At 41.6% G+C, this 144,179-nt stretch overlaps 1 protein-coding gene across 4 annotated transcripts; it reads left to right on the top strand.

Annotated features, from left to right (window-relative positions):
* Positions 1-25,389: 25,389 nt before the first annotated feature.
* Positions 25,390-107,647, top strand: inavab (innate immunity activator b). Of its 4 annotated transcripts, none has more exons than XM_072277765.1 (10): positions 25,390-25,473; positions 52,996-53,089; positions 72,785-72,909; positions 73,229-73,351; positions 74,808-75,033; positions 81,469-81,504; positions 82,707-82,968; positions 91,101-91,253; positions 94,654-95,380; positions 104,653-107,647. In XM_072277765.1, exons 2-10 carry the CDS (start codon positions 53,035-53,037, stop codon positions 104,734-104,736), a joined length of 1,791 nt encoding a protein of 596 aa, XP_072133866.1. In that variant the 5' UTR covers positions 25,390-25,473; positions 52,996-53,034; the 3' UTR covers positions 104,737-107,647. The 4 variants fall into 4 exon arrangements, with proteins under 4 accessions (XP_072133866.1, XP_072133868.1, XP_072133865.1 ...); XM_072277767.1 differs by lacking the exon at positions 25,390-25,473 and adding an exon at positions 37,794-38,233 and having other exon boundaries at positions 95,173-95,380; XM_072277764.1 differs by lacking the exon at positions 25,390-25,473 and adding an exon at positions 37,794-38,233.
* The last annotated feature ends 36,532 nt before the right edge of the window (positions 107,648-144,179 follow it).

The following is a 144,179-nucleotide window of genomic DNA, read 5'->3' as shown; positions in this document are numbered from 1 at the left end:
TCTGTAGTACCCAAGACACCTTCAAGTAGAGGTGCCTCAGAAAGGTGCTGTCCATTATTAAGGACCCCCATCACTCAAGACATGCCCTCTTCTCAGGAACAGCTTCTTTCCTTCTACCATCCAATTCCTAAATGGACATTGAACCCGTGAACACTACCTTACTTATTAAAATATTAATTCTGTTTCTGCACTATTTTTAAGTGAAATAGTTAATATACATATACATACTGTAATTTATTTATTTATTTTTTCTATATTATCATATTCTGCATTGTACTCCTGCCGCTAAGTTGACAAGTTTCACGACACATCCCAATGATATTAAACCTGATTCCGATTCTGATGGCACCTCACTGAGGATAGTGATATGAAGCCCTCGTTGGTCAGGGTTGACCATGGATATTGTGTCCCAGCTGACTACATGATACACAAGCCAAGGCAGGATGATATGGGAGAGCAAGCTGTTTCTCATGTCGCAGGCTCCCCTCTCCACGCAGCTGATGAATCCAACTGAGTGGCAGTGGCCGATACAGTTTGGCGCCAGTGGCTTTGTAGCAGTTGCCAGTCAGCATTGAAATCAATGTAAGACTGGCTTAAGGGCTCCAGCTCTGGATTTTTCCCTTGCTGTTTACTCTTGAAGCCTTCTCCGTGAGTGGCTATAGTTGCAAGGCTGATCAGAGTTTTCCTTCTTCAAGACAAGCTGTCAACCAAAGCTAACAAGACCCCTCTGCCGGAGGTGACTGGTCTTAAGGTGCCAGTAAATCACCTCTGCCCTTTCTTCTGTCAGTAGAAACTGTTCTGCCGGGCTTAGTAGCTAAGCCACACGTGAAGGCCAGGAGCTGGACTTAGATGTTAAAGGTTATTTTGAGACGCATGCCATTGGGAGGATTTAATAGGTAGTGAGAGCTTGTTAGATAGTTGGGTTGCTGGGCGGTGAGGCTCACCGAGCTGGAAGGGCCTGTTTTGCGTTGTATCCCTAAATAAATAAACTACAACAGCATCTCGATTTTCAGAGCTAGCTCTACTTTCTTAGGAGTTTGTGGAGATTCTAAAACTTTGACAAACTTCTATGGATATGTAGTGGAGAGTATATTGACCGGCTGCATCACAGCCTGGTAAGGAAACATCAATGCCCTTGAATGGATGGAAACAGTACTGAATACAGCCCAGTCCATCAAGGGTAAAGCTCTCCCAATCATTGAGCACTTTGACGTGAAACACTGTCGCAGGAAAGCAGCATCCATCATCAGGGACCCCCACCACCCAGGACATGCTCTCTTCTTACTACTACCATCAGGAAGAAGATACAAGAGCCTCAGGACTCACACCACCATGTTCTAGAACAGTTACTATCCCTCAACCTCCAAGCTCTTGAACCAACAGGGTTAACTTCAAGCAACACACATCAAAGTTGCCGGTGAACGCAGCAGGCCAGGCAGCATCTGTAGGAAGAGGTACAGTCGACCTTTCAGGCCGAGACCCTTCGTCAGGACTAACTGAAGGAAGAGTGAGTAAGGGATTTGAAAGTTGGAGGGGGAGGGGGAGATCCAAAATGATAGGAGAAGACAGGAGGGGGAGGGATAGAGCCAAGAGCTGGACAGGTGATTGGCAAAAGGGGATACGAGAGGATCATGGGACAGGAAGTCCGGGAAGAAAGACGAGGGGGGGGGGGACCCAGAGGCTGGGCAAGAGGTATATTCAGAGGGACAGAGGGAGAAAAAGGAGAGTGAGAGAAAGAATGTGTGCATAAAAATAAGTAACAGATGGGGTACGAGGGGGCGGTGGGGCCTAGCGGAAGTTAGAGAAGTCGATGTTCATGCCATCAGGTTGGAGGCTACCCAGACGGAATATAAGGTGTTGTTCCTCCAACCTGAGTGTGGCTTCATCTTTACAGTAGAGGAAGCCGTGGATAGACATGTCAGAATGGGAATGGGATGTGGAATTAAAATGTGTGGTCACTGGGAGATCCTGCTTTCTCTCGCGGACAGAGCGTAGATGTTCAGCAAAGCGGTCTCCCAGTCTGCGTTGGGTCTCGCCAATATATAAAAGGCCACATCGGGAGCACCGGACGCAGTATATCACCCCAGTCGACTCACAGGTGAAGTGTTGCCTCACCTGGAAGGACTGTTTGGGGTCCTGAATGGTGGTAAGGGAGGAAGTGTAAGGGCATGTGTAGCACTTGTTCCGCTTACACGGATAAGTGCCAGGAGGGAGATCAGTGGGGAGGGATGGGGGGGACGAATGGACAAGGGAGTTGTGTAGGGAGCGATCCCTGCTGAATGCAGAGAGAGGGGGGGAGGGAAAGATGTGCTTAGTGGTGGGATCCCGTTGGAGGTGGCGGAAGTTACGGAGAATAATATGTTGGACCCGGAGGCTGGTGGGGTGGTAGGTGAGGACCAGGGGAACCCTATTCCTAGTGGGGTGGCGGGAGGATGAAGTGAGAGCAGATGTACGTGAAATGGGGGAGATGCGTTTAAGAGCAGAGTTGATAGTGGAGGAAGGGAAGCCCCTTTCTTTAAAAAATGAAGACATCTCCCTCGTCTTAGAATGAAAAGCCTCATCCTGAGAGCAGATGCGGCGGAGATGGAGGAATTGCGAGAAGGCGATGGCGTTTTTGCAAGAGATAGGGTGAGAAGAGGAATAGTCCAGATAGCTGTGAGAGTCAGTAAGCTTATAGTGGACATCAGTGGATAAGCTGTCTCCAGAGACAGAGACAGAAAGATCTAGAAAGGGGAGGGAGGTGTCAGAAATGGACCAGGTAAACTTAAGGGCAGGGTGAAAATTGGAGGCAAAGTTAATAAAGTCAACGAGTTCTGCATGCGTGCAGGAAGCAGCGCCAATGCAGTCGTCGATGTAGCGAAGGAAAAGTGGGGGACAGATACCAGAATAGGCACGGAACATAGATTGTTCCACAAACCCGACAAAAAGGCAGGCATAGCTAGGACCCATATGGGTGCCCATAGCTACACCTTTAGTTTGGAGGAAGTGGGAGGAGCCAAAGGAGAAATTATTAAGAGTAAGGACAATTCCGCTAGACGGAGTAAAGTGGTGGTAGAGGGGAACTGATTAGGTCTGGAATCCAAAAAGAAGCGTAGAGCTTTGAGACCTTCCTGATGGGGGATGGAAGTATATAAGGACTGGATATCCATGGTGAAAATAAAGCGGTGAGGGCCAGGGAACTTAAAATCATCGAAAAGTTTAAGAGCGTGAGAAGTGTCACGAACATAGGTCGGAAGGGATTGAACAAGGGGTGATAAAACAGTGTCGAGGTATGCAGAAATGAGTTCGGTGGGGCAGGAGCAAGCTGAGACAATAGGTCGGCCAGGACAGGCAGGTTTGTGGATCTTGGGTAGGAAGTAGAAACGGGAAGTGCGGGGTGTGGGAACTATAAGGTTGGTAGCAGTGGATGGGAGATCCCCTGAGTGGATAAAGTCGGTGATGGTGTGGGAGACAATGGCCTGGTGCTCCTTAGTGGGGTCACGATCAAGGGGTAGATAAGGGTAGGTATCCGCGAGTTGTCGCTGTGCCTCGGCAAGGTAGAGGTCAGTACGTCAGACTACAACAGCACCCCCCTTATCGGCGGGTTTAATAATAAGGTTAGGATTAGTGCGGAGGGAGTGGAGAGCAGAGCATTCGGAAGGAGTGAGGTTGGAATGGTGACAAGGTGCGGTGAAGTCGAGACGGTTGATGTCCCGTCGGCAATTAGCGATAAAGAGATCCAGAGCAGGCAGAAGACCAGAGCAGGGTGTCCATGAAGAAGAGGAGGGTTGAAGACGGGAGAAGGGGTCATCGGTGGGGGTGGAAGAGTCCTTGCCGAAGAAGTAGGCTCGGAGACGGAGGCGGTGGAAGAAAAGTTCTGCATCGTGGCGAACACAGAACTCGCTGAGGTGTGGGCGAAGGGGAACAAAGGTGAGGCCCTTACTGAGGACCGAGCGTTCTGCCTCCGACAGTTGAAAGTCGGAGGGGATGGTAAAGACCCGGCACGGATGAGAGCTGGGATGAGAGGGGGGAGGGGGGAGGCTGGGGGTGTCAATGGAGAGGGGAGGGTTGGGGTGAGAGGAAGATGGAGCCTCTGAGGACCCAGGAGCTGACGATGGGATCTGAAGGAGACGGGATTGCAGGGTATTGGTGGGGGAAGGGGAGACGGGAGTCACAACAGCAGCACATAAAGACCCGGCCTGGAGTTCAAGGCTGGCATCGCAGTTGGTGGTTGCTCAATCGCTGTGAAGGTGTCCATGGTCGTTGCTGGAGTCTGGGTTTTGAATATGCCCTGAGGTGTTGGAGCCGGTGAGATCAGTGGCAGGGGCCGCAATCTGAAGTTCATGCCTGCTAGTTTCAGGGCCAGCAGGCTCTGGAGTCCGTAGATGTAGGATCTTGCGATCTTTGCGTAACATGACAAAGTCAAAAAAACGGCGATTGCAGGCGTGAATCCAACGGAGGATGATGTAACGGGTAGGACCATTACAGACGGCGAAGAAAGTGTCCCGAAGGTGTGGAAGGCTCTGGGATAGGGACACCAAGTACCTCCTCATGGCGGAGAGAGTCGCCTTCAGAGCTTGACGGGAGAAGCGGCGAGAGGCAGACTCAATAAAATGTGAGTACCTGGGATCCTCAGGAGGTCCAGATTGAGAGGCTTGGAAACGAATCCTAAGGCCAACTGGAGTAAGTTGGCAACGGAGGCACGTTCCAAGAAAGGATATATGGCTGTGATAGCGAGTCTGAGTCAAAGTGTGGTCGAAAAGTTGAAGAGCCGTAGAAATTACAGATGGGGAGCAGTGAGAGATGGTTTCACTGAACTCCCGTCGAAGAGAGGATCTAAACTTCTTCGGTGTAGGCATCACCGGAAGAGGCTTCGCAATAGTGAATTTAAACGCAAACAACAGGAATTCTGCAGATGCTGGAAATTCAAGCAACACACATCAAAGTTGCTGGTGAACGCAGCAGGCCAGGCAGCATCTCTAGGAAGAGGTGCAGTCGACGTCTCAGGCCGAGACCCTTCGTCAGGACTAACTGAAGGAAGAGTGAGTAAGGGATTTGAAAGTTAGAGGGGGAGGGGAAGATCCAAAATGATAGGAGAAGACAGGAGGGGGAGGGATGGAGCCAAGAGCTGGACAGGTGATTGGCAAAAGGGGATACAAGAGGATCATGGGACAGGAGGTCCGGGAAGAAAGACAAGGGGGGGGACCAAGAGGATAGGCAAGAGGTATATTGAGAGGGACAGAGGGAGAAAAAGGAGAGTGAGAGAAAGAATGTGTGCATAAAAATAAGTAACAGATGGGGTACGAGGGGGAGGTGGGGCCTAGCGGAAGTTAGAGAAGTCGATGTTCATGCCATCAGGTTGGTGGCTACCCAGACGGAATATAAGGTGTTGTTCCTCCAACCTGAGTGTGGCTTCATCTTTACAGTAGAGGAGGCCGTGGATAGACATGTCAGAATGGGAATGGGATGTGGAATTAAAATGTGTGGCCACTGGGAGATCCTGCTTTCTCTGGCGGACAGAGCGTAGATGTTCAGCAAAGCGGTCTCCCAGTCTGCGTCGGGTCTTGCCAATATATAAAAGGCCACATCGGGAGCACCAGACGCAGTATATCACCCCAGTCGACTCACAGGTGAAGTGTTGCCTCACCTGGAAGGACTGTTTGGGGCCCTGAATGGTGGTAAGGGAGGAAGTGTAAGGGCATGTGTAGCACTTGTTCCGCTTCACTCAACTTCACCTGCCCCATCATTGAAATCCTCTCATGATCAATGGACTCACTTCCAAGGATTTTTCATCTGAAGTTCTTCATATTCATTGTTTTGCCTATTTATTATTATTATTATTATTATTTCTTCTTTTTGTATTTGCACAGGTTGTTGCCTCCTGCACTCTGGTTGAATCCTAATTGGGCAGTCTTTCATTGATTCTGTTATGGCTATTATTCTATAGATTTATTGAGTATGCCCACAAGAAAAATGAACCTCAGGGTTGCATATGGTGACATATATGTACTTTGATAATAAATTTACCTTGAACTTTGAACTTTGAAGAGGTCACTTGGATGATTTAAATCACCCCAATCAATACGGCACCAGGTACAATTCTGGCTTAGTTCAGGACAGGCAGATTAACATTGCTTCATGACAGCCTAACACTGACGTTACTTAAAGAAGAATGAATGATTTGATTTGAATTCCTGCCCCAATGATTCATGCTTGGGCACATTTCTTAAATACTGTGCTTTATCTTATCCAAGTAATTAATCCTCATATGCAAATAAGCAGAACATTTTAGCAAGCCAATCTACAAAAAAAAAGTATTCTCATCAATATTTATTTTTAAATAACACTTAAACTTTTCAGTTTGATTTTTTCTTTTGCTTCTCTGCTGCAATGAGATTTCTGTGTTAACTGAAGCATAATTGTTGGTCTTCAGCTTAACAGCATTGGGTCAGTCCTCCCTGATGCATTCACCCTGCAATAATAAAAATGGCAGGTCGAGTGATTTAAGGTGTGACCTATTTACCATTTATTTTTACAAGAGCAGCTGCCGCAGTAAAACAGATATTGCCACAAGATCTATGACTTACATCACTAAGAATAAAAGGACAATGCTTTAACTCTTGCATCACAGTTCTGTTCTTTCTAAAAACAAAGGCCTCATTAAATTTACTGTTCTCAGTCTATATCATTCAGAAACGGTGCAGACCAGAGTACGTATACGTAAGAGGTCTCTCTTAATAACCGTCCTTGAAATGCTAATTTTCACAGACTGCTGACTGGAAGTTTAGCAAGAAGGGGGGGGGAAGGATCTTTAAATCTTTACAAACCTTTGACAAAGGAAAGGAAACAGAGCCATCTGTTCTCAAAGTTTAAAGAAAGTTGGCAACAGACACATGGGACCATGATCCAGCTTTCAGAATAGGCTAATCAGAATAACTAAATGCTACAAAGATTGCAAAATAAAATTAAATCATCAAGCAGAAAAATGAATTGTACTTATATAGCAGCATTAACTTGGAGGCATCCCACGGTGTTTTACAGGAGGGTTACCAAATTTATTTTAGCATCAAGTCACAAGGGAGGAAATATAAGCACAGGTGACCAGAAGTTTGAACAAAGAGTGCCTTAAAAGAGGTAAGAAAGTTGAATAGGTTTGGGGATAAGTTTCTTGAATCAGAGTTAGAATCAGGTTGTTGATAGCTGAAGCAAAACAGTTAATGCTAGAATGTTTATGTATGACCCAATTAAGTCCTGATAAAATGTAGCCTCTGACATAGTGTGAGAAATGCTGGATAATGTATGTAATGTGATCAAGGCAGATACTCTAAAATGTGGAAGTGAAGGGATGGGTTAGTAAATTTGCTGATGACACAAAGGTTGGAGGTAGTGTAGGTAGTGTGGTGAGCTGTCAGAGGTTACAGCAGGACATCGATAGGATGAAAAACTGGGCTGAGAAGTGGCAGATGGAGTTCAACCCAGTTAAGTGTGAGGTGGTTCATTTTGGTAGGTCAAATATGATGGCAGAATATAGCATTAATGGTAAGACTCTTAGCTGTGTGGAGGATCAGAGGGATCTTGGGGTCCGAGTCCATAGGAGCCTCAAAGCTGCTGTGCAGGTTGACTCTGTGGTTAAGAAGGCATATGGTACATTGGCCTTCATCAACTGTGGGATTGAATTTAAGAGCTGAGAGGTAATGTTGCAGCTATATAGGATCCTGGTCAGACCCCACTTGGAGTATTGTGCTCAGTTCTGGTCGCCTCACTACAAAAAGGATGTGGAAACTATAGAAAGGGTGCAGATGAGATTTACAAGGATGTTCCCTGGATTGGGGAGCATGCCTTATGAGAATAGGTTGAGTGAACTCGGCCTTTTCTCCTTGGAGCGATGGAGGATGAGAGGTGACCTGATAGAGGTGTATAAGATAGACATAGACATAGACATAGACATAGACATACTTTATTGATCCCGAGGGAAATTGAGTTTCGTTACAGCTGCACCAACCAAGAATAGAGCATAAATATAGAAATACAAAAACCACAAACAATCAAAGAACAATATGCAAACTATGCCAGATGGAAATAAGTCCAGAACCAGCCTATTGGCTCAGGGTGTCTGACCCTCCACGGGAGGAGCTGCAAAGTTCGATGGCCACAGGCAGGAACAACCTCCAGTGACGCCCAGTGTTGTATCTCGGTGGAATATGGCCCGTGTCCAACAGTAAAAAGTTCAATATCCGGTCTATAAACACGTTCCTCGATCATAATATGACCCGGATTGCACCATCTGTTGTTAACCAGAACAGCAAGCCCCCAACTCCTTTACGCTTACCGCTCTCAGTGCACTTCCAGTCAGCCTGAACGGTCTGGAAGCTCTCCATGGAAAAGTTTTGGTCGAGTACGCCCACGTGCAGTCCAAGTGGAGAACTCCTCTTCTCCATAAGTCTCTGTTGTCTCGACCCGGTCCTCTTTCCTCGCCTTTTTGATCCCCCTCTGCATCCTCTGTGTGTTTTCCTCCAGATTTCAGCCGGGGTGTCCACTGCTCTGTTCACTAAACCGGCCGGCATAAACGCAATCAGCTGGTCCCTGGAATAAACAATGGGACCATACTGTTGCCCCGCTAATGAGACGTGTCCAAATGTAACTACTTCCAGCACTAAAAACCCAAATAAGACTCTCTCCACCAGCATGTTAGAGAGGGTGCAGCTTCAACGCGTTACCATGAAAAAAATACAACAAATAACGTAAGTTAAAAAAGTAAGAAGAAAACAGTAAGAAAAACTTAGTCGGAACAGCTGTAACAGGCTGCATGAGATGATGAGAGGCATTGATTGTGTGGATAGTCAGAGGCTTTTTCCTAGGGATGAAATGGCTAACACGAGAGGGCACAGTTTTAAGGTGCTAGGAAGTACGTACAGAGGTGATGTCAGGGGTAAGGTTTTTATGCAGAGAGTGATGAGTGCGTGGAATGGGCTGCCTGCAAAGGTTGTGGAGGCGGATGTGATAGGGTCTTTTAAGAGATTCCTGGATAGGTACATGGAGCTTAGAAAAATAGAGGGCTATGGGTAACCTTAGGTAATTTCTAAGTAAGTACATGTTTGGCCAGCTTTGTGGCCGAAGGGCCCGTATTGTGCTGTAGGTTTTCTATGCTTCTATATGTATTACAGGGTACATTTCAGAAAAAGGCATCAGAAATAATTCCACATATCTTCAGATTAGTTCCTGGGGATCCTTCACACAGAGGGTGCATTTGAAAGACTTTACATTTATTTTGAGGTTATTAGAATCAAAAACCCCTCATTTCACTGACTATCTTGAATAAATTATTGATATTTCGAGACTATTTTAGAGGGCAATTCGCATCAACCACTTTGCTATTGGTTTGGAGCTACATAAAGTCCTCCCTGAAGCATATCTGTAAGTTTTTGCAATAATTTTAGCTTTATGCTTATTACACCAGATTTATTTGGACTCTAAGCTTTAGGACTTTTGTCCAAGCTTTCTGATTAGAAGCACTACTGCATTACCATGATGTTATCATACTCACGTAAAGCCCCACTACACTGAACTCGCTCAGTATTGTACAAATTTTTATATGTTGGACAAGGAGTCTGACAACTTAGTAGAGGGAACAGCAGAGGTGACAGAAACCTCCTGCTTGGAACACAGTTTTTTGAAGGAACGTGTTCCATTCCGGTTCTGTCTGCTTACCTCAGGCTGCAAACTGTTTAACTGGTCACCTTCAAAAGGATCATTTCATACAAGTGCTACAAACATATTTATATCCAATAATTGTTTCACCAGAAGGAATACACCAGGTCAGGGAAGCAGCCACAATGGCCTACATTGACATTCATTGGCTACCAGTTGCATTCAAATGATATCCATTTCCAAAATGCACTTGACCACCTATCAAAGGCACTGAGTGATGTCTCCATTCCTTTCATTGCTGTTCTTAATAAGGCAGAGCAGGAGTGGGCCGCATATGTCATTGACCCTGTCTACGATGCAATTGACCCTGTCTGATCTTGGCTTTTATTACTCCCCTATTGCCCAATAATATACCTATCTAAGTGTTGAATACATTCAAAGTGTCAGCTATCATAGCTTGCTATAGAATGTAGAGCATAGAAATCTACAGCACATTACAGGCCCTTCGGCCCTAAATGTTGTGCTGACCATGTAACCTACACTAGAAACTGCCTAGAATTACCCGATTGCTTTGCCCTTTATTTTTCTAAGACTCTCTTAAAAGACCCTGTTGTATCCGCCTCCCCCACTGTCACCAACAGACCCTGTTGTATCCGCCTCCCCCACCGTCCACGCACCCACCACTCTTTGTGTGAAAAACTTCCCCCTTGTACCTACCTCCAAGCAGCTTAAAACTATGCCCCTCATATTAGCCATTTCAGCCCTGGGAAAAAGCCTCTGGCTATCCAAACAATCAATGCCTCTCATCACCTTATATACCTCTGTCAGGTCACTTCTCATCCTCCGTCACTCCAAGGAGAAAAGGCCGAGTTCACTCAACCTATTCTCATAAGACACACTCTCCAATCCAGGCAACAGCCTTGTAAATCTCCTCTGCACTCTCTCCATAGTATCCACATCATTCCTGTAGAGAAGTGACCAGAACATGAAGAGCACACTAAGTGGGGTCTGACCAAGATCTTATATAGCTATAGACAAGAAGTCCAAAGATTTCTGGGTCTTTGAAGGATAAAAGTCTTCCTCACCTCTGTTTTATGTGGGTAGCTCCTTATTCTAAAACCAGGCCTACTAGTTCTAGATTTCTGCTTTAGAGGAAAGCATCCCCTCATCATCTAAAGCATCACGACTGATGTAGTTAGTAATCCTCCCCTTCCCCCATTGGCTTAGTTGCAGCATTTTTTAAAAAAAAGGTAATTAAGTGAATCGTGTCACATTGAGACCCGTTATCATTATTTCACAATGCAAACACAAGTTTCAACCTGAGGTGCAGCTAAATTAGGCATGAATTTGGTTTTTACAAGTTTTTCCCTTGTTTAGTTTGGAAATATCTACACAAGGACAATATGAAGACAAAAATATTGTGTATGCTGCAAATCTGAAGTAAAAAAAGAGGAGAGCAGAGGTAATGCCCAGCAAACTAGCCAGTATTCTTCGAGAAAGAAACACAATTCACATTTCATGCTGTTCATTCTCCACACAGAATATTGAGAGAAGCGCAGTTATATTAAGAAGTGGATGTGATTGCCATCCTTGCAAAGGGCATGAATAAAACATCGAACAGATCAATCAAATTGCAGCAAACAAATCAAGATAGTATTCTGAAAGCAGAGTGTTACTAGCCAACTGCTGAACTGTAGTCTGTTGTGAAGAAATAGTTTGTATACTTTGCAGTATCTGAATACATCTGTTGCTAAGGATGCGCGTTCTGTTCTATGTTATAAATGTCTGCATTGTGATAAAATGTAATCAGGCTCCAGTTAATAAAATATTGGATATCAACATATGCAGTGAGCCTTTGCAGTTTAGCCGCATGTTCATAATCCTAATGAAGGATTTTATTAAACTTTATGACTATATTTGATCCCTCATCCATACAGATATACAGTGCCATGCAAATGTTTGGGCACCCCTGGTCAAAATTTCTTTTACTGTGAATAGCTAAGCGAGTAAAAGATGACCTGATTTCCAAAAGGCATAAAAGATGACACATTTCTTTAATACTTTAAGCAAGATTAATTTTTTATTTCCATCTTTTATAGTTTCAAAATAACAAAAAAATGAAAAGGGCCCGAAGCAAAGGTTTGGGCACCCTGCATGGTTAGTACATAGTAACACCCCCTTTGGCAAGTATCACAGCTTGTAAACGCTTTCTGTAGCCAGCTAAGAGTCTTTCAATTCTTGTTAGGGCGATTTTCACCCATTCTTCCTTGCAAAAGTCTTCTAGTTCTGTGAGATTCTTGGTCCGTCTTGCATGCACTGCTTTTTGAGGTCTATCCACAGATTTTTGATGTTTAGGTCAGGGGACTGTGAGGGCCATGGCAAAACCTTCAGCTTGCACCTCTTGAGGTAGTCCATTGTGGATTTTGAGATGTGTTTAGGTTCATTATCCAGTTGTAGAAGCCATCCTCTTTTCACCTTCAGCATTTTTACTGACGGTGTGATGTTTGCTTCCAGAATTAGCTGGTATTTAATTGAATTCATTCTTCACTCTACCAGTGAAATTTTCCCCATGCCACTGGCTGCAACACAAGCCCAAAGCATGATCGATCCATCCCCATGCTTAACAGTTGGAGAGGTGTTCTTTTCATGAAATTCTGCACCTTTTTTTCTCCAAACATACCTTTGCTCATTGCAGCCAAAAAGTTCTATTTTAACTTCATCAGTGCACAGGACTTATTTCCAAAATGTGTCATCTTGTTTAGCTGTTCCCTTGCAAACCTCTGATGTTGAATTTTGTGGTGAGGACTCAGGAAAGATTTTCTTCAGATGACTTTTCCATGAAGGTCATATTAGTGCAGGTGTTGCTGCACAGTAGAACAGTGCACCACCACTCCAGGGTCTGCTAAATCTTCCTGAAGGTCTTTTGCAGTCAAACAGGGTTTTGATTTGCCTTTCTAGCAATCCTATGAGCAGTTCTCTCGGAAAGTTTTCTTGGTCTTCCAGACCTCAACTTGACCTCCACTGTTCCTGTTAACTGCCATTTCTTAATTACACTATGAACTGAGAAAACAGCTACCTGAAAATGCTTTGCTATCTTCTTGTAGCCTTCTCCTGCTTTGTGGGCATCATTTATTTTAATTTTCAGAGTGCTAGGCAGCTGCTTAGAGGAGCCCATGGCTGCTGATTGTTGGGGCAAGGTTTGAGGAGTCAGGGTATTTATAAAGTTTTGAAATTTGCATCACCTGGCCTTTCCTAATGATGACTGTGAACAAGCCATAGCCCTAACAAGCTAATTAAGGTCTGAGACCTTGGTAAAAGTTATCTGAGAGCTCAAATCTCTTGGGGTGCCCAAACTTTTGCATGGTGCTCCTTTCCTTTTTTTCACTCTAAAATTGTACAAAACAATTCATCAGACAAAGTCAGCATGGATTTGTGAAAGGAAAATCATGTCTGACGAATCTTATAGAATTTTTTGAGGATGTAACTAGTAGAGTGGACAGGGGAGAACCAGTGGATGTGGTATATTTGGATTTTCAAAAGGCTTTTGACAAGGTCCCACACAGGAGATTAGTGTGCAAACTTAAAGCACATGGTATTGGGGGTAAGGTATTGATGTGGATAGAGAATTGGTTGGCAGACAGGAAGCAAAGAGTGGGAATAAACGGGACCTTTTCAGAATGGCAGGCGGTGACTAGTGGGGTACCGCAAGGCTCAGTGCTGGGACCCCAGTTGTTTACAATATATATTAATGACTTGGATGAGGGAATTAAATGCAGCATCTCCAAGTTTGCGGATGACACGAAGCTGGGCGGCAGTGTTAGCTGTGAGGAGGATGCTAAGAGGATGCAGGGTGACTTGGATAGGTTAGGTGAGTGGGCAAATTCATGGCAGATGCAATTTAATGTGGATAAATGTGAAGTTATCCACTTTGGTGGCAAAAACAGGAGAACAGATTATTACCTGAATGGCAGCCGATTGGGAAAAGGGGAGGTGCAACGAGACCTGGGTGTCATTATACACCAGTCATTGAAAGTGGGCATGCAGGTACAGCAGGGAGTGAAAAAGGCAAATGGTATGCTGGCATTTATAGCAAGAGGATTCGAGTACAGGAGCAGGGAGGTACTACTGCAGTTGTACAAGGCCTTGGTGAGACCACACCTGGAGTATTGTGTGTAGTTTTGGTCCCCTAATCTGAGAAAAGACATCCTTGCCATAGAGGGAGTACAAAGAAGGTTCATCAGATTGATTCCCGGGATGGCAGGACTTTCATATGATGAAAGACTGGATGAACTAGGCTTATACTCGTTGGAATTTAGAAGATTGAGGGGGGATCTGATTGAAACGTATAAAATCCTAAAGGGATTGGACAGCTAGATGCAGGAAGATTGTTCCCGATGTTGGGGAAGTCCAGAACTAGGGGTCACAGTTTGAGGATAAAGGGGAAGCCTTTTAGGACCGAGATTAGGAAAAAATTCTTCACACAGAGAGTGGTGAATCTGTGGAATTCGCTGCCACAGGAAACAGTTGAGGCCAGTTCATTAGCTATACTTAAGAGGGAGTTAGATATGGCCCTTGTGGCTAAAGGGATCAGGGGGTATGGAGGGAAGGCTGGTATAGGGTTCTGAGTTGGATGATCAACCATGATCATACTGAACGGCAGTGCAGGCTCAAAGGGCCGAATGGCCTACTCCTGCACCTATTTTCTATATTTCTATGTTAAAACAAAAATAATACACTAATCTTGCTTAAAATGTTGAAAAGAATATTTCATCTTTAACTTTATGACTTTTGGATATCAGTTCATCTTCTACTCATTTAACTATTCACAGTAACAGAAATTTGACCGGGGTGCCCAAACTTTTGAATGCCACTGTATTATATTGCATAAAAGTTAATAGGTTTAATATTAAATGTAATGTATGCCCTGGGAAAATGTACTGGAAGTACTTGCGCTTACTTTTCAGACATAAAACGGTGTAATAGTCTACAAACAAGATTAACACATGCAAAACACTGAAGAGCTCAGCAGGTCAGGCAATATCTGTGGAGGGAATTAAACAGTCAATGTTTCGGACCAAGATTGATGAAGAGCTTTCATCAGGATTGGCCTCAGCCTGAAACATAAACTGTTTCTTTCCCTCCTTAGATGCTGCCTATCATGCAAACAATAAACACAAGCAAGTAGTGTTCTGAACTGAAGTCCACAAAGAGAGTCAGTCCACAAATAGTGTCCATCCAAGGACCTTTAGCTCAGGGCAGAATGGAGCAGCAAGCCGAACTGGCCTGTACCTTGCCTCAGGCCCCAACACCCTGACCTTTTCAATCTAGCCTGGCGCCAATATCATTGTCCAAACATTGGGCTCAGTCGCCTCGATATGGTCTGGTACCTGGACCCTGCTGCCTCAATTCGGCCTGTACCTACCTTTCCGATTCAGCATGGCGCTTAAATCATCATCCAAACATTGGGGTTCAGTCACTTTGATATGATCAGGGGCCTGGATTTGGCTTGTACCCAACCTTTCCGTTACGGCTCAGCACTTAAATCGATCGAACCTCAGATCTTCTCTGTTTTGAGTGATGGGCCCACTGCCTCTCTCCACCTCGTTCCTGCTACGCCTAAGTGCCTCCAAGTGCAAAGGGAAGTTACAGACTATTGCTTGCAATGATCATTTGGCAGAAAAACAATGATTATCAAAGCACTTAGTCATTTTCCGTGTTTCATCAGCCTCCAGCCAGATGGTGTTGAGATTCATCAGTGCAAATGAAACCAGAAGATTTACCACCATCAGGGAAGAGATACAGGAGCCTGAAGACCAACACTTAATAACTTGTGAATAGCTTCTTCTCCTCCACCATCAGATTTCTGAACCATCCACGAAAACATAAACTTTGTTACTGGTCTTATTTATTTAGCGTTGTATTTTGCAGCAATTTAATGATGAACTTCAATGATAGTAAACCTGGTTCTGATTCTGATTCTGATTATGGTTATTAACTCTTCCTCTCCCCAGTCTTAAATATGCGCCGCATTTAAGATGAGAAGTGAGTGATCTTCTGGAAACATAAAAGATTCAGATGAGAGTTGACAGGATGAACATTGAGAGGAATTTTCCTAGTGGGGATGTCTAGATTTAGGAGACATTGTTTCAGAGTAAGGAGTCATCCATTTTAGACAGAGGTGAGGAGAAACAGCTTTTCTCAGAGGTTTGTGACTGTTTTTCTTTACGTCAGAAAATTGAACAGAAGAGTGATAGAATATAGGTCGATACTAACTGAAGTTGAACTTAAAGGACTCAAACGGTGTGGAGACAGAAGAGGAAGTGGTGTTCAGCCCAAAATTGAATCACTGATGTTCTTATTGAACAATGGACTCACAAACAAACCAGTGTCCCTGGCTGACTGGGTTAGGGCTTTTCGGTGCTTCCTTTCATCTTCAATGAAAGGAAAAACCTGTCTGTGGGGTGGAAAAGCAAACACACCACTACCAATTGCATCATCAGTGCAAATGCTCCCAATCTTGTCATTTCATTAGCTGTCTCTCCAAATGCACATAAATGCTGTCATTGGAGCTCTGAAATTGAGTGTCCCTGTGGTGAAAGTGACCTGATAAATATACCATTTTAACCACACCACCTTTGCAACTGAGCTACTGCTAAGGCGTACACAAAGGGACCACATCATAATTACAAAATTATAAGGGGTATAGATAGCCTAAATGCAAGCTGGGTTTTTCCACTGAGGTCGGGTCAGACCAGAACAAGAGCTCATGGATTAAGGGTGAAATGTGAAATGCTTAAGGGAAACATGAGAGGGAACTTGTTCAGTCAGAGGGTTTTGAGAGTATGGGACGAACTGTCGGCAGAAGTGGTGGGTGCTGGTTCAATTTCAACACAAGAGAAATTTGGATAGGTGCATGGATGGGAAAGAGATGGAGGGTTATGGTCTGAGTGCAATGGGACTAGGCAGAATAATAATAATAATGACTAGACACAGGCAATATGAGCCAAGGGCCAGTTTCTGTAGTGTGGTGTTCTATGATTCAGTGACTATACATCAGAAAATGCAAATTATAGATAGATAGATATACTTTATTGATCCCGAGGGAAATTGGGTTTCGTTACAGCCGCACCAACCAAGAATAGAGCATAAGTATAGCTCTATTGGAGCACTGGAGGATCTGAAGGAAATCAATTAATTGAAAGAATTTAAGGAGATTGATCATGTGTAGAATCAAAATGTCCACTTGCAGAGCAATACACACTAGCGGAATTCAGCAGGTCAGGCAGCATCTACGGGCAGGAATAAAGAGATGACGTTTTGGGCCAAGGCTCTTCGTCATCGATTCTTTATTCCTCTCCATAGATGCTGCCTGACCAGCTGAGTTTCTCCAGCATTTTGCATGTGTTACTCTGGATTTCCAGCAGCTGCAGAATCTCTTGTGCTTATGTACGACTGAACAAAGGTTTATCAAATTTATCAAGCTTAATTTAATTTCCTCATCCTCAAATTAAGCTGGATAATAAATGGAGTTTTGAGTTATTGTTGTGGAAGAAGGTTTACCTCCATTCTCTGTGGCTCTGGCACCATCTTTCTCCTCTTTCCACATCCCACTGGGTGGAGCAGTCCAGCCAAAGGCACTGTCACCTCATAATTCCAGTGAATCAGGTTCAGTCTTGACCTCCAATGTCATCTTTACAGATTTCTTCCTGCAAGAGCAGGAGCTCCCTCCACCCTCCCCACATTCTTTAGTTTTCTCCCACATCTCAAAGAACATGAGGGATGCTACATTAGTTAGCAACTGCAAGTTATCCGGCATCCAGGGAGGATTAGAATGGCTTTATTTGTCGCGTGTGCATCAAAACATACAGCACAATGTTTTGCTTGCCTCAACGATCGACACAATCTGAGGATGTGCCCACAAGAGTCGCCATGCTTCCAGCACCAACATAACATGCCCGCAACTTACTTACCCTAAGTTGAGCATCACTGGAATGTGGGCAGTCTGAAAAAGCCCGCAGGGGGCACGGGGAGAAGATACAATCCCCTGAAAGGCAGCAGCGGGTATTGAACCTAAAGCACTCCACTAGCTACCATGCTACCGTGCTGCCCTGGCTGGCGACTGGTGGAATTTAGGGGGGGAGGTGATGGCAATATGAGGAGGTAAAATGGGACTGGTGCAGGATCCTTGTAAATTGGCGCGTGATGCTCAGCAATGGACTCCCTGAGCCGAAAGGCCTGTTTCCATGCTGTGTGACTCTGCCTTTGCAATCTTCTGAGACTTGCTTCCCTTAATAACAGACCTAACCAGTTATCCTCCCCAAACCATCACACTTGTCTTGCGACATGGCTGGAAAATGAAATTGACTGGTGCTTCAGAACAAAGAACACATAAGGTGCAGAACTGACTAAGCCTTTCCTGGGCGTTCAAATGTTTTCATAAATTTCTGTAAAGCCTCCCTAAACAACTTGCTTCTGAAATTCCTGCTACATCATTGACCTGCTCACTTGTAGATTGGTCAAAATCTATTATATTGCGCACATGATTCCTAACTTAAAGAGGGAACTTTGAGCCTATTTACATCTACATGTCTCAATAATTTGTATTTTTAAAATCCCTGGCCATTTATAAAATGTTTAGAACTTCAAAAAAATTGGCGTACATTAGCTAACACCTTGACTTTAAGCATGATTTACTAAATATGTGTTTAGAATATTCTGTTTTCAGTTGAAGCTGGTTTATTATTCCCTTTGATGTGACGCTCCTTTGAATAGATGATTGTACTGGGTACAATGTGTATGGTTCATAATGTTTCCGGCCGGGTAGGAAACCAATTAAGACACAAAATGTAGCCAAATATCTTAATCAGCTTGCGCTCCCTATCTCCATATTAAAAACCAGACTGGAAGGTTTTACATATAATTGGACATATAAATATTTTTCACAATGAACTTATTTGCACCCTCTACAAAGATAGATTAAATAATGTGACAAAATTATCAGAATACTCTGGATTTTTTTTCAGTTTTACTTATAGCAGAACCTCATTTGATTGCTGGCTGTTGTGACAATCACTAGTGTCAGAACAGATAAAGTGCTGTGGTGTTTAGCTGCCTCAGCTAATGGAATGCAGGTATTTAATGTGCTCAGAACTCCCCTGATCCACGGCATCATTTTGAACTATAAAATACAGTGACATTACATTTTAGTAAAGGTGCAGAATTTCTGAATGTCATCTGGAATGATCAGTGCTTGTTGACACCTCTATTATGCCTGAATCAAACACACGCCACATTTTGTGAACCTTTTATGCAGAAATATAATACAAAGGAGCAGAAATTTTTGCAGCTTACAACATTGATGCAATGTTCAGTATAGTATACCCAACCATACCTCACAGCACACAGAGGGAAAACTTTCAATAATCTTGCTAGATGCCATTCTTTTGTATTGCACAAACTTTAAATGGAATAAAATTCTCCCTAGGGGACATCGGTGCTGCTTGAAGGATCTCATTCAATCAGCAAGCCGTGTTCTTATGGAACAGAAGATTTTTAATAGTGTGGAGGGACATCTTCCCTGGCACCGTTTCATGCAAGGATAGATTTCTGACAAGATGTTGAATGCTAATGAGGTGATTCAATGCTGTTGACCTTGGGGTTGTTGTTCTTCAATAGTAAGCATACACAACTTTGCATGCACAGCAACGCATACTGAAGATCCCTCCCCCCTCTTCTGAGACACGGTACATTCCAGAGACAGATGTCCTTAGTGGCAAACCAGTTGGGATGCAGCAAATGAACAACTGTGCATTACAATATCTTGAATCAGTAATGTGACTGCCTTCCTCCTCTCCACAAAACTTACTTAAGTCGATGACCATCTTCAACTTATTTCGTAAGTGTGTCAAGGTAAGTGCTACCAAGTATACCAAAGTCTTTCCATAGTAAGGTGTGCTTGCCTGTAAAGAAAGTGCTTTGAAGTCAGAAAGAAAGAACAATTGAACCCATAATGATGTCTGCATGATAGAATAGAATGGACTCTTTTATAAAATTGACTATAAACCTTGTACCTAACTTTTCCAACAGTAATAGAATAGTTTACATTTTGGTGGGGTGTTTTACCCGCAACAGATTTTTCAATGTTTCTTAAAATGAAAGTGAGATTTAGTTATTGACTAGTTATTCAAAATTTTGTGCAAGTACAATACCCTTTTGTCTTTTTAACTTATGGGTGATGGGCTGGCTGAGATTTGGCTTGGCAGACCTCCAATACAACTGGAAGGAATGTCAATAAACCTGACCTTAGAAAATCCCTTGAAGACATGTCAGTTTGTGCATGATATCACAATGTGGGTACAATGCACACAGAGGAGTGAGGTAAAGAAGGTCATTCTTTCCTTACCTCAGGTAAAATACTTGGTTCATGCGGTATAATTATTTTCCATTGTTATGTTTGTGTCAAAACAGCCTGGTTATTGAATCTGCAGCTTGTTCCTCTGGTCAAGATCTTCTTTCACATTATTAGTTTCTTTAGCCATTTTCCTTATCATGTTTCCTTATTGCTAATCAATAAGTTCTAATTTTGCCGCCTTATTTTTCGGATGCACTTATCTTTCCTGAATTTCTTCCAATTTTCTAATCTCTTCCACCCCCTTCTGTAACCTCTGACTTTCAGTGGCAATTACTTCAAGCACCTTCCACCCATAAGTCCTTCACATACGCTTTGTAAGCTGCATGACATTAGCACAATTTTCCGACAGATCCTAGCATAACAAGAACATTCAAGTTGTGTGCAATCGAGGTTACTGGATGTCAGACAAAGTATGTGTACAGGAGAACACTGAACTGATGCTTTTCCCAGCAACTCACAAATTCTGGTTTATATTATGGCTTGTTCAGCTGAACCAGTAATCCAACGAACAATAGTTCATTTCCAGCAGGACGTTGCTCTTTGCAGCCCTGCCCTTCAGAATATGTGACTTTCTGAGTGCTTTTTTTAAAATAACCTAGTTGCTCCCTCATTTCCTTTTAGATGTGAGAGAGTCTGCAAAGAGTTGTGGGGATGTAACCAGGAATGGATGGTTTGCATTATAAGGAAAGGTTGGATAGCTACCTGTAGGATAAGCTGGGGCATTCCCCCCTGGAGGCTGAGGGGTGGCATTATTGAGGTTTATAAAACCATGAACAATAAACCTTTCTTTTGTTCTGCATGCACGTTATTATCCCTGCTTTCTGCTTTGATATTCCCATCTTCCTCTCAATTTACTCCTCTCTCCTCTTCAAACACCCACGCATTTTCCGTATCTTGTGTGTTCTCCCAAAGTGAGGGCATCAAGCATTTAGATGTCCAGAGACTGACAGATGCTCAAGCTATGGTACTATTTCCTGCTTTCTCATCTAGTTTACCAGAGGTTTTGTTAATTTGCAGAACTTATCCTACTTTAAAACTAATTCAATTGGAATGAGGAAGACACTTGTCAGTATTTTCTTAGATGGAGTCGATATTTAGGGCATGAGCTACAGGTCCAGTTTAACTCACAGGAAGAAACAAAAACTCTTTCCTCTTCTCATTATCTATCTGTCCCAAATAGAATTTTTGCCTCACATGTATGATCCTTTAAGAAAACAAAACGCAGATGCAAGCTTTAAAACTCAGCAGGTTTTTATTTATAGGGGGTGGGCAAGTATCAGCATGATAAGCTATCACACTGGACAATGATTTTTTTCAAAATTGTTGCCTCCTCAGAAGTTTTTCTTTGTTTATGATAGACCACTTTAAGTGAACACAAATATTATTTCAGACCACTTGTATTGCATAGGAATTTGGAGAAACAAGAAATTAACTTTTATTGAATATAATGCGTTTAATTGCATAAAGGTGCTTATATTTTGCAAAAGTTCAACTAAGCTAAAGGTGTTTTGCTGATGATTTTCATTTCTACTCAAGTGTCTGAGGCTTCTCACTTAAGTGTCCAACAGTAATCAGCCAGCAATACTGGATTCCAGTTGGGCAAATACTGTTCTTCCATGACTACAATGCCCTGGTGAAACCTTTTGCCATGCTCGTTACTGACAGCACCAAGATTTGCAGGGAAGAAATCTAGATGGGAATGCAGAAAATGAATCTTTAGTGACATGTTGCACTTCATGCTTGAGACATGTTGTCAACTGGCTGTACATAGCTTGGTACTCTGTAGGTGCCAAGAAAATTTTCAACATCCTTGAATGCCTTCCATGCAATTTTCTCTGGTCTCTCTAGAAGTTCTTTGAATTGCCTGTCATTGATGACATAGAAAGATAGAAACATAGAAAATAGGTGCAGGAGTAGGCCATTCAGCCCTTCGAGCCTGCACCGCCATTCAGTATGATCATGGCTGATCATCCAACTCAGAACCCTGCACCAGCCTTCCCTCCATACCCCCTGATCCCTTTAGCCACAAGAGATTTAAAATCTCTTTTAAATCTCTTACTAGCTCTTTCTTCAGTTAGTCCTGACGAAGGGTCTCGGCCTGAAATGTCAACTGCACCTCTTTCTAGAGATGCTGCCTGGCCTGCTGCATTCACCAGCAACTTTGATGTGTGTTGCTTGAATTTCCAGCATCTGCAGAATTCCTCGTGTTTGGGAGCATTTAATAGGTTGTGCAAGCTTGTCCCCATTACCATCCCTGGATACAACAACCTTAAGGAATCATTGTTATTAATACATGTTCAAAAATGTATATATTATTTCAGGCCTGCACAAACAGGCACCTCCCACCTCCACCAAACTAACAGGAGCCATCTGCCACTAGTTTTCAACTCATCACCTGCACCCTATTTAAACCCGGCTGTTATCCACAGTCCTTGTTCATTCATCTTGTCAAAAAATGTAGAGGAGGCTTGACCCAAATACAGAGACAATTTAGTGGTAAGTGATAAACTGCAAAACAACAAGCCACGAAGAGTGACAAAACACCAGAGAACAGATACTTAACATGACAAGGAAGCTAGTTAACTGAAGACAACAAGCAACTGGTTGAGGCTGGCTGGTTCAATGAGTGAACAAGGACTGTGCCAAGAGCTGGGTTTAAATAGGCTGCAGGTTATGAGTTGGAAATGAGTGGCAGGTGACTCTTGTTAGCTGGGTGAAGACTGAGAGGTGCTTATCTGTGCAGGCCTGGCATGCTTTTAATTAGTAGTTACAGCAGGTGAGAAATTAAAACAGTAATATTTCTTTCATGTACACAAGCATATACAGAAACACACACATGTACACACACATACACAGAGACAGACACACGTACACAGAAACATGTATACACACCCAGAAATAACTCATAACTGGGGTTTCAGAAATTATTGATTTAATAAAGCTTACTTTTCATAATATATTCGTTTTCAAATATATTGTCCTCACCAGATTATCTATCTTACATAATTCAAGGAAAATGTTCCAATCAGAACTAAAAAAAATCTAAAATTCTACCTGATAGAAACAAGCTTGAATTTAAACTTCAGCAAATGAAAGACTTTTTAAAACTGATCCAAGTCTGAGCATAACGTGCTTGGTTAGTGGAAGGCCCCTAAGGCAGAAACACTTGGCTAATTGCTACATTCCTAATGTACAATGTGGTCTGGTATGCACTTTGTAGGATGTGGAAGATTCCAGATTAATTCTGATTGTTTCTTTTCTTTAAATCAGAATAACGTTACTTGCTCAGGAATTTGAAAGGATTGTTGCCCATGTGTCCACTATGTCTGCCTTTCTAAGTGATGAAACAGAGTTTTGGAGACTATACCGAAAAGGCTCAGCAGAAATGATGCAGAAGATTGTGCAGCCACCATTGACTATGGTCTGGTGCGCTGCTGGTGGATAGGCTGGATATTAAATCCAGTGGAAACATTCCAACCAAGCTCAATGTTTCTTGATGTTGGTGAGCTTTTTGAGCAGTTTTGCAGCTGCTACCATCCAAGTAAGGTGACAGAGTGGAGATACATCTCTACCAAAGGAGGTGAAAGGTGTTCCTTCCCTCTGCTAGCCTGCAGGTCACCCTTGGGCAAGGTGTAGCACCTGCTTAGCCCCCAATCAGGGTCACTTGAAGCCATGGAAGCAGGTGCTGGATGGTCGTATGAGCAGCTGGTGCATATCAGAAGTCCAGGTTATGTGACCACTGATGCCAAACAGACAATCTCTGAAGAGTTTTGATAATGCTTGGGGTCACACATCTTGTAAAGACATTGACCGGAAGAATGCAATGGCAAATCACTTCTGTAGAAAAATTTTCAAAAACAGTCATTGTCATGGAAAGACAATGATAACCGACGTCATACGACACAGCACATAATGACCAAACTATCTAAGCCAATGCAGGGGATTCTGCCATATTCTTGAATTGTTTTGCTGACGGTGATAACGAGAGAGAGAAATCAGGACCTGAGCCACTAAATATTAAGCCTCAAACATTTTCTAATATCAATGTGGCTACTTGGCTACATATCTGATCAATCTTGAACACTCTTGTTATTAAACATTGACAATGATTGTGAAAAACTTGGTGATAGGCAAATGAATGTGGCGGAAAGACTTTTTTTTGTTGGAGATGACATGACCAATATTCCTCATTAATCTGCCTAACCTAGGATTCTGGCCAGACCTCACTTTGCGTTGGGATGGAATGCTTCATTATATAAGGGATTTTTGATGAAGCTGTGTACCTGAAAGCAACAGTGACCAGCTCGTCTTCTGACAAAGGGAAGGTCATTGCTTTAACAGTTGAATATAGCTAGAGCCAGAAACATGTGATGTACTGGGGCTGAGATGACTAGCATCCAACAACAGTAACCATTTGTGCTAGATTTAACTCTAACCACTAGGGAATTTACCATGTGATTTTTTATCGATTTCAATTTTAAATGTTTTATATCCTAACTACATAGCATTCATGATCACAATCACTCCACTTTTGCTCCCATTGCTATTACCCCACGAGCCCACTATTACGAAGGCAATGTGTCCAGCATTCATGGGGGTAAATGGGAGAGCCGTATGTGTAGATAGATGGGCCCAGTGAAGCAGAGTCACGAACCGTAAGCTCAGAAAGACTTCGATTTTCTAGAGCTATCACTATTGGTTAAGAATGCAACAAATGAACTATGAGCAATGCCTATTTCATGATCTGGTTAAGTATTTTATTGCTGTTTGTATGATGTTGCTATGCCCAAATTGACTGTAATATTTGCCTACACTACAACAATGGTAATACTCAGGGAAGTGATTCGTTAACTAAAGCATTTTGGGATGTGCTGATGTTGAAAAAGACATTACTTTGTACAACTTTGATTGCAAAATTAAACAACTGAATATTGATATGAATTTTCAGATTTTTTCTATTCTTACCGACTTGCACGCCATTACTTTACCCCGACACTAGTTATGTGAAAATGGAAAAATGCATAATGTTTAATATGGAATTGAGAAATTTGGTGAAATACCTACAACGTTTGGTAATGTAAATGCTTCCTCATCAATAAAGTTAAGTTTGGTTCCTTGTAAACTTGCAGTGTGATGACCATGCCTTATTTGAAAAAGGCAGGTATAAACAAATTTTAAAGGCTTCTCTGTATTATGATAATTTTCCAAAATAGATAATCATTAACAAAATTGTTTACTTGATTCTAAGAAAATTTAAAATTTAAAATATATTTTATCAGTCGTTAAACTAACATTTAATTTACCAAACTAACTAAATTTATCCTAATTTTTTAATAACTCTCGCCTTCCAATTACTGCAGGATAGTGTCAACCTGAGAATTGACCTGTGATAACATTGACATTCTTCAGCTCTGAGAGGCGTGGTTTTATTTTGAGTAAGTACTCACTGAGCAGACCGTTATTGATTTGTTACAATCTCGTGGGTGGCTGTTTATTTTAGATTCCTTGAATAATAAATCAAAAGATTATCTCTTAAAATGCATAGAATTCTATGTGCATTTTCTTAAGCGTACGATAATGAATTCTCTTTTACAATTTTGGCAGTGACAGAATAAAGGTGATCACTTTACCTATTTCCCTTTTATAAGTTGGTAGCATTGATTATGTACGAGTCACCAAGGTAAAATTGTATGCGTCTTTGGCTTGCTGCAGAAAAAATTATGTTTCTCTGTGTTTCAATGACTGAACAAAAGGGTTCTTGTGTTTATAGCACACAGAAATACAGATTATGTTGGTTATCTTGAGTCATTTATTGTCCATTTGACCTTCGGAGAAGATAAATGTGAATTTGGAACAAAGTTTCCTTTGTGATTTGCTGTTGTATCAAAATTCCCAGTTCAGCTGTTAACAGGAGACACATGAGACATAACTTGCTTAATAATGATTACATGAAACATTTTTGAGTCAGTTCAAGTAGGGGATTTCTTTAATCAAATGAGTAGATGCTTAACTATTTGTGACTAAAGTAGTTATGTACTTTGGCCAGGTGACTAACAAATCAGAAAGCTATGCCTCAAAACTTATGGAGTACTTGGCATTTTAATGTGAGCCATGCCACAATTACACCGTTTCAGTTTGTATTTTGATAAATAAATCACTTATTTCATAATTTTGAGTCAATAAATAAAGGTAAATCTCATTCAAATTGTTATTGCTAATGCAAATTACCAGCTTGCAGTTAGTTAAAATATAGAACATGAGAGCACAGTACAGGCCTTTCAGCCCATGATTTTGTGCTGCCCTTTTAACCTACTCTAAGATCAATCATCTAACTTTTTCTTCCCACATAGTCCTCCATTTTTACATCATCCATGTGCCTATCTAAGAGTCTCCTAAGTGTCCTTAAAGTATCTGCCTCTACCACCATCCCTAGCAGTAAAGAATTTGATTAAAATAACCTATAGATAGAAAGAGTGAATGTTGAGCCTGCCAATATTCCATGTGTTCTTGGATCAAGTGGCTTTAACCAGCTAATCCCCAGCCAAACCTTCAGCTTTTGTGAAGTTATTGTAAACTGGAAGGATGAATGGGACCTAATAAGATCATATGCATTGATAACATCTTTTATCCCATTCCAAGGACCTCAGTGCAGGAGTTCCTCCAGGTCGCATTTCGGACCAACCATCTTCAGCTGTGTCATCAATTGCTTTCATTTTGTTGGAAGATCAGAAATGGGGATAGTCCCTTTTGACAGAAGAATGCCCAGTTTCATGCCATAAGTCATGGCATTAGACCATAAGACATAGGAGCAGAATTAGACCATTTGACCCATCGAGTCTGCTTTGCTATTACCACTCAAACTCATTCTCTTGCGTTTTCTCCATAACCTTTCATACCCTGAGTAGCCAAGAACCTGTCAGCAGCTGCCTCACATACACCCAACGATCTGTCCTCCACAGCCACCTGTGGCAATGAATTTCAGATTCACAACCCTTTGGCTAAAGAAATTCCTCCTCTTCTGTTTTAAATGGATGTCCTTCTATTCTGAGGTTGTTCACTCTGGTCCCAGACTCCCCCATGATAGGAAACATCCTCTCTAAATCCACTCTATCTCGGCCTTTCAACATTCGATAGGTTTCAATGACATCTTCCCTCACACTTCTAAATCCAGTGAATACAGGCCCAGAGCCATGAAATGCTCCTCATATGATAAGCCTTGCATTCCCAGAATCAATTTTCGTGAACCTCCTTTGAACCCTCTCCAATGTCATCTTAGATAAGGGGACCAAAACTGCTTACAATACTCCAAGTGAGGCCTCACCAGTACCTTTTAAACCCTCAGTACTATATTCTCGTTGTTATATTCTAGTCCTCTCAGAATAAATGCTAACATTGCATTTGCCTTCCTCACTACTGACTCAACCTGCAAGTTAACATTTAGGGAATCCTGCATGAGGACTCCCAAGTCCCTTTGTAATTTCATTTAGAAAATAGTCTTTGCTTTTATTCTTTCTACTAAAGAACATGACCATACATTTCCTGACACTGTATTCCATCTGCCAGCTTTTCGCCCATTCTCCTAATCTGTCTAAGTCCTTCTGCAACCTCCTTGCTTCCTCAGCACGACATGCTCCTCTACCCATCTTTGGATCATCCGCAAACTTGGCCACAAAACCATCAATTCCATACATACAATGTAAAAAGAATATGTCCCAACACAGACACTTGTGGAACACCACTAGTCACTGGCAGTCAATCAGAAAAGGCTTTCTTTATTTCCGCTCTTTGCCTCCGGCCAATCAGCCAAAGCTCTAACAATGCTAGTATCTTTCCTGTAATGCCATAGGCTTTTATCTTGTGCGGCATCTTGTCAAAGGGCCGCTGAAAATGCAAATACAAAACATCCAGCGATTCTCTTTGTCTATCCTGCCTGTGGTTTCCTCAAAGAATTCCAACAGATTTGTCAGGCAAGATTTTCTGTTAAAGAAACCATTCTGACTTTGGCCTATTTTATTATGTGCCTCCTAGTACCCTGAAACCTCGTCTTTTACAATTGACTCCAACATCTTCCCAACCACTGAGGGCAGGCTAAATGGCCTATAATTTCCTTTCTTCTGCCTCCTTTTCTTAAAGAATGGAGTGATACTTGCAATTTTCCAGTACTCTGGAACCATGTCTGAATCTATTGATTCTTGAAAGATCATTACTAATGTCTCCAAAATCTCTTCAGCTACCTCTTTCACAACCCTGGGGTGTATACCATTTGGTCCAGGTGACTTGTCTATCTTCCGACGTTTTAACATCCCAAGCACATACTCCCTATTCATAGCAACTGCACTCACTCCTGCCCTCTGACACGCTCAAACATCCAGCATATTGCTAGTGTCGTCCACAGAGCAGACTGATGCAAAATATTTATTCAGTTCATCCACCATTTCCTTGTACTCCATTACTATCACTCCAGTGTCATCTTCCAGTAGTCTGATATCTACTCTTGCCTCTCTTTTAATCTTTACTTATCTAAAAAAACTGTTGGTATCCACTTTGAAATTATTGGCTAGCTTACCTTCATATTTCATCTTCCCTCCCTATGGCTTTTTTACGTCTTCTGTTGTTTTTTAAATCTTCCCAATCCTCCAACTTCCTGCTGTTTTTTTGCTCTATTATAAGCTCTCTCTTTTGCTTTTCTGTTGGCTTTGACTTTTCATGTCAGCCCTGTTGTGACAGCCTTCCTTTAGAATACTACTACTTCTTTGGGATGCACCTTTCAAATTTCTCCCAGAAACTCCAGCCATCGCTGTTCTGCTGTCATCCCTGCTTGTGTCCCCTTCCAATTAACTTTGGCCAGATCCTGTCATGTGCCCCTGTAATTCCTTTTACTCCACTGTAATACTGATACATTTGATTTTAGCTTCTCCCTGTCAAACTTCAGGGTATCATCATATGATCACTGCCTCCTAAGAATTCCTTTACCTTAAGCTCCCTACTTAAATCTGGCTCATTATGCTTCAACCAATCCAGAATAGCTGATCCCCTAGTGGGCTCAATCACAAGCTGCTCTAAAAAAGCATTTGCATTCTACAAATTCTCTCTCTTGGGATCCAAAATCAACACCAACCTGATTTTCCCAATCTAGCTGCATATTGAAATCCCCCATGACTATCGAAACATTGCCCTTTTTGACAAGCATTTTCTACCTCTCATTGTAATTTGTAGCCCACGTCCTGCATGCTGTTTGGAGGCCTGTACATAACTCCCTTCAGGGTCCTTTTAGCCTTGCAATTCCTTAACTCTAACCACAACGATTTTGCATCTTCTGATTCTGTGTCACCTCTTTCTAGGGATTTGATCTATTTTTTTTAACCAACAGAGCTACACCATTCATCTTTGCCTACCTACCTGCCATTTGGATACAATGTGTACCCTTGGATGTTAAACTCCCAATTATAATTTTCTTTCAGCTTTAACTCAATGATTTGGAAGACGTAAATAATATTCAAACATTCATACAGGTAGCATGCAGCCGCTAAGACAAAAGTGACATTGCTATAACCTCACCATCAGCATCCTGGAAATTGGGGAGGGGCTGCAGGGGCAAATGCATGGGTTAGGGTCCTCCTTAGCTGGCCCCTCCTAATGGCAAAACACAGTGGTCATGAACTTCACCACACAACTTCCAGAGGAATACAGGAAATTTATCTCCATTTTAAGTTTGCTTTGCTGCGGCATGCAAGCTGTGCTGCTCGCAAGTCGATCCCCAGTGAAGACCTGTCTCAAGCAAGGCTGCTTTGTTGTCCAGGATCAGGTTTATTGTCACTGACATCCTGTCAGTTGTGAAATCTGGTGGATTATGGCAGCAGTAAAGTGCAGGCGTAACAGTTTGCTCCAGGTTGCAAAGATAAATAAATAAATATTGCAAAAAAAGAATAATGAAGTAATGGGCACGTGGCCAAGTGGTTAAGGCATTGGACTAGCGACCTGAAGGTCATGAGTTCGAGCCCCAGCCGAGGCAACATATGCCTTGAGCAAGGCACTTAATCACACATCGCTCTGCGACGACACTGGTGCCAAGCTGTATGGGTCCTAATGCCCTTCCCTTGGACAACATTGGTGTCGTGGAGAGGGGAGACTTGCAGCATGGGCAACTGCTGGTCTTCCATACAACCTCACCCAGGCCTGCGCCCTGGAGAGCGAAGACTTTCCAGGCGCAGATCCATGGTCTCGCAAGACTAACGGATGCCTTTAAGGTTCCTGAGCTCATGGCCTGTTCAGAAGTGGAAAGAAACCATTCCTGAACTGTTCAATTTGCTGTACCTCCTCCTTCATGGCAGTACTGAGAAAAGATATTTACAATATATCTATCATTCTCACACTTCTACACCTCATCACCATTAAACCTCCCACTGAACATGGCAGGGCTGCAGAACTTTAATCTGATCTGTTGGTGCTGGGATTTTCCAGCCCTGCATATCGCATGCTATTGTTTATTGTTTAGCACTCAAATCATTGTACACTGCAGCTTCACCGGATTGGCACCTCAATCCTAAACACACAACTGCAGTTCCTGCCATGCCCTTCTTCTCTCTTAATTAAACCAGGACCGATTTACTGTTGTGACGGTATGGAATCTTGCTTGATTGCATGATTTCCTTAATAAACCATTTAGGATATCCCAAAATACTTCAGAGCCAAAAGTATTTTCAGAAGCAAGTTTTCACATCACAGTATGCCCCAAGTAGCAATGTAGTAATGACCAGATAATCTGTTAAATAATGCTGAGAGACAGATACAAATTTCCCAGGAAAATGAGGATAAGACCCCAACTTCTTTGAAGTAATATATGACATAGATGTTTTGCACCCACCTGAGCAAAGACCTTAACGTCTCAAAAAAAGACATTTTGGCCATGACATACCGGAAAATTAACTGGGAGCTTTGTTCTCAGGTTCACCAAGCTTCAAGCTCACAGAAAAGAATTCAACTGATTTGAAATGTCTGTCAGGATCTTTTGCGTTGCTTCTTGCAAATACAGAGATAGATACATAAATAAAACACATATTCTCTGGTACAAGAATGTTTCAAAATCAATGTACAAAAAGGACGGGTTGCACTTGAATCCCCTGGCGGGGAGGTTTGCTAAGGCTAACCTTAGAGAGTTTAAACTAGAATTGTTGTGGGGTGGGAACTGAACTGAAGAGATTGGGGAAGAGGCGGTTGGCTCACAAATAGAGAAAGCTTGGAGACAGTGTGTGAGGGAGGATAGGCAGGTGATAGAGAAGGGACGTGCTCAGACTAACGGTTTCAGGTGTGTCTACTTTAACACAAGGAGTATTGTGAACAAAGCGGATGAGCTTAGAGCATGGATCAGTACTTGGAGATATGATGTGGTGGCCATTACAGAGACTTGGATGTCTCAAGGACAGGAATGGTTACTTCAATTGCCGGGTTTTAGATGTTTCAGAAAGGACGGGGGGGAGGCAAAAGAGGTGGGGGCGTGGCACTGTTGATCAGAGATAGTGTCACAGCTGCAGAAAAGGTGGACGTCATGGAGGGATTGTCTCTGTGGGTGGAGGTTAGGGACAGAAAGGGGTCAATAACTCTAATAGGTGTTTTTTATAGGCCGCCCAATAGGAACAGGGATATCAAAGAGCAGATAGGGAAACAGATCCTGGAAAGGTGTAATAATAACAGAGTTGTCATGGTGGGAGATTTTAATTTCCCAAATATCAATTGGCATCTCCCTAGAGCAAGGGGTTTAGATGGGGTGGAGTTTGTTAGGTGTGTTCAGGAAGGTTTCTTGACACAATATGTAGATAAGCCTACAAGAGGAGGGACTGTACTTGATCTGGTAATGGGAAATGAACCTAGTCAGGTGTCAGATCTCTCAGTAGGAGAGCATTTTGGACATAGTGATCATAATTCTATCTCCTTTACAATAGCATTGGAGAGAGGTAGGAACAGACAAGTTAGAAAAGCGTTTAATTGGAGTAAGGGGAATTATGAGGCTATCAGGCAAGAACTTGGAAGCTTAAATTGGGAACAGGTGTTCTCAGGGAAAGGTACGGAAGAAATGTGGCAAATGTTCAGGGGATATTTGAGTGGAGTTCTGCATAAGTATGTTCCAATGAGACAGGGAAGTTATGGTAGAGTACAGGAACCATGGTGTACAAAGGCTGTAGTAAATCTAGTCAAGAAGAAAAGGGAGGCTTACGAAAGGTTCAGAGAGCTAGGTAATGTTAGAGATCTAGAAGATTATAAGGCTAACAAGAAGGAGCTTAAGAAGGAAATTAGGAGAGCCAGAAGGGGCCATGAGAAGGCCTTGGTGACAGGATTAAGGAAAACCCCAAGGCATTCTACAAGTATGTGAAGAGCAAGAGGATAAGATGTGAGAGAATAGGACCTATCAAGTGTGACAGTGGGAAAGTATGTATGGAACCGGAGGAAATAGCAGAGGTACTTGATGAATACTTTACTTCAGTATTCACTATGGAAAAAGATCTTGGTAATTTTAGTGATGACTTGCAGCGGACTGAAAAGCTTGAGCATGTAGATATTAAGAAAGAGGATGTGCTGGAGCTTTTGGAAAGCATCAAGTTGGATAAGTCACTGGGACAGGTCAAGATGTACCCCAGGCTACTGTGGGAGGCGAGGGAGGAGATTGCTGAGCCTCTGGCGATGATCCTTGCATTATCAATGGGGACGGGACAGGTTCCGGAGGATTGGAGGATTGTAGATGTTGTTCCCTTATTCAAGAAAGGGAGTAGAGATAGCCCAGGAAATTATAGACCAGTGAGTCTTACTTCAGTGGTTGGTAAGTTGATGGAGAAGATCCTGAGAGGCAGGATTAATGAACATTTGGAGAGGTATAATATGACTAGGAATAGTCAGCATGGCTTTGTCAAGGGCAGGTTGTGCCTTACGAGCCTGATTGAATTATTTGAGGATGTGACTAAGCACATTGATGAAGGAAGAGCAGTAGATGTAGTGTATATGGATTTCAGCAAGGCATTTCATAAGGTACCCCATGCAAGGCTTATTGAGAAAGTAAGGAGATACAGGATCCAAGGGGATATTGCTTTGTGGATCCAGAACTGGCTTGCCCACAGAAGGCAAAGAGTGGTGTAGACGGGCCATATTCTGCATGGAGGTCAGTGACCAGTGGAGTGCCTCAGGGATCTGTTCTGGGACCCTTACTCTTTATGATTTTTATAAATCACCTGGATGAGGAAGTGGAGGGATGGGTTAGTAAGTTTGCTGATGACACAAAGGTTGGAGGTGTTGTGGATAGTGTGGAGGGCTGTCAGAGGTTACAGCGGGACTTTGATAGGATACAAAACTAGGCTGAGAAGTGGCAGATGGAGTTCAACCAGGTAAGTGTGAACTGGTTCATTTTAGTTGGTCAAATATGATGGCAGAATACAGTATTAATGGTAAGACTCTTGGCAGTGTGGAGGATCAGAGGGATCTTGGGGTCCGAGTCCATATGACGCTCAAAGCAGCTGCGTAGGTTGACTCTGTGGTTAAGAAGGAATATGGTGTATTGGCTTTCATCAATCGTGGAATTGAATTTAAGAGCCAAGAGGTAATGTTGTAGCTATATATAAATAGGAGGAGGAGAAGAAGATGGCAGCGCAACGCAGCTTGCACGGCCACTCCGGTGAATGATACCTGTAATCTGTCAAGTAGGGTGCCGTGCACAATCCTGATTTGATGGAGACAGATGTGAGAGAATGAAGGAACATCTGGAGAAACTTCTGAAATGCCTGCTTCGCTGCTGCTGTTACTGTGTGATCTAGAATCTCCGGAGGGGAAGGCCCCGAGTCCTCAGCTTTGCTTGTGCTCAGCGGCCAGGATGGGATCAAAGCACTTGGCAGAGATGGTGCTCAGTGTCGAAGGGCTGGTCGGAGGCTCAAAGTTTTCGGACGGACTCAGAGTCAACTGTGGTCGGGTGCTACCAATGCATTGACAGTTGTCAGTGCCTGGAGGTTTATGGCAGAGAGAGTTTCTCCCTTCTCCCTTCCCGCCTGCTATCAGGGACTACTGGGAGTCGATCGTAACTTTGAGACTTTTTTTTACTGTTCCCATGGTCTGCTCTTTATCAAATTATAGTATTGCTTTGCACTGCTGTAACTATATGTTATAATTATGTGGTCTTGTCAGTGTTAGTCTTTGGTTTGTCTTGTATTTTTTGTGATATCACTTTGGAGGAACATTGTATCATTTCTTAATGCATGCATTTCTAAATGACAATAAATGAGGACTGAGTGTCCTCATAATCTAATCTAATATAGGACCCTGGTCAGACCCCACTTGGAGTACTGTGCTCAGTTCTGGTCGCCTCACCACAGGAAGGATGTGGAAACCATAGTATGGGTGCAGAGGAGACTTACAAGGATGTTGCCTGGTTTGGGGAGCATGCCTTGTGAAAACAGATTGAGTGAACTCAGCCTTTTCTCCTTGGAGCAACGGAGGATGAGAGGTGACCTGATAGAGGTGTATAAGATGATGAGAGGTATTGATCGTGTGGATAGTCAGAGACTTTTTCCCAGGGCTGTAATGGCTGCCACAAGAGGGCACAGGTTTAAGGTGCTTGTGAGTAGGTACAGAGGAGATGTCAGGGGTAAGTTTTTTACGCAGAGAGTGGTGAGTGCGTGAAATGGGCTGCCGGCAGCAGTGGTGGAGTCGGAAACAATAGGGTTTTTTAAGAGACTTTTGGATAGGTACATGAAGCTTAGAAAAATAGAAGACTATGGGTAACCCTAGTAATTTCTAAGGTAGGGTCATGTTCAGCACAACTTTGTGGGCCGAAGGGCCTGTATTTTGCTGTAGGTTTTCTATGTTTCTATCATATAACGGACATTTTATAAATAATGCACAGTTGATACCTTAAATTTATGAGGAGAGTGACAGGATAAATGACAAAAACATAACTTTCCAATTAAGAGTTTAGAACTAACATTTACTATCCCAGAATAAGAAAGGAATTGCAAAAGATTTTGAATAAGATTATAGCTAAGTTTAGCACTGTCGAGCATAAATGGGAGTTAAATCTACTCAATGTACTTAAAGGTCAAAGTCTTTAAAAGGAAGCTTAGCAGCTGAGTACTCAATATTCGGGCCCTTTCATTTTGAAATGTATGTTAATGATTTACACTCAAATGTCTTTGGCAGTTGTTCTTCAACTCCAGTTCTGTGGGTCATGAGATGGTGCTGAGGCCAATTTGGGACTTGCAGACAGAGAGATAGGAAATATGCTTGACAAGACAAGTTGGTGGGTTATTTAAGATCTGATGTGTTTCCTCTGCCTCTCACCCTGGGCTTCTCTGTGCTCCTATAACATGGTCTTGAGGCTTTCATTGTTCTCCTGAATACACCTCTACTTTGAGTGGTGATGGGTCAGAGATTCCCCTGAGTCAGTGTGAGTGACACGGTGTACTCATTATGGCCAACTGGGTGTAACAGTGGCTTCAAAGCTGGGGATGTCAACATTGGAGAAGAGACTGACATTCATCAACCTACTCCGAGTGCATTGGAGGATTTTGCAGAGACAAGATTTGCGGTATTAGCATGAATACCACCTGCTCCCCAAGTCTTGTTTTTCCTTTGGCAATGACGTCTTATCAGTTGTATTGAGTCATGATAATGAAAGCTATTAATGACTGAAGAAATCAAAGTGATTTACCGAGAGGAAGATAAATTTAAAGTACAGAATAGAAAATCTGATCAGTTAATTTAGAAGTGATAATTGAAGTTTAGTCCAGAGCAGAGAGAAGCAATATATGTGAGAAGATGCACCAGATAATGGAATATATAATAATAACAGAAGTATATTGAGTGTGTGGAAGAACAAAGAGACCTTGATGTGCATGTCTATATATTGTTATTGGTCACAAGAAAGGTAAATAAGGTGGTTAAAAAAGCATATGCAATTCTTGATTTCTTTTACCAAGGCTCACTATATAAGAGTAGAGAGCTTATGCCAGAACTGAATGCAGGCCATCCCTCAGTAATGAACTGGTTCATTTTTTACAGTTATTGATTTTGTCCATAAATCAGAAAATGCAGAAAAATCACTCAATATGGTAGCCATGCTTCTGAATTTATTAATAATATGAGAGCTTGTTTGTATTTGAGGACGCCCGTAAGTCAGGCATTCATAACCCAGGGACAGCCTGTGAGATCAGTTTATGAGCATTGTGGTTCAAAGTTCAAAGTTCAAAATAACTTTATTATCAATGTACATGTATGTCACCATTTACAACCCTGAGACTGATTTTCTTACAGGCATACTCAGTAAATCCAACAATCATAATAGAAATAATGAAAGACTGTACCCACCAGGTCAGACAAGCAACCAATGATTTGGCCAAAGACTGCAGAGTCATTAGCAAACTTAAATATGGTTGTAGACAATGGGAGACAATGTTATTGCCATGTTAGACAATGAGAGTAATCAAACTGGAGAGAATTCAGAGGAGATTTTTGATGATGTTGCCAGGACGAGAACATTTCAAAGAAAGGCTCTGTTATTTTCCTCTGAGCAGAGGAGCCTGTGGGGCGATTTAGTGAAGGAATATAACGTTTTGAAGATTCAATCTACTTCCCAAAATATATGGGTCAAAAGATAGAGATCATAATTTAAACTAATTAGTAGAAGGAAAATAAGGGTGAAGAAGAAAAATTTACAGATTGAAAGGGAGTTGGAAACAGAAACCTTCACTCTAGTTAGCTGCTTGGACATGTACTTGAAGAGTTATGAACTGAGAGCTACAGTTGTAGGGCTGAGATGTGGAGCTGAACTTGGAAGCATCAATTTGAACAGCACGGGAATGGATCATAAACTTTCCATGACTCTATAAAAGGAAGTTGCTTTACTTCATAGGTTATGAAGTTTTGGAATTGTCTGAAGCTAGTGGGCTAAAGGTCACAATGAATAAGTATATTCAAGACGGATATTGATGGAGCACTAGATAAAGAGGGCCAGCAGAAAACAATGGACTTGTGGTTGAAAGCCAGCCATGATCTTATTGAATGGTGGAATGCTATGGAGGGGCTGAATGGCTTACTCCTGTACCTTTCAAGTTCAAGTTCGAGTTTATTGTCACCTGACTGTACATATATGCAACCAAATGAAATAACTTTCTTCCATCCCACCATGCACCCACAATGCATTTATCACACACGGCGCATAAAACTAATTATCACCACAAATAAGATAATAAAGCATAGTTCAAAATATGTGTGAAGTACACAGCACAGGTGCACAGAACCAGTATGGCCAACAGTGAACAGCTTGTTGTCCTAGTGATGGGACCTCAGTGGTGGCAGAATATTCGTTAGTCTCACATAAGTTAGTCTTATCTTCCATAAGTTACAAGTATGATTTAATATTTAACTATACTGGCATTACATACTATTTGCTGTCTCAATAGCGTCACAGCATTGCTCATGGACCTTCAGTGACTCATGGACTGGGTCCTTCTCTCAGTGTCTTTTTTTCCCATTATTTTTCTTGCTTTGGGTGTGGCAACATACTGTTCATTTTGAGACTGGCTGCCATCTGTGTAGAAACACACCTGAAGCTAAACAAAAAGTTCAGTAAATATGCTGTGTATCTATTGTAGAATGTAGTGGGGAAAAATTAAGAAAAGTATAACTTGAGTGTCCTGGTTTGCCAGCTACAATCATATAATGAAATTGTGCAAGTTTGCTTTGTGCTGGGTTGTGTGGGAGAGATTTAGAGTTTGGAATGTATGACACACCACATGGTGCTGAACCTATTGGTTGCATTTCTTTCCACCTTATAGCTACATTTGTGAAATGCAAACGGATAACATAATAAAGAGCTTGTTGGAACTGTGCTGTTCAACAAAAAGGTATAGTCAGTGGAAAAGGGATGGAAGGAGTCCTTCAATATTTCTGGCTGATTCCATCATTGGTGTTTGCTTAATCCTGCAGTTTTAGTTGGATGATTTAGTGCTGATAAGGTTTTGTATTTTGCTCCTCCCTCACACTCAAGTTGAAACAGGTTAGTATATTCAGGAGTGTACATACTGGAAACAGTGAATTAGAACAACTCGGCTGTCTATTTGCCAAGGATTACTGTGGAACTGCTCTAAAAATAGTTTATATTTCCCCTGCCCGAATACTTCATTTGAAGCTTTTTTAACTTAAGGACACAATTTACATAAACAGGTAAGGATATTTATTCTTCACATTTCTATACACTTTGGTTTCCAGAGACTGTTTGCTTTCACAGATCGGGCACACCTTCAGGGAGTCGCTGTATTATGTCTCTGCCAGTTCACTTTAGTACTTCAAACTGAAGCTGATAAAGTATCATTAGGCATTTTAATGGAAAAACAGTTTAGAAGATCAATAGTTTGTGGCAGTTCTAGTCCTTAATTTCCATGTTAAAACAGTAGCAAAATGTTTCTGAATTTATAATAAATCTGATTTGTAGCAAAGAAGTTTACACTGACAAGATTTAAGAGTAAGTGTGGGGATCTTGTGTTAATTGAGGAAAATCTTAATGGTCTGCTTTTGTGCTTTGAAAATGGGACAAACTAAAGTAGAATTATTGTTTAAGGAGTGATACTCAATGCCAGGACAATGACTGCATTTAAGATTGGCCTGTTTTCAGTATTTTTGAGCTAATCAGTTGAATTTCAATCGAGCAGTTTCCATTCTTGGGAATTTGACATTCATGCCATTGGATTTGTACTGGAGATGTTCACATTTATTTAAATATTACTTTTAATCAGAAGCACACTTGATTCATAAAACCCTGGTACTAATTAACCTGACTACATTTACTGTAGGTAACCTTAATCACAAAAAGTAACTGTCCTCCTGGCTGCGTTACTCAATGGCTTTCACTGTCCACAATCTACAAATTGCCACAAGCCTTCATCTTCAGAGAAAAGCCAAAGAACATAAATTCTTAATTTAATCAATACCTGACTTATAAGACCATAAGACATAGGAGCAGAATTAGACCATTTGACCCATCAAATCTGCTCTACCATTCCGTTATGGCTGATTTATTGTCCCTCTGAACCCCATTCTCTTACCTCTCCCTGTAACCTTTGACACTCTTACGAATCAAGAACCTATCAACTGCACTTTAAATATACCCAATGACTTGGCCTCCACAACAATCTGAGACAATGAATTCCACAGATTCACCTCCCTCTATCTGGAGAAATTCCTCCTCATGTCTGTTGTGAAGGGATGTCCTCCTATTCTGAGTGGTGCCACCTGGTCTTAGACTCTCCAGCTACAGGGAACACATCTTCTCCACATCCACCCTATCGAGGTCTTTAAATATTCAATAGGTTTCAATGAAACCACCCCCTCCTCATTCTTTTAAACTCCAGTGAGTACAGGCCCAGAATTATCAAACACTCCTCATATGTAAACCCTTTCATTCCTTCAGTCATTCTCGTGAACCTCCTCTGGACCCTCTCCAATGCCAGCACGTCTCTTTTTAGATTAGGTGCCCAAAACTGCTCACAATACTCCAGGTGCGGTCTGACCATCTCAATGAACTAGAGATTGTAATAAATTTTAAAAAATAAATTATGTTACTTTTTTCTCCAGAAAAATGATTTCAGTCCAATTGTCTTTCGATACAGAAACAGCACAGCATAGCATAGGACTGCAATTTGAAATATCAAATGGAAATATTTGGGTTCTTCATTATTTCTGCTGATATTTTGTGCCTCTTATAGTGGCAAAAATTACACAATTCTAATAACAAGTCCTGATGAAAGGTCTTGGCCCAAAACGTTGCCTGTTCATTCATCCATTGATGCTGCCTGGCCTGCTGAGCTCCTCCAGCACTTTGTGTGTGTTGCTCTAGATTTCCAGCATCTGCAGTACCTCTTGGGTCTAATAATGTGTTTTAATGGACAGACTCTCAAAAAAACTGGACTAAATTACTCTATCAAGAAAAGTATCTGTGTGATATTTCCCATTGACTTTGTCCTGTCACTGACTAAACAATGATTCAAAGTGATTGAGTAAATACTGTTAGAATTGTACTTCGGAACACTTTGGAATGTTCATAGGGTAATCACAGATGAATAGTTTGAACTGCTGACACTGAACTGTTTGAAAGGTAATGTTCTATCATTGTATCCTGTTACTAACAGTAATTGTTTTTTAAAAAAGTGAGGGTGGTACAGTTTAGCAGCTGCAAAGTGTCAGACAGGACTGGTAAGGTTTGGTTGTTGGTGTCTCACACTTACAGCGATAATGAATGTTGTTAAGTCTGTTGATTAGTGTTTTTTAGCAAGACAATAAACAAACTAAACACACGGCATCTAGCAAACATTTGCAATTTTTATGGCTAATTATTGATAAATTCTTACCATGGAAGTACGTGTGTTGGCTATGTGTCTGTCACCTACTGTTTACTGTTTCGCACAAGTTCAAGTAGGCAGTTTCTCGTATGGGCTCAGCAAGGAATAGTCTGCAAAAGGAGCAGACCTCCTTGCAAGCTTTTGTCTTGCTGATGAGCAGGTTGCTACTGCAGTAGGGCAGTGTCATCACAACTCACTCACTTCCTGCCACCAAGGTTCTCGCTGTGACCGATCCTTTCGCTGTTAATAAGGCAGCACATAAAAGGTGATAACTCACCAGGAATAACATTTGTGTCAGCCAAATGTCAGAAGCCTCATTAAAGTTTATAAGTGTTTAAACTTCAACATGGGCATGTGCTTTCTTTTGGCGGGCAGTGGTGTGCTTAGTATGGGCTGTGCTGGGAGATTAAGTGAAGTGGGACAATAGTTAGCAGTGAAATCACAAATTAGCTCTCTATATTCTTCAGGGGATTTTGTAACTTTGTGAGCCCTGCTGTGATATAAGTGAGTTCTGATATGACATCTGAGGAACATTGATCTTTGTGGATTGGTATCTTCTCCTACTGGAGAGGGAGGGGCCGGGTTGGGGAAGGAGCCCACTCGATTATTGTGGCAGCACTACTGATGCATTGGAATGCAGTAGAACAGAATGGAAAGCATTGACTATGACCGTAAAGTGTGAAAAGGCATTGAATGGTTTATTCTTGTAAATACGAGGGGTAATTGATAAATTCATGTCCTAAGGTAGAAGGAGTCAATTTTAGAAAACCTAGCGCATTTATTTTTCAACATAGTCCCCTCCTACATTTTAACGCAAACAACAGGAATTCTGCAGATGCTGGAAGTTCAAGCAACACACATCAAAGTTGCTGGTGAACACAGCAGGCCAGGCAGCATCTGTAGGAAGAGGTACAGCACCGCTTTGCTGTACATCTACGCTCTGTCCGCCAGAGAAAGCAGGATCTCCCAGTGGCCACACATTTTAATTCCACATCCCATTCCCATTCTGACATGTCTATCCACGGCCTGCTCTACTGTAAAGATGAAGCCACACTCAGGTTGGAGGAACAACACCTTATATTCCGTCTGGGTAGCCTCCAACCTGATGGCATGAACATCGACTTCTCTAACTTCCGCTAAGGCCCCACCTCCCCCTCGTACCCCATCTGTTACTTATTTTTATGCACACGTTCTTTCTCTCACTCTCCTTTTTCTCCCTCTGTCCCTCTGAATATACCTCTTGCCCATCCTCTGGATCCCACCCCCCCCCTGTCTTTCTTCCCGGACCTCCTGTCCCACGATCTTCTCGTATCCCCTTTTGCCTATCACCTGTCCAGCTCTTGGCTCTATCCCTCCCCCTCTTGTCTTCTCCTATCATTTTGGATCTCCCCCTCCCCCTCCAACTTTCAAATCCCTTACTCACTCTTCCTTCAGTTAGTCCTGACGAAGGGTCTCGGCCTGAAACGTCGACTGCACCTCTTCCTAGAGATGCTGCCTGGCCTGCTGCGTTCACCAGCAACTTTGATGTGTGTTGCCCCTCCTACATTTACACACTTAGTCCAGCGGTCGTGGAGCATACGAATCTTGGACTTCCAGAAAGTGTCCACAGCAGGGGTGATCGATAAGTTCGTGGCCTAAGGTAGAAGGAAGTGAGTTATACAGCTCCTGTTACATACACATGCAATTCAACTCTTTGAGTGATTATGCAGGAAGTTTGAGGTTAATAACTCATCAGTTAGTAACTCATCGGGAAGATTGATAGGTTCATGGCCTAAGGTAGAAGGAGATGAGTTATTTGTGTGTATTGTAAATATCGTAATATTTTATTATGAGATAAGTTTATTTTGTTAAAAATCAATCATTAAGTTTAAATGTGACAAGTTCACAAAAACCCACATTTATCCACTAATCTCATCTTAATAAAATTACGCAAAACGTTGTGACGGAGTTAAGGAAAATGATATGAAGATATAGTAAGCACAAGGAAATCTGCAGATGCTGCAAATTCAAGCAACACACACACAAAATGCTGGTGGAACGCAGCAGGCCAGGCAGCATCTATAGGAAGAGGTACCGTCGATGTTTTGGGCCGAGACCAAAAAAGGGTAAATAAATAGATAGATAGATAAGAGATGGGGTACGAAAGGGAGGAGGGGCATTAACGGAAGTTAGAGAAGTCAATGTTCATGCCATCAGGTTGGAGGCTACCCAGACGGAATATAAGGTGTTGTTCCTCCAACCTGAGTGTGGCTTCATCTTGGCAGTAGAGGAGGCCATGGATAGACATATCAGAATGGGAATGGGATGTAGAATTAAAATGTGTGGCCACTGGGAGATCCTGCTTTCTCTGGCGGACAGAGCGTAGGTGTTCAGCGAAATGGTCTCCCAGCCTGCGTCGGGTCTCGCCAATATATAGAAGGCCGTACCGGGAGCACCGGACGCAGTATATCACCCCAGCCGACTCACAGGTGAAGTGTTGCCTCACTTGGAAGGACTGTTTGGGGCCCTGAATGGTGGTAAGGGAGGAAGTGTAAGGGCATGTGTAGCACTTGTTCCGCTTACAAGGATAAGTGCCAGGAGGGAGATCAGTGGGAAGGGATGGGGGGGACGAATGGACAAGGGAGTCACGTAGGGAGCGATCCCTGTGGAAAGCAGAACGAGGGGAGGAGGGAAAGATACAGTACTGTGTAAAAGTCTTAGGTGCCCTAGCTATATATGTGCCTAAGGCTTTTGCACAGTACTATATTTACTACATTTGTCAACGTGAAGCGGAGAGCGAGTTTGTAAATCCGGCAGGAGCATAAGATGTTGGGAATGGTGAGGGTGGAGTGCAGAGGGAAGGGTGTGGGACAGGGTGCAGGGGAGAGCCGGTGGCACGGGTGCAGACACACACACCCAGCCCTGAGACACCAGGCAAGGTCATTTGTTTCCAAACATCTGGTTTATTAATTATTACAGAATGCCTCTCTGGTGATTCCCACTCCCTCTCCTCTTCTTTCTCCTCTTCCCAACCATGATTGCCCTCTCCCTGTCCCCTTCCCACTCTCAGTCCACAATAGACACCCATATGAGAATCAGGTTAATCATCACTCGTATATGTCATGGAATTTCTTTTTTTGTCTTATCAGTACAGTGCAATACATAAAATTACTACAGTACTGTGCAAAATTCTTAGGCACCCTAACTATATATACAGTTCCTATAAAAAGTGTTCACCCACCCCCTTGGAAGTTTTCAAGTTTTATTGTTAAGTATTCACCCCTTCGTCAGTATTTAGAATATGTACCTTTGGCAGCAGTTACAGCTTTGAGTCTGTGTGGATAGATCTCTATCAGTTTTGCACATCTGGGTACTGCAATTTTTCTCCATTCTTTATAAAACTGCTCAAACTCTGTCAGATCACATGGGGATTATGAATAAACAGATCTTTTCAAGTCCAGACACAAATTCTCAATTGGATTGAGGCCTGGACTCTGACTTGGCCATTCCAGGATATTAACTTTGTTGTTTTTAAACCTTCCTGTGTAGCTTTGGCTTTATGCTTGGGGTCATTGTCTTGCTAGAAAATAAATCTTCTTCCAAGTCGCAGTTGACTTGCAGACTGCATCAGGTTTTCTTCCAGGATTTCCCTGTGTTTTGCTGCATTCATTTTACCCTCTACCTTCACAAGTCTTCCAGGACCTGCTGCAGTGAAGCATCCCCACAGCATGATGCAGCCACCACCATGCTTCATGGTAGGGATGGTGTGTTTTTGATGTTGTGTGCTGTTTGGCTTACACTAAACTGTGTTTAGTCTGATGTCCATAAAGCTCAATTTAGGTTTCATCAGACCATAAAACCTTCTTCAGCTGACTTCAGAGCCTCCCATGTGCCTTCTGGCAAACCCCAGCCAAGATTACATGTGAGTTTATTTCAACAGTGGCTTTCTTTCTTTGCCACTCTTCCATAAAGCTGTGACTGGTGAAGGCCCCGGGCAACAGTTGTTGCATGCACAGTATCTCCCATCTCAGCCACTGAAGCTCGTAGCTCCTCCAGAGTTGTCATAGGTCTCTTGGTCGTTTCCCTCATTAGTCTCCTTCTTGTGCGGTCACTCAGTTTTTGAGGACGGCCTGCTCTAGGCAGATTTACAACTGTGCAATATTCTTTCCATTTCTTGATGATCAACTGAACTGTACTCCAAGGGATAGTCAGTGACTTGGAAATTTTCTTGTAACTATCTCCAGACTTGTGTTATTCAATAACCTTTTTGTGGAGTTACTTGGAGTGCTCTTTTTGTCTTCATGGTGTAGTTTTTGCCAGGACACTGACTCACCAGCAGTTGGTCTTTCCAGATACAGGTATATTTTTACTACAATCAATTGAAACATCTTGACTGCACACAGGTGATCTTTCCTTAACTAATTATTTGACCTCTAAGACCAACTGGCTGCACCAGTGATGATTTGGTGTGTCATGTTAAAGGGGGGTGATAGTTATGTGTTTCACTTTGTGTTTTATATTTGCAATTAATTTAGATCACTTTGTAGAGATCTGTTTCCACTTTGACACGAAAGAATCTTTTTCTGTTGATCAGTGTCAAAAAAAGCCAAATTACATCCACCGTGATTCAGTGTTATAAAACAATAAAACATGAGATCATGAGACCATAAGACATAGGAGCAGAATTGGGTTATTCAGCCTATTGAGCCTGCTCCAGGATCAGCCAGGTTGGAATGGCAGAGCAAACTCGAAGGGGTCAATAGCCTAATTGTGCTCCTATGTCTTATGGTCTTATGAAAACTTCCCGGGGGAGGGGGGTGACTACTTTTTATAGGTGCTGTATGTGTCTAAGACTTTTGCACGGTACTGTAGATTACCAAAAATGGAGGGTTGGCCTAGCAGAGGAAAGATACAGCGGTCAGGGCTCTGGCACTGAGTCTGGCTCTGCGATTCAGAAGGGAAGTGGGAAGAAGAGGCAAGCTGTGGAGATAAGGGATTTACTAGTTAAGGAAACAGAAGGGAGATTCTGTGGATGAGAACAAGATTCCCAGATGGTGTGTTGCCTCCTGGGGGCCCGGGTCTGGGATATCTTGTCTCCAAATCCTTAGCATTCTTAACTGACAGAGCGAGTAGCCAGAGGTCATGGTCCATGCAGGTACCACAGGAAGGAAGAGGTCCTGCAAAATGAGTTCAGGGAGTTAGGTGCTGTGTTAAAGGACATGACCTTCAGAGTTGTGATATCAGGATTGCTACCCATGCCATGTACTAGTGAGGCCAGAAATGGGAAGATCACACAGTTTAACATGTAGCTAAGGAGTTGATGTAGGAGAGAGGACATCAGATTTTAGGATCATCGGGTTCTCTTCCAGGGAAGGTGGGACCTGTACAGAAGAGATGTTTTGCACCTGACCTGAACTTGAAGGGGACTAATACCCTTGTGGGAAGGTTTGCTAGTACTGCATGGGGGTAGGGTTTTAAACTAGAGTTGTGGAGAGATGGGAACCAGAGTGCCAGAGCAGATAGTGGAATGGTTGTGGGGACAGAATTTAAGACCTCAGACAAAATCAAGAATCAAAAGGTTGAGTATGGTGGGACTAATTTTCTAAGTTGCTTATTTCAATGCAAGAAATATTGTAGGAAACACAGATGAACTCGGAGCATGGATTAACAGAGAATTATGATATGTGGTCATTAGTCAGGCTTGGTTGCAGGAGGAACAGGACTAGCAGCTCAATATTCCAGGTTCTGTTGTTTTAGACCTGATAGAACAGGAGGGATTACAGGTGGAAGGGTAGCAATTCTAGTCAGGGAAAATGTCGCGGCAGTGCTTAGTCAGGACAGGCTGGAGAACTTGTCTAGTGAGGAAAAGAGAGTTATGATCATGTTAGTGGGGCTATATTTTAGACTACCCAACAGTCCACAGGATTTAGAACAACTTTGTAGAGAGATCACAGGCTGTTGCAAGAAACATCAGGTTGTGATATTTGGTGATTTTAACTTTTCACTTATTGATTGGGATTCCCATACTGTAAAAGGACTAGATAGGATAGAATTTGTCATATGTGTTCAGGAAAGTTTCCTTAATTAGTGCATAGAAGTCCCAACGAGAGAGTGTGTGATATTTGATGTATTAGGGAACGACACAAGGAAGTTCTCAAAAGTTTGTGTAGGTGAACACATTGAATCTAGTGATCATAATGCCATGAGCTTCAAGGTAAATATGGAAAAGGATAGGTCTGGTCCTCAGGTTGAGATTCTAAATTGGAGAAAAGCACATTTTGATGGCATCAGAAAGGATCTGGGAAGTGTGGATTGAAATAGGTTGTTTTCTGGCAAAGGCGTACTTGAGAAGTGGGAGACCTTCAAGAGTGACATTTTGAGAATACGAAGCTTGTATGTGCCTGTCAGAATAAAAACCAAGGATAACAGTTTCAAGGAACTTTGGTTTTTAAGAGATATTGAGGCCTTAATTAAGGAAAAAAAGAAGGTGCTTAGCAGGTATTAGTGGGTAGGAACAAATGAAGTACTTGTGGAATATAAGAAATGCAAGAGAACACAATAAACAAATCAAGAGGGCTAAAGGAAGGCATGAGGTTGCTCTGGCACACAAGGTGAAGGAAAATCTTATGAGTTTCTGCAGGTATGTTAAGAGCAAAAGGAATGCAAAGGACAAAATTGGTCCTCTGGAAGATCAGAATGGTAATCTATATGTGGAGCCAAAAGAGATGGGGGAAATCTTAAATAGATTTTTTTGCATCTGTTTTTACTTGGGAGTTAGACGAAGAGTCTATAGAAGTGATGCCAAGCAACAGCAAGGTCATGGACCCTATAGAGATTAAAGAGGAGGAGGTGTTTGCTGTCTTGAGGCAAATTAGGGTGGACAAACCCCCTTACAAGGTGTGCCCTTGGACCATGTGGAAGACAAGTGCAGAAATTGCAGGGGCCCTAGCAGAGAAACTTAAATCATCCTGAGGAACAGATGAGGTACCGAAGGATTGAAGGATAGCTAATGTTGTTCTGTTGTTTAAGAAAGTCTCTAAAAATAAACCAGGAGGCCAGTGAGCCTGCTATTAGTAGTAGGAAATTTATTGGAAGGTATTCCAAGGGACTAGATTTGAGTATTTAGATAGAAAGGGACTGATTAGGGATAGTCAGCATGGCTTTGTGCGTGGTAGGTTATATCTAACCAATCTTATAGAGCTTTTAGAGGATGTTACCAGGAAAGTTGATGAAGGCAAGGCAGTGGATGTTGTCTATATGGACTTCAGCCAGGCAATTGACAAGGTCCCACATGGGAGGTTAGTCAAGAAGGTTCAGTAAATTCAGGATAAGGTACTAAACTGGATTAGAAATTGGTTTCATGGAAGAAGCCAGAGAGTGGTAGTACTTGGTTGCCTCTCTGACTGGAGGCCAGTGAGCAGTGGAGTGCACCAGAAGTTGGTGCTGGGTCCATTGTTATTTGTCATCTATACCAATGATCTGGATGATAATGTGGTTAACTGGATCAGCAAATTGGGGTTGTAGTGGACAGCAAGGAAGACTATCAAGGCTTAAGGGGATCTGGAGCAGCAGGAAAAATGGGCTGAAAAATGGCAGATGGATTTTAAAGCAGACTACTGTGAGGTGTTACACTTTGAGAGGACCAACCAGGATAGTTCTTACACGGTGAGTGTTAGCGCACTGAGGAGTGCAGTAGAACAAAGGGACACTGTGAATAGATCTGGGCACTATGCCTTTGGGAAGAAGAGTTACACCAAATATGATCAACCAGAATAATAGTTCCAACAATTCCAACAATTAGTATACTATAGAGTTATGTTTCTTGTAATTTGGAAAGCTAAGGGTGATTTGATTCTTGAAGGTATTAAGGAGAACTAAAAGTGTTAGGCATATTTTAAGAAAGAGTTGGAAATAGTTCTTATGGGTAAAGAGATTAATGAATATGGGGAGAAAGCAGGAACATGATGTGGAACTTGGATAAGCAGCTAGGATTGTACTGAAGACCCTGTTGTACTACTTTCTACATGACTGATCTCTATATTGTCCATATTTTCCAATGAATCTTTATTACCAGAGGATGTTGTACATCTATACAGGTGTTGATTGACTAGCCAGTAATTTAGTTTTAGCTTCAACACCTGCAGCTTTTTCTTCGCTTTTCTTTGCTAAAATAGGAAATATACTGCTCACTTAATTAGTGACCTTCTCCAAATCATTTGACAATTGCATGCATCGGAATTACAAATTTAAGAAAAACGGTTCATTGCTTGTTATGGTAGAAGAACTTACTGTTCAGTTTTCTGAGGTATATGTCGATGTAAACCTGTCGATGAATCTACTTTCCCTTCAAGTTGAACACTGTGTCAGAAATCAAGAGTATTAAATTCTTCCATTATGATCCTCATGTTTGTTATAATTAAGAACATCTTCTGTAGCTGATAGTCAATGGAGAAATAATACCATCCTAAACTAAAACAGAAACCACAGGAAATCTGCAACAGTTCAAGCAGTATCGTGAATATAAAAACTCCATACATTCAAATCAATAACCTGCATCCAGATGTTACCATTTTATTTTAATGTACCAAAAAAATCATCTACAAATTAAACTATGCAATATTTCCTACATTCATAGATCTAGTGAATTGCTTTAATTCAGAAGTCCTAGTTAACAACTCTCGCATGAGTTATAATTCATCTCGAGAATTTATTAGCTTTGGGGACCAAGATGGATTATGTTTTGTTTCCCTGACGAATATTCCAACGCTTAAGCACCGAAGTCATGAATGAGGTGTCTGTTCTATTGCTGGTGCAGTGATGTCAATCTCTGTACCACATTTTCTGCAGTTGTTAGTAAGCTTTTTTTTACTATCATAACAATGACTATTTTGGAATTTCATTTGCATTTTCAGTTAATTGGTTTAAATGATAGGGCTTCAGCTCTCTGACAGGATTCTCAGCACTGACAAGTTTGCAGGGTTCAAGTCTCATTCCTGAGACTGATACAAAATTTAAGTGATCATGCTGTATTGCCCTAAACTTTGTGGGATATTATACTGCACTCTGGATGATTGCAGAACCCAGACTACTATTCCAAATGCACATGAAGTTTCCATGACTCTATTTTAAAGTAGATCAATTGTGTTCAGTGCATTGAATGACCAGTGCTCATACATAAGCAATGTGTTAAAACAGAGCAACTCATTGGTATTACTTGATCTTGCCAAGGGTAAATTGGCTGCTGGAGCTTTATAAGACCATGAGGTTCTGAAATCTATTATTTGTATTTTAGAAACATTTTTTGACATGTGTCATTGTCACAAGCAAATTCATTATTTGAATCTCTTCACTCCATGACATTGTTGTGTATTCAATTCACACCAGGTGACTGAGCATTTACCATTATCTTCTCACTCATTATACAGTTACATTGCCCACAAGAAATCACACAACTCCTATAATTACTCTTTCTGTCTTCATCATGATTCAGGACATTTACAAGGACAGGTGTGTAAAAAGTGCCCGTAGGATCATTGGGGACCCAAGCCATCCCAACCACAATCTATTCCAACTGCTATCATCCGGGAAGCGGTACGGCAGCATAAAAACCAGGACCAGCAGGCTCTGGGACAGCTTCTTCCACCAGGCCATCAGACTGATGAACTCACGCTGACTTGAGTGTACTTTATGTTACATTGACTGTTCTGCTTATTATAAATTATTACAAATTACTATGATTGCACATTGCATATTTAGATGGAGATGTAACATAAAGATTTTTACTCCTCATGTATGTGAAGGATGTAAGAAATAACGTCAATTCAATTCAATTCAAATTCTATAAATTAATGCTGAGAATGAAACATTCTACTTGGATAGAGCAAAACAAATGTACCTTAAAGTATGACAAAGCTAAATAATTAACATCATGCTGAATTCTTCGTTGCAAAAGCATAATCAGATGTGGAGATTTACATTTTGGTTACAACCATATTTTATTAAAGAATTGCTTGTTATCACAGACACTTCAAATGGGCACTCTTAGACACGGTGGGACAAATCTGCTGGTATTATGGTAGTTAATTAAATAGATTCAGCTCTTGCATTGGTCACAGCTTCATGTTCATACCCACCATTATATAAAAGTGATTTATGGAGCATTTTTAAAAACGCACACAACAGGAATTCTGCAGATGCTGGAAATTCAAGCAACACACATCAAAGTTGCTGGTGAACGCAGCAGGCCAGACAGCATCTCACGGAAGAGGTACAGTCGACGTTTCAGGCCGAGACCCTTCGTCAGGTTAGTCCTGACGAGGGGTCTCGGCCTGAAACGTCGACTGTACCTCTTCCTAGAGATGCTGTCTGGCCTGCTGCGTTCACCAGCAACTTTGATGTGTGTTGTTTATGGAGCATTTTTTGGCTTTGATTTATGATGGGCCCAACATGTTTTTTTTAGTGCAAGCACATAAAGAAAGTGTGAAACTAGTGTCAGGAGTCACAGAAAAAAACCCAGACCAGATAAGGATGGCAGCATTTCTTCCACTATCAATATTAGTGAACCTGTCAGGCATTTACACCTGTTCGGTAGATTGATACTTTGCATTATTAATAGAATGACAATTTTGCAGCTCACCTCACTATTATAGGTCACTAGTCGGGTCTTTTGAGCTGGTAATTTCACTAGCATGAGACTGGAGTCATAGTCTAGTATCGTTATCACAATAATATTGCATGCAAGTGGTTACAAATATAACAATTACAAACATTTAGGAAATGATTGCGGGAATAAGTTGTTAGTGATGAAGTTAAGTATAATTTACTACTGACAATAAGAACTGTACCTACTAATTATCCGGCCATGGTACATTACACTCAGTCCGGGAAGCATTCTCTCCCTATAATTACTGGCCTGCATTCTCCATTCAATGATTACAGATCATTGTTTCTCTTCCCTCCAACATCTCTCTGTACCTTTCCACCTTTCCACATGTATCAGTCTCTTATCTGCAAATCCTCCTTTCCTAGAGCCTTGCCCACACCATCCCTTTCGTTTCTTGCTTGCTGTACTCTGCTACTGGTGCAGTAGAGGCACGTTATTTAAATGCGAAAACCTATTTGGCATAAAGGCATCATCAAAAAAAGGAATTCTGTAGTACATTGAAGTAAGTTCTGACCCATCACATACACTGGCAGGAAGTTTTTTGCTTGTAATTAATATATTGACCAATCTCTGAAAATAGAAGATTTCTGGAAATTCAAATGTTTCTCTGCTTTGGCAAGAAGAAGCCTGAAGGTAGATGAGTAGCACTGAACGTATATGGATGTGGTAGAAACAGACAAGAAATGACGTGTAAATTACATTGTTAGTTAAAGGATATGATACAAAGATGATACAAAGTCAATGAAAATTTTTTTGAATAAATAAAATAAGAATTTTGCTCTGGAATTGGTGAATTAATATATATGAATGTGAAGCATGCACGATAACTACCTAAGAGCAAATAGGTTAAGCAGCTACGTATTATAGAAAGAAGGCACTGCTGCTCAAGCAACACACATCAAAGTTGCTGGTGAACGCAGCAGGCCAGGCAGCATCTGTAGGAAGAGGTACAATCGACGTTTCAGGCCGAGACCCTTCGTCAGGACTAACTGAAGGAAGAGTTAGTAAGAGATTTGAAAGTGGGACGGGGAGGGGGAGATCCAAAATGATAGGAGAAGACAGGAGGGGGAGGGATGGAGCCAAGAGCTGGACAGGTGATAGGCAAAAGGGATACGAGAGGATCATGGGACAGGAGGTCCGGGAAGAAAGGGGGGGGGGACCCAGAGGATGGGCAAGGGGTATAGTCAGAGGGACAGAGGGAGAAAAAAGAGAGTGAGAGAAAGATTGTGTGTATAAAAATAAATAACAGATGGGGTACGAGGGGGAGGTGGGGCCTTAGCGGAAGTTAGAGAAGTCGATGTTCATGCCATCAGGTTGGAGGCTACCCAGACGGAATATAAGGTGTTGTTCCTCCAACCTGAGTGTGGCTTCATCTTTACAGTAGAGGAGGCCATGGATAGACATGTCAGAATGGGAATGGGATGTGAACCTCTTCCTAGAGATGCTGTCTGGCCTGCTGCGTTCACCAGCAACTTTGATGTGTGTTGCTTGAATTTCCAGCATCTGCAGAATTCCTGTTGACTGCTGCTCAATTTGTTGTTTTCATTTACCAGATATCAGGCCATATTCCCTTTCTGGTTGCAAGTGTGCATTTGGAATCATTACCTCAATGTTTAATATAAATTTGCTTATTTTCATAATCAATATTAAGAATTCCCTGGATTGGGTGCAAGTCCTACAGCACCAGTAAGAGGGAGATCTCTAATGTTACATTTGTCTGGTTGTTAATTTGTAGGTACAGTATTTGTTACTGAGGTTGATAATCAGATCAACACGAGGTGATTTAAATTATTATAAATAAGAAAAAATGTCACTGTGCATTATTTTTAAATGGTTCGATCATTGTGTGTTTCATACTAAAAAAACTTTGAACATAAAAACTGTTTCAATTTATTTGTATGCAATTGACACATAACAAAATAAATTCTTTCTGGAATTAATTATTGCAGGACCAAAGAAACAATAGGAAATACTCTATTCCATTGGAGATGGAAAGCAAAGATGAAGTCAGTGATTCTGATAGTGGAGTCATTCTCCAGTCAGGTAAATTTCTTTTAATTTTTCTTGTAATATTATTCGATTTTGATCAGATCAACTCATTTCTTTAGTGTACTTTTGGATTTTACTATTTTTCCCCATTTAGTTTATGATCTAACATGTGAATGCATTTGAAGGAGAGGGATAACATATCCATTTGCTTTATGTGCTAAATGTGCAAAGTATACAGTACATTGTGAACTCTTTTGGTTTGACTTAAGTGGAGTCAAATTTTAAGATTGGACTTCAATGTATATATATTACTATACCTCAAGTTTGTTACATTAATTACTAGTTGCTTCTTCTTTATTTTAATTATGAATGTTGCTCTCAAATAATATTCCTGGTAACTCCATTATTCTCTCTTCACATAAGATTATCAAAGCAAGTCAATTTTCTTTGGTTTTAATCGGAATTTTGATACAATTTTCATCAATTCTGAAATTTGCACTTAAATTGAGATTGTCTATGTAAAACCATTAGTGTTCCTAATCTCACTTACACATTGATTTTTTTTAAAACAATATTGCACTGTCTCTACCAATATCTATCAGCAGTCATCAAAATGGTCTGAGATTTAGTTGGTGAATTTCACTTCCTTTTTGTTATCAGGTGTCACTATAGCAAGTAGAACTATTGCTTACTGTGAACGTATGGAAAGGATGAAATAGCTTTACTTTGAGTTTGATTCAGAGCTCAACTACCACATTTTTATTTTTTAGATGTGCAATTAGTGCAATGGAAGTATATTATCAGTAGGAATGGTTGAATGCAGATAGGAAATCTTGAGATTTGCCAGGAAGGGAGAATTGTTGTGAAGACCAATTATAACAAGGTTATAGAAAATGCTGGAGTTGCTAATTTTAGAAAAGATACAGGTCTAGTTTACTATGAATTGTTGGCTATTCATTTGGTATGCTGGTATTCTGAGATTGTGTAAAACATAACCAGTCATATCTGTAATGAATACAAATGGTCAGCATTGTATTCACAGTGTTAATCATATGAATTCAAAGTTAAGGAAGAAGTTCAATAGCTGTTATCAATAGCAAATATGCAATTTCTATTTTACAACATTTACTTTCAGTGCAGAGTGCTGCAAATTCCACTTGGTTATGATTTTGGTTAGATATTGTGAAACTTTCTCCAGAAATATTAAAGCAAGGTGGAAACCTGATTACCGGATTCTATCAGAATCAGAACCGGGTTTATATGATGTGCAATGGTTTTTTTTTGGGTAGGAATACAGTGGATAAAGTTACAGTAAGTTATAAAATAAATAAATAGAGCAAAATAAAAGTGCAATGTAATGTTCATGAGTTCACGCATCATTCAGATATTTGATGGTGCAGGGGAAGAAGCTTTTTCTGAATCATTGAGTGTGGGTCTTCAGGCTCCTGTCCATCCACCCTGATGGGAGTAATGAAAAGGGCGTATATCCCAAATGGTGAAAGTCCTTAATGACGACTGCCACTTTTCTGAGGCACTACTTCCTGAAAATGTCTTCAGTGTTGGGGAGGGTTCTGCCCTTGATGGAGCTGGTTGAATCTACCAGCTCCTTGTGAGCAGCCTCTTGTGACCCTTTGTATTGGAGCCTTCAAGCCAGACTGTGACACAATTAGTCTGAGTGCTCTCCAGGGTAAATCTGCAATGGTCCGGTGACATCTCAAATCTCCTCAGACTCCATACAAAGTAGAGTCAATGCTGTGCCTACTTCTTGAGTTTATCAATGTGTTGGGCTCATAATAGATCCTCCGAGATGTTAACACCCAATGTCATTTGATACTTTGCAGAAAGGAGTGTAATATTACTGAAAGAAAATTATTGAAAAGTCAAAGCTAATGCATTAAAATATGACCTCTGGTTCTCCAAGTCAAAATGCTATTCACTCTATACGTCAGAACTGTAAACATTATAGAAAATTCCTCTTGTGATCAGTGTATAGTAGATTTAGTACTGTTAATGTGCCACTGCAGAGGTCTTGTTTTCCTTTGAATAATACAACAACGCTGAACGTAGTGGATAAATTAGCACCTACTCAAAAGTTTCATTCAACAGCTATTCCTTAGCAAGAATGGTTTTTAACAGCTGTTCCATTGCATTGTATCCAATTCGACATAGTTATTTTTAAAGCTTTGGTTTGAAGTTTTCAGTTTATTTCTATCATGATGAAGGTCCCAGTTTCATCAAAAAAATTGCAGAATTTCAAACATTCAGATATGAAGAGACTACTTTATAATTTCAAAGTATTTATCAATGAAGGCATGCAGGAGAGCATATTATTCTAGATGAGGGATGTAAAAATTAAAATTGTTTCCATATTTCCATAACTAACAATTTATGGTATTGGTACAGAACATTTTTTTCTGTAAATAGTTGGAGTAGTGAAGTCTAATTTATCTTCAGCAGGGAGAGTAGCAACAATGACTTCTTTGTGTCCACAATGTATCCCATGGTGCAGGGATAATCAGATAGGTTAGAGTACAGTAGTTGCAAACTTTGTGATTAGTGTGGATTGATGATGGAATAGCTGCCAATATTCAGAATTACTCCTCCAGCTCTGCACAAAATGACATTTTGTTTTAGCTAGAAGCTCTACTGTTTTAAAACTATTGTACTAACTATTACTGAGTTAAATATTACACTTAGTTGCCACTTTATCAGGTACACCTGTGCACTTGTTGGTTTTCAGCCAATCCCGAGGAAAGAATTCAATGTATAAAAGCATGCAGACATGGTCAAGAGGTTCATTTATTGCTCAGGCCAAACATGAGAATGGGGAAGGAATGTGATACAAGTGTCTGTGGAATGATTGTTGGTGCCAGATCGCATGGTTTGAGTAATGTTAATCTCCTGGGATTTTATCACACAGTCATCTCCAGGGTTTATAGAGAATGGTGCGTAAACCAAACAAAGCCCAGTGAGCGGTAGTTCTGTGGGCGAGAATGCTTTCTTAATAAGAGAGGAGAATGGCCAGACTTGTTCAAGCTGACAGGAAGGTGACTAACTCAAATAACCACATGTTGCAACAGCGGTGTGCGGAAGAGCATCGCTGAATGCATCTCATGTCAAACCTTAAAGTGGATTGGCTACAGCAACAGAAGATCATACTGGGTCCACTCCTGTGCCTAATAAAGTAGTCACTGGGTGCACTCCAAGCAGCATAACTGTGGGGAGGATTATTCTTTATTTTACATAACATTGTATTGCATTAATGTTAAGAAGTAGAAATAGTACACCGATTATGTGGGGGATGTTTACTTTCCTTTGGAATCAAAGCACAAGCCTTATTTGCAACCAATTTATGGTATAGCTGATCTTGGTTTAGTAATAGTTGTTACAAAAAAAGTAGTATACTTCATCAGTAAAATGTCAAAAAGATGAAGTTTTTTTATATATAGAAAGGAAAACATGCAGAATATGTATGTAACAAATAAGGAAGCAAGCATTGCTGATTATAGTTCCACATATTTTGCCTAATTGATACAACTTTGGGATTTCCATGCAAAGTTTGAAGTTAAGTTGTGGCTAAAATATTAGCAAACAGTCAAAAAGGCTTTTGTGATTTGAGGAATTGAGTACACGATTGCTCCAGTTATATTGAATCCTGGAGGAAGCAGGATTGATTGGATGGCGGATGCCATATAAGGAGAGTTTAAGTGGACTGGTCCTTAATTGAACTGAATTTAGAAGAGTGAAAGGTAATCTCGTTAAAATGTGCAAAGTCCTTAAAGGAGTCAACAGGGTAGATGTGGAGTTGATGTTCCCTTTGACTGGGGAGCCTAGGTCTAAGGGTCACCATTTCAAAATGAGAAAACAGTCATTCAAGGCAGAGATGAGAAGAAATTACTTCATGAGGAAGGTAAAGACTTGACAGTCCAAGACAATCAGTTGTTAAGTATATTCATGACAGTCATCAAAGGATTTTTAGATTGTAAGGGAATCAAGGTATATGATAAAGGAAAATGCCATAATCATTGAATGAAAGGCCACACAGGAGGAGTCAGATATTTCTTATGTTCTTTTGAATTTATGCACACTCCAAGAATGCCATCCAATGGTGTACTCCCCATGCAGATTATAAATAATTTGGTATCATTCAAGGTTAACAAATTAATTTAGATAAGATGCAACCATAAGATCTGGAGTTATCAGATTGGACAGAGGTATGCAATGAGTGAGCTTGAGGCTCATTACTCTCCATATCCAAGCCCTTGTCATTTATATAAAAAAGAAGCAAAGTTTTGATGTGTGCAGATGATACAAAGCTTATAATTCATTAAATAGGTTCCTGTAGAGGGCTTCAGGGTGATGTCGATGAATAGTAAAGTATGAAACACCTGGCAAATGGTGTTAGCGATGAAACTCAGTCAAGGAAACAGGGACTTAACAAGGACACAGAATTTGTGCTGATTAATGCCATGATACATAATGTATTACTAAACTATATAGATGTGATCCTTGGTTGATCCTATGATTCTGATTTGGGTGAAAATGTAGTTGGAGATGACAAATAATCTTAGAAATTGATGTTAGGAAAGTGATGGAAATAGCCAGAGTTTCCTGTTTTAGCCCTGGTCTCAAATTACCTCTGTTTATGGCAGACAGCTGAAAACTTTAAAATTTCCAACCTGATGGCATGAATATTGGTTTCTCTTTCTGGTAAACAAATTCCACCACCCTCCTTTCCTCTGTTCCCTACTCTGGCCTTTTACCTCTTCTCATCTGCCTATTACCCCCAATTGGTCCCCTTTCTCCTCCTATCAGATTCCTTTTTCTCCAGGCCTTGACCTTTCCCACCCATCTGGTTTCACCAATCACTTTCCAGCTAGACTCCTTTTCCTTCCCCCATCTTTTTATTCTGGCATCTTCCCCCTTCCTACTCAGTCCTGAAGAAGGGTTTCAGCCTGAAACATTTCCATAGATACTTCCTGACCTGCTGAGTCCCTGCAGCATTTTGTGTGTGTTGCTTTAAACTTAAGGTCATGTTACAACTGCAGTAAACTAAGCCTTGACAACACCTGAAGTTCTGGATTATGGGCACCACACCTTATTCAACATTCACATTAGTTTTAGAAGGAATGTGGTGCAGATTGCTACAGTAATGGTTGATGAAATCATAAGGAGGAATTTCACAAGACTGAGTTGTATCCCCAGTGGAACTGAAAGATTAAAAACTGATTTGGTCAAATTTCTCAAGCTCGTAATGGGGTTGATAGAGGATAACTATTTTTGCTGGTAGAGAATCTAGGAGTGTGAAATATGGCCTGTAAAGGAGATCAAGGAGCAAAGTCTGGAAACCAGGCTGCGTCAAAATTACGTTGGAAAATTGGAATTTCTTCTGAAAATGATGATTGACCTGGGGTTAACTGTTGTTTTTTAATTTAAAATAATTGACTAATCAAAATCAATAAGCGACTTTAAAAAGGGAAAAGAGTTCAAAGGAGGAAATGAGACATGATTTCATTGTCTGGTGGAGCATACTTGAAGGACTAACACACTCCTTTCTAAGTCTGCAATAGACTGAGAATGGCTGGGTGCCCTCCCTTGACAATTCGCCCAACTGCACCATCTGTTCACTTCACAACAAAACTCATTTGAAAGAGCAAATGGTGGTGTCGTCACTAGTGCAAGGGGCAAACGTTCAGGACTTGGAAACATCAGATTAAACTGAAACATATTAGCCACACCCTGTGGAAGTTGACCAAGTTCCTGATTCCGCAACACATTTATAAGGGGCAAGAAAAGGTTACTCTGGAATATTTTTCAGTGAACAAAATTAGTTTCACTCTTAATTCCACTTTATTATTTTAATCTTGCAAGTTCAAAGGAATACAACACATTTGTGATTGGGGAATCTCTTTGTTGAGCACATCTACTCTATCCACCAAAAGTGGCATTTTCCAGTGGCCAGCCATTTTAATTCTTTTTACCCATTCCCATTCCAACATGTTGGTCCATGAGGCCATCTTCAGGGTGGAGAAGCAACACCTCATATTCCATCCAGGTAGCCTTCAACATGATGTCATGAACATCGATTTGTCCTTCTGGTAATTTTTTCCCTCCCCCTTCTCTTCTTCTATTCCCCACTCTGGCCTCTTGCTTCTTCTCTTCACCTGCCTATCACCTCCCCCTGGTGCCCCGCCTTCACTTTCTCCTATGGTCCACTCTCCTCTTCTGTCAGATTCCTCCTTCTCCATCCCTTTACCTTTTCCACCCACCTGGCTTCACCTATAACTTTCTAGCTAGTCCTCTTTCCACTCTCCCGCACCTTTATATTCTGGCGAACTCCCCCTTCCTTTCTAGTCCTGAAGAATGGTCTCGGCCCAAAATGTTGACTCTTTATTCATTTCCATAGATGCTGCCTGAGCTGCTGAATTTCTCCAGCATTTTGTGTGTGCTGCTCTGGATTTCCAGCATCTGCAGAATCTCTTGTCAACACTTTGTCCCACATTGTATTCCTGCCCAAGCCAGTCCATGCTTTGTAATACTGTGGTGTTCAGAACTGACAAAGTGCTCCCATGTGGCTGACAGAGTCAATGCAGAGTGGAACATAGAACAGTCCTGATGCAATGCCTTATCCCAAAATGTCGATGATCCTTATGCCTCTACAGATGCTGCCTGGCCCACTGAGTCTCCCATGCAGCTCGTTTTTCTTGCTCTAGATCCTATGGTTTTCATATCTCGTGTCTCCAATGCAGTGTGGAATCTGGACTTTACACACTCATCCATTTGACACAAATCAGGATCAAGAAAGGAAACTTTCAGTCTTCCTCTTCCAAATTCAGTGGTCCAAGCTGTGATGAAAAGCCCTGCACCATTATGGGATGAAGTGGCACCCATCCTGACCCATTCATTTCCTGCAGAGTATAAAATGCCTGCAGCATTTCAACAAGGCATTTTCATTAACAGCTCCCAAGTACATGACTTCCACCAGCAAGAAGGACAAGGAATGCAGATCTATGGAAGTATCATCAGCTAGAAGATCTGCTACAAGCCCGATGTCTATCCTGATTTGGGTCTTGGTTAGGTTGTCCCAGAAGTTGAAGGCAATAAGGCTGAAGTGCTTGCATTATATTCCAGGTCAGGATGATGTCCTACTTGGAATTGCTTGTGTTCCCATTCATCTGCTGCCCTTATACCATGTGCCTTTTACAGATGGTACATACTGTTCTCACTGTATCCCAATGGTGATGTTTAGGATGATGAATTGATACTGATTAAGCAGGCTGCTTTGTCCTGGAGGGTGCCAAGTTTCCTGACAGTTGTTGATTTTGAACTCATTCATGAAAGTAAAGAGTAGATGGTAGAAAAGATTTGCAGCATCAGGAGGTGAGTCACTTCCTGCAGGATATTCTGCTTTTGGACAGTTATTGTAACTCTAGCACTTCAGTGGCTGATCAGGTTGACTTTCTGATGAATAGGTACTCCCCATATCATTGCTGGTGGGTGACATGGTGATGGTAATGCTGTTGAGTAACAAGAGTATATGGTTGGACTTTCCTTGCTAAAGAAGGTCAATTCTTGACATTTGCCAAGGGCATTATATTATTTGCCAGGTGGGATTGATCAGATTTCCATGCCCGAAAGTTGTCTTGGTCTTGGTACATGAGGGTATGGACTGCTTCATTTTGGTGAGGAGTTGTGAATGAAAATGCACATTGTGAAATTAGCAGCAAACATTCCTACATCTTGAAAGCTATAGATGAATTAGATGATAATCTGGTTTTTGACACTACCCAGTGGAATTCCTACAGTGATGCCTTGGATTAGGATGATTGACTTCTAGTAACTCTATTAGTGTGTGGGTTTCCCCCAGGTGCTCCAGTTTCCTCCCATAGTCCAAAGACATACAGGTTAATTGGTCATTTTACTTGTCCTGTGATGATGCTAGAGTTAAATATGTGGGTTTCTAGGCAGTGTGGCTCGTTAGCCAGAAGGATCTGTTCTTCGCTGTATCAATCAATCCATAAATCAATAAAGAGATGCTGTGAGCATCTTCTGTTGTGTAGGCATGACCAAAAACTGGACTGCTACCTTTGATGACCATCAATTTTAATTTTACTAAGATCTTCAATGCCACTCTCAGTCAAATGTGGCTTAGTTGTCAAGGGTAATCATTCTGTACTCGTAGAGTAATCTGTAGAGCTGTTGCCTCAGAGCTCCAATAACCTGGGTTCAATCCTGAGTCAATGGAGCTAATACTGGGCAGTGTGCATGGTCTCCCTGTAACTGTATGGTATTCACTAGAGTACATGCATCCCAAAGGTGCATGATCTGGTGGTCTATTTGGCAACTGTAAATTACCCATTGTGTAGGTGGGCGGTAGAAGAACCAGAATGACATTGATGAGCATGTGAAGGACAGTAGGCTACAGTGAACGAAGGGGCTGAAAGGTGGCATTGCTCTGAAAACTAGTATGATCTCCATGAGCTGAATGGCCTCTTTCTACACCATATGTAAATATCAGAACATAATCTGTGGTACTCAGTTTGTTAGCTGATGTTTAGACCAAGAACAGTTCAGAGGTCAATTGGTCCTGATAAAAAGCAAACAAGACATTGGTGAATAGGTTGTCACTGAGCAGGTGTAGCTTGGTAGCATAATCAATCGCAACCAACACTTAACAGATGACTGATTAGCTGATTGGAATAAATTTGTCCTTCTCTTTTATATCCTGATGACTGCATCATATCAAAATTAGCTTCAAGCTGCCTTATTTATTTAATGGAATGATGGTTCATTGTAGAATGTTGAATTAGCATAATTATCCAATATGGGAACACTAAGCATTTAACACTTCTTTCCATCATAAGGTCATGGGTCATAAGGTAGACACTCACTCTTTATCACAATGTTCAATTCCATTCACATTTCCTCAGCACATGAATCAGTCCATGTCTGCATATACTTAGACAAAGACAAAATTCATTCACAGGTTGACAGATGGTAAGTAATATTCTTGGCACACAAGTGCTAGACAATGTCTAGTTTCAGTAGGAAAGTGATCATCAATAGCATTATTTTTGCTGAACTTCCACCATCTGTACCCCGGGAGTCACCATTTTCCAGAAATTAAACTGGACAGGCCAGATAAATGCAGGAGCTGCAAGGACAAGTCAGAAGTTGGGTATCTTTTAGTGAGTGATTCATCTCTTGACACTGAAAAATCAAATCACAAGTCAGGAGTGTGACTATATCCAGGAAAGAGCAGTCCACTACATCAGCACCCCGTTGATGACCTTAAGCATTTATCCTCAGTACCACAAGGGCATTGCCATTGCACTGCAGTTGCTCAGATAAGCAAATCTGACCGCACTCCTGAACCACCAAGAAGGCTAAGGACAGAAGATAGATGGCACACGAGCAGGTTCTTCTCCAAGATAAAGACCATCCTGATTTGGAAATTTATCATTGGCCCTTCATCATTGTTAGATCCATATCGTGAAACTCCTTCACAAGAAGAGCAATGGAGTGTCTTCACCTGATAGACAGCAGAGATAAAAGACCCAAAGATTAAAGATTAGTCTTATTTGTCATATGTTGATCAAAACATCGGAAAATACAGTGAAATGCATCGTTTTGCATCAAACCACATCATCGAGGGTTGTGCTAGGCAGCCTGCAGTGTTGCCACCAATATAGCATGCCCTCAACTCACTAACCCTAATCTACGCCTCTTTGGAATGTGGGAGGAAACCGGAGAACTAGGGGAAACCCACACGGTTACGGGGAGAAGGTACAAATGCTTTACAGGCAGCAGTAGGAATTGAACTGCTTTCATTGAAAATTAGCATTGTAAAGCAATGAGGTAACAACCACACTACTGAGCCACCTCTTTAAGAACATTCTTTAAAAGATGAATATAAAAATAAAATAGGCAGCGTAGAACTATTTCTCAAAATCATGTTCTGATAAAAAGCTTTTCTGACTATTCCAGATTTTGTGTTAATAATAATGGTTAAAAAGAAGTATGTGTGCAAAATGCTCAGTACAGGTATTGCAGTTGGAGCACAATAATGTCTCTGTAAATTACAGAACTAATGAACTAGAATGCTACTATTAGTGGGAGGGTATGAGCATAAAGTAATGTTTCCTCATTAACATCTATATACTACTAAAACTCTCATGCTCTGTTTGTCTGTTTGTGACCTCCAATTAGCGCAAACCATGCATTACAGCGGGACCTTTTTTGGCTAAATCAAGTTAAAATGCACTAACTTACAGAATGCAGGCAAAGTTCAGTGTTATATATTCGTATAAAATTGCTCATTTGCAAAAATCAACAGGCTCCCTTTTAACCTGAGAGCCGATCCGCCATCATGGAAATCGGGACGCAACAGCCTGACACATGCGCACGGCCAGCCTCAGCAGCGACACCTACCGGAGCAAAAGGGCAGGGCAGCTCTATTTCGAGGGGTCACATTCTGCTAATCACCACCAGCATGAGCAGGATAGGGACAGATCTAACTGCCACCCATTAATAAGAGATAATTAAATCTTATTGTAATAACATACTTCGAGACAACCATAAAACCATTTGCTGAAGTCAAAGGACAGCGGTGTCTATATCATGTCCATTTAGGAGAGTGCCAACCACATCATCAAGAATAATCAGCATCCTTTGGTGTTACTGCTTCATATCTTCTATCCAGCATTAAGGTTAAAAAAAATGGTCAGCCTAATTATGCTGTGTGGAAAGGGAAGGTGGATATTATGGTCCAGAGATGATGCCAAATGTCATTGGGAAGCGGCAAGGAAAGGGACAGAACAAGAGTCAGATGAGGCCAGGGCTGCACGACTCCAGGGTCAAAGAGTCAGGACAAAAAAAGATGAGAGAAGAAGAGACAGAGGAGGAGAGGCATTCACATCTCCAGGATCAGAGACAAAGAACAAACAGCAGAAGAGATGAAGAGACGGGGGAATGAAAGGGCTGCACATCTCCAGAATGACAAAAACAGGCACAGAAGGAGGAGAGAGGAAGAGACAAAGGAGCTGAGAAATTCACGTCTCCAGGATCAGAGACAAAGAACAAACAGCAGAGAAGATGAAGAGACGGGGGATGAAAGGACTTCACGTCTCCAGAATGACAACAAAAGGCATGAGGGTGGCAGATAACCCAGAAATGATGCCATCAAAAGTGTCCTTCAATAAATGAGAAGGAGCTATATTTGCTTTGCTACATGTCGTTCTTCTTTAATAATCTGAGGTTTTCTACTTCAGTTTCCAAAGCAAAGCGGTACCAATAGCATTCAGGAAAATTTAATGTTCATTCTGGTCACATCAGACTGCACTACCCTTCTCTCAAAGGGTGCCCCAACAGGTCACCCTGTTGTCTAGTAGATCCACAAAATCTATGATGGTAAACATTAACAGAAGTAAAGCAAGCAAATGGAAGATATCTTCTGTATTTTAGATATTGTTGTGTTAAAATAGATGTTGCCTTTCTTACCACATCTCGTAAAAAATGATCTGTTTGAAACAACATTACAAGGAAATTAACAACTTGCAAAGAAAATCTGATTCCCGATATTGTATTAATAAAACAATCAGTCACACATGTAAAATTTCAATGATAAATCCCATGCCAGTCCTTAAATTAACTAATTTGTTAATTCACTTGTCAGTTTTAAAGCTTCTAATCACTTCAACTAATTTGCAATATACACATGTCAGAGCACGTCTTTACTTTCACAATCATATGTAATATTAAAGACAGTTCGAACCATCAACTGATCAGCTCGCAGTGTCCTATTTATTTCAGTTCTGTGTTGTGACTTGCGGGTTCATCTACAAAAATATGTTATGGTTGACACCTACTAGATTTTTGACTGCACAATAATTGCTTTCTCATTGTTAGTCATATTTTGATTGTGAAATTGCAACTTGGATTTAATTTAACAAAGACAATTAACAAATTTAACAAATTTAATATAAGAATGCATAAGTTTCTACTGTTTAGCAGAGGTTTTAACCCATTACAGCTTCTTAACTTGGGACAGCATGATTTTCATGAACATATTAACTATTTGTGAATTAAGAACTTGAGAAAATATAGGACTTAAGGCATTATTCCTTGGAGCGTAAGAAAATCAGGGAAGATATGACAGATGTATGCAAAAATTGGGTGGGAGGGTGGAGATACATCTCTACCATAGGCGGTGTGAGGCACTCCTTCCCTTTGCTAGCCTGCAGGTCACCCTTGGGCAAGGTGTAGCACCTGCTTAGCCCTGCCCGATCAGGGTCATGTGAAGCAGGTGCTGGACGATCGTATGAGCAGCTGGTGCATATCACAAGTCCAGGTTATGCAACCACTGATGCCAGGTAGACAATCTCTGAAGTGTACTGATAATGGCTGGTGTCACCTGTCTTGTAAAGACACCACCCAGAAGGCAATGGCAAACCACTTCTGTAGAAAAATTTGCCAAGAACATTTATGGTCATAGAAAGACTGCGATCGTCTACGTCATACGGCACGGCACATAACGAACAAACAATATTAAGTTATGAGGGGTGTAGATAGCATAGGTTCCTTAAAGTTGTTATAGCTGGGGGGAGGCAGTGGTGATAAGCTCCCACTACCTATCAAATGCTGCTAATGGTGTACATCTCAAAAAACTTCTGACAACCAAGTCCAGCTCCTGGCCATCACATGTGGCTTAGCTACTAAGCTCGGTGGTACCATTTCTACTGACAGCAGAAGGGACAAAGGCGGATTACTGGTGCTGTAAAACCAATCACTTTGGGCAGGTGGGACTCCTTAGCTGTGGTTGGCAGCTCATCTAGGAGAAGGAAAACGCTGGTCTCAAACCATTGCTGCCTGGCAGGTATGCCAACTCATGGGGCAGTCCTCAGGAGTAAACCCCAGGGAAAAATCTGAATCGGCAGTCCCTAAGGCAGTCGTACGTTGAGTTCAACACTGACTGGCAACTCCTGTGATGCTGCTGGTACCAAACTGTATCAGTCACTGCCGTTCCTTTGGATTCATCAGTTGCATGAAGAGGTGGAGCCTGTTACATGGGCAACAGCTTGCTCTCCTAATCGTACTGCCCTGGCTTCTGTGCCTAGACAACTGGGAGGCAACATCTATGGTCAAACTCTGACCAAGAGAGGGGCCTCCTTTGATAGTGCAAGTGCAAGCAGGCTTTTTCCACTGAGGCAGGGTGAGACTAGATCTACAGATTATAGGCTGGGTGAATGGTGAAATATTTAAGGGGAACCTGAAGGAGAACTTCACTCAGAGGGCGGTGAGAATGTGGAACAAGCTGCCAGTAGGTGTGACGGATGCAGGTTTGATTTCACATTTAAGAAAAATTTGGATAAGTACTGCACATGGATGGGCAGTGTATGGAGGTCAATGGGACAAGACAGAATAATAGTCCAGCATAGACTAGATGGGTTGAAGGACCCGTTTCTGTGTTGCAGTGCTCTGCAACTCCGAGTCTATATGAAATACGGGCAGGAGTAGGCCATTTGTCCCTTCAGGTCTTCTCTGTTATTTGGGTGACAAAATGGCACAATAGTCAGCACCAGTGCATCATAGATCTAGGGGCACAGATTCGACCCTGATCAGGCGTGCTGCCTGTGTAAAATTTCCACATTCTTGCTGTGACCACATCGGGGGCTCTGGTGTTCTTCCACATCCCAAAAAAACTGTTGTGAAGTCAATTGGTGATGAATTGGCTCCTAGTGTAGGAAAATGGTAAAATAATCTAAGGGCACTGGATAGGCAGGTTAAAGAGAATATGGGGAAATGGGTTGGGACATAGTGGTTTATTATGACACTATTATAGCTCTTGGTGTTGGAGCTCTGAGTTCAATTTTGACATCATCTGTAAGAGGACTGTTTGTCCTCCCTGTGGAACGTGTGGGTTTTCTTTGGGTCCTCTGGTTTCCTCTCACAGTCCAAAGACGGACTGGTTGGTAGATTAATTGGTCATTGTAACTAGTTCCGTGATTAGACTAGGGTTAAATTAGGGGTTGCTGGGAGGTGTGGTTCAAACTTCTGGAAGGTCCTATTTCACCTTGTATCTCTGAAATAAAATTAATTAAACATAACAGAGGACAGATGAGATTGATCGCTGGGAGTTGCTGAGTGACCTCATTTTCGGCAGAGCAGTAAAGAAAGCTTTCATCACAAATGTGGCTGAGCCAGTTCCAGCCCTGTCCCCATACCCTTGTCTTCTTGGTATCTCCAGCAAACTATCATCCTTAGTGAAAAATTAACCCAAAGACTCAGTATCCTGTGAGTGAAGATAGTTTTTCTTGTCTAGGGTGTAAGCTGTCTGTCTGTATCCTGAAATTGTAATTCCTAGTTCCAGAATCTTCACCCAGGGGAATCACTTTCCCTGCATTTACCCTGTAGGAAATGTGCAGGCTTCAATGGAATCTTGTCCTTTCTTCTGAACTGTAAGTAGTCTAGGCCTAGACTACTTAATCTCTCCTCATATGGCAAGACCACTTTGCTTGGACCCAGACAAGTGAATCTTCTGTCCCTCCAAGGAATGTTTCCCTCCTTTCTTAAGCCGGGAGACCAAAACTGTGCACAATCTTCTATTTTTTTTATTTATTCATTTATGGGGTGTGGGTGTCGCCAGCTATGCTAGCATTTATTGCCCATCCCTAGTTGCCATTGAGAAGGTGGTGATGACCTGCCTTGTTGAACCATTGGAGTCCCTGAGGTGTAGGTACACCCACAGTGCTGTTAGGGAGGGAATTCCATGATTTTGACCCAACAACAATGAAGAAATGGTGATATGTTTCCAAGTCAGGAAGGCAAGTGACTTGGAAGGGATTTCCGAGTGGTGGTGTTCCCAGGTTTCTGCTGTGCCGTATCATTAAGACTCTGTTCTATTCCTTCCTTTCAGTTTTCAAATCCTCTTGTAATAAAGGCTAAACTATCATTTGCATCCTATTTGCTGGTTGAAATATATTGACTTTCACTGATTTGTGTACAAGTACTCTGTTTCTTTTAAGATCAACATTACCCAATCACAGATACCATGTTTTGTTTTGCTACTCTGTGCCCAGAAGTGGATGATCTCATATTTTTGTACAATATCTTCCATCTAATGTGCTTTCACCTTTGACTTTCCCTGCTTGTGTCCCCTTGAACCTTCTTTACATCCTCCTCTCTACTCACAGTCCAAGCCATTTACTAACACCATCAGGTTCGGAAATACAGCATTTGGACCCTCAACTAAAATTTTGATTTAGCTAGTGAATAGCTGGACTGAAAACCAAACTTTGTAGTACCCCACTGGTCACAAATAGTCACGCTTTGCTTCTGGACCAATAACCGGTTCTCAAAAAACATTTGCAAAACACAGTTTAATAACAATGAACAAGTGGGTATGGCGGACAGTGGTGGGTGAGAGAATTGAGCATCTTTGATCATGTATTTGGCATGAACTGTGATTCCCTTTTGAGGGACCAATCTAACTCGTATTCAGTTTGGGAGCTCCTGGAGCAATTGGGTGACAAATCCAACATCGTCGTAAGGGTGAACCAGAATAATGACTTCTAAAGGAGCGGCCAGTAGAGATGTTTAGACATGGAGAGGGGAATAATAAACAGAAATGGATTTATAGCAGTCCAAAATGTAACTATAGAACCAAGATATGCATTCATTGTCTACACAAATAACATTAATACGAATAACTATGGATCAACCTTTCATTCCAAAATGCAAAGAGATTACTGATCAATCACTCCAGCCTTTTCATATTCCATTGATTATTTAAATTTGCATCAGGGTCTTACATCAGTCAGAATCTGGAACTTGACTCTAAATCGGGAAGCCAATACAAAAGTTGCAGCAAAGTTCTGTAGCTGCCATACTGGAAGTGAGAACAAAGGCGTACTGCTTTCTTAGAGCAACTGGGTTCCATCTTTGCAAACGTCATGGAACCTGCCTACCCTCTGCGGTGGCATAACATTCCATATATCACAATTCATGACTTTATTGACTGAGCCTGTCACGCGATAACTGTACTCTTAATTTGGCAGGTAATTGTCAGTAGAGATTGCCGAAAATTTCACTGCATTCCAGATATAAATTATGTTCTGTAACATGTCCTTCCATGTTCACAATTGCAAAAATACTTTGCTGTAAAGTTCTATCCTAGAGTTATAGAGCCATGCGGTCTTGCAGTCAAAACTCACAGAAACTGACCCAATGGCCTGTTGTGTCAATATACTGGCCACCAAGCATCAGCTTAAATTTACCCCACTTTCCAGCTCTTGCCCAAAACTTTGAACTTATGGTGTTGAAGTAAATACTACTTAAATAATATGAGTATACATGATTCCATCACTTCTTCCAGAAATACTACTTTTTGAATGAAACAAAATCTTCTTCAAATCCTTTTTATATCTTCCACCACTTATCTTAAACTCCATCCTGATACAGGCACCTCTACTCAGTCTCTCATCATAGATGAAGTATACCATTCCAAACAATATCTTGGTGAATCTCCTCTGAACAATCACGTCTTTCCTATAGTATGGCATCTGTAATTGCACAAAACACATCAGATGGGACTCAAAAGTGGTTGATATAATTCTACCACATCCATATGCACCGGCTAACAAAGGCAAGGACCCTGTACACCTCCTTAAACTGTGCCATTGTTTACAGTGACATGCACACCAAAGTCCTCTATTCTTCAGTACTTCCTCGTACAGTATCACCTTCTGTTTTTTCTAATTTTATTATTCCTCCCAGAATGCATGACTTTACATTTGTCAAGATTAAATTACATCTGTCCTTTCTCTGCCTGTCTTATCAGCTGATCAATATAGTTCCATTGTTATAAGGTTTGACTACAAACAAATGATACTTCCATAAGAAATCAGCCAATCTTTAACAAGGCAAAGTTAATATTAATTTATAAAACGGAAAAGAAGAGTCAAATTGTTATAGATGATTAACTAACATAAAGGGTAGGTTCTTTAATCCTTTCGATCCGTGGTCCTTCCTGAATTCTGATTCATAAATCCTTGAATCACTTGATCAGGAGAGATGAATGAACAAATGAATATTGTGGTGACTGTGATAGAGAAAGCTTAATTTTTCCAATGGCATTGTAACCATCCAATGACATGAAGGAGAGCTGTCATTAGGATGTCCAGACATGACAACTTCCAGAATTGTACAGACAGATGGGATGGGCATAAAGACAATGAGTCATTTCAGAATACCTTAACATCACTGGATACGACTACTGCCTTTGTCAGTGATTTTGATGAACATTGTTTTAAAGTTTATTATTTGTCATCTTTTTTTTTCACTCTTCACGTGGAGGCAGTGCTGAAATATGATTCATTGAACCTTAACAGACTTCCAGAATCTGACTTGCAGTAGCTGTGGCATTAACATTTACACAATGCCTCCAAGAGGAGGTAGAGTTGATCACTTATTTGGAGCAGGGAAATGTTGAAGGAAGGCATGACTAAATATGTTAATCATGTAGGCTCACAGTGTACTTCTGGAGCTCTGGGAAATGCAGTGCATTGGAATATTTCCAGAGGAAAATTACAAAGTTCAAGTAAGTGATGACTAAAAGGGAAAGAATGGGAGGTGCAGCAGGAACATGCAGTCACTTGTACTAGAGACTGAGTAAGGCATAGAGCTGGAAGAATCTGGAGAGTCATGGAGCACAAGGGAATTTTGTAATCAATGTCCTCTGTTGACAAACTAGAATACCATTGAGGATAGGGACAGTAGATGAGCAAAAGTTGGGTCAGGTTAGGATGCAAGTCCAGAGATGGAACTTCTGTTGATAAGACCTCATAAAGTAATAAGGGTCAGAAGATTATTCCATTTTTGGAAGCACTCAGTGTGTAGTTATTAAATTAATATTAGCTACAGTAAATATCTGATTAACTGCTTGCATCAAGGCAAATTATTTTGCCTGCCGTAATTTCCTTCACTGGGTTTAATTAAAGTAGTACAGATGAACGATATAACCTGAAAGTGAACTCAAAAATTGGCAAAACTCAGGAGTTATATGGGAATTAATTTCAAACTTCAAAAAAAGTGCATACATTTTATTAGAAGTGTAACATTTGAGAAAAAGTATTTTTTCACTGCTTTTTATTTGTTTTATTTGTTGATTTAAAGCATATTCTTCAAGAGTCTCAGCAGTTGCTTTGGGAACTTTAGTTTGTGGAAGGTCCTCTAAATCAGTGGTCCCCAACCTCCGGGCCACAGATTGATACTGGGTCGCGAAGCATGCAGGGGTGCAGCGGTAGCCGGAGCGCATCTGGCACATCTTTAAGAAAAAAGCCTAAATAAACAAGTTAATTAATTAGGTGCTGCCCAGTAGCCAGTCTTCATTAGAGGAACTGAGGTGGAGAGGGTCAATAACTTTAAATTCTTTGGCATTAAGGGTCGACGTTTCTGTCTCTGAAAAGTGTCAGAGGATCTGTCCTGGGATCAGCACGGAACAGTCATTACAAAGAAAGCACGGTAGCACCTATATTTTATTAGGAGTTTGTGTAGATTCAACATGTCACCTCGATCCTGACAGCCCTGTCTTTTCAGCCTGTCTGGCTGGTGTTTAAATTGACCAAACAATGGAACAGCTAAAGGCTCCAGCGCCCTGGAAAGAGGAGTGAACATCGTGTAGAGCAAGTGAAATCAGCAATTGCCTCCAATCTGGGCCGACATTTACGTGCCGGGCGGCACCTAATTAATTAGCTTGTTTATTTCGACTTTCTTCTTAAAGATCTACTGGGTGCGTTCCAGCTACCGCTGCACCCCTGCATGCTTCACGGCCCAGTATCGGTCCGCGGCCTGGATGTTGGGGACCACTACTCTAAATGACAGTAAACTCCATTGCTCTTTGTCGTGGAATAATATCTTAATTTGCTTCACAATGGCAACATCAAATGATGAATTGTCACTGTACTGTTAGGAAGTTTAACAAGAAATTTGAGGAGAAGCTTGACATGCTCTGTGGATTTGTAGAGAGGGCAATCTTAAAGGAGTGTTTAAAAAGTGGAATAAGGTGAAGTATAAAAGGAGAAATAGACACTGGTAGTGAAATAGTGACTTGTTGACAGCACCTTATCAGCAGGTGGAAACAATTGTTAGACTGGTAACCCTACATTATGATTTTTAGCCAAATTAAAAAGTCAATGGAATCATTAGCATAAAACTCTTACAGCTAACTCCTTGTCCATGAGCTTTTATATATATGCTAAAGGAAAACGCAGAGGGAGACATTGACTATCCATACACTTGATCTGACCATGATACAGTGGTGGCTGAGGTGATCAGTACAGAATCAGCTCATGAGGAATCTCTGTGTGAGGCTGTGTTAAAGAGGAATCTCACTGAGAGAAGGATTGGGCAGTTCTTAAAGAGATAGCAATTAATGGTTCAAATGTTTTCTGAAAGTAGTCATGGACTCAATCGAGGAAGGTTAGGTCTTGTATGGTGATGGAGAGAAAAAGGCCAAGAGAATTGTGTTGGTTCAGCGTGGATGAAATGTTGCAGAAAAAACCAGTTGTGGCACATCCGGAGATAAAAGAAGGAGAGAAAAGACCAAGAAGAAAAACAAACATGTTCTAGAATTGGTAAAATAACTCGGCACATATTGTATTTTCTTCTGTAATATAATCATCACTTCATGTTGGAATTTTAGATTTTAATCCATGTGTTTCTTTGCTCATAATGTTGATTTTGTATTCATAGGGTCAGACAGTCCTCAATCAACAATGAAAGATCGGTGTTGTTCGGTTATGTTACGTAAGCAGATGCTGGAAGAATCACTTGAGGCCTGTTTAAATGAACTGAAGCAACTCTGCTTACGTGAATCTGTGAGTATTATTAAAGGGGTTCCTGTTGGTTTTCATCTCCAGATTTAGCAATGATAAATATTTTTACAGTTGGTAGCAGCATCCATCTCATTAATGAATTATGTTGTGCAATAAATATCATAAAAATTTTAAAAATAAGTAGTACAGCATATTAGCAAAGAAAGCAATAATCTCCATTGTTATTAGCTAAAGACAAGAATGCATTTTATTGAACATCTTTTATTGAGGACTTTTTATATTCAATGTTTATTAATGATATAAGTACTAGTCATTAGCAGCTAACTTCATCAATGTATGCTTCATTTTGCTTTGTCGTTAGGAATTGACAGGATATTTGCCAAAAGAGTATCCTTTAGCCGAAGGAGAAGAAACACCCAGTGTCCGCCGACGTATTGGTACAGCCTTTCAGCTGGATGAACAGACAATTGCTTGCAAAGGAGAGGTAGACTGCATTCCGCTTAAGATCAGCTGCTATTTCTTCACAAAACTGCATTACATTATATGCTGTCCTTTTGTGAAAAATTGCGGGGTGGTTCAAATAAAGAAAATTCTCCTGCACTTTAATACCAATGCTAATGTTGTTTTGGAAGTACAAATGGTCTGCATAAATTGGCCTAGTTTGTTTGAGAAATGATTTCCATTTTGTATCTTTGTTATGGCATAAGGATGCACGATAAAACTAACTAAATGCAATGGTCAAATCCAGGCAATAATTAATCAGTTAACAAATTTTTGAATTCAAGAGTTTGCTTTAACTTTATTGAAAACATATCTATGTAACATGCAAAAGCAAGGAAACCCACGGACAGTTCTTACTAGTTTTCCTACTTAACCACTTAAATACATTGTTCTGCAATGTAAGTTCTGTCAAACTTAGAGTCCAAATCTTATTGACATATTTGAATAATTCCTGTACTAGCTTGAAATTCAAAGGTAAAGGTAGATTGCTTGTTTAAATTTATTGTTTTACTTTAATGTTTTTAATTATTAATATGCATTTTAAGAATTCCTAGTTAACTTTGTTTATATTTTGAAAAACTGCCTAATTATTATTAAATATCTCCAAAGGTCAGAGATACCTACAAACCACTGAATGACATTATACCTTTTACAACTGGCAAAGATGAGGGTCAGGGCTTTGCTGGCTATATATATATATATATATATATAACAAATTCCTATTTGACTTCCACAGTCTTTCTTAAGGAGCAGAATGTTGGTCAACAAAATTGGACCTTGTGTCTGATTTATATAAAGCCAAGATCCCAATTAATTTCATTGATGTAATGAGAATTTGTACAATTACAATTTAGCTGTATCTTTCTTTGGCTCTGTTTATCTCTAAGTTGTTTGCAAAGGAAAACAGTTTTTATCTGTAAGTGCTTTCCTACTTCACAGAAAAGTACAAAATATGTCAGGTTTTCCAAGATAGTTTGGAGCCATGGTGAGGCTAAGATGAGGTTGGGAGAATAACAAGAGATTCCACTGGTTCATTAACATGTTATCCAGTTTTTAATATTGTAATACTCACCCGCATTTTCATTTTCATCTTGGTTGTTCTGATGCCAGATTGTAACTTAAACTTAAAATTTTTGCAAATGGTTGTACCTCTTAAGGCCAACGTTATCAGAAAATCAGAACACAGCTTAGTTAGAGAAAATACCAAACAATTCTTCATGTTTCTATAGTAACAATCCTATGCACACAATATCATATCGACTAGGATATACAAATTCACAGAAGTATTTTTCATCTGGAAGAACTGTTTCGGTCCATGAATAGTGTGAAGAAAAGAGGTAAAGGAGCAGTTTTCTTCTGGGATAAAGCATGTGGGTTTTTCATGTGGAAACAGTATTTTTGGACTGTAGTTCATTTTAATTCTGCCTGTTACTTACTAGGACTCTGAACTTGACTGTCTGGAGCGAGACTTCGCCTTGCAATTACAGCTTGTGGAGGCAGCCAAGCGCCTTTCTCAAGAAGGAAATTTAAGCAGGCACATAAGAAAACAAAGAAAACATGCCTATAAAAAAGAACAAATTAAACTTAATGCAATCAAAAATGCTATAAATAATCGTAAAGCTATAATTGGTGGAAGAACAGCACAGTTAAGTAATATGGTTGAAGGTAAGTTACAATTTTAACTTGTCTCTAATATAAGTATATAATATGTTACTTGTCACCACAAATATGATGAAGAGCGTTCCTTCATTCCAGTAGAACGGCTTTTTCCTCAGGCAATAGTAATACAAACTGGCTTGTGTTAAGAGGCAGGGACGCCCAAAGCTCCTCTTGGATAAACTTTATGCAAAAAAAAAATGATGTCAGCTGGTATTTATGACTTTATCAAAAAAAGTTAATGTTAATACCCGTCACATTATCCACGTGACTGTTTGGATTCAAGGGTCAAGATTTGGAAAGCACGTGATTTCTTCTTCTGTTGTGAAGCAACGGATTCCCCGAAACACTAATTTTATCTACTGGAAACACAATTTAATTTCACATTTTCCTTTCAAGTCTTTGAACTTTGGAAGGGATTTGGTTCAGTAAGCATGGCATTCTTCTGGTACCTCACCCCACCAAAGTCAAACTCAACTGCAACGCAACTGCTTTCCAATAGGAATAATCATACCAGGGTTAATATGATCATTAATCTAGCAATTAACTAATTGGTCCTATATCTGCCAATTGCTACACTTGCTAGTTAGAATATTTTGCTAGCTGCTTATTAACAGTTTAGTTTGTAATTGACTTGCAAAGGAAAACATCTGACTAGAGATACAAGGCAAAATCAACAAATCCCACAATCAGAAATAAAACACAATGGAAGCTGATATTTCACCTCAAGGAATGCCTTCTGTCATTGTCTGCTATATATAGATTCAGGTGCCAAGGCAGTCTTTGTGTCCAGTATTTTTGTTTTCTAGTTATTAAGCAGTTGTCACATTATAAACTTTATTCTATGCTTAGCTAAAGTCTTCACTTTTCACACTGTTCGGGATAACTGGTGTACAAACGAAGAAAATTTATTTTTTTCAGTGCACATATGTAGTCAACCAGGTCCTGATTACTTAATTTTGAACTCATATAGGTATCCTTTATTTAGATGTAGGGTCAATTTTGCAGACAGTGGGGACTTAGTAAGGCAATCGACTAATGAAACCACTTTGAGGACTTTTTGTTATTCATATAGCTGACAATAATTATAAATATTTGTTTAGTGATGTTTTAAATGACTCATGATTCTCTAAGTCTGGCCATGTAGTTCTGAGAAGGGCCTGATTAATGAGACATCCACACTTTTAAGGGAAAAAGTTGGGTGTTGATGAATTTCAGGAAGGCAAATTCAAGGATGTGCAAAGACAGACAGAAGAATTTTTGATGCCCAGAAGTCCCAGCTACTCCTGTGAACCAAGAAATATTACTGTCTTTCCTGGCTAGTGTTGGGTATCTGACACCATGCTTGGGGTGGTTTTGTCTTCTTTTCTCCACTGTGAGTTGACTTTTTACATGTTTCTAATGTTAGAGTCATAGGCCACACAACACCAAAACAGGCCTGTCAGCCCTGGAGTCCTCACTGACCATCTAACTACTCATTTACTCTAATCCTGATTTATTCTTTCAAACCTCTCCCCCTCGCCACTTGCCACCCCCTCCTCAGATCTGACCTCTCACCTGCACATCACAGTCAACTTACAGTGGCCAATCAACCTATCAATTATGTTGAAGGAAGCTAGAGCACCCTGATTCCAGGGATGAAGGGGTTAACCTATGAGGAGAGATTGAGTCGTCTGGGACTATAGTCTCTGGAATTCAGAAGAATGATAGGGGATCTTATAGAAAGATACAAAATTTTGCAAGGGATAGATAAGATAAAAGTAGGAAAGTTTTTTTCCATTGGTAGGTGAGACTAGAACTAGGGGACATTGCCTCAAGATTCAGGGGAGAAGACTTAGGACGGAGATGAGGAGAAACTGTTTTTCCCACAGAGTGATGAATCTGTGGAATTCTCTGCCCAGGGAAGCTGTTGAAGCTTCTTCACTAAATATATTCAAGATATGGTTAGATAGGTTTTTACATAGTAAGGGAATTAAGGGTTATGGGGAAAAGGCAGGTAGATGGAGCTGAGTTTACGGACAGATCAGCCATGATCTTATTGAATGTCAGGGCAGGCTCCATGGGCCGGATGGCCTACTCCTGCTCCTATTTCTTATGTTCTTATGAATCATGGGGAGAGTGTCTTGTCAGCTCCACACAACTAGCAGCACCTGAGGTAAGGATTGAACTAGGGCCTCTGGAACTGTGAAGCAGCAGCCCCACTAGCTGCGCTACTGGAGAAGTTTCAAATGGCCAAATGCTAATTCTGCTCCTATGTCTTATGTCTAATGGTCTATAAGCCTGTGGTTAGAGCAATTGCTTATGTTGAAACAAATTTAATGATCCTATCATGATGAACAATTAGCAATCCAAGCTGGTGATCTGTCCTACATAGGTGTGACTTGTTTCTGTTCTACAATAACAATACTCATATTATAATGGATTTGATTTTTTAAGTTCCCCATCTTAGACATCAAAAATACATGACTTGTAGGTTTAACCGCATCACCTTTAAAGGTTGCCATTACATTGTGTTATGCTGTAATGTACTAGGTTCTATGTTCACCTTGGAATATATGGTCTTTGCAAGGACATCGCACATTGAGGTCAAGTTGAAATGTCTCTTGCAACCTTTGCACCAGCGTCTTGGCATTCCCAGGTAGAGCAAATCTGCAGAACTGATCCCGCTTGGCCCCAGGTACAACACATTCAGCTGGTATCTGAATCTGCCCCGGTCACCATGCGGCTCATCTCATCCACAGTTCTTGTCCGTTTCATCATGCACCGTTTGCAGCAACGATTTTCCACTCCACAGATGCATGCTTTTCTCTTTCAGCCATTCTTGTTGCTGCTCATTATACCTTTCCCTTTTCCACCTTTTACCTCTGCTTTCACTGCTCATAGTTCCTTCTGTTTGCCACCCAACATTCCAAAATTCGTGGATGCCGGAACTCTGAAACATAAACAGAAAATACTAGAGACACTCAGAAAGTTAGGGAATATTTTTGAACAAAGACACAGACTGTGTTTCAGATCTGGGATCATTCATCAGAAAGGAAGTAAACAAGTTAATATTCAGTAACAGAGAAGGTGGGGAGGAATGGGTAGAACAACGAAGACAATTATCTTTGTTCTTGTTATGTTTGTTCTTAGTAAAGACAAACTTGCGAGGGTAAAAACACTAGCATATTTTATTATTTACAGTAATGGCTCCAGTCCGACAACAGCGTGTGCCACCTGCTCACCAACATCACTTCCAGTTCCAGGAGAACCACCCCCATTGCACACTGGGAACTGAAGTTCTTTGTTATGTACACACCTAATAACACTATTCTACCCATCCCTCTCTCATGTTATCAGGATTTTCCTTCCTCCTGATTGTGAGAGAAGCATTGAAAGACAATGCAATCTTCTGAGAAGTGGAATAGTTAGAAGACAGCATTGTCTTTTAGTGCTTCTAATGAATCCTTAGGGTCTCATTTATGAACTTTTTGTTCCAATTCTTTCCTTTCTGAAAAATGAAATACAACATTATCTTAAAATTTCCTTTCTCCCATTCATTCTCCATTGGCAGCTGAATGCATTCTGTAAAATTTTCTCTTCTCTGCTTCTATTCTTCAGACTGGGTATCCAGGAGTTTGGGCAGCTCTATTTACCCCACTGTACATGATCTAAACGGAATCACCCAACAGTTCATCTCATGGTGCACACCAGTGTTGTTTCTAAACTGGAAGGGATTGTGTCTGACATTCAGTATTCAAATTCACCCATGGAGTCCAAATTTCCTACTTTCACTAACAACCACCTCCGATATATCTCAGTATCCTTCTCTTCTTAACTTAGTAAGCTACCAGAGAATAGCTGGTTAGTGTAAACATGAGACAAACAACATTTCTACTGCTCTTAGGCACAACCAGACTGGTTATGCCCAGTTCAATACCAAGACACTTGCAAAGATTGCTTGGTTAAATGCTACAGTTCCTAATAGTTGCACATCCAGCAATATATTATACAAATTAATGATATTACAACAGAAGATTACACCTGATTTCAAATATTTAGCGGCATTTTAGAATAAAATTCAGCCTTGTAATGAAGTGAACCTTTTCAATAATTCTAGTTCTAACAATAAGTTAAATACAGTGGATTAATCTGAAATACAACACCATTTTCACAAATAGAAGCTCACATGCCACTGTCATTGACCAAAGTGTTTGCTTCAATTCCAAACAACCAATATAATTTCTGAAACAGTATTACTTTATCCATTGTTCTACTTTGTAGTGTATGCTTTGAAATTCCAAAATTGGTGCTCCAATAGTTATTTTATGTTTTTCCTGTCAAAATAATAATCAGATTGTCAGTCATACACAGTATGATACTGAGCATTGAAAGTAGTACCAAATCTCTCGATATATATCATAATTAGATAGCAGGTACTAAAAAGAACATCTAAAAAGATCATGAGGAGATCACTTGCAGAGATTCACACACATTCAGAGATCATAGCAGAGGACATAAATTATTTCTTTATACTTCATTCATTCTACTGATGGTTGTGATGAATGAAAATTTTTCTGCCCATTCTTCAAGGAACTGGCAGCTGGAAAAGCAATATTTCCCAAAGTAGCAAAGGAACACACAAAGAAGTTTTACATAGTATTACAACACTGAAACTGACCTTTCTGGACAACATATTCATGATAGTGTTAACATTCCATACATAATTATATACCTTTCTCCCTCATAAATCTCAGTTTCACATTAAATGCACTTGTCTTTATCCTTTTAATTACTCTCTGTGGCAATGATTTTCATGTGTTTGTTGAATAAATAAGTTTCTTGTGATAATCTTCCATTTATACCCTGCCTCAGTACTAAACTACTGTGCTAGTGGAAATGTCTCTGCATAAAAGTTTATCCCTAATCAGTGGTGCTAAATACATTACATCGTAGTGGCATCCCTGCTTCTGCCTTGTGTTCAAAGGAGTGGATTTTGGTAGCAGAGTACAACATGCTGACACCAAAATACTGTATATTATGTTTACACTAATGACCAAAAATGAACTTATAAGTACCTCACAACATTACCTTGTTATCTCATTTCAAAGAGTCTTTTGGTACAAAGCCTCTCGGTAAAGCATTCCCCTATTTTGAAGTTATGCTGCACTGTCTCAAGTCCAAATCATTAATGTGAATGATGGATAACTGAACTTAGCGACTTTAGGAGAAGTTAAGGTTATTATTGAAGCTAAAATTGTAAGGTCCAATGCATATTCTGTAATTAAATGTGTATCTTCATTTCATTGTGTGATTTGAACCAATGTCAAAAACAAAAAATGCTCTGCCTTTTAAAAATTATAATTCATTATCATGTCACCACTCACTCTTGCTTATTCAATCTTCCCTGACAAGAAAAATCATTTAATCCTGACACACTTCTAAGTAAATTTCCTTTCACCTTCTCAAGTGTTCCTACATTCATATTACAATACAATGATTAAGACTTTCATGTGGTCTTGCCAATGTTCTCCATAAATTAAACAGTCTCTGCTGTTTTCAAATGCATCACTACAGAAAAGAATCTCAATGTTTGTTAATTTTTATTAATGTCATTACTTCCTTCTCACACTTTCTGTATACACTTTCAGACCCCTTTACCCATTAAGCCACTTAATTTTCAATGAATTTATGACCTGCGTATACTTGCAATTGTAATTTTGAACTTCACAGATCGACTCTGAAGTTCATTTCCGGTGATACACCCAACCTGAAGTTGATTATTGATTCTTATATATGTCATGAATTGCCTCTTGGTAAATCCTTCCCTTATTTTGAGACTGTCCACAAAATTTTGAAGTTAAGCTTCACTGACCCAACTCCAAATCATTTAGGTGAATGATGGGTAACTGTGAACTGGTTGACTTGAGGGGAAACTAAGGTTATCCTCATAGCTCTCCAGTGTCATTTGATTAGGATCAACCACAAAGGGAAATCTGTGGAAACATTGAAAAATAGATGATGTGCTTTTGTGGCAGAACCTAATCAAAACGCATCATTTGTGTGATGAAAATCCATGTAATGAATGTAAGCAAGATAACAATGTTCATGGCTTCTCCATTTGTGACCATAAACACAGCTGCTTGGCCACCAAGTTCTGCATCTCACAACCAATGCACAAACTAATAGCACAAAGACATTTATTATAATAAAGTAGCAGCACCAATTTAGCAGGATTCCTGCAATCGTTTGAATATGATGGTGGTAGGGTGTCTATTGGATTCAGTTTATTCTAGTGAATCTAATACATGACAAGAGGAAAATTATTTAAAAGTGAGGAAGGAATTGCTTTACAAGATTACAGTCAGATTAACTCCATTGTTTGACTAAGTTAGAAATTCAAAGATTACATAGTTTATTCACTTGTGTCAGAATTTCATTTCTCAATGCATGTTTTATTTTTAGAACTCAGTGCATCTGATGACAGCTCTCTGGAAGATGGTAAGTTCTCAACATAAAGGGAAAAAATAGATGACAAATTGTGAAGTAAAACAGAGGAATGGGAAAGTAAGCAAAATGTAATACAAACTGCTAATTCACCATCACTCATTTGCCACCATAAGAAACATTTTTTAAGTGACTTTGTGAATGTTTTTCAAGCTGGTAACTCACAAAAGGTCTAAAAATTTGCTCCCAGACTGAAAACAATTTATTGCAAATTAAACTAAATTAGAATCAGAATCATTGTTGGTTCATTGTCCGTTCAGAAATATGATGACAGAGGGGAAGAAGCTGTTTCTGAAACGTTGAGTGTGTGTCTTCAGTTTCCTGTACCAACAGGCATGTCCAGGGTGATGATGTTAATGATGGATGTTGTTTTTGAGCTATCACCTTTGGAAGATGCAAAGGTCCTTAATGTGAAGATCAGTTTTTGCCAGTAGTTTTGCATGTCTATCACGTGGTGATAATCAAGTTGCCAGGGTTTTGTATGGGGGTGATTGATAAGTTCATGGCCTAAGGTAGAAGGAGTCACTTTTAGAAAACCTAGCATGTTTATTTTTCCTACATTTATACACTTTCAACATAGTCCCCTCCTACATGTACACTCTTAGTCCAGCGGTCGTGGAGCATATAGATTCCTTCTTTGTAGAAGTGGTCCGCAGCAGGGGTGATAGAGAAGTTCGTGGCCTAGGGTAGAAGGAGATGAGTTATTAACTTCAAACTTTCTGCATTTTTACTCAAAGAGTTGAACTGCACTTGCATGTAACGAGAGCTGTATAACTCATCTCCTTCTACCCTAGGCCACGAACTTCTCAATCACCCCTGCTGTGGACCACTTCTACAAAGAAGGGATCCGTATGCTCCACGACCGCTGGACTAAGTGTGTACATGTAGGAGGGGACTATGTTGAAAAATAAATGTGCTAGATTTTCTAAAATTGTCCTTCTACCTTAAGCCGCAAACTTATAAATCACCTCGTACAACCTACCATACTTACCTGGTCCAATCCATGCTTCACTTGACCCGTCCTTGAAGTTGTCCTAAATAGTAATTCAACCCAGGAGTAATCAGGGTGGACATTAAATTCAGAACTTGCTGTTGATGTCAACACCTCATGAATCAATAAATACAAATCATTTGACCAGAAGGGAATATTTTCTTAAATATCTGTTTTTTTTTCCTCCATTGTTTGATTTCTGCAGATGTAAGACAGATCCACAGCCATTGTTCATCGACAGAATTCTTGTCAGCTACTCATGAAGTGCAGAGGAGTAACTCACCACTGGCTCTTCTACAGTCCAGCAGACCAGCTCCACCCGGAAGTCTGGAAGGACTTGCTCCAGGCTGTTATCAGGGCAGTGACTATGACAGATCGCCCATCATGGACAGAGCCTGGGCAGAATCTAATCTGGATGAACCATATGAGAAAATGAAAAGACGTTCATCTTTAAATTGCAAGACAAGGTATACAGTAGCTTGTATTTATTTGCCAGTCATCTCAATGTGAGTGCTTTTAAAGTTTTTGGCAGAGTTCCTCAAATTATCAACACTTTTGATTTTCTGATTGTGCAAGAGAAACATTGGAACATGAATTGAAAATCCCGTATCAAACTGGGTTGCTGGATTGATTCCTGGGATGAGGGATTGGCTGATAAAAAGATTAAGCGGGCACAGCGTTTTTTTCTTTATAGTGCAGAATAATGAGATGTTATCTCGTTGAAACATTCAAAATGCTTACAGGGCTTGATGGTTAGATGCAGATTAACTGTTACCCCGCGTAGCATTTACAGAACCAGAGATCACCGTCTGCAGAAGAGGTCAGCCTTGCCAAACTGAGATGAGAACAAATTTCTCTAGCCAGGAGATGGCTGCACTCTTTGGAGTTCTCTTCCCCATGGATGTTCAATCAGTGAAAGTACTTGGGAAAGAGCTCAACAGATTTTTGGTTTGCATGCAAATCAAGTGATCTGGGTTCAGAGCAGAAAAATGGTGCTTATGTAAAAAAAACATATCCATGTTATGAATATTACGAAGTGCCAAATCCCTGCTTCTATGTCTTATCAAAGATCTGGAAAATAGCTAAAATATCCCCCAAAGGCCTCTAGCTTTTTGTTTTGTAATGTTCAATGTCTATCTGGAGCTGTCCATCATCTACAAATTGGAATTTTTAATTTTTTAATGAAATATTTTTCCTTTCAATTGTTTTGGAAATTATTAGCACAATATCAAATGAAATAAGTATTTTATTTACATAAATAAGTAATATTAATAATCAGATTAGCAACAATAGATGCTTGATGGTCAGCATAGATGTATAATTCTTTGTAGCATATGACTCTTTGACTCCATGACTCTAAACTAGTAAGTTATGTAACCTTTCCTTAACAGTAGTACCTGAAGTAATCTGAACTATTATGTCTTTTCCTCTGAGACACTACATCCTTATCAACTGTCTGTAACATGCCCCAGTATCATTCAAGACAGTCTTCTGGTTTTCCCTTACCATTGTAGTATGATTTGTTCTCTTTGTCTCTCAGAGTGAAAACTTCAAATGCTCCTTGATGTTGTCTTACTTGCAACAAAAACAACTGAGGGGAGATTGAATACAGATGTGTAAGATTATCGCTTGTTTCGAGAGGGTAAACACAGAGAAACTTTGTTCCTTTGGCAGATGGTTCTAGGCATCGGGGGCATAGGTTTAAAATTTTAGATATAGGTACAAGCAAAACACGAGAGAAAACTTTTATTACGCAGAGAGCATGTTGATTTGGAAATCACCTGTTGAGGTGGTGGAAAGACAATCAATCCAGAGAGAATATATATAACAGGGCAATGTGGAGCATTAGGATAATGGGTCTGATGGAATTGCAATGAGCCAACAAAGGTTCAATGGGTTGAAAGGCTTTCTTCTATTGAAAGTAAAAATGACTTTGAACTGCTTGAATAACATCTAATGCATTGAATGCTTCATCTCTCTCTCTCACACACACACACTCTCTCTCTGTCACACTCTCTCACACATACACACATTTACTTTTAGTAACAATATCATTGAATTCCTTACCTTACTTTCTCTTGTCACATTTTTTTCCATTAAGATCACCCATACCATCCCTTTATTATCTTGTGACACAATTATACTTCTAGATTCTATATTCTCTAGATCAGTAGTTCTCAGTGTTGGCCATGTGGTCCCCCGGGGCAGCCAAACTGAATTTTGTAGGGGTCACAAGTAAAAAGAAAGGAATTGGGGGCCACTGGATTTTCTAAACGGGCCATGATAAGTGAAAATAAGTGAATAAACTGTATGTGTGCAATTTAATTGGAACCCTCAATGAAATGAATGGGAATATATGCTAGAAGATGCAAATGAGGAAGCAAAACAGCTGTGCGTGTGGGAGGGGGGTGCGGCACGTCAGTTGTTATCTCTGCTCCTGCTTGACCTCACACGAATCACCGTTCACACTCTGCAGGACAGCCTGCTAACACCGCTCCGCATCCACCTCAATCTACTGATTATAGAGTAAGCACTTCTGATGACGTATGTTAAGTCTTTGTATAATGATCAGGCCAGTGAGAAAATGCTTTCTGCAGCGAGGTACCGAGGGTGAAATTACTTTTGAAGAAGTCAAGAGCTATTTCTTGGAAAACAATATTCCGCTGCGAAATATATTGGCTTGTGTATCTGGTGGTGCTGCTTCGATGGTAGGAAGATACAGGGGATTCATTGCTCGTTTAAAGAATGCTGTGCCTGACGCTTATTTGCATACACTGTGGCATCCACCATCCGCACTTGTTGCAAAAAAATTGGGAGGACGTTTGCATGTGACCCTTGCTGATGTAATAATGGCTGTCAACTTATCAAATCAAATGCACTTCAAGATAGTCTTTTTCAACAACTTTGTGAGGAAAACGAAGAAGATTTTGAATGGCTACTAAATGCATACAGTGGGCGGATGGTTTTTGATTTCATCACTTAGTTGTACTTTGGGATAGTATTGTAGCACTTCTAAGTGATAAGCAGCTTTGAGAACAGATTATCGCTGCTAAGTCAGACACATTTTACCTGTCATATATATTTGAAAAACTGATATATTAAGCAAACAGTTACAAGAAAGAAAACTATAATCTCATATCATGCAAAGAGCCTGCTATCGCTTTCCTTGGAAAACTCAAACTTTTCAGCAGCAATATTGGACATGGGGAGTTTATACGATTTCCTTCTCTGGCCACTCTTAAAATAGAATTGCAAGATGGTGATCTGATTGTATATCTTGATTCATTTGAAACAATTTCACACTGATATGGAATTTTGGTCAGAGTCCTGCTGGAGATACATATTCGAGATTGGATGGTGGATCCATTTGGGGTGAATGAGAATGCTGTTGACACCTCATTGCAAGAATGTCCTATTGAGCTGCAGGGGTTATAACCACTTCAAGCAAAATTTCTGGTTATCTATTAATAACTAGTGATATTCAAAATAAGTTTCTGGGAGAAAACAAAGTTGTTTTTAATTAGATTTCCCATCTGTAACCTAGTTGAATGTGGTTTTAGTCAAGCTCTTCAACTGCTATCAAACCGGTCTTGATGTTGTGAAGGGAGGTTATCTTCAGTTATCTTTAACCAAGTTGTAACTAGATATTCAAAAACTTGCTAGTTTGCATCAGTCACAAGGATCTCATTAAATACCCAAAGTAACAACCTAAAGTAGGCTTTTTCATTGCTGGTTGGAAGAATAGTATGTATATGATGAATAAACTCTTCTCGGGCTTCCAGTCTGGTACAGGTATTGATTTTAACCAACGTTTCGATGGCAAACTCTACCATCTTCATCAGTAATGATGACTTGGCTTGTCTAGTCCGGTGGTATTTATACCTCTGTCATTCATCCCTCCTGATTGGTTAGTCCTCATCCAATCAGGTTTCTGCTGTCCCACCTTGTTCACAATCAAATTCCAGTTCTTACTTAAAGCGAGACTTTCATCTTTGTTAAAATTCTTTTTCTCTAGCTTTATTTCAATGGCTTCCTTCACCGGGTAGTCCCAAAAGCCAATTGCATGGCACAGTAGTTTTGTGCGGTCAAAATCCATCCTCTAGCCATTGCGAATCCAATGTTCTACTACTGCCAATTTTCCAGGTAACCCAAATTGATACACCTCCTGTTCTCGTTGATGCATGTTGCCACCGTGCATCCCATCTGCCCAATATACACTGCTCCGCATTCACAGGGAATCCTGTAAACGCTAGCCGACCTGAGTCCCTGGTCATCTTTGGACCGCATAAGTTGTGGACTGAGCTTTCTTACGGGTTTGTGGATGATATTAATCCGATATTTCTTCAGAATCCTTCCAAAAACCAAGGAAATATATAGAAAACAAGGAGTAGCGACGGGTTCCTCCTCATTGTTAGGTTTCCCCGTTTTTCTGTTGGCCCCTTTAAGGGCCCAATTGATTTACTTCACTTTGTAGCCATTCTGTAGGAATGTTGTACGTAATCATTTTATTTCCTCGTGGAGATCCTCTGTGTCTGAAATAGTTTTCATACGGTTAGTCAAAGTAGAAAGAACTGCTCTATGTTGGGAGGCATGAAGGTGGTTGTTATTGTTGAGGTATAAGTCCATGTGAATGGGTTTCCGATAGACACCTTGTCCAGTTTATCATATTAGAACATCTAGGAATGGGAGTCAATCTTTCTTCTACATCTCCATTCTAAATTGAATGTTTGGGATGTAGGCTGTTCAGATGGTTGTTGAACTGTTGGAGTGCCTGGAGTCCATGAGGCCACACTACAAAGGTGTCATCGACATAACTGAAGAAGCATTTGATGTGGACTAACCATCCAGGAGGGATGGACGACGGGGGTATAAACACCACTGGACTAGACATGCCCAAACGTCATCCCTGATGAAGATGGCAGAGTTTGTCATTGAAACGTCGGTTAAAATCAATACCTGTACCCGGCTAGAACCTTGATAAGAGCTTATTCATCATCCACGCTGGGAATGCACTAGATTCTTTATCAGTATGTATATTATGAATAATGTATCCTATTCAGAGCTTTGAAATAGTTTTATTTTTCATATACACCTGTAACATTATATTTAACATATAATAACCTGTTAAAACATAAGTATTGATTGTATATTTGAATTATTAGTACAGTTAACTGAAAAAAAATCAGCAATTAACAGAAACCATGGAGGGTGGGGGCTCAGAGGTAAATGAAAGTCACAAGTGGGTCACGAGCCGAAAACACATGAGAACCACTGACAAGTAGTTGGTGAAAACACTTGTTTCTATCTAAAAGCTAATTATCTTAGCCTAGGTCTTATTGTGGATTATTACTAGCTACAGTCTTACTTTGCTTTCATTTCTTTGTTGCAAATAACTTTTCCTTCTCCCCTTATTATTGCCATAAATACACCACTGTCTACACTACCTAAATTAATTATCTATGAGCTAGACTACTAATTTTAGTACTTTTCTTTTATACCTGTAGCTTGATACTTTAGACTTCAGATTAACACATTACTTTTGAAACTCTCAATTTTGCAACTTTAAACTTAATCTATCTAACAACTACTATGACATTAGATAGAACAAATATTTTCAAAAATTGAAGCTCTGATGTGCCCTACTCTTCGAGGTAATAACCTACTGTTCATACTTGTTACTCTCACCCATTGATGTTCACTGATAGTTCAGTTAGACCACACTTTTGAAATCAGAAATAAATGCCCAGGTGCTGGAGGAACTGCATCAAATTTGTCTGACAACAGACAAAGCCAAAATAGAAACTAAGGCATATTCTTAGTTTCTGTCTGAACTGACAAGGTCTACTTGTTCTTTAAACGTGAACCAGTTTTGCATGTTTGACAGCATGACTTGTCATCATATATTCTAGTGGAACCTGTGAGAAGCATACTTGTGAATTATGAACCAGAAAACTAGGTAGAGCATGGAATATAGCTCTGAAGTCAGTTCAGCAGACATATAGATTAAGTTAATTAACTTATTAACTTATTTTTTGAGATACAGTGTGGAATGGGCCCTCTGGCCCTTTTGAGCCACAGTGCTCAACAATGCCCTGATTTAACCCTAGCCTAATCAGGGAACAATGTACAATAACCAATTAACCTACCAACCAGTACGTCTTTGGACTGTGGGACGAAACCGGAGCACCCAGAGGAAGCACACGCAGTCACGGGAAGAACATACAAACTCCTTACAGGCAGTGGTGGGAATTGAACCCAGGTCACCTGCAATGTAAAGTGTTATGCTAACAACTATGCTGCTGTGCTAACTAATGTGGAAAGTACCTCGGTAACAACTTTACTTAAGCAGTTACTTAGTATTTATTTTTCCATTGAATTATTAGTTTTTTTTTGGGCCTGGCATTGCTGCACAAGTCATTTGAGGCTCAGTATTTATTGATTCATATCATGACTCCATTCTCCAGTTTGACATTACAGACAATTTTGCGGGATGAATTAAGTTTTTGCAATATACGATTCAGAACTTGCAGTGACTTGCTTCAAATGTAGTAGTTCCCCACCACCACCCCCCCGCCCGATCAAAAATATACAGTATGTCAATAATTTCTGATTTTGGCAGAGGAGCAGTGGAAATCCCCGAAAGAAGTGGCAACAAAGTTCCAGATCTCCATCTATCTGGAATTTCTACAGCACTAGAAGTTTCTCTCCCTTTCCTCACCTCTCTTTTTCCATTCCCCATTCTGGCTCTCATCTTATACTTTGTATCATCCTCACCTGCCTATCACTTCCATCTAGTGCCCCCTCCTTAACTTTCTGCCATAGTCCTCTCTCCCCTCCAATGAGATTCCTTCTTCAGTCCTTTATCTCTTCCGCCTATCACCTCAGTTTTTCATCACACCCCCACCCCCCACCCACCTACCTTCCTCCTCACCGGGTGTCACCTATCTCCTTTCCCTCCCCATGCCTTATTCTGGTTTCTGCCCCCTTCCTTTGCAGTCCTGATGAAGGGTCTCAGCCTGAAACATCGACTCTTTTATTTTTCTCCATAGATGCTGCCTGACCTGCTGAGTTCCTCCAGCATCTTGTGTGTGTTGCTCTGGATTTCCAGCATCTGCAGAGTCTTTTGTGTTTATGTTTTCCGTAACAAAACATCAGGACAAAATCTATATATTACAATTTTGTACAGATTTGTAGTTTTAAACATAATGTTCAAGAGCAGGAGAAAGACCATCAAATCCAAGTAAATATTTCATCATTTAGCTCTGTTACCCATATTTTTTCCTTCATTCATATCTCTCCAGTAACTAATTGTTTATCCCCCCAACATATTAAATCAGGCTGGCCCGATAACTTCAAAATTCAAAATAAATTTATTATCAAAGTAAACATATATGTCACCATATACTACCCTGGGATGCATTTTCTTGCAGACAGTGACAGTAAATACAATAGAATCAATGGAAAACCACACACAACAACACGGACACACAACCAATATGCAAAAGACAGCAAACTGTGCAAATACAAATTATTTGTAAGAGAGATTATATTCTCCACATCACTACAGTTGAGTGAAAACTTCGGCCAGAGTTCCTCACTTTTGTTTACCCAAGTTCTAGTGAAACCTATGGTTTCACATCAGTTGTTCATTGTCACCATGGCCCATGAGGAGAGTGGTTCTCTTCTAATGGAATATCTGAATTGGTTACAAGGAACCATCTTTGCAGCTGTATTCAATCAAAGCATGAGATTCTCCGATGTTAATTACAAGGACCGGCTCACATGATCTCTCCCCCACCCCTCATATTTCTAGTTTGGTCTAACTTAAGTGAATTAAATGCCATTTTATTCTTTCTGTCTGGCTTATAAAGCTGCTCTAGTTTCCCCTGAAACTTATGTGTATATACAGATCTGCAGAGTTGCTTCAAATTGAAATAACTTGATTGTCTTTTCATTTACTCACTGTTTTAATCTACTTATCTGCTTGAACCTGTCTATAAAAGTCTATGTGGGTGAGTGGGGCAGAGATTTCAATATTTGGAAGAACATGACAGACTCAAATGCACATTGTGGTATTTCTAAAACATACTTGTGGATGATTAGGTGTGTCACAGTCCTACTTCATTGTCAAACAACTCAACTTCTGGGTGTAATCAGAACAATCCAATCTGAGGAACTTGGATCTTTCATTTTAGAATTTGGTATCCAGGGTATTGGGTGAAATTTTTTACACAGTAGCAGTTTGAAGTATTCACAAATCATGTCTGTTTTCAAATCAAGAATAGAGACAATTAAATTTAACACATTAAGGCTTTCACATTATTTCAGTAAAAGTATCGAAGAAGGTTTGAGTGTCTGATGTTTCTGTGGCATAAAGAGAGCTACAAATATGAGTCAAACTTCAGACAGAACAATCTGCTCTGCTGTCTACCTTTACCTTAAAAGATGGACATATTACTAAACTCATGGATATTTTGACTGGTGTCCTGTTTTACCCCTTATTTCTATTATTTCCATTCACAAAAGAATCTCCGATATTTAATGCAATTCTGTCTGTTTCTGTTGTGACTTATTTTCCTTTTCTTGATAAACCTTTCAGCAGTCCAGTGGTGACCCCATCAGAATCTGGTCTGAGTGATATCTCCCCTTTCCAGCATTTTCAAATGAGGAGCAGTCCCTATCAGAATCACATCTCAGCAAGTGCACCAGCAACACCAGAAATGAAAGGACGCATCCCCCATCCAGCAGGCAGGTAGGAAGGAATAAGAGAAATTGTAATATATACATATATTTTATCTGCTAATGGGAATTGGTTCTAATCTGACTAACACTGCATGCAAAGATATTCTCAAACTCTTTAAGAGCTATAGAACCCATCTATGGAATATATATCATATGATTTACCAGTAAATCCCTTCCTCAGAACTGAAATTCTAGAGTGGCAAATGCTTGTGTGTGAAATTTGACTCAGTTCTTAATGCCTGCAGATTACTTTTGGCATGCAATATTAATCTAGCCAGTCTCAAGCATTGCATTTACACCACAACAAAGGATTAGATACAAAGGGACTTCAAACAAACCATAAAATGGATTGTCATCACCACCCATCAATTAGAGGATTAATTTAAAATATTCATAACATTTCAAAAGAGTACTAATAAAAAGTTCAACATATTGAAACCAAAACGTCCTGAAGCAATCAAACTTAGTCTGACTTAAACTATTTCTTGGTCTGGGAGATAAAGATGTTCAAAGCAAACATGATCAGCAATGTAGAACATTATTTGCAGTTTAGATTCCAGATAGTGTTACATAAATAATTCCATGTTCCTGTCAGTCATTATGACATGCTTTGGAAGATAATCTTTCATTATAAATTTTGCTTTATGATTTTCTTGTGTTAATCAGATTGGGTGGGACAGAGCAAAGTAAAGACTCACAATTATATTCAAGTCTTCCAGGTCAACTATGGTAGACTGGAATGTGATTCCTTTTCAGTATTGGAACGTTGATGTAATTAAGGCAATTCTCCTCAACCCATAAATGGAATGTTTTCTGATCCATCTACTCTAACACTCCCTCTGACTAGGGTCACTAATTTGAGCAAGTTTTGAAGTTTATAAATTCTTCACACATTAAACCAGTGGTGTCTTGGGACACACACATACTTAGATGTGTCCTACCCCCCTACACTGTCTGATCTTACACAAGACACAAGGTAGATAAAATTGTCTACAAATGGACCAAAAGGCCTGTCCTTCAAAAACTCTGCAATGATGAAACAATGTAAAACAAATGTGGTGGGTGAATGATACAGAGACTGAGACACACACACTTGTGAAGGTGACAGGTAGGATAGGACAGGTCACAGCACTGATGGTCAGGATGGAGCAACTTGCGAAGCAGGGGTTTAGGAACACAACATGATCAGACGCCAGAATGAGAACAGCACTGAAGGGAGGAGGGCTGGGACTGACAAAAACTCAGAAAAAAAATTACTTTGGGGAATATTCATGCATTGGAATCAATAGCCATGGAATAGGAAAGGCTGATCTCTTGCAACCAACACAGATCTTGTTTAGGCCTGCCTCAGCAAACAGGGTATCCCATTTTGGGCCTCAGTATTGCAAGTGAATTTTGAGCAAACATTGTCAAAATAATATTCCAATACAGAGGGCACCAGATACATATAGTGACAACAAAAGTTTTTGACATCATGGTAGTGCCTGGTACCTTCTGTGTGCATATGGTATATAATGGGAGTTCAACATCCAGGTCCAAATAAAAGAACATGATGCATTTTAAATTGTATCATTCTAGAAGTGTGATAGATGATGTATAGTGAGTAGAAGATAGATCTTAAACCAAAGGAGGGACTGGGTAAAGATTATTTGGAATGGAAAGGAGTTATCTGGATCTCCAAGCTGTGTGTATGTTGGATCAAGTATTGCTCTTGTTTCCCATATCTGCACCTAGACTTTGAAATAATAAAGTCATAGAGTTATTTAGCTTGGAAACAAGCTATTCAGTCCATCAGGTCAATGTTGGCCAGTCAGCCCTCTTCTGTATTAGTCTTATCTTCCAGCACTTGCCCCATGATTTTCTATGGCTTGGTGATCCAAGTTGTAATTCAGACTCATTAATATCGTCAGCGACTCTTCTTTTGCCACACTCTAAGTGAAAACAATCCCCTTTGGAATCCTCTATACCTCTTACCTCTGACCATAAATCTAAGTCCTCTAGATTTATTCACTGCTGCTAAGGGGAAAGGATTTCTGGGATCTATCTTATCCATGCTCCTCGTTTATCTGTTATTCTCAATACCTCAATTATTTTCTCACTTGTTTCTCTGCTCCAGGGAAAACATTACCAATCCATTCTCCCTTCATAACTAAAATGTTTTATCTGAGGTAACTGTCTGGTGAATCTCCTTGGCAACGTCTCCAGAGCAGTTACACCTTTCCTATTTTATAGTGGCCAGAACTACACACAGTACTTCAGATGAGGTCGGACTGATTTATAATATTTAAGCATAAGCTCCCTACTCTTTTATTTCATTTCCCTGAACTGTTCCTAAATAACCCAGTCAACTTTGCTAATTCAGCAGAATATCTACATGGTCAGTATCGTTGGGCACTATATGATCCCTAAATCCCTGTAAGGCTCCTCATAATCTTCTTCAGGCATATAATCATTTGAGATTACTGGCCCCTTGTTAGTCAGGTATTAAACTTACTTCAACCTTGCCTTTAGCTGCCTATGATCTGAAATTTTCTCCTTAAATCTTGCTAGATCTATCCCCGTTGTTTAAAATGCTCCTTATAATATAACATACTAACCATGCTTATCTTTTCTAATATCCCATCATGTGACTGAGCATCTAGTTTTTTCTATGACAATGCTCCTGTCATACATCATGTGACAATTACATCATGAATATCCCTGACTGAGTATAATATGTTATTTATGATATCTTTGAAGACCCCTTGCCTCCCTCACTTGGACCAACAGAGCACAACTAATTGTCCTCCAGTGAAAATCTAAGTCTTGTTTAGTTATTTGCATCAAAGTTGAGATCTCCAGCTCACCTGGGAAATCATGCTGTCACTACTTCGGAGGAATAGAATTTCATATCACAGAACCTTTTGTAGCATCTGCGAACTGAGAATCTGAACTTGATTAGTTAGATCCATTAAGTACTTCATGGAAACGTAAATCATTTACTGCCAAATCTTGTTAAAATACAAACAAAACAATGAATAATCTAGAGTTTTATTCATTTCATTTGGAGATTACTGAGAAATTTTGCAAAATTACAGATAAGTTTGTTAGGTGAAATGTAGTCTGAAAACAAATGAACAAAAGCCACTCTACTTCCAATCTTTTAAAATTTATAATCTGAAGTCAACATGTGTTCTAATCATGTGAATTATGTCAGCATTACAATGATTATTTACTGTCACCTGTAGCCTGAGGCTACAGCAATTAAACCATTTCTACACCAATTTATTCTTGTTTATTCCTTAATTTGTAGATAATATTTTAATATTTTGTATTCATAAATATCTGATAGCTGACTGGCTGGAGTATTTAACTCAGGCCAATACTGAGTTAATAACTGATTCTATTTTGCCTTGTTTGATGCCAAACAGATATATGGATGTGAGCCCTGTTCCAGCAACTCCTGATCAAAGAGGTCGCAGCATGCATCCCCAGAGGAGAACGTCAAATTATACTATTATTGTGCCAGATTATCGTGCTGGTGGGAATAAAGCCAATGGGAGTTTACACATGAGGCCCTATTCTTTGAGTGGATATGCCAGCCCAGAGCCTAATTGCTCTGGAACCTCAACTCCAACATATAGATCACCACATCTTAACTATAATGCTGCAGTACCCAGATATTGGCAAATGTATAATTTGGTTGAAAACATGGAAACACCTGTCTTACCAGGTAAAGGATTTTACCGGTATAATCCAAGCCAACCTTTCTCACATTATAGAGCAATTGATCACAGAGAGGGAAATGCAATGGGTCATATGTGGGAAAATCACCCTAATCAACAATATAGAGGTGTACAGTACTTCAACCCACCACTGTACAAAGACTACCAATACAGCGATGAGAAAAATTCACTGACAGTGCAGCGAATTACTCCATCTCACTGCAGGATCGTACGGACTCCCTCACTAAAAGAATACCCTAACAGAGGCTTGCTAAGGGATGTTGTATCAGAAGAGTTACAGTCATGGCATGAGAGAACCAGGCAGAGGAATGGACGGCCTCACTCGCTGGACAGGCAGTGTGCCTTCCGTGGACCACGTGCTCAGGGCAGAAATCGGGAGCAGTACATGTGTTGGCCAGCACTCTCTTTGCAGGTGAGAGACCATCTGAATATACTTTCAAAGTACAGAGCAGATCTGGTAAATGAATTAAAGGAAATGGGCAAAGCCAAATATAATGTGTAAAATCAATAATAAGTTCACACAGAGTAAAATTTTGAGCTTACACGAGGTGTTGACTACATCTGAAAAGGACATAACATTTTGCGGAAGCTAACCAAATACTTCAACTTTGAACTGAACTGGGCAGAACATACTGTATAGATAAAATATTCCAACTGCAGAAGCTAGACATCTGAAATAGAAACAAAAAAAAATTATGGAAATACTCAGCTGGATATCTGCAGCGAGGGAAGCAATATTTCAGATTGGGGAACATGATCATTTTTGAAACTGAACAAATTTAGAATACAAAAGGGTATGTTTATGATATGTTGACAAGCAGGTAGACAAGGAAGGCAATGATTAGTCAAGTTGACAGAGCTGGTAATGGAACATAAAGATTAGTGTCAAGAAAATATAGACTTGAAAAGCAGAACTGAAGTTACCCAAGGGAATTACTGTAGTGCTGGAAACTTGGAAATAGAAACTAAACATATTGGAAATGTTCATTATTTCTCATTTTTGAACTCAGTATTGAGGCTGGAACAGGTCCTTCTGGCACAATGAGCCACATGGCACAGCAACCCACTTAGTTACTTACTTGGTTACTGCCTGTTACACTATTGGCATTGCGGGCAGCAATGAAGGTCCTCTATCTCTACCGGTGTTCAGGGCTTCCTTCATCATGTCAGTAGCTTCCTCTCGGTTTTCACTACTGTCAGTCATGTAGGTCCCGAATGGAACACCGTCGCACTCAGATGTAGAAGGATTCTTCATTGCTGTTTCTGTAACAATTTCTTCTGACCAGTCAGGGTTGTTAGCCCTGAGCTGAACCCCTGAACCTGGAGGACCGATGGACCTCTGTTAGCCCGGCCTCTACCCTTTGACCCGTTTGGCATGGGTGACCATGCCAAGAGCCAAAGCACAAGGCCCTGATTCCAGACTCCAACATAGCTCTCTGGGTCATTGAGGCATGCAAGCCCCCAAACCCAACGACAAGTTGTATTCCTACTGGAAGAACCCACTTATGTAACACTAGCCTAATCACAAGGCAATTTACAATGACTGATGAACCTACTAACCGGTGTGTCTTTGGACTGTGGGAGAAAACCAGCGCACCCAGAGGAAACCCACGTGGGCACGGAGAGAACTTACAAGCTCCTTACAGATGGCAATGTAATTGAATTCCAAACTCCAACACCCCGAGCTGTTATAGTGTCACGTTACCATGATGCCCCTGAACTTCATTCAGGAACTCACGTTATCCATTTGGCTACGATATACAGTCAATAAGTAGGAGTTGAAATTCAATAAAAGGTATTAGTCCTTTTCTTATCATCTAAAATGATAGAATCTGATTATTTTATATGTTCAGGATTTTCTTTTTAATCGTGACAAATTACAGCAAATCACAGATAGTATATTACCTGAGAAATTCAGCACAGTTGACAAATAACTATATTGTTTTATAATTTTGTTCTGTCCTCTTGATGAATGTTGTATAGTGGTGCTCCCAATGGAGAGCTCCATGTGAAAGAGCCATAACAAAGAACACTGAACAGTACAACACATGAAACTCCTCCAGCCCATATCATCTGTGACAACAATCAAACTAATCCTATCTACATACATATAGTGATAACCTATTATAGCATCCACATTCCAAAGTACTTTTGACATTAAAGCTGGATTTGCCACTATTGCGAGGAAATGTGGCAATTAATTGAATGAAGCAAGAGGCTACACAAAGACATAACAGTCAATCAGCAATGATCAGCTTGGGTGATGTTGGTGAATGAATAAATAGTGGTCAACGGGGTTGGAAGGTGGGAGAAGGTAGCGCTAGAAAGAAGGTGCATGCTGTCTTTCAATAATGCACTTAATTATCCATCTTAAAGGGCAGCATCCACAAAAAGGCAGCTGAAACAATGCACATTCCAGTTAGTGCTCCCCCAGTCTACATGTTCAAATGTCTAAATAAGAGAATGTGACTCAAGTTTATTTATCACATGTACTTCAAAGCATACAGTGAAACATATTGTCTGTGTTAATAACCATGGTATGTCCTTAAGCAGCAACTCAAAGTTTTAATTTTAAGTCAATTTTGTCAAATATTGATTATCTTCTCAGAGAACTAGTTTTCATAAACCATATTCACAAACTATGCCTGACTGATTGATTACAAGGCAAAAGCATCAGATGAAGCTGAAATTGAAGAGTTGTTTTGGATTTCCAGGTTCAATGTAAAGACTTTCAGAGAAATATTTAACACATAGACGTTCAATTGGTTGACAGAATTTTGCGTGTTATTACAATCCCAGTTTGAAGCTTGCTATTGAACAATTCCTATTTAATTCCAGTTGAAAATCTACTTTCTGTTCAGGCAAGTTAGTATCAGATCAGATTATCATCTCTTCACAGTTCACGTGGATTTTGTTACATGCTTAGACATTGCTGTGTTGCTTAGCTGCCTAAACAGGTAGAACACAAAGCATGTCAGGACAGATACTCATCCCAATTAAATTAGAAGTCAAACAAATGTGATCACCACCATTTTCACAATTTTGCACTGTGGCCATATTACTTCCCACAATGTTGATTGTTACAAATGTAACTAGATCAAATGGTATGAAGGTCTGAACCCGCAAGGCATGGCAGGAACTGATACATCAAATGCATTCGTAGTTGTCAAGCGACTGCTGAAACAAACAAGATTCCACAGGAATTATTTAAACATTGCCAGGCCAGTTACTAGGGAGTGACCATTAACCTCATTTTTCAGATGAATGGATAGGAAATCATTTATGCATTCAATTCTGGAATGTTGACAATTGAGCCTAATATGTATGAAGGTATGGCTGCAAAGAGGACAGGCTAGGCAATGATCCATGTTTGAAAAAGACTCCTGATGCTCAGGGACTGGGTTGACAAGTGTGGTCATATAAACAAGGTACTGAGAAGTAGGGGTGTGGGAGAGAAATGTGGCGAGGTAGTCAGAGCAAAGTTAATTCATACTTCAGTCACCGAGAAAAAAACTTCAAAGAAAAAATTCAGAGCTAGATGAACTTGAAACATTGATTATATGACTAACAATATGCACAGTGCCAACATGCTTACTGAAGGAGTGTAACTTTACTCTTGATAAGGAGATTGTGTGGAGGTAACGTGTTCAATAGAAATATCAGTACCAACCATTTCTAAATTCCATAGGTCACATTACAGTTCAAGGGTCACTTGAGTTCATTCTTGCTTTGTGGCCACTACTTAAACATGTAACTAATAAGGTTGAACACCACCATGATCTCTAATCTTATTTCAATTGAAAATACTTTTTTTTAAACTTTAAAATCTTTCCACAATCTGCCTTGGTGATCGTCTTCAGGTTTGTATTCTTGCAAACACTCACTGTTTCCCAAACTACAAGTTCCTCCTTGTTCTTCAAACCATCTGTGATGGTTTTGATTCCGGTGCTGTGGCCTTCCTCTTTATGTGCAGCTGGTTTCAAAAGCCTCTCAAGAAATCTCTACTCTTTCACAATGCACTCTCTTCTATCCAATTTTTCTATTTATTTTTAACCTTGTCTTAGCTGCTCTGTTTTCAGTCAGTCCTGAATAACTATTATTTACAGTCCCGTGCCTGTACACTTAAGTAGGAAATAATCAATTACTTCATATTAGAAAGCCGCTCACCTATGTTAATATGATTGAATTAGAAGAGCATACTCTCTTTCAAAGTTTTTAAGCTTATTTACTCCCTTGTGCTATGTGTGTCAATGCACTTTTTTGTTGGAAGATCATTAAAACCAATTGATGAAAGATCCTCCAATACAGAATTTGCCTCTAGTATTGAAAACATTATTAAATCTTCTGATATAAATGTTGATCACAATAGGTTAATCATTAAAACTTTTGGACTTAGATTAGAGAAACCTTGTTTCATTAAGATTGTGCAATAAACAACCTTTGATTTTTTTTTGTCAATCGGGCTTGTCACTTCGGAACAATATCTGTACGATGACAATGTTAATGTACTTGGACTGTCCTTGACCCCGGGAGAAAATTCATTTGCAATGAAATTAAATTGTATGACTATTTTTGTTGTAAAATGCAATTGAAAGTCATTTTTAGAGTGAAATACAATGGTGACTGTTTTCAGATCATAAGCACCACTTTTGAAATTTAGCCGGATACTTCCTGGCTAGAACCTTGCATTCATCCTTCCTGAGTTTTGCATCAGGATTCTGTTGGATGAAGTCATTCCCCATGCAAAACTACTTTTGCAGCATTGAAGAAAAACCACTCCATCTTTGGGGATGACATTCCCAGGGCAACTAGGTCTTTGCAATACTAGATTGGGTCTCCTATATATTTAGTGCTTCACTTAACTCTGATTCTTATTACATTGAACCAAGCAACCAACCAACATCTAATGTGGCTCCCAGACCCCCATCCCCACCATTTCCCTCAACTTCTCCAGCTTCCCAAACACCTGAAGTCCCTTCAAATCCCTGACTCTCTGAAGCCCATCTGGAAATACCAACCTCCAGCCATCCGGCTCCTGAAGTAGCATGGAGGACTTCACCCACCTCAATACTTCTACAACCTATGGACTCGCTTTTGTGGACTGTACAATGCATGTTCTCAATATTTTTTATTACAGTACTTTTTTTTGTAAGTATGCAATTTGTGCTCTTATGTACATTGGTTGCTTGTTAGTCTTTAAGAGTAGTTTTCCATTGATTATACTGTGTTTCTTTGTATCTACTGTAAATGCCCACAAGAAAATAAACTTCAGGGTGGCATATAGTGACATATATGTACTTGATAATAAATTTGAACTTTGGATCCTCCTGACCCCCAATGAAGGAAACTGTTTTCTAATCACAATCCTTTGCCTGTTGCTGGATCACCATCCCTGAAATTTGAGGACAACTCCAGGTCTGATCTCCCCAGGTTTTGGTTTGCCCACGAGCACTGTGAAATCTAGACCCCTGAGTCTTCTACACCTAACCCATCCCTGTTTAAAACATCAGTCGTAATGACTATCCTTTTCACCTGGTGACAACTGGTCTTGAGTGCTATTTTTTCCCTAAAGCTACAACCACTCTCTGATTACATTTTCCCTTCTCACTGAACCACAGCACATGTTTTACCCCACCCCAATTGGATGTACAGCTGTAAGCACTTCCTCCCCTCACCCCACCGAATAAGGTCTTAACGTTCTTTTAAATTCCTCAAAATCAATATGATCATTATTCACTGCTACAATTTTCAGACCAGTAATCTAATTTGTGTTCTCCAGATTTTCACAGTTTATTATTTAATTTTATAATTTAGAGATATAGCATAGAAACAGGACCCACAATGAGCCCACACTGCCCAATTACATCCATGTGACCATGGACGGTCTTTGGAATGTGGGTGGAAACCCGAGCACCCAGAGGAAACCCACGCCGTCACGGGAAGAGTGTACAAATTCCTTACAGAGAGTGGCCGGAATCGAACCCCGGTCAGTGATCGCTGGTGCAGTGTGGCGACTGCGTTAGCAGCTGTGCTACTGTGCTGCCCCAGCGGTTGTTGGGGTTCAAAGCAATGCAAACCGTTGAAGCTGTAACTCATTCAGTTCGGTCCTTCCTCAGCAATAATCAGGCAACACTACTAATAGCTGACCACCAGGTTCAAATTTTTGACTAGAGCATTAAATTGCAAATCACCCTAAATCAACTCAAAAAGTCCACACAGAATTCCAGCAGTGAAGCATCATACTGCACTCCTGCTCTTTAGGGAACTAACCAAGGACGATACCATTTTAAATTCTGTACCAAATAGCTACATGCTTAATGGTAGAACCAATCATTTAGTTTTACCTTGCTTGCATTAGATTCTAACATACCCAATATGCGTTATTCATGCTGAGGTTCTTCGTTGAGCTTTTGTGCTGATCAAGACTGAATTGCAGCAGTAGCAGTTTATTATCAGTAAATTATCTCTACAAATTTTAATTAGCTAGATGTGTTCTCGCAGCCTTCTGAACATAATAACGCTTGATATCTGTCCTTGTCTCAACCACATCCTGTTTTTTGAGCCCATGGCAACAGATGACATCTCTGAGAGGCAGCTTAGAGGGGGAAAAGACTTGTCTGTGAATCCGGCAAGGTCTGGCAGCATCGAGAGGCGAGAAGAAAGATTTGGAATCACTGTTGACTCAGCACTTAACCAGTGAGATCAGCATTTTCCAAATTAATCTAGAACGTATCCTTAGTCAACGTGTAGCAAGAAGATTTTCCAAGTCTGGCTTTCTGATAGGAAGCCTCATATAGAACAGCACTAAATAAAGACTCATATCCTGCAATGGTAGTGGCTAGAAATTAATGAATCAAGGGGTTAGCGACAGGAATGAGGGAGAATTAGAGGCTGGGGGCAGTAAATGAAGAGTCTAGTGCAGGAACGGTAATGTTTGTTGATGTTGTGGCTCTGACTCAGTTGCTTATTTAGATTCATAGAGATGGGTTGGAGAACTGGACAGGGAGTTAGGGGGTCAGGTTAGGAACAAGGATGGGTTGGGGAACTGGGCAGGGAGTTAGGGGTCAGGTTAGGAACAGGAATGGGTTGGGGAACTGTGCAGGGAGTTAGGGGTCAGGTTAGGAACAGGGATGGGTTGGGGAACTGGGCAGGGAGATACTGGGTCAGTTTAGAAACAGAGATGGATTGGGGAACTGGGTAGGGAGTTAGGGGTCAGGTTAGGAACAGGGATGGGTTGGAGAACTGGGCAGGGAGTTAGGGAGTCTGGTTAGGAACAGGGATGGACTGGGGAACTGGGCAGGGAGTTAGGGGGTCAGTTTAGGAAGAGGGATGGGTTGGGGAACTGTGCAGGGAGTTAGGGGGTCATTTTAGGAAGAGGGATGGGTTGGGGAACAATGCAGGGAGTTAGTGGATCAAGTTAGGAACTGGAATGGTTTGGGGAACTGGGCAGGAAGTTAAGGGGTCTGGTTAGGAACAGAGATGGATTGGGGAACTGGGCAGGAAGTTAGTGAGTCAGGTTAGGAACAGGGATGAGGGTGAACCAGAAACATTCAGAGGCCAGGATAGAACGCTCTGCTGTCAAAGGTCAGCAATCTGGAGATAGGATCTCGGGTCAGGTCAATGGGTGATGAGGAGACTAATCATTCCAACCTCAGTGAATCCTGAGTCAGATGTCCATAGAAGCAGGAGTCATGAGGGCTGGTGTCCACCCCACCCCCCGACCTCTCCTCCAGCCACTGAGATCAGTGGTCCACTTGAGTTCAGAAGTAGAAGTTAGAGACGCTTTGTGGTTGAAGGTCAACGATCCTGGAGATTAGGTCAGTCGAAGCCTTAAGGTCAAATTGACCTCTGTTATACCACCATCAAGAACACTTAATGTGCCATTCCATGTCCACACCGTGGAAATCCGATCACCTGGCTGCACTTCCACTCAGTGTTTCAGGATCATCTTCCTTCCCTCCGCTATCAGATTTCTGAAGAGATAATGAATCCATAACATTACCTCACTATTTCATCTCTCTTCTTGTGCTACTTATTTAATTTAATCTTTAATATATTCTTACTGTATTTTATAGATTTATTAGTATTATGTATTGCAAAATTCCTCTGCCATAAAACACCAAATTTCATGATATTTACCAATGATATTAAACCCGATTCTGACTAGTGAGTCCTGAGACTGAGGCCTGAAGGCTAAGCCCATGGTCAGTGAAGCTGGGAGTCAATACCCAGAGGGCCGTGGACATAAGAAATAGGAGCAGGAGTAGGCCACCTGGCCCATCAAGCCTGCTCCGCCATTCAATAAGATCATGCCTGATCTGGCCATCTCCACCTACCTACCTTTTCTCTATAATCTTTAATTCCCTACTATGCAAAAATCTATCCAACCTTGTCTTAAATATATTTACTGAGGTAGCCTCCACTGCTTCATTAAAGTCCAGAGGGCCAGCCGAATGTCAAAGTCCAGAGCTCACGAGTCTGGAGGTAGAAAGCCCAAAATGATGAAGGCCCAATATGGTCGAGTCCAGAGGCAGAGGCCTGGAGGTTGAGTCTGTGTGTTTGGGCCAGAGACTGGAGTTTAAAGGCCCGATATCTGTGAGTTTGAGAGTCTGGGGCCAAGGACTGGAGGCCCAGAGGTGGTCTGTCCTAGGCTGGCAGCTTGTGTGTATGAGGGATTGGGCGGGTGGGAATGGGACTTGATTTGCTATTGCTGTCTTGTTTTGTCCCGTTGTTGTTTCCTCTTGTGATGTTCTGTGCTGTGCATTATGTATCATGTTGCTGTTGTGTTGAGCTTTGTCGGTATGCAATTTTTGCTGCCGGAAGTGTGGTGACCCTTGGGGGCTGCCCCCATAACATCCTCGGATGTAGTGGTTATTAACACAAATGACACATATCACTGTATGTTTAGATGTTCATGTGATAAATTAATCTGAATCCAATATCAGGAGCTCAAAATCTGTCCATCTGAAAATTTCTGAAAAGTTTGTTGGCTATCTTCAGTATTCCTTGCACCTTTGCGATTCCAGCCAGGTGGTATAGTGCTTAACACTGCAAGGGATAATTTTTAGTAGCAAATTTACCTAAAGCACACCTTAGGACACTGCACTCGTAGAGAAAATATCCAAACTCTAGAAAAGCTGTGCATGACGTCTGGCTCAAAGTTAGGTGTATGAAACCATAACACAAGCGCTAAGGACATGAATTTCAAAGCAATGGACAGAAGAAGCATTGACCTGTGCATAAAATATTTTATTTAAACATGCAGAATGGTTGTGGTCTTAAATACAATTCTGGAAAGGTGATGGAAGCAAAGTTAATCAGGACTTTCAAAAGCAACTAGATTGGCATATGAAGAAAAGTCAGTTTGAGAGGATTGTGTGAGAATTGGGGAATGATTCTGCCAGGACTGATCCACAATGACCAGGTAAAGATTCAATGGAGCATGCCACAACAATTTAAAGGAATATGCAGATTAGAATTGGAGATTTGCAGAAAAAGAATGCTTCACTTTGACAGAACATTCTCATTACAGAACACTCCAGCCTTCTGAAGCACTGCATCTCAAAGTCACTTTTACAACATACGAATCATGAAATGAACTGAAACCGTGGAGTAGGACTCACTGTATCTGCTTTACAATAAAGGAGATGTCACACGTCTATCATTTTGTTCTTGGTTTTGCAGAGACCCATGCCTCACTGGCTCATAGAACGAGCACCGAATCAGTGGTATATGGCGGAAGAATCAGAAGTTGCGAGCCAATTTTGAAGCTGGAATTTTGCAGGTTGAAATTCCTGATCATCACAATGAGCCGGATTTTCCATAATAATCAATAGAACAATTGTGCTTCTTGGTGAAGAAACTATCTGTTGACCACATTCGTCAAAAATTTGCTTTTTTTCCTCACATACTGCTTCAGTGGTAAAACTTCACTTTCTGACTTCTCGGCTAAATGTCAAGATTGCAAATGGGTTTTGCTCTAAGTGCGAACATTCGCAATTATTTAAATGGCATAGCTTTCCCACTGGAATGGTGTTGCTGTTAATCATTTATAGTTGTACTGCATTCCAGTTTGGTGCTATTTGGTACTGAGATATTCAGCAGATGGAGGCGGCACCTTCTGGCCATCAACACAGATTATGTGATTCATTCTCTGTGCATGCTAACACTTCTTAGAATTATTCTTATTTTTGGTTTTCTTTATTACCTTATTTACGACAGTTTAAATTTAATGTATGACACATTTCTTTCATAAAGTTGCTATTCATTTTATGAAATATATTGAAACAACAGTGAAATATTCTATAGATAGAAATACAAATAAGTTTAACAATAGATAATTGACCAATACAATACTACTTGTAAGTGTGCAGTGTCAAAACTGCTATAAATTTATAATTTCACCACAGAAAACAATATCTCATCAAAAGCCTTGCAGAGTTTGCCAAAGACAACTTATTTTTAACTGAGAACCACTGTAGAATTCATAATAGGCATGGATTTACACCGAGTCCTTTCACTGCTCTCAATTGAACATGCTCTTGCTCTGAGTTAAGGGACAGATTTGATTTCCCATTTTTTGGGGGGGTGCAGCAATGAAGTGAAACATGGAACCTGAATGTAACCTGAATTTAGTCAGCGCGGCCAAATTTAATCACTGGGGGATATGGAAAGCTTAATGTTTTTGTTAAAGCTACTGTGAATTCTATCATTGTGCATTGAAATCTTTCGAAGCAACTTTTGCTTCCAGATTAGAATTTAATAAAAGTTAACCATCTTCCAACAAACTAAACCTTGAAGTTTTTGTTAAGTACAGGGAAAATTAGGCTCCACAACACAAGAACAGTTATTTATTTGTAACATTAAGAGCTAATATAAACCCAAATATTGAAAGAGTCTTTTCAAAATCCCATCCCAATAGAGAAAGAAAGATTTTTTTTGTAGTGACACTGTTGATGGAAAGTTTAACTGGTGCATTAGAAATTTCGATTCATATGGAATCCTGAACCAGAAATGAGACTCAACGTGGCTCATTGGGGTCAGATGAAGAAATAGACACCAAGCCAAGGAGAAAATGCCAGGAAGTTGTCTGTAGTTTTTGTAAAAACCATGGATTGTAAGAGTTCTAAGTAAGGGAAAGAGAAAGATTGATGGGGAGGTGAGGGATGAAATTACAAAACATGGTCATCATCATTATGTGCCATGTTGTATGAAATGGTTGACCATGGTCTTGCCCATGATTGTTAGCAATTTTTTCCACAGAAGTGGTTTACCATTGCCTTCTTCTGGGCAGTGTCTTTACAATATGGGTGACCCCCAGCCATTATCAAAACACTTCAGAGATTGTCTGCCTGGTGTCAGTGGGTGCATAACCAGCACTTGTGATATAAACCAGCTGCTCATACGACCATCCACCATCTCATCCCATGGTCTCATGTGACCCTGGTCGAGGGGCTAAGCAGATGCTACACCTTGCCCAACGGTGACCTGCAGGCCTTACACCTCCTTTGGTAGAGATGTATCTCCTCCTCGCCTCCCAAACAAATTACGGTAGCCATGCAATTGAAGACACAACTATCAATATGAATGAAAGGAAGTACAGTAATTGGGAGTGAAAAGGCAAATAGAAGATGATTGGAGAGTTGGGTAATCTTATCAGTATAAATGGAATCGGTTACAGAAAAAAGGGAAGGGTAGGGATATAGAGGAAAGATGAGGCTTTAAAGTTTGGGAATGGATCAGTTTGGGATATGAATGTAGGCCAGTACGGGCCTGGGGAAAATGCCATTAAGCAAGTCAATGAAATCGGTACTAATAGGCTCAATCTGTAATTTTAGCAATGTGACCATACCAATAAGAAAGTTAAATTATTTTCATGGTGGAATGAACAATTTTTTTTGCAAGGTTTTCTAGAAGTTCAAAAAAAAAGGTTTTCATGGGTGATTAAAATGCATTAACTTCCATTCATGTTTGATGGTGGGAGTATTCCTTTATCTAATGTTTTCAACAATTCTCACTCTGCTTGCAACTCGGAGATCAGATTATACTGTACCTGCAGAACACTAAGATTGCTGCAAGTGAGGAAGGCTGAGGTAATAAACTATAGTTAAGTTTGGAAACAAGCCTGGTTGGAACACAGGATCAGAGTTTTGTTGAATATAGAATTCCAGATGAAAAAGTTTTATTATCCTTTACAGTTTGCAGATTTTGCATTTCTCCCCGGAGATGAGGTGCCTTGGCAGAATATGGCTTCTCGGTTGAGAGGGGTTCCTCCAACACCCTACCAATGTGCCTGTACTTCTTATCATCTCTGCTGGTCCCATCTGATTTTCAAATGCTATTTACTTTTGGTGAACTCCAGAAATTGTCAGGGGCAAGCTCTCTGCCAATTTTCCCCAGCTTCAGGAGACCCTGGTCTATTGTGAACCCCTGCTAGGTCCAAGAAGGATCAAACCTGATGCAGCTTGCCATGTGTTGCATAACATGTAACCTACAGAAAAAAAAATGATTTCAATGTATAAAAGATTGTTTTAATTATCTAGGATGAAATATTTTTCAAAAGAATATATAGTAGAAGCAATATTAAATGCTTCAAATTTATCTAAAAATTAACAATGTCAGTCATATTTGTACAAAAATACTTTGAAATATGAAAGTTATTTCATGTAGTTTGGGTCAGCTGGCTGTAATAAACATTTTTCTATTAACATGCAAGTAAAATATATCTATTGACCAAAGCAACAGCCTGGTGAATTATTATAACACTTTGAATCTCTTCCACATTAGCAAAGACCTTTTAAAGCTGATAGAATCATCGAAAGGTACAGCACAAAAAGCAGGTTCTTTGGCCAAAGAGGGGTCTGTGTCAGCCACAGCAGCCTCCCCATCAGATGCCTTTGGCCACATTTAGCCTATAAACTTCCAAGCCCCTCTTCTCTATATATCTATTCAAATGCCTCTTACATGTTGCACTTGTATCTGCCTTGACCTCTTCCTCTGGCAGCTCATTCTAGGCACTCACTATCCCCTGAACAAAGAAGTTATCCCTCACAGTCTTAACCATTTCATAACCCACCTGACTTTATCCACTTCTCAAGTTTATGGAATATATACTCTGTGAGTTCTGCCCTTGTCCCATGACATTGCTCTACCCCTTTTATGCAGACTTTCCTGCACAATCATCCCTCTTAGGCTTTGACTTTCAGGTTTTCCAACACAGTCAGATGCACACACAAGCCTGAAGTCTTTTGATTTTGTGTTTTATATTCTGTGTTTTATGCCCTATTTGTTCTTCATTGCCATTTGTGCAATTTGTTTTTTTTGCATGGTTGGGGAGGGAGGGTGGACTCTCTGAAAGGGTTCCAGGGTGTCCTTTGTTTCATGACTGTCTGTTAGAAGGCAAATCTCATGGTTGTATACTGCATACATACTTTGGTAATAAATGTACTTCGAATCTTTGAAGCAGTTCCCCAAACAGGTATACATGCCCCACCCTCTGGTGTCCCAAACAGTATCTTGCTACATGATGTGCTAAATGATAATATCAGTCTGGTCTGCAAGTTTCTTTGAACTTGTTTACAATGGTGTAAATTACCAGCCCACAGTTGCTGGGTAATGCAGGCCAGTTTAACATATAACATTTGGCTGATGCATGAAAACGTCTGTTGTAGTCACTTCACTTTGCAAACCACATCTCTTACTAGCCAACCCCCTGTTGTGGGCCAGCCTGTGCTACACAGACAATATTGTTTATTTGGAAAGATGTCCCTTTAACTTAAAACTGATTACTGCTTAGAATTTACATTAAGAACTGAAGACCTGTTATCATTTGAATTAATATCTGATATATTCACATAATTCCATAACCTCTCAATAATCCCTAACAGGCAAGTTAAAATATTAGTGACTTGGGTATTATTTTGATAGGTGCTCTTTTTATTGAGTATATGGAGGGGTAGTGCTGGTTTACATCAGCAACTGAGTTTAAAAGTTCTTATTTGTCAATTCATTTTTCCTTATGACATTTGCCCCATCAAATTTATTCTGGCTCTGAGAGCAATCACGTGACAATCAATTCCCCACTATTTTCCTGGAATCCATTCTCCTTCATGTAACGACCTGGGAAAGTTTCACTGCTAATGGAATGGTTTCTCTGTAGCAGCAGTGTTTGGGTTATGACTAGAGATAACAGGGGCTTTGGAATGTGCGCCGTCCCGATGAGGAGAGCTGCCTTACTTTCTTGTGTGCCCAAGAGAAGGTTTTGCCATCTTTTGTTCAGCGGAAGATGGAGAGAAAGGATGCCAGAATGGGGAAGTCGTAGACTGCAGGATGGAATGGACTTGGAATGGGGTCGGGAGTTGATGACGCCCAGGGGGAGATCAATGGAGAACGAACTGATGGGAAAACTGTGAGCTCCAACGTCGCGCATTAGACTGTTTCAAGAGAATGGGCCCTTTTTCTTTTTTTTCTTTGCTAACCCTATAGTCAAATTAAGAATTATAAAGCTCAATCATTTAATTACATATTGTGTTCTGTTTTTTATTTCATGGTACTGATTTGTAACAGAGGAACACATCACCCAAACAAGATTTCTCAAGTTTGGCCAGGCCAGAGGCTGTCTGCCCCTAGATTATGCTGCTAGCTGAACCTACGGGTTACATTCACATTGTCATTAACTCCACCATAACACTCCAATTACCATCCTACAACAGAAGGTATGTTAACACACAAAACAGCAGGTCTTTATAATAAGACCATAACTGGGAACTCACCTGGACAATAAACAGGACCCACTAAAAATATAGGGGTTCAGTACAAGAAGGGACCGAGCTGACTGTATTTCCTGAGAGGCCTCCGGTCATTGAATGTCTGCAGTACTCTGCTGCAGATATTCTACGACTCAGTGGTGGCCAGCGTTCTATTCTACACTGTAGTCTGCGGGGGCAGCAGGATGAGAGCAGCTGACGCCAAGAAGATCGATAAGTTCGTCAGGAAGGCTGGTTCTGTTCTGGGGGTGGAACTGGATTCCTGAGTGATATGTCTGAGAGGAGGGTGCTGCAGAAGCTACAGAGCATTATGGACAATCCTTCTGCCCCCTCCATGACATACTGGACAAACAGAGGAGCACCTTTAATAACAGACTGATTCCACTGAGGTGCTCCACTGAACACCACAGGAGATCCTTTCTCCCCGCGTATAGGACTCTACAACTCCTCCTCCTTAAGTACATAAGTATATGATTTCATTGCACATCTTTTCATCACTTTTTAATGCACATTTTGTTTTTTTTTGTATCTCAATGCTTACATTTTTTTGTATTTTAAAGTACACATTTCTGACTGGACAACCTTGCAACAATAATTTCCTTTGGAATAAATAAAGTTTAATCTTAATCTTAACAAGACATGGGAGCAAAATTAGGCCATTTGGCCCATTGCGCCTGCTCTACCGTTCCATCATGGCTAATTTATTATCCCTCTCAACCCCATTCTCCTGCCTTCTCCCCATAATATTTAATGCCCTGACTAATCAAGAACCTATCAGCCTCCACTTTAGACATACTCAATGACTTGATATTTTAGAAATTAGAGCACCCGGAGGAATTCCATGAAAACACACAGACTCAATCCCTGAAGGTGTTTGCAGCTGTATTTCTGATCCTTCTCACCCAGCAGTGTTATTAGCACATCCCAGCTGTTGTAAGTGAGGAAACAAATTCACCAGGTCTCAAAGGCAAGGACTCTGGACACAGTCTTGGTAGAAAAGGATTTTATCTACAGAAGGCAAAAGTAGGGAAATGGCAACAGAAGGAACACGCACACGCACAAAATTTACAGTAGTCGGATCAGCAATAAAACACACGCGGACAATTAAGAAAATCATGTGGGAGCAAAGTACACACACATACAACCAAGGGAAAAGTCAATACAATACCTGACACTCTTGACTCTGTGCGGGCACAGCTCTTATGATATTAGGGATGATACCCACACCCCTAACCCTATCCAATGCACAACTCACTAACGGCAGGGTGGTCCCTTGGAGGTAGCAAAATAGAGAAAGGGTCAAGCGCACGTGGCTTCCTTTATAGTGCAGCAGGGCTGATGAGTCCAGCCCAGGTGATTCACAGGGAAGCCAATGGCTCAGTGCCAGCAGGGTTAAGCTGATTACAAAGGCCAATTGCCCAGGGTCAAGTACAAGGCTAATTAAAGGGGCCAATGGTTAGGTGTGCATTGATGGGCAAGGAAGGGTCAAACCTTGATTGGCAGGTGGCGTGTCTTTTGACCAGGTAAATGGGCAGTGCTGTCACGTGCCAGTCACGACCCCTCCAATACACCAGCCCTCAGCTTCCTCTCTATCTAAATGCCCCAACAACTGACCTCAGGCCCTGACCCTTACCGATCAAAGGCTGAGTGAACCGTGGAAAGGACTTTGTACACATTGACCATGAAAAAGCCAGTTCTGCAGAGCAGGACTCATGCATCCCTGACCCTACAGAAACATATGTTGGCCCAGTGTTCATAGCCTACCTGCCTTCTGTGATTATACTGTGTCTTTACGTATGGGAATGCGATTCTCCGTCTGTCTATTTATGCTCAAATTGTGAACCTCTTGGGCAGGAGAGTCACATTTTCAGCAATACACATTGTCTCAGAGATTCAGTCTGCACCAACTACTTAAAGTCTCTACATACTATACATTAATTAACAAACACACAAAAAATGCTGGAGGAGCTCAGCAGGCCAGGCAGCATCAGTCAGAAATGATGAGTCGACGTTTCGGGCCGGAACCCTTCGTCAGGACTGAAGAATGAAAGATGGGGAAGGATTTGAAGAATGCTTGTAGAGTGAGTTGAAAGACCAGTAATTTGAAAGACAAAGGGGTGGGGGAGGGGAAGCATTGATGTCATAGCCCTGAAAACTATGGGTGGTAGAAGAAGGAGGCGGAACCATGAGGGAGCTGGGGAAGGGGGTAGAGTGAAAGCGTAAGCGTAAGTGCTACACCTGTCCCTACACCTCATCTCTTGCAACCATTCAGGGCCTCAAACAGTCCTTCCAGGTGAGACAACACTTCATTTGTGAGTCTGTTGGGGTCATCTATTGCATCCGGTGCTCCCGGTGTGGCCTCCTCTACATCGGTGAAACCCGACGCAGATTGGGGGACCGCTCCGTCGAGCACCTCCACGCTGTCCGCCACAACAGACAGGATCTCCCAGTAGCCACCCACTTCAACTCTGCTTCCCATTCCCATTCAGATAAGTCCATACATGGCCTCCTCTACTGCCAGGATGAGGCTAAACTGAAGTTGGAGGAGCAAGACTTCATATACCGCCTAGGTAGTCTCCAGCCCCTTGGTATGAACATAGAATTCTCCAACTTCTGATAATTCCCTCCCCCTCCCTTCCTCTATCCCTATTTCACTCTACCCCCTCCTCCAACTCCCTCATGGTTCCGCCTCCTTCTTCTACCACCCATTGTTTTCAGGGCTATGACGTCAATGCTTCCCCTCCCCCACCCCTTTGTCTCTCAAATTACTGGTCTTTCAACTGACGCTACAAGCATTCTTCAAATCCTTCCCCACCTTTCATTCTTCAGTCCTGACGAAGGGTTCTGGCCGGAAATGTCGACTCATCATTTCTAACTGATGCTGCCCAACCTGCTGGGTTCATCCAGCGTACTGAAGGTGTTGCTTTGATCTTTTACAGCATCTGCAGATTATTTTGTGTTTACAATCAGGATCCTTCAGCAGGACTGGAGAAAAAAAAGATGAGGGGCCCACCTTTTAAGTCGACTGCCCGTAGGTTTTTCTCCTGCTGAAGGTTTCAGCTTGAAATGTTGACTCTTCTCTTTTCCATGGATGCTGCCTACCCTGCTGAGTTCCTCCAGCATTTTATGTGTGTTGCTTGGATTTCCAGCATCTGTAGATGTTCTCTTGTTTTTGTAGATTAAGTATGCTGTTTATAAATAAACCCTTACTTCTTCGAATATGTACGTATATGCTGTCACTTAATACATTAATTCTGACATTAAGACAATGTAGAAAAATCTCCAGGGAATTGTTCTTTTCTAGTGGCTTGAAAGGAAGAGCAAAATTAATAACAAATAAGGTGAAGGGATAAATCATGCTGAAGCATTAAATACTGCTCTAATAAATTCAGTAAAAATATTCAATATCTAGATAAAATCAGTCCAATTTTTTCAACTTTGTCTGGATATTGGCTGTTCCTAAGGATATGAATCCTGTATTTGGGGCACGTTCCTGTCAGCTCAGAAGAAGAAACAATTATTTGTAAAACTTCAAAAATATTAACAAGGGCATTTAGCTAAGGATTCTGTGTGAAATTAAGTGTTTTAATCATTTGAAGAACCAGAAGTATCAGGAATATAAGATTCTGCAGACACAGGAAATCCAGAGCAGCACAAAGTGCTGGAGGATCTCAGGTCAGGCAGCATGTATGGAAATGAATGTGGGTTGAATCATGCATCCTTCCTGGGTTCAGTTATTTTATTATTGGCAACAACGGTTACTTGGACGTCCCACGGAAATGGCTAATCCTCGGCTTTGTTTTACGAGAAAGGAATTCAGCCCCAGTAGCTGATCGGTCCTAAATCCTAGGCTGCTGATACTTGAGCAGACTGACTCTGCTGCTGGAACAAAACTTTCCTCCTGTGTGGACTAGTCAAGCTATGCCAATACCTTAGTGGCAGAATATTGCAATGTTAAAGACGGGTGCCGTGGCCTGGGCCAGGTCCTGCAGGAAGCACGGGAAAAGGAATTCAGGTAAATAAGTGGCAAAAAAAAATGACTTCTGAAATGTGTGCGTCTGTATGTATGCGTGTGAGAACCCTGATTCTGTGTACATGAATGGTGGCATGAAAGTCCCTTGTCTCGGACCCTAAAGGGCTCCAGTAGCGTACATTGTAGACCAGAAAGCATTAAGTATATTGAGAAGTATATTGTATGTGCAGAGTGGACCATGAGAGTGTTTGTAGATGGGTTGTTAGAGAAAGGAACATGTGAGAAGACTAGCAACACACACAAAATGCTGGTGGAACGCACCAGGCCAGACAGCATCCATAGGAAGAAGCACAGTTGAAATTTCGAGCCGAGACCCTTCGTCAGGACTAACTGAAAGAAGAGATAGTCAGAGATTTGAAAGTGGGAGGAGGAAGGGGAGATCTGAAATGATAGGAGAAGACAGAAGGGGGAGGGATAGAGCTAGGAGCTGGAAGGTTGATTGGCAAAAGGGATACAAGGCTGTAGAAGGGAGAGGATCTTGGGACAGGAGGCCTAGGGAGAAAGACAGGAGGAGGGGAGCGCCGGAGGAAGATGGAGATCAGGTAAGAAGTGATTGTGAGAGGGACAGAGAGAGAAAAAAGAGAGGAAAAAAAGGAAAAAATAAAAATACTAAATAAATAAGAGATGGGATAAGAATGGGGGAGAGGCATTAATGGAAGTTAGAGAAGTCAATATTCATGCCATCAGGTTGGAGGCTACCCAGACAGAATATAAGGTGGGAGACCGTTTCGCTGAACATCTACGCTCTGTCCGCCAGAGAAAGCAGGATCTCCCAGTAGCCACACATTTTAATTCCACGTCCCATTCTCATTCTGATATATCTATCCATGACCTCCTCTACTGTCAAGATGAAGCCACACTCAGGTTGGAGGAACAACACCTTATATTCCGTATGGGTAGCCTAATTGATTTCTCTAACTTCCATTAATGTCCCTCCTCCCGTTCTTATCCCATCCCTTATTTATTTATTATTTTTTATTTTTTCCTTTTTTCTCTCTCTCTTTTTTCTCTCTCTGTCCCTCTCACAATGACTCCTTGCCTGCTCTCCATCTTCCTCTGGTGCTCCCCTCCCCCTTTCTTTCTCCCTAGGCCTCCCGTCCCATGATCCTCTCCCTTCTCCAGCTTTGTATCCCTTTTGCCAATCAACTTTCCAGCTCTTGGCTCTATCCCTCCCCCTTCTGTCTTCTCCTATCATTTCAGATCTCCCCTTCCTCCTCCCACTTTCAAATCTCTGACTATCTCTTCTTTCAATTAGTCCTGACGAAGGGTCTCGGCTCAAAATTTCAGCTGTGCTTCTTCCTATGGATGCTGTCTGGCCTGTTGCGTTCCACCAGCATTTTGTGTGTGTTGCTTGAATTTCCAGCATCTGCAGATTTCCTCGTATGTGAGAAGACTAGGGTGGTCTGTGATTGTTCAATGTAGATGTGAAACGGTTAGATGAATCGTAAAAATGCAGAGAAAATGAGCAAAAGTTAAAGGAAAAGACACAGAAAGAACAGGCAAATGATAATAGTGTTTGAAAGGGAACAATTAGCACCAGACCCTGAGGATGAAGCAGATGCTCTACTCCTGCCATCCCCAAACATAGTTTCAACACCACCTATCCAAGTGGCGCCCCTTGCGTACTCAGCAAATGCCGGCGTTTGCCCCAGTTTCCCAATAGCATTAAGAGATGGGAGGCAGAGGAGTGCAGAGGGGATGAGCAAAATGTTGATTTAAACTTAAAAATTGTTTCCCTCACTCTGTAAATTGGCATGGAAAACTCAGTGTCAGACAGAATACAATGATGCTAATGAATATGCAGAATGCGTGCGTAAACGTTTTCAGAAGTATTCTAAATTAACTCTAGGAGCAGGGACTCCAGTCATAATAAATGTTATTGTAAATAAGTTGCAACCTAGGTTAAGGAAAAACATGTACTGTTATTTGCGTGAGATGAGGGAGTTAATTAATATTGCAGGCCTTTTACAATATTGCCAGCAGCAATTACGTCAAAGGATTAAAGTTCATAAACATGAGAAAATCTGCTGATGTTGGAAGTCCAAAGCAACACATACAAAATGCTAGAGGAACTCAGCCAGACAATCGACAGCTTACTCTTTCCCATGGATGCTGCCTGGCCTTCTGAGTTCCTCCAGCACTTTGTGTGTGTTGCTTTGGATTAAAGCAGTTAAGGGGAATAGGAACACACACAAAATGCTGGTAGAACACAGCAGGCCAGGCAGCATCTCTAGGAAGAGGTACAGTCGACATTTCGGTCCGAGACCCTTCGTCAGGACTAACTGAAAGAAGAGATAGTAAGAGATTTGAAATAGGGAGGGGGAGGGGGAGATCCGAAATGATAGGTGAAGACAGGAGTGGAAGGGATGAAGCTAAGATCTAGGAAGTTGATTGGCTAGAGGGAAACAAAGCTGGAGACACGGGAGAAAGAAAGGGAGAGGAGAGCACCAGAGGAAGATGGAGAGCAGGCAAGGAGTGATTGTGAGAGGGAGAGAGAGAAAAAAAAGGGCGGAAATAATAAATGAATAAATAAATAAAATAGCCGATCAGGTAAGAAGGTGAGGAGGGGCATTAGCAGAAGTTAGAGAAATCAATGTTCATGCCATCAGGTTGGAGGCTACCCAGATGGAATATAACGTGTTGTCCTCCAACCTGAATGTGGCTTCATAGAACATAGAACATAGAATATTTCAGCACAGTACAGGCCCTTCGGTCCACAATGTTGTGCCAACCCTCAAACCCTGACTCCCATATAAGCCCCCACCTTAAATTCCTCCATATACCTGTCTAGTAGTCTCTTAAACTTCACTGGTGTATCTGTCTCCACCACTGACTCAGGCAGTGCATTCCACGCACCAACCACTCTCTGAGTAAAAAACCTTCCTCTAATATCCCCCTTGAACTTCCCACCCCTCACCTTAAAGCCATGTCCTCTTGTATTGAGCAGTGGTGCCCTGGGGAAGAGGCGCTGGCTATCCACTCTATCTATTCCTCTTATTATCTTGTACACCTCTATCATGTCTCCTCTCATTCTCCTTCTCTCCAAAGAGTAAAGCCCTAGCTCCCTTAATCTCTGATCATAATGCAAACTCTCTAAACCACGCAGCATCCTGGTAAATCTCCTCCATACCCTTTCCAATGCTTCCACATCCTTCCTATAGTGAGGTGACCAGAACTGGACACAGTACTCCAAGTGTGGCCTAACCAGAGTTTTATAGAGCTGCATCATTACATCGCGACTCTTAAACTCTATCCCTCGACTTAAGAAAGCTAATATAAGCTTTCTTAACTACCCTATCGACCTGTGAGGCAACTTTCAGGAATCTGTGGACATGTACCCCCAGATCCCTCTGCTCCTCCACACTACCAAGTATCCTGCCATTTACTTTGTACTCTGCCTTGGAGTTTGTCCTTCCAAAGTGTACCACCTCACACTACTCCGGTTTGAACTCCATCTGCCACTTCTCAGCCCATTCCTGCATCCTATCAATGTCTCACTGCAATCTTTGACAATCCTCTACACTATCTACAACACCACCAACCTTTGTGTCGTCTGCAAACTTGTCAACCCACCCTTCTACCCCCACATCCAGGTCGTTAATAAAAATCACGAAAAGTAGAGGTCCCAGAACAGATCCTTGTGGGACACCACTAGTCACAATCCTCCAATCTGAATGTACTCCCTCCACCACGACCCTCTGCCTTCTGCAGGCAAGCCAATTCTGAATCCACCTGGCCAAACTTCCTTGGATCCCATGTTTTCTGACTTTCTGAATAAGCCTACCATGTGGAACCTTGTCAAATGCCTTATTAAAATCCATATAGATCACATCCACTGCACTACCCTCATCTATATAACTGGTCACCTCCTCAAAGAACTCTATCAGGCTTGTTAGACACGATCTGCCCTTCACAAAGCCATGCTGACTGTCCCTGATCAGAACAAGGTTCTCTAAATGCCCAGAGATCCTATCTCTAAGAATCTTTTCCAACAGCTTTCCCACCACAGACGTAAGGCTCACTGGTCTATAATTACCCGGACTATCCCTACTACCTTTTTTGAACAAGGGGACAACATTCACCTCCCTCCAATCCTCCGGTACCATTCCCGTGGACAACGAGGACATAAAGATCCTGGCCAGAGGCTCAGCAATCTCTTCCCTCGCCTCGTGGAGCAGCCTGGGGAATATTCCATCAGACCCCGGGGACTTATCCGTCCTAATGTACTTTAACAACTCCAACACCTCTTCTCCCTTAATATCAACATGCTCCAGAACATCAACCTCACTCATATTGTCCTCACCATCATCAAGTTCCCTCTCATTGGTGAATACCGAAGAGAAGTATTCATTGAGGACCTCGCTCACTTCCACAGCCTCCAGGCACATCTTCCCACCTTTATCTCTAATTGGTCCTACCTTCACTCCTGTCATCCCTTTTTCTTCACAAAATTGAAGAATGCCTTGGGGTTTTCCTTTACCCTACTCGCCAAGGCCTTCTCATACCCCCTTCTTGCTCTTCTCAGCCCCTTCTTAACCTCCTTTCTTGCTTCCCTATATTCCTCAATAGACCCATCTGATCCTTGCTTCCTAAACCTCATGTATGCTGCCTTCTTCCACCTGACTAGATTTTCCACCTCACTTGTCACCCATGGTTCCTTCACCCTACCATTCTTTATCTTCCTCACCGGGACAAATTTATCCCTAACGTCCTGCAAGAGATCTCTAAACATTGACCACATGTCCATAGTACATTTCCCTGTAAAAACATCATCCCAATTCACACCCACAAGTTCTAGCCTTATAGCCTCATAATTTGCCTTTCCCCAATTAAAAATTTTCCCGTCCTCTCTGATTCTATCCTTTTCATCTTGACAGTAAAGGAAGCCATGGATAGACATATCAGAATGGGAATGGGACGTGGAACTAAAGTGTGTGGCCACTGGGAGATCCTGCTTCCTCTGGCGGACAGAGCCTAGGTGTTCAGTGAAATGATCTCCCAGTCTGCATCGGGTCTCACCAATATATAGAAGGCCGCATCAGGAACACCGGACACAGTATATCACCCCAGCCGACTCACAGGTGAAGTGTCGCCTCACCTGGAAGGACTGTCTATGGCCCTGAATGGTGGTGAGGGAGGAAGTGTAAGGGCATATGTAGCACTTGTCCCGCTTACAAGGATAAGTGCCAGGAGGGAGATCGGTGGGATGAATGGACAAGGGAATCACATAGGGAGCTATCCCTGCAGAAAGCGGTGTGGGGGGGAGGGAAAGATGTGCTTAGTGGTGGGATCCCGTTGGAGGTGGCGGAAGTTACGGAGAATTGTATGTTCGACCCGGCGGCTGGTGGGGTGGTAGGTGAGGACAAGGGGAACCCTATCCCTAGTGGGTTGGCAGGAGGATGGGGTGAGAGCAGATGTGCGTGAAATGGGAGAAATGCGTTTGAGAGCAGAGTTGATGGTGGAGGATGAGAAGCCCCTTTCTTTAAAAAAGGAGGACATCTCCCTCGTCCTGGAATGAAAAGCCTCATCCTGAGAGCAGATGCAATGGAGACGGAGGAATTATGAGAAGGGGATGGCATTTTTGCAAGAGACAGGGTAGCTGTCCAGGTAGCTGTGAGAGTCAGTAGGCTTATAGTAGACATCAGTGGATAAGCTGTCTCCAGAGATAGAGACAGAAAGATCAAGAAAGGGGAGGGAGGTGTCAGAAATGGACCAGGTAAATTTGAGGGCAGGGTGAAAGTTGGAGGCAAAGTTAATGACGTCAACGAGCTCAGCATGCGTGCAGGAAGCAGCACCAATGCAATCGTCGATGTAGCAAAGGAAAAGTGGGGGACAGATATCGGTATAGGCTTGGAACGTGGGCTGTTCCAACAAAAAGGCATGCATAGCTGGGACTCATACGGGTGCCCATGGCTACACCTTTGGTTTGGAGGAAGTGGGAGGAGCCAAAGGAGAAATTATTTGGAGTAAGGACTAATTCCACTAGATGGATGAGAGTGGTGGTAGAGGGGAACTGGTTAGGTATGGAATCCAAAAAGAAGCGGAGAACTTTGAGACCTTCCTGGTGGGGGATGGAGGTATATAGGGACTGGACATCCATGGTGAAAATAAGACAGTGAGGGCCAGGGAACGTAAAATCATTGAAAAGATTCAGAGCGTGAGAAGTGTCACGAACATAGGTGGGAAGGGATTGAACAAGGGGGGAATAAAACCATGTCGAGGTATGCAGAAATGAGTTCGGTGGGGCAGGAGCAAGCTGAGACAATAGGTCTACCTGGACAGGCAGGTTTGTGGATCTTAGGTAGGAGGTAGAAGCGTGATGCATGGGCTGTGGGAACAATATTTGTGTGCGGCTTCCTGGCTACTTCACTGGAGCTTTCACGCAATATTGTACATGGTCTTAAAAGCAGCCGTCCCATATAATTTGAATGTTATTTTAACTTAGAGATTTGTGACCAAATTTTGTCGAATCATTACTAGGTTAACTTCTGCTTAAAATTTCCATTATAATTTTTGTTTTCAACAACTGCCAAAGAAGAGGCTGGAGAGCAAAGCGTTGGCCCGTGGAGGTCGGGTGTCGTGGCTTTGCAGGCCAGTCGCTCTGCAAAGTATACACTGCACTTGGAATCACGGGAGAGAGAAGAAGGAGAGCCATTTCTACCATCACAGATGCAGCAGAGAAAGCGTCAAGACGGTTCTGGATAAAGAGGGCAGATCCGTGGGTTGCTGCTCGGGCACAGGCTGGGGTCTGATCAACCCCCGTCGGGTCGCCTGGGCAAGGATGTATGATGTTGAAAGACTCGAAACCCCTGACGACCCCAGGTAACATCACTGATGATGTACCCTAGCTTAGCATCATACAGGTGTTTCTGTAAGAACCTGTTTTATACATATATGGTTCATGTGACCCGCTTGTGACTGGTACTTTTTGTTTTGAAATGTGTAGACTTATATTTTAGATAAGGCTATTCTAAATGTATGATTGTGGTTCTTTGATTCACATAGCAAACATTGAAATGTGTCACAAGAGAAAATCTGCAGATACTCGAAATCCAAAGTAACATAATGCCAGAGGAACCCAGCATCTATGGAAAACATGACATTGACGTTTTGAGCTGAGACCCTCCATCAGAAATGGGATGGTGGGTGTCGTGGTTTCTCATTTCTTACAAACAAGGAGACGCAGAAAATCCTTCAAGAAGTTTTAAACTTTAATTTACAAATCAAAGCTGAGACAATCAGAAAGCTAGTAGCTGACTGCCCCTCGAGGCTTGTACACAGGATTCTTTATAGCAATCTCCTATCTTAGCTACATTATCATATCCAGACGGCCTGTGATCACATATCATCAATACATCCGCTCTCGACCTTCCATTATTGTTTTACTCCCCAATTTAATTATGTCCTAGTTTACTTTTTAGACCAGGTGTCCCCTCATCCCTAACCACAGTTATTTCTTAATTGGTCTTGTTTTGACATACTGCCACATATTTCATTACCTTACTCGCCACCGTTATCTTCCTACTTGGTTTCATTCTAGTTCTCTTCCTGAATTAATAGTGATTAGGTCAAAACTCATGGCTACATAGTGAATACTTTCCACTGAGCAGGTAGCAGTTACATAGTAAATATAGAAAATACAAATATAGTAAATACTGAAATACTGTTGAGTAAATATTGTAAATACTGTAATACATAGAAAATACAATGTATGCGTTTACATTTTCCAATATAATCCGCCCTTTGAGACCCACAGGGTCTCATACAGAGAGAGAGAGGACTGAGAGTCTATGCACAAAAGCTCAAATAAAGCCACGCATTTACTCCCAAATTTGGGTTAAACTATAGTTTCCTGCGCTTAAGACTCAAAGTGTTCTCTCCCTACCTCCCTAGGCCGCTGAGCCAAAAACCCGTCCCTTCGTAACTGAGACAGGAAAAAAGACTCAGGAGCCTTCACAGCCTATTCCCCACATATCTCATCTCTCTCCTGTTCGTCTTGTGTGTCTCGTAGACTGTACGAATACATCATCAGTGTCTCCTTCTCCATAGGGCTCGACCCAACAATTTCCAGGAGCATCGGAAACCGTTTCATTGCAGCACGCACTACAAGCAACTTGAGGCGTGGAAGAAAACAGCACAGAATGATCACACAGCTTAGCAATACAATACCAATGGTTACTGCAATCTTGGTCAGCCATGCTCCCCATCCTCCTAGTTTACTATTTAACCAGTCAAAGAACTGGTGTCCAAACCCTGCATTTTGTTTAACTTCCTTTCTTAGATTTTTCAGTTTATTCATTGCTCTGGTAAACGATCCCTCCAGACTAGTATTATTCGGTATAAAAGTACAGCACTGTTCCCCAAACATTACACAAACTCCTCCTTTCTCTGCCAATAGCCAGTCTAGTACCTGTCTATTCTGCCACGCCACTCTACTGGTCACATCTAGCTGCTGCCCCAAGACCTCTAGTGCATCATCGGTGTAGTTAATGAATCTCTGTTGATTATAATATATATAATTTATCCATTCAACATTTTTACTAACCCCTATCACAGGTATAAGTGCTTCCCAGCCCGCAGCAATCTCATTTCTTGCTTTAAACTCGTTAGGTATACCTCTCGGCTGTCCTATACTGTCAATTTGGACTGTTGGATCAAGTTCATATTTTCTCTTCCTTCGTCGCAGTACCTGCTGCTTCAGAGCGTCAAATTGTACTTCAGGGGATACTACAACTTCTTGAATCAGCATAACTCGTGTACATGTACCTGTCCAACCGAGGGGGAGCGTGGATCCCAGACCTCCCTCCTTCCCACAGAGCCACCAGGTATCTGCTAACGGGATGGTCTGGGCTTCCAGTGCACCATCAGGTGGAGGGGTACCTGTCTTGTATCTCTGGCCTGGGGTTACATCCCAAGTCTTAGCACAGTTACCACTGAAATGTCCAACCAAGAGATCACCCGTCCGTGTGAAACATTCATAACTCAAATGTTCCTGCACTTTGAGCTTTCCCAAAGTGGGTGTCTGGCTTGATTGGTCCTTCCCCTTGATCAATCTCTGGCTCTTTCTGTTTTTCCTGTACATAAATAGACTTATGCATCATAGTTAATTGCCGCATGCATTGTTTTAATTCCAATTCCAGTTGTTCTAAACTAGGCCCTTTATATGGTCCTCTCCACCAGGGCACTGGCATGGGCCTTCCGGTTAGCATTTCATGCGGTGTTAGACACGTCATCCGATTAGTCTGCATGCGGTAACTCATTAATGCTAACGGTACTGCATCAACCCGATTAAGTTTAGTATCTACACAGATTTTGTTTAGTTTGGTTTTTAAGGTCCCGTTAATTCTTTCCACCATACCCTGCGACTGAGGGTGTTACACACATCCGAATCTCTGCTTTATTCTCAGTGCTTGCAGTATTAACTTGACCACTTTTTGGATGAAAGCTGAACCATTGTCTGAGCTAATTTCTGTCGGTATCCCAAACCTTGGGATCACTTCGTTTGTCAGGAATTTCACCACTGTTCCTGCCCCTTGATCTTTCGAGGGTACTGCCTCTACCCATCTGCTGAATCTGTCGATTACCAGCAACATGTATCTTTTCCCTCTTACTGTTTTTATCATGTCTACATAGTCAATCACTAGGTGTTTAAATGGCCCTTCAGGTACGGGTATATGACCTATTGGGGTTGTAATTCCTTTCCGATTATTATTCTGCACACATACCTCGCACTGTGACAACACATGGTCTACTGAAGCCTGTAAATAAAGCGACCAAAATCCATCCTTTTTTATTTTCCTTATTACTTCCCCCCTTGCACAATGATCCATCCCATGTGCTTCTGAGATCAGGATAGTCAGTAAAGGGGTGGGAGCTACCAGTAGGCCACCTTCCGTGGTCCATAGGCCTTCTGAGTTCTGCTTGGCCCCCCTTTGTCTCCACAGAGTTTGTTCTGCCAAAGTTGCCTTTCCCTGTATTTCAATTAGGTCCTCTACCATAGGTTCCGGCTCTAGGCTTACCTGGGGTGCGCTGACAACGGATGTACACCCTGACGCTTTCCTGGCTGCTTCATCTGCAGCTTGATTTCCCTTTGTTACTGTATCGTTTCCTTTTTTATGTGCCTGGCATTTTACTATAGCCAGTGCTTTAGGTTTCATCAGCGCTTTTATTAGATCTAAAATCTGCTGACAGTGCTGTATGGGATCTCCATTGCTCTTTTTAAAACCTCTCTGTTTCCACACTGTAGATTACTCCCCAAGCTTGTATGTCCTGCTTCCTTCATTATTTTCCTTAGTGGCGTTACAATTTCAGCATATTCCCCAATCCAATCTGAACTATATCCTGTCAGTCCCAGAAACGTCATCATCTGTCTCACTGTCTGGGGTTTGGGAGCTTTAGTTATAGCCTCAATTTGATCCGGCGCTATCGCCTTCGCTCCCTTGGATATCACTCTACCTAGGTATTCTACCTGTTGCTTGCAAAATTGCAGCTTCTTTCTAAGATACTTTATGCCCTCCATGCGCCAGTCTCTCTAAAAGGGTTATGGTATCCTATTCACACTGTCCCTCACTTTCGGAGCAAATCAACAAATCATCCACATACTGTATCAATGTACTTTCCAACGATATGCCCTCTAGGTCCGCTTTGATTAAATACGTGTGCTGAATGTTTAAATCCTTAAGGCATTCTAGTGTAGGTATACTGGTTGTCTCTGTATGTAAATGCAAATAGGTACTGACACTGATCTGCCAGAGGAACGCTGAAAAAAGCCGAACACAAATCAATCACCGAAAAATAGTCTGCCTCTGGTGGAACATTAGTCAAGAGCGTGTGTGGGTTGGGAACTACCGCTGGCCAGTCCTCCATTAGCTCATTCACCGCTCGCAAGTCATGCACCAGTCTCCATTTAGATTTATCCGCTTTAAGGACAGGTAACAGTGGGTATTACATGGGCTGTCTGTCCTTAGTACTCCTGCCTCCAGTAGCCCCTGTATCGTTGGCGCTATTCCCTCTTCTGCCTCTGGTTTCAGGGGATATTGTGGTCTCCTGGGTGGAACTGCTCCCTTTTTCAGCTTTATTTCTACCAGACTAGCTGTTCTTATTTTCCCTACATCCGTGTCATGTTGTGACCACAGGATAGATGGTAACCTATCCAGCCTGTTATCTCTCTGATGGCCTTCCTCCTTACCCAATAACGTCAGGTGTGGTTGGGGAGTTACTTCGACCTCCTTTGCTGTTCCTACCATATCTATATCTACCTCTATTTTAAAGTAGGCGTTATCTCCCGATACCCACACCTGTGACATAATTTTCCTCCACACCGCTACGGTTCCAGCGTGCTTTACTAAGGGTCCTAGGTCTTTAGACTGATGTCCCTCATTTACTAGCAGCGTTATGTGGGGCTCAGCTTCCGGTATCCTGTACAATTTCTCCAAGAAAGTATTCCACCTGACTTGCAGGGCTGCCCCTTGTCTTCCAATTATTATAGCTTCTCCTCTTAGGTGCTGCCGGTTACCTGCCTCCTTGTACCATCTCTCCTCTAACTCTCTGTTCTGAGTGCAGTGTAACTCGGATGGGCGCTACGGCCTGGGGCAATATAGCCTGCACGCCCTTTTTCCATTTTCCCCAGGTTTCCCAGATCTGATCTTCTATGTCTCCTATACAAAAGACATTAGCTTTCTTGACTTCTCGCACTAGTAATTGAGCATTTACTCTTTCCACACTCAACCCACTTCTGGTACATTCTAATTTTAATTCTAGTTTTAATAGGGTATCTCTGCCTAGCAAATTCACCGGAGTTCCTTTGGACACTAATATCGGCAAAACTATTCCTTTGCTGCCCATCCTTAATCTCACTGGAGCTGTACATTGTGTCAACTGTGTTTTTCCCGAGAACCCTACAGTCTTAATAAATTTTCCTGACATGGGAAGGTGAAGGGCATACTGCGGCTGTCGGCAAGTATACGTGGCTCCAGTATCTATCATCATTGGTGTCAGCTGCCCTTCTAACACAACCTGAACAATGGGTTCCTCCTCTGCCTCCCTTGTTATCACTGGATAGTGTCCCTTCCCACCTGGGTACTCTGGGCACCCCTGATGTCTTGCATAGGGGTTCACGGGTCCATTCGGCCCTGCGGGGTCTGGTCCTTGGCTAGACTGTGGTTCCCCTCCCATTGATTCCCGCTGGCATGTGACGGCCCATGGCCTAAGTGGACAGTCCCTTCTTATGTGTCCTGGCTGGTTGCATCCCCAGCACCGTCTCTGCATCTCTCTTCCCCCTTGTTTCCTTACTGGTCCTTCCTGCCCATAACCTCTCTGCCCCCCTCCTTGGGATTTCCAGTCCTGTCTGGGCTGCTGTTTAAATTTATCCTGTCCCTGATAGGACATTTGTGGAAAAGCACCCCCAAAGACGTTTATTATTGGCATGGGGTTTTCTGGGCCCTGTCTTACGGCACGACCGGTCCCTCCATATAATGGAATTTCATTCATTTCAACGGCTGTGCTTAAATCGGTCATTGCTGGCAGCATCTTCTTGCCTTTTTATTTTTCCTTCTTTTTAAGTTCTTCAAGCTGCATTTGTATCAGCTTTCTTTGCTTCCTGCTGCTCAGTCAACTTTCGTTTGTCTTTTCGATATTTTTCGACCGTATGGGCTACGTGGTCCCTGAATTCCTGTGGGGTCATTGACATCAGTCTGGCCACTTCCTCAAGTTTAGACTTAACTTGGGAAGGCATCGCATCCAAAACAGCACTTCGGAACATTCAGGTCATAAACGGGTTGCCTTCCACCTCTTGTTCGATTTCCAGTCTCCACCTTTTCAACTGATTTTCTATGTAGGCTACTGGATTTTCAGTGTATCCCAGTGGATCCCCAGTGGATCCCCTTTCATGGCTTTGGGGTCCATTTTAGGTGGATAGAGCTCCCTGAGGGCCCCCCATACCCTCTGCCTCACTGTGTCAAATCTGGCCCCGTCAATGAGTGTGCTGTCCGCATTCTGTATGCCAGCCGCTTCCATCAGCTCTCGCAGTCCGGAGGTTCCCATCAGCCTTATCAGCAGCGCCTTCAAATCTCCCATAGCCAACATTCGTCCCGTGGTTTCTTCCTCAAAGGCCCTAATCCACTTTCCTGCACCCTCATGTAGGCTGGGCAGGGTGTTTTTCAGCCCTTCCAGGTCCTGGGATCCCCAAGGAATATACTGCACTTGTCCCAATCCTTTTACTAACAACGGCATCATTCTTCCTTTCCTTTCCCACATATCCTGACTCTCCTCCTCGCCTGACTCCCCATCTGTTTCTGAGCACGTTTTCACTGGCTGCCACATGATTCTTTCCAGGGTTTCCTATCTCCCTTGGCCTCCTCGTGGAGTTCTTTCTTTCTGCCTTGAGCTAGCATTTGCTTTGGCCCATGCGAAATCCTCAAACTCCCGTTGGAAATTCAGTCTGCGCTGTAATTCCCTAATCTCTCCCTCTGTTTCTAATACCTGCCTTTTCACTCTCTCTTTTTCCCCCTCAAGGCTCCTGTCTCCTATCCTCTGCCTACATTCTCCGGCACTCTCTCTTTCGCTACTGAACCCTTGCTTTCCCGACAAGTTACCTTCTGCTCTGGCCTGTTCAGTTCCGTGCCCATATAACAAAGATTTCTCTTCATCCCTTTTCGCTTTAAATTCCGGTAACCCTTTGATCTCTTCTTCTATTTCCCTTTTCTCCTGCTCCTTTTCGTGATTCTTTCTTTCCTCCTCGGTATCCCAGACTTTAATTTCTCCATTTAGATCCACTCTTCCTGTTATCATCGGACACTGCTTAAGGGTTTCTTTCTCATAATAGGGAGGAGGTTTTTCTACGTCTTTCAGGTCTGGGTATAAAGCCGAAGCCGACTCCCTGTTATGCCTTTCCTTTTCTTTATCAGACTGCTCGTTTCCTTTCTCAGTGTCTTTTTTACTTACTATTAATATACCTCCCGTCTTTCTTAACCTTTCTCCCTCCATCCTAAAGAGTTTTAACACTTCCATTTCTTGTTCCCTTTTTCCTTCTCTTTTCTTAGATTTATCTTTGGGTTTGTGATTTTTAATTAGCGCTTCCATTTCCTCACATAAGCTTACATCAAACGTTCCTTCCCTTGGCCACTTCGTGACTAGCTCTTTAGTTCTTTTTTCCCATTTTTCTTAAATTTCCACCATCTTACCTTGACACTCCGGGAATTTTCTGCTCAATATTTCTACTGCTGTTCCTTTCTCTGTCATGTTGCTCTCTTTTTCCTTTTTCTATTATGGTATTTTTAGAATCTCACTACTTGCCTATTTAATTTCACTCTTTTTCTAACTATTTCTATGCCTAGCCTTATGGTTTATCTCACCCGCGTCTGAATTATCTATCAAACTATCTTTGTCTCTTACTACGTTCTGCCCGTGCAGACCCTTACCCAGGGCGGTATCCACAGAACCTTTTACACCTCGCCTATGCAGACCCTTACACTTCTTAAGGCGGTATTCACGAGGATTTTTAATTCTCCTTCCCTGCCTGTTCAGACCTTCGTTTCGTGCGAAGCGGTATCCACAGGGACTTACCAACACCACGTGGAATTTTCTTACTTAACTTATTATTACTTTATTCGTACTTACCCCCACTGCAGTGTTCTTGATTAATCCTCAGAGCCTCCTTTTATCCCCGATTCTGCCAGATTCTTTGGATCGGAGAGACCTTTCGGCAGTTGCTTCACACTTCTGAATCCCCGAGACCCCCCAAAACCAACAGAATTCTTAGTCCGAATTATCGCAAAAAGCGCTCACTTTTTTCTTTGGGTGCCCCCTTAATTCTGTTAGCCTCGTGAGGGTCCCCGAGGGACCGGGAAGCGTCCCAATCTGCCGTTCCCTTCCTCGCGGGTCTCTATCCGATCCTGTTCGTGACGCCAATTTTGTCGTGGTTTCTCGTTTCTTACAAGCAACAAGGAGACGCAGAAAATCCTTCAAGAAGTTTTAAACTTTAATTTGCAAATCAAAGCTGAGACAATCAGAAGCTAGTAGCTGACTGCCCCTCGAGGCTTGTACACAGCATTTTTTATAGCAATCTCCTATCTTAGCTATATTATCATATCCAGAAGGCCTGTGATCACATATCATCAATACATCTGTTCTCGACCTTCCATTATTGTTTTACTCCCCAATTTAATTATGTCCTAGTTTACTTTTTAGACCAGATGTCCCCTCATCCCTAACCACAGTTATTTCTTAATTGGTCTTGTTTTGACATACTGCCACATATTTCATTACCTTACTCGCCACCGTTATCTTCCTATTTGGTTTCATTCTAGTTCTCTTCCTGAATTAATAGTGATTAGGTCAAAAGTCATGGCTACATAGTGAATACTGAGCTAGTAGCAGTTACATAGTAAATATAGAAAATACAATGTCCCTTTCAGTAAATACTGAAATACTGTTGAGTAAATATTGTAAATACTGTAATACATAGAAAATACAATGCATGTGTTTACATTTTCCAATATGGGCAAGGTAGGGGTGAAACCTGGGGATGTCTGCCTGGGGTATGTTTTCTATAAAAAAGACAGCCTGGCCAAGGGCGCGAAAATGCCTTCAGGATAAAGCAAACTGAATAGAAGTTTCTGCCTCCACTGCCACCAACACCATAGACTATGCAGTTTAGTTTAAACAATCCGTTCCTGAACTGTACTTAAGAATTTGTACAAATTTAATTATGTCTGGTTAATTATGCCAATTTTAATTATGATGTGAACCCATATGTCATTTACCATGGTTTTTCCTCTCAATTTTATACTGGGAAAAAACCCTAGTGGATATGTGGTCTGGGCACCTCATATAGAAGCTGAGATGGCACAGCTACCATCCCTCCTGTTCTGCTCAAGCTGCTGAACCTTTTTTACCCGAACGAAAGCCTGCATCCTTGCAGGCAGTGCTGCTGAAACATTTATACTGAATCTCGTTATACAAGTAGCACATGGTAATGGACAATTATGGAAACTACGTGGGACTTTGGAACTCCAGTAAAACACAGCGAATTAACTATGTACCTTTTCCTGCTTTTCAATTACTTGCTGCAATTGCTGTCATAAACTTTGCAGCTCATACTTACAGGAAGGATAAAATAAGCAGAGGGACAAATGAGATGACTCCTTTGCTAAAGCAGCAACAGCAGGTCTGTATGGCTACGTAGCACTCCAGTGTAATCAGGCTGCCAATACTTTATAAATTCAACTGATGAACTAGTACAATTACAGCTTGATTCATCGGTGGCTGAAAGCAGTTTATGGACTAAAAGCACAGACAATGGGTATAATTGAAAATGAGAGATTCTGGACCATAGCAAGAAAAGCAGCAGCAATTGTATGATTTGCTAGAGACAATCCAGTTTTTGACGTTGCTGGGCCGTTGCCCAGGAAGTTATTGTGCATCTCCAAATGGATTTTGTGCAGTTACTTAAATGTATGGGTTGTGATTATGCATTTGTTATTGTGTTTGTTTTCTCCATGTGTAGAAGCTTATTAAACTCTCTGAAATGATGCTGTAACTTACTAAATATCTGAGTACCAGAATTTTTTCTCATTTTTGGGATCCCTGGGAAAACCTCAAGTGATAATGGTCCTCACTTTATCGGTAAAGTTATATAAGAGTTGACAAAAGCCTTGCAGTATAAGCATCATTTCACCCGCCCTTATCACCTTCAACTTCATGAGGCAGCTCAAAGACAGAATGGGGCCCTGAAATGCAGTTTAGCTAAAGTGCATGATGAGTCCAAGCTAAAGTGGACAAGGGCGCTTCAACCAGCCCTCATGATAATGCAGTGCACTCCACAGTGCGTAACAGACCTATCTCTACATGAGTCGCTTCTACCTTTTTTGGTTAAACAGATCGACGTCCATATTATGAGTGAAAGTTTATCGCATTATTGTATATCATTACCACAAGCTCTTAAAAGTTCCCATCAACAGGTACTTGAAGACCTGAAGATCAACCTGGCTGCAAAGTGCCACGCCTATCAGCTGGGAGTGTCAGGAAACGTAGAGGAGCCTTAAACCAAAAACAGAGCAACAGAGACTATTTACGATAACTTAAATAGACTGCAAAATAACAAGCCACGAGGAGCCACAAAACAAGAGAGAAGAGAAACTAAACACAACAGGAAGCAAGGTAACTGAAGGCTAGGAGCAACTGTTTGAGACCAACTATTTGATGAGTGAACAAAGAGTGTGGATGAGAACTAGGGTTAAATAGGCTGCAGGTGATAAGTTAGTAATGAGGGGCAGGTGTCTCCTATGAGCTGGGTGGAGACTGGGAGGTGTCTACATGTGCAGGACTGATAGCCCCCTCCCTGCCACTACATCACACCTATGATGAGCCAGGACAATCAGGGTGGGAACTCCTTGATGAGTGATGGATCCAAGTTGTTACTAGATGGCACCCAAGATCTCTCCTCAGGGCCGTACCATTCCTAGTCGACCAGGTACTGTACACACCATCCATGACAAAGTGGTTCCATCAAGCAGCAAACTGTGTACACTGGATCACTGGGGCATATCTCCGGTGGACGGACAGACATGGTCCCTGGGCCAAAGTAGTCTGACTGGGTGCTGATAGTGGTTGGCCTGGTGGCTGTAGGTTTGGTTGGCAGCTAGGATGCTCTCCATGCCCTCTTCCAAGGATTCCAGCAGTGGCGAACGAGAGCCCTGGCAGCTGGGATCTCCATCTTTGACTCTTCCGTGGGGAATAATGGGGGCTTGAAGCCATGAAGCACTTCAAAGGGAGACATACCCATGACAGAGGAAGGTTATAGATTGAGGGACAGCACGGCCCAGAGCAGATGCTTCTTCCACATGGAAGAGTTCGAGGTGGCAAGGCATCGAAGAAACTTCTCCATTTGCTGATTGGCTCTTTCTGACTGACCCCTGGTCTGTGGATGATAGCCAGAGGACAAACACACTGAGTTGCAGAGCAGGGAGCAGGAGGCTCACCAGAAGTGGGAGATGAATTGTGGGCCCAGGTCTGACACAATGTCCTGACAGAAGCTGTGGAGGTGAACTACATGTTGGAGAACCTGGTCCACCATCTCTGTGGCTGATGGAGGTTTGAGGGGGGCAATGAAGTGGGTGGCCTTGGAGAACTAATCCACCATTGTCATGATAACCATGTAACCATGGCCCCATCAAAAGATGATAAACCCATGATGAAATCCATGTTGATGTGGGACCATGGGCATTGAGGTTCTGATAGGGCTGCAGGAGACCAGAGGACTGCTGGTTGGAGGTATTAGACTCGGCACATTGAAGGTTGGCGGCATTGAACTTTTGACCATCTAGCACCATTGTGGGTCACCAGAACCAGTGTAACAGAAAATCCAAATTATTTTGTGTGCCTGGATGGCCAGAGAGGGGTGAGGAGTTCAGGCCGCTGGCACATACATGCAGCTGTGGGCAGGGGGTGGGGGTAACCCAAGATGGGGGCAGTGTTGGGAGAGTCGATCAGGAGGAACTGGATGGACCCGCGGTGCTCTGATGCTCATGTGCCTGAAGGAACCCGTGTGTCAATCAGCGTGCGTGTTCTGACTATCCCAGACCCCAGGGGATGCCCATCACTGGCTGTGGCGTAGAAAGCGTAGGGAGTCCAAAATGTACACACAGAGTCCGGTCCATAAAATTGTCTGCTGTGCCGGAATTCACCAGAGCCTGCTGTGCACATAGAGCCATTGGCAAGTGGAGCAGGTCAGAGAGAGTGAGTTGGCAGGGGAGAACTTACCAGATAGAAGGCCCTTCATCTAGAGCTGGTGGCACCGTTTCCTGGACACGGTGGGCATTCGATGTATTGGTGATTGGCTGCTCCACAGTAAGTACAGAAGTTTTTTCTCCACCAACACTCATGCTCTTGAGGGTGAAAGGAGCTCTCCCTACCTGTATGTGTTCTGGAGGCATTATCGATGAGGGTCCTGCAGCCTGAAATGGTTCTGGGAACAGAACTGGAGTTCTAGCTGATGACCTGGAGGGTCATTCCATGAGAGTCTTTTCAATACGGAGGCCCAGAGTGATGAGGTTTGCGAGGTTGGTGGGCATCTTCAAGGTAGACAGCTTGCCTTTCAAGCACTCCAAGAGACCATAATGGTAAATGCCCAGCAGTATTTCCGCATTTCAGCCACACTCCGCCGCAAGGGCCCTAAATTCTAGCATGTAATCCAACACATAGCGTGAGCCTTGACACAGTTGAAGTATCTGAACTGCTGCCTCCCTTCCACTTGCTGAATGGATGAAAACTTGTCGTATCTCAGCGGCAAAGTCCTCACATTAGTTGCAGGCAGTAGCTTTATTGTCCCATTTAGTGGCAGCGCTGGTCAGCTCTCTCCCAGTCAGAAGAGAGATGAGGAAGGCGATCTTGGCTCAGTCCATAGAGCACAAAGATGGCGGGAGCTTGAAGATTAAGATGCGCTGTGACAGGAAGTTGCAGGATTGAGTTGGGGATCCGTTGAAGCGTTCAGGCATGGAAATCCGAGACTCGGAAGGAGGAGGTTGACTGGTATGAGGTTGCTGTATCAAAACAGGGAGTTGGAAGAGAATGGGGAGCAGATGATCAATGCTTTCCTGTTGCTTCTAGATTGTATGCTCACATTGACGGATGAGTTCCTTCAGGCAAACATTCTCTGCTGGTTCACTCATTCTGTCAGGCGATGTAGAGGAGGAGGTCAGACCCAAAAGCAGAGCAGTGGAGATGATTTAGCTGTGAGCAATAACTTTAATAATAGATTGCAAAATAACAAGCCTTGAGGGGCCACAAAATACGAGAGAACATATATTAAACAAAACAGGCAACAAGGTAACTGGTCTATGAGCAACTGGTTGAGACCTGCTGGTTCGATGAGTGAACAAGGACTGCAGATGATAGGTGGGTTTAAATAGGCTGCAGGTGATGAAATAGGAATGAGTGCCAGGTGATTCCAATTAGCTGGGTGGAGATTGGGAGGTGTCTGCATGTACAGGGAGAATGGGTACCGGTGAGAGCCAACCAAGGAAAAACTGTCTGAAACCTTGTTTGGGGAGGTCCATTACTCTAAATGTTGCTGACCTCATATAAAGGTTCAAGGAAAGCAATGTGGATATATGCCTCACACATTAATCCAGCTGTGCCACTGAACCAGGGAACAAGCGGCCAGAAGGGTTTTGATGGTAAGGACTGATAGACTGAACTCTGGATCTTTAAGAGGTTGTCTAAGAGAGGTGGCACCAATGCCATTAGCTGGCTGGTGGTGCAGTGACACCGGCGCCGGACTCCGGAGCGAAGGTTCCCGAGTTCAAGCCCAGCCGGGCTGCTCCCAGGCACACTTTCCATCCGTGCTGGGTTGAGAGTCGAGCTCGCAACTCGGCCTCGTTAAAAAAAAGACTGCGCTGTGAGAAGGACGTGGGGCACCACTCAAAGAATCTTTCCTCCAAGACAACCACTTGAAAAGTTGTCACCGAGGCTCTGGCAGAGTATGGCACAAAAAAAAAACTATACCATTATTTTCCATGAGTGTTGCACGTACATCCCTGGTATCAAACAATAAAACTATCACAGAGTTACAGACCTGTGCTATTGAAATTCAGTAAGACTGCACAGGACAAAAAATAAAGAAGTGTGGAAGTGGGGGTAAGGCAAGGATTAACATAATGTCCATGCAAGGATTGATGAAAATAGAGTGCAGACAGCCCAGGCAAGAAAGTTCTTTGAAGAGCATAGCTTTCCTTTGCACACTGCTGGTCTGGGGACAAGATAAGCAATGCAAGACACACACACCAACTAAGTATCATCGGTTGTAGTTGTAGTTTCTATTGACTTTTAACTCCTCTATAGTGAATAGTGATTGATCTTGCAAGCAAGGAATTCAAACATATACATTTTACCATACAGTCAATATCCATAACTGATAACCCAATTCGGTATAAAAATAGTAGTTTTCTGTCCAGGCTTCAAACGGTGAAGCCATGCAAGAAGACTCCGGAAAAAAACTTCAAGACAGGGCATGAGCTGACATACGACCCCATTTCACTGGTTAAAACGTCCATTAATCGGCGAGTGAAGCATCGAGGAAGATTGAGAAAGAGAGGCAAATGTAGAAGGTGAGTGAGAGTTCAGCACCAACTGCCTTCCTTTCGATCGCTGCCGGAGAAGGAATCTGTGAGTGGCCTATCGCTCTGTGGCTCGCTGTGGCAGATGGGTAGGCCTCTGCACTCGTACGGTGTCCCTCTCTTTTGATGAAAGTCGGTGATATCGTAGGGTGTTATCGTGGTTTTGCATTTATGGATTGGACTATTACGTTTATAGACTGAGGACTTTTTCAGATTTGTGGTTTTTTTATTCTGTGTTTTTTATCGCCCATTCCTTTTCCGTTTTGTTGTGCAAGGGGAGGGTGTTTGGGGGTTGATGCTTTGTTAGTTTTTTTTGTGTGAGGGAGAGGGTCATTATTTGGGGGTCAATGTCCCTGATCTGTTTTGTGCGGGGCGAGGTTGATGATCAGGATGCCATACTTTTTTGTGCTGGGGGGGGGCAGGGTTAATGTTTCTCTCTGAAAAACTTTCATGTTCCTGCTTTATTTTGTAGCTATCTGGAGAAGACAAATTTCAGAGTTGAATACGGATAAATGCAACGATAATAAGTGAACCTTTGAAACTTTGAAACTTTTTGCTGTCTCCATGAGCAGAAGTAAAATAAAGTGTGGTTGAGTCATTAGAGTGCAGCTGTTCTGAGCCCAGTTATTTTATTTTTATTTATTTGATTATGAGCAGCATTAAATAAACAGTCAATATTTTGGGTCGAGACCCTTCATCTGGTCTGGAAAGAAAGGGAGAAGAAGCCAGATTAAGAAGGTGGAGGAGGGGAGAGTGTCCAAGATAGAAAGTGATAGGTGAAGCTAGGTGGGTGGAAAAGGTAAAGGACTGGAGAAGAAGGAATCTGATAGGACAGGAGCGTGGACCATGGGAGAAAGGGGAGAAGAAGGGGCACCACGGGATGTGATAGACAAGGGAGGAGAAGAGAAGAGGTAAGTGGGGGGGAGGGACAGAGTGGGTATTAAAGAAGAGGGAACGGGGAGGGGGAGAATTACTGGAAGTTGAATATTCATGCCATCAGGTTGGAGGCTATCCAATCAGAATATGAAGTGTTGCTCCTTCAACCTGAGAGTGGCTTCATTGAAGCAGCAGAAATGCCATGGACTGATATGTCAAAATGTGCATGGAGATTGGAATCAAAATGGTTGGCCACCAGGAATTCCTGTTTTTTGTGGATGGCGTGAAGGTGCTCAATAAAGTGGTCCCTCAGTCTACTTTGGGTCTCATCAATGTGGAGGAGGCCGCATCAGGGGCATCAGAAAGAGTAGATGACCCCAACAGATACACCTGGAAGGACTGTTTGGTGTATCTAACTATCTTATCAGTTTTCTCTTTGGCATCCATCCAGAAACCAGTCTCTAACCAATTTTATTCATCGTACCTGACATCAAGAAATGGCTGAGTGAGCCGGATAGAGCAAAGGCAACATTCACCATGTATGTCTCAAAACTTTGTACACCCTCCCAAAACTGTACTAGACGACATTCCAGCGGCAGTACTGGTGGCCTGTGGTCCACAAAAAGCTGTGGTAAAGACAAGTTGTTCCAGACAGTTACAGCATCAGCATCCATCCAAGAATTTGAACATTGCCCAGGTATTTCCTGTTCACAACAATCAGGACAAATCCAGGCTGATTAATCACCGCTTAATCAGCTTACTCTCAGTCATCAGCATGATGATGAAAGCTGTCATCAAACAGCACATATTCATTGATAACCCACTGACCTTTGCCCAGATGGATTTTGTCTGAACAAGTTGGCTTTATCCAAATATAGAACAGAGAATGGTTCCAGAGAAGAGGTGACAGTGTCCACATTTCACATCAAGGCAGCTTTTTACCAATTGTGGCATCAAGGTGTCCTGCTAAAACTAGAGATAGCGGGCACCAGACTGGAGGCGTATGGCTTGAGACATAGGATGAGAGTGGTGCATGTCGAACGACAATCACCTCAGTCTCTAAGTATCACTGCAACAATTCCTCAGGGCGGCATCTTGAATCCAACCAAGTTCAACTTCTTCATCTGTGACACAGTTTCAGAAATGGGGATTTTCACTGACAATTGCACATTATTCATTTGTATTCACTACTCCTCTGAAAATTATGCAATCAATGTATGCAGAATAGCCTAGACAACATTCAGGATGGACTGACAGACAGACAGCAAGGGAGATTTACAATATGAAAATGCCAAACAGTGGCCATTGCCAACAAGAGGGAATCCAACCATCGCTTGTCAATATCCAGTTCTATTATAGCCCTCCCCTCCTCACCCACATAATTGACCTGAAACTCAACTGCACCAGCCACATAAACACAAGGGATTCTGGAGATGCTCAAAATCCAGAGGAACACACAAAATGCTGGAGGAACTCAGCAGGGCTATAGAGAGGAATAAACAGTCGACATTTTGCACCAAGATCCTGCATCAGGATCTGATGAAGGGTCTAGGCACGAAACATCGACTGTTTATTCCTCTCCATAGATGCTCCTGATCTGCCGAGTTTGTCTAGTTTTGTACGTTACACAAGCCACATGATACCACAGCTGCATTCACCAGCAACTTTGATGTGTGTTGCTTGAATTTCCAGCATCTGCAGAATTCCTGTTGATACCACAGCTACAAGGGCAGACCAGAGGCTGGATATCTTGCAGTGAGATACTTGCCTCCTGGGTCTCTATGGTCATTCCATGTTTTACAAGTCACACATCAAGAATGCGAAGATACGCTCCATGGCTATTTTAATGAGCCTATCATATGGCAGCTACTCCATGCATAAAAGCATGCAGACAGGGTCGAGATTCAGTTATTGTTCAGACCAAACATCAGAACGGGGAAGGAATGTGATCTAAATGACTTTGACTGTGGAATGATTGTTGGCGCTAGATGGTTTTGGTATCTCAGAAACTGCTGATCTCCGGGAATTTTCTCACACAACAGTCTCCAGAGTTTACAGAAATTTATGCCATAAAGAAAAACATTCTGTGAGTGGCAGTTCTGTGGGCAAAACCACTTTGTTAATGAGGGAGGTCAGAGGAGAATGGCCAGACTGGTTCAAGCTGACAGAAAGGTGACCGTAACTCAAATAGCCACAAGTTACAATGGTGGTGTGCACAACACATTGAACCTTGAAGTGGATGGGCTACAGCAGCAGAAGTCCACAAATATACACTCAGTGATCACTTTATTAGGTTCAGGAGGTACTAAATAAAGTGGCTGGATGAATGCAGCACCAATGGCTTGCAGAAACTCAGCAAATCAGCCCAGTTTGATTGGCAACCTATCAGTCACTGTATTCACTCCCCCCACCAGGATGCAAAGTGGCTGTTGTGTGTTATGCACAAAATTTACTGCAAGCTTCTTTTTCATCCTTTCTGTGCAATGATTTTTCAAAGAACCTACAGAAATTAAAACCCAATATATAGGAAGACTAAATGGCCAAAAGGGAACAAGGCTCATCAGTAAAAGGTCTCCTGCAAATGTAAAATGTCATCCAAAGTTCAAAGTTCAAAATAAATTTTATTATCAGAGTACATATATGTTACCATATACAACCCTGAGAGTCATTTTCTTGTGGGCACACTCAACAAATCTATAGAATAGTAACTATAACAAAATCAGTGAAAGATGATCCAACTTGGGCATTCAACCCAAGTACAAAAAAAACTGTACAAATGCAAAAAAAGAAGAAACAATAATATAAATAAATAAACAATAAATATTGAGAACATGAGATGAACAGTCCTAGCTTGTGGGAACATTTCAATGATGGGGGGGGGTCAAGTGAAGTTGAGTGAAGTTATCCCCTTTTTTTCAAGAGCTTGATGGAGGAGGGGCAGTGACTGCCCCTGAACCTGATGGTGCACATCCTAAGGCTCTTCTGCCTTATTCCTGATGGAAGCCGTGAAAAGGAAGCATGTCCTGAGAGATGGGTGTCGTGGTGATTGATGTTGCTTTCCTGCACCAGCATTTCATGTTAGATGTGCTCAATAGTTGGAAGGGATTCATCGTGATGGACTGGGCCTTATTCACCACGTTTTGTAGGACTTTCCATTCAAGGGCATTGGTATTTCCTTACCAGGCTGTGATGCAGCTAGTCAGTATACTTTCCACTACGCATCTATAGAAGTTTGTCAAAGTTTCAGGTCTCATGTCAGATCTCCACAAACTCCAAAGGAAGCAGAGGCACTGCCATGCTTTCTTTGCAGTTGCACTTATGTGCTAGGCTCAGGACAAGTCCTATGAAATAATAATATCTAGGAATTTAAAGTTGTTAATCCTCTGCATCTCTGATCTCCGATCTCCAATGTGAACTGGCTCATGAACCACTGGTTTCCTTCTCCTGAAGTCTATAATCAGTTCCTTGGTCTTGCTGACATTGAGTGAGAGATTGTTGTTATGACAGCAGTCAGTTCAATCTCCCTTTTATATGCTGATTCATCTCTACCTGTGATTTGGCCAACAACAATGGTCTCATCAGCAAATTTGAATATGATATATAGATAGATACTTCATTGATCCCGAAGAAAATTACAGTGTCACAGTAGCATTACAAGTGCACAGATATAAGTATTAGAGGAGTGTCACAATCAGGGCATTGGGAATGGACCCAAATGCAAGACACAAACACTGAAGTACAAGGAACAGGACTTGACTAGAGTAGGGACGTGACAGGATACAGACAAGGAGCAGGGACAAGAACGCAGACTTGGTCTAGGACCCCGAGCCAGAGACTGGACAAGGACACAGAACCTGGGTCTTGCCCCGGGCTTGGGCCCCAGAACCAGGCATGGACCTGACATGACTGCAGGACTGGAGGCTAGGATCTTGGAGACAGGCTGGGGTCTTGGTCTTGAGGCTTGAGCTTGGAGACAGGCTGGGGTCTTGGTCTTGAGGTTTGAGGCTTGGGTATGGACTCCGAGCTAGACACTGGGCAAGGACCCAGAACCTGGGACTTGACTTGGGCTCAGACTCCAGAACTAGGCGAGGACAAGACGAGGTTACAGGTCTGGACATGGCTTGAGTAAGTAACTCCTGGGTAGGGCGAGACACAAGCACAGGTAAAGGCACATGGACAGGACTCAGATAGGACTGGACTAGGCACGGACTGGACGAGGGCCTTCAGGAGTATGGAACACAGAGCCAGGACCCCTCCTTGGGAACAGGACATAGGGCCGGAACTCACACACATAACACAGAGCCAGGACCCCCCCTTGGGAAAAGGATGTAGGGCTGGGACTCATACCCAGAACACTGAACATGAAGAGACAGATCCCAACACAAGGTGGCGGCAAATGGCCGGACCCACCTAGCAAAGGCATGGACACAGAGACAGATCCCAACATTAGGTGGCAGCAAACGGCCAGACCCACCTAGCAAAGGCTTGGACACAGAGAGACAATTCCACACAACGAAAGACTGCTCCTTATCTGGACCTAACAAGGCTCCAGTCTTGCTCCAGCAGTAAGACTTCAGCAATACAGGTGGGGTATACAGGCAGGGTATCCAGGCTAGGTGAGCAGGCAGAGACTCAGGCAAGGTATCCGGGCACAGAATCAGGCAAGGGGGGAAAGACAGGGAGGGGAACAAGACAGTCCAGCAGGGAATCCCTGGTTTGCCGAGGTATTTATGTCTCAGCCCCAAAACGAGAAACATGTGCCCACAGCAGAAACTGGGGAAAACCAGAAACCCCAGAACAAGGAACCATGGACCGGACCATGAACCGGAACACGGACTTCACGGACCGGACTATGACAAAGAGAAGTAAAAAGAATAAAAAATAAGTTACCTAAAACAGTCTAACAGGAAGGGATCATCACTTCCCTGGCAATAGGTTGACTCATTATAGAGCCTAATGGCTGAGGGTAAGAATGACCTCATATAGCACTCTTTGGAGCAGCACAGTTGTTTTGCATTGGAGCTGCACTTAGCTACGCACTTGTAAGTGTAAGGTGAATAGAGCAGTGGGCTATGTACACAGGCATGTGGTGGCCCTGTGCTGATGGACATGGTGGATGAGATGTTATTGCCAATCTGAACTGACTGGGGTCTACAAGTGAGGAAGTCCAGGAACCAATTGCACAAGGAGGTATAGCACAATTGCACAAATATCTAAGTAGTAATTAAGCTTTTTCACTCTATGAATTTAAAAGTAAAATATCACTGGAACTACTATACATAATAGCAGTTTGCTCTCATATGAAGTGCATTCCTAGAATATGATTTCATGAAATTATTCTTGATAATTTCAATACAAGGACTCCACCTGTTATGGGGGGGGGCAGGGTGGAGGGTGCTTATATACAATAATTGAGCACAAGTGATTTATCAGAATACTGGGAATGATCCTGGGAAGTGAGTGGATAAGGCTCTATTAACTTCCCTGGCAATGTGAGGTGAGCTGAAAGTTTGAACTGATGGGAACGCAAGAGATTCTGCTGGAAATGCAGAGCAGTACACCTCAAAATGCTGGAGGAATTCAGCAGGTCAGGCCCAATAATGAAGAGGAATAAAGAGTTTGTTTCCTGAGATGGAGACACAGTAAATGAGAAAGGGGAGGGAGGTATCAGAAATGGACCAAGTGAACTTAAGGGCAGGGTAGAAGTTGGAGGTGAAATTGTTGAGCTCAGCAATGAAGCAGCACTAATGCAGTTGACAGTGTAACACAGGAAGAGTTGGGGAGCACGACCATGGAAGGCTTGAAACATAGACTGTTCTACAGAGCCAAAAAAAAGGCAGGCATATCTGGGGCCCATGCGAGTGCACATGGCTACCCCTTGAGTCATGAGAAAGTGGGAGGAGCTGAAGGAGAAATTGTTGAGATGGAGGAGGGTGGTGATGGAGGGGAACTGGTTGGATCTTTTGTTGAGAAAGAAGCAGAAAGCTTTAAGGCTTTCTTGATGGGGGGATAGAAGTGTATAGATTCTGGACATCCATATTGAAAATGACGCGGTCTGGGCCAGGGAATTGAAAGTTGTTGAGATAGAGACCATGTGAAATATTGCAGATATTTGTGGAAAGGGACTGAACTAAGAGAAATAGAACAGAGTGGAGGTATGCAGACAGTAGTTCAGTGAAGCAGGAGCAGGCAGAGGCAATGCGCAGTCAGGTTTATGAGGTGAAATGATGGGGTATGCTGAACATTGAAGAGAATTGTTAAGAATGACTCGTTCTTCAAATAGGGAAATCCAAACAAGCTAAACCTACCTTGTTCAATCTAAGATCATTGGAAGGAAATTCAGAAAAAAAGAACAAAATGAAGTGTGATAGTGTTGGGCACATTACTCGAAGTGAAGTCCAGTAAGTAAAGTGAAGTATTGAAATAGAGAAGATACTGATTTATGAAGCAAGGTCATTAAGTGATCAGGGAAAATTTAGAAGAAAATTGACAACAAAATAGCAGCATAGCCTAAAGACTTGAAATCTTTTTTATTCTTATTACAAACAACTAGACATCAAACTGCTGTCTGCAGTCATTGTGCCTGGAAATACTACTTTCAATTTTATCTCTGCTAAATCTATTCCTAAATTGTCTCCTACTTTCATTAGTGCAAGTCAACTCTTTGCTTTGAGATACAACATGGCTATCATAAGGACCTTTATAAGAAAGCCCTACATGGGAGACTGGTCTAAAGGAAAGATCCCTGGAAAGTTGGCAAAATGGGTCCAAAACTGGTTTGTAGTAAAAGACAAAGGGTGATGGTGGAGCTTTATCATTGTGACTGGAAGAATATAATCTGAGGTGTACCACAGGATTCGGTGCTCTTTGTTACTTATACTATACTATTAGTTACCTTACTGTTTGTTATTTATATTAATGATATGAATGTCTAGCAAGGTATAATGAGTGAAGGGTGCAACTAGGACAAAAACAGATGGCAGTTCCAGGGGAGGTATTGAACAGATGTTAAGCTAGGCATAATAAAAGCTGTTGGAATTTACTTATGATTCTGTGAGAAATGATAAGGCCAGGATATATACAACAAGTAGAAAGATCCTAAAGAGTATGCGGGAACAGAAAAATCTTGGTGCATAAATCCAAAGATCCTCAGAGTTGTTGCACTGGTGGGTATGGTGATACTTGTCTTCGTTAGCTGGGATGCAGAATATAAGAGCAGGGAGGTTATGGTACAAATTTAGAAGACAGATTAAGTCACAACTAGATACTGTGGTCACTGCACCATAAGATAGATGTGATTGAACTGAAGAGCAGACTTGCTCAGATGTGGCCTGGGAAGGAGTGTTTCAGTTATGAAGAGAGTTCGGATAAGCAGGGATTGTTTTCATTTCAGCAGAGGGACTGATTGAGGTATAAGGGCATGTATGGATAGACGAGATAGTAAGAAACTTTATGGATAGGAGATATATAAAATCAGTGAGCACAAATTTAAGGTAATAGGTAAAAGATGTGAGAAAGAAATTTTTCACCAAGAGAGTAGCTGGAATTTTTTTTTAGACGTACAGTGCACAACAGGCCTTTTCGGCCCACTGAGCTGTGTCACCAATAACCCACCAATTCACCCCTAGGTTAACCACAAGACAATTTACAATGACCAATTAACCTGCTAAGTGGTACATCTTTGGACTATGGGAGGAAATCAGAGCACTCGGAGGAAACCCACACGCACAAGGGAAGAACATACAAACTTCCTTACAGAGGGTGCCGGAATTGAACTCTGACATTCCAAGCTGTAACAGCGTCACGCTAACCACTACGCCACCGTGGCGCCCTACAGAATGCACTGCCTGTGAGGGAGGTAAAGGCAGGAAGTCTCACAACATTTAAGTATCTATGCAAGTACTTAAATCATCAAGAAGATTATAGAGTAAGTGTTGTAAATATGTGATTAGTGTATTGCACATGGGCTGTTAATGCTCTTGGCAGTGACACGGTCGGCCGATCGGCCCTTTTATCTGTATTGTACAATTTGCTTGTAGGGTATTTCAACATGTACAAGGTTGAAAGTATGATTGAATTATGCAGTCCCTCCTTCTTTACATCTTTCATTGGTGAGAATATAATTAAACATTCCTTTGTTTGTCATATATAGCCAATGGCACCATCTAGTGCCAAGTACGAGTAAACCTCCAAAATATTTCTTCCAAATGTACATTTTGAACATCTACCTCAAAGAATCAATGCATTACAAATTTTGTGCAAAAGAGAAAAATAATAACACCTATTTATTGGGGATGCTCATTTTTTGGCATGACAAGCTCTTAACAGCACAGTGCCAGACTGGGATGCTTGCTAGATAAATATGTTAAGGTGAAAAGAAAACTGCAGATGCTGGAAATCTATAATAAAACAGAAAATTCTGAA

The sequence above is a fragment of the Mobula birostris genome, chromosome 14, assembly GCF_030028105.1.
Source record: "Mobula birostris isolate sMobBir1 chromosome 14, sMobBir1.hap1, whole genome shotgun sequence".
Classification (NCBI taxonomy): Eukaryota; Metazoa; Chordata; class Chondrichthyes; order Myliobatiformes; family Myliobatidae; genus Mobula; species Mobula birostris.
The sequence above is the reverse complement of the archived record's forward strand: the minus strand, read 5'-3'. Positions and strand labels throughout refer to the sequence as shown.

Bases quoted from the DNA above. Each gene is read 5' to 3' on its own strand.
- inavab (XM_072277765.1), top strand. From the start codon at position 53,035: ATGGAAAGCAAAGATGAAGTCAGTGATTCTGATAGTGGAGTCATTCTC. The intron at 53,090-72,784 runs GTAAATTTCTTT...TTGTATTCATAG, and splicing joins TGGAGTCATTCTCCAGTCAG to GGTCAGACAGTCCTCAATCA. The intron at 95,381-104,652 runs GTGAGAGACCAT...TTGGTTTTGCAG, and splicing joins GGCCAGCACTCTCTTTGCAG to AGACCCATGCCTCACTGGCT.